Source organism: Manduca sexta, chromosome 9, assembly GCF_014839805.1.
Source record: "Manduca sexta isolate Smith_Timp_Sample1 chromosome 9, JHU_Msex_v1.0, whole genome shotgun sequence".
NCBI classification, from domain to species: Eukaryota; Metazoa; Arthropoda; class Insecta; order Lepidoptera; family Sphingidae; genus Manduca; species Manduca sexta.
The window spans coordinates 9,101,710-9,216,704 of NC_051123.1; the positions used below are offsets into that span (position 1 = coordinate 9,101,710).

At 34.2% G+C, this 114,995-nt stretch overlaps 6 protein-coding genes and 1 long non-coding RNA gene across 14 annotated transcripts; 4 read left to right on the top strand and 3 right to left on the bottom strand.

The window, feature by feature from the left end:
* Positions 1 to 18,854: 18,854 nt before the first annotated feature.
* Positions 18,855 to 69,525, top strand: LOC115452482 (putative metabolite transport protein HI_1104). The gene is made up of 11 exons (XM_037436836.1): positions 18,855 to 19,086; positions 54,327 to 54,446; positions 56,623 to 56,746; positions 61,426 to 61,569; positions 61,866 to 62,148; positions 62,287 to 62,392; positions 62,800 to 62,928; positions 64,280 to 64,418; positions 64,969 to 65,108; positions 65,725 to 65,922; positions 67,777 to 69,525. The coding sequence occupies exons 2-11, from the start codon at positions 54,338 to 54,340 to the stop codon at positions 67,929 to 67,931; spliced, it is 1,527 nt and encodes a 508-aa protein (XP_037292733.1). The 5' UTR covers positions 18,855 to 19,086; positions 54,327 to 54,337; the 3' UTR covers positions 67,932 to 69,525.
* A 175-nt stretch (positions 69,526 to 69,700) lies between these two features.
* On the bottom strand, positions 69,701 to 71,864 carry LOC115452483. The gene is made up of 4 exons (XM_030181028.1): positions 71,652 to 71,864; positions 71,130 to 71,283; positions 70,364 to 70,530; positions 69,701 to 69,892 (listed from the first exon to the last, which is right to left on the bottom strand). The coding sequence occupies exons 1-4, from the start codon at positions 71,758 to 71,760 to the stop codon at positions 69,753 to 69,755; spliced, it is 570 nt and encodes a 189-aa protein (XP_030036888.1). The 5' UTR covers positions 71,761 to 71,864; the 3' UTR covers positions 69,701 to 69,752.
* Positions 71,865 to 72,101: 237 nt separating this feature from the next.
* On the top strand, positions 72,102 to 74,199 carry LOC115452481 (mitochondrial import inner membrane translocase subunit Tim22). Its single transcript, XM_030181026.2, has 3 exons — positions 72,102 to 72,485; positions 72,689 to 72,952; positions 74,064 to 74,199. Exons 1-3 carry the CDS (start codon positions 72,257 to 72,259, stop codon positions 74,150 to 74,152), a joined length of 582 nt encoding a protein of 193 aa, XP_030036886.1. The 5' UTR covers positions 72,102 to 72,256; the 3' UTR covers positions 74,153 to 74,199.
* A 721-nt stretch (positions 74,200 to 74,920) lies between these two features.
* On the top strand, positions 74,921 to 82,560 carry LOC115452477. Its single transcript, XM_030181021.2, has 4 exons — positions 74,921 to 75,306; positions 76,324 to 76,416; positions 76,993 to 77,099; positions 77,435 to 82,560. Exons 1-4 carry the CDS (start codon positions 75,112 to 75,114, stop codon positions 77,514 to 77,516), a joined length of 477 nt encoding a protein of 158 aa, XP_030036881.1. The 5' UTR covers positions 74,921 to 75,111; the 3' UTR covers positions 77,517 to 82,560.
* Positions 82,561 to 82,774: 214 nt separating this feature from the next.
* On the top strand, positions 82,775 to 91,628 carry LOC115452479. 6 transcript variants are annotated; one of them, XM_037436806.1, is made up of 7 exons: positions 83,719 to 84,136; positions 84,910 to 85,431; positions 85,509 to 85,672; positions 86,159 to 86,477; positions 87,211 to 88,164; positions 88,791 to 88,937; positions 90,678 to 91,628. In XM_037436806.1, exons 3-7 carry the CDS (start codon positions 85,518 to 85,520, stop codon positions 90,768 to 90,770), a joined length of 1,668 nt encoding a protein of 555 aa, XP_037292703.1. In that variant the 5' UTR covers positions 83,719 to 84,136; positions 84,910 to 85,431; positions 85,509 to 85,517; the 3' UTR covers positions 90,771 to 91,628. The 6 variants fall into 6 exon arrangements, with proteins under 6 accessions (XP_037292701.1, XP_037292702.1, XP_037292703.1 ...); XM_037436804.1 differs by lacking the exon at positions 83,719 to 84,136 and adding an exon at positions 82,775 to 82,856 and having other exon boundaries at positions 85,509 to 86,477; XM_037436805.1 differs by lacking the exon at positions 83,719 to 84,136 and adding an exon at positions 82,939 to 82,987 and having other exon boundaries at positions 85,509 to 86,477.
* A 2,089-nt stretch (positions 91,629 to 93,717) lies between these two features.
* LOC115452480 lies at positions 93,718 to 109,272 on the bottom strand. 3 transcript variants are annotated; one of them, XM_037436934.1, is made up of 7 exons: positions 108,793 to 109,269; positions 107,703 to 107,771; positions 104,236 to 104,337; positions 103,427 to 103,507; positions 100,673 to 103,023; positions 100,057 to 100,299; positions 93,718 to 98,178 (listed from the first exon to the last, which is right to left on the bottom strand). In XM_037436934.1, exons 1-7 carry the CDS (start codon positions 108,920 to 108,922, stop codon positions 98,146 to 98,148), a joined length of 3,009 nt encoding a protein of 1,002 aa, XP_037292831.1. In that variant the 5' UTR covers positions 108,923 to 109,269; the 3' UTR covers positions 93,718 to 98,145. The 3 variants fall into 3 exon arrangements, with proteins under 3 accessions (XP_037292831.1, XP_037292830.1, XP_037292829.1); XM_037436933.1 differs by lacking the exon at positions 93,718 to 98,178 and having other exon boundaries at positions 98,914 to 100,299; positions 103,427 to 103,504; positions 108,793 to 109,272; XM_037436932.1 differs by lacking the exon at positions 93,718 to 98,178 and having other exon boundaries at positions 98,914 to 100,299; positions 108,793 to 109,270.
* Positions 109,273 to 110,017: 745 nt separating this feature from the next.
* Positions 110,018 to 110,484, bottom strand: LOC119188868. The gene is made up of 2 exons (XR_005112134.1): positions 110,434 to 110,484; positions 110,018 to 110,067 (listed from the first exon to the last, which is right to left on the bottom strand). It is a non-coding gene; the product is annotated as an uncharacterized LOC119188868 (long non-coding RNA).
* Between the last annotated feature and the right edge of the window lie 4,511 nt (positions 110,485 to 114,995).

Below are 114,995 nucleotides of genomic sequence, written 5' to 3' on the forward strand. Positions count from 1 at the left end.
CTGATTAACAACAACATTCAATATAATGTAATCAGTCAAAATCAGTCTTTTACGGCGTGTTTATGAGCGGTTTTAGCCAAATTCCCGGATGTCCTAGGAATGCGGATCGTGTGACGATCAACTCCGTGACATACATATGCAATGGGATTAACTAGCATTGTGTCACTTGTGACATCAAGATATATATTTTTTGTGATATAATGTTGTAATACTCTTGAATGGAATAGAATCTCAATAAACTGTATCTATGTATAAAAATCTACAATACCAATTACTAACACCATTTCTCCTCAAAAATTTGTGATAATATTGATAAAAGATTTATGCCTTCCGCCAATTTTAATAAACATATACAACAACAATATTGCCACGTGACATAAATTATTAATCGATTTTAAAGAGGCACATTCTGTTTTTTTTATATTATTTTATAAGTGCGCGGGAAAGTGATCCCATTACACCTGAGTGGGGTCCAATAGAATTTCGACTGATGAGGGAGGATTAAACGAACACACAGCACAATTATGCCAGCCTGTTAGTACTGGATATACACAGGCTGATCCCGGAACGCGGCACACGCGGGCCACTATGGCAGGTTTTAACACCTTGTGTACATTGATCGCTATCCGGGCGGACATAAAATATATCCTACCACCATCTAAATTCCTTGTATTTTTTATGGCAGTTATGAGTTCTATCGAGAAAACCATTTGCTTTACACAAAACTGCAGCATGTTACTTTACGTACTTACCACAAAACTAGTCTCATAAAAAGTGAAAATCCAAGTGTATTCTAAGTCAGACGTATCACTTTGTATGCAGGGCAAGAAACAAGGTCACGGAGACGACTGACTCCTCAAGGCCAGGATTCTATCACGTTCAATACAACCTTCGTACATTCACTAATTAAAGACCTATATCCACGCAGATTATTCATCTATTTACAGGTCAAATTAAATTGGCAAAAAACGTGAAAGTAAACCTTGATTTTTTTGTTTATAGATACATCTTAATTACACACCGTGAAATTTGCGATAATGGATAGAAATGCGGATATATATTCGTTCTTTAAAGTTTATTTGTAAATAAATGTTTATTTGTAATTGATTGATGGTTTGGTAATTAAATCATGTTCGCAGTCAGACTTTGTAATACTATTTAAAGATGTGACGGCATTATATATGTTTATTTGTAAGGATCGGAAATGTACAGATTTATTTTATTTACTAACAGCACAACTTGAGAAACATGCTGTATTTTATTGTGACTATGTTACCATTTTCCGGAAAAATTATGCTAGCAAACCGCGAGACTATCTTACAAGGGTACTGAATAATTTGTTTATTTAATAGCATTTGAACACCGATCTCACGATCGTATTAATGGGTTTAATCAGTTTAATAATAATAATTTATTTGCACGAAAAAGTACAATAATATTGCCCTTAAACAGCTAAAGGCTAAATAAAAGGAATAATTGTAAACGCGTAAAATAATGTAAATTGTCTATGTAGGGGCATTTGCTGGTGGTTGGGATTTACTGGTGGTAGGTATCTCATATGTGAGAGTCCGGCTGGGTACGTACCATCGCAATGTCTATTTCTCCCGCCAAGCAGCAGTGTATAGTCACTGTTGTGTTCCGGTTTGAAGGGCATTGTAGCCAGTGTAACTACTGGACATAATATGACTTAACATCTCATGTCTTAGGATGGCAGTGGAATGGTGTTGGATGGTGTTTTTACTGTTTTTGGCCGGTCGTGTCGCTTACAATCAGGCGACAAGCAAGCTCGTCTCGTCATACAAAGAAATAAAAAAAAGGAATTTTAATCATTCGCAAATCTCATATAACTAAAGATTCCACTTTACCTTAGTTTTATGTAAAATAATGGTTCTACCGTGGTCGGTAAATGGTCCACTCAAGAGCAAAACTAATAAAATAATGGCTCGACATAATCAATCATATTTGAACGGTAATTGATCGTTGGCGCATTAGTAATAAATTGATTATGTTTGCAGGAAATTTGTGTCTTATTATTGAATAATACGGGCATTAGAGCTTGAGAAATACTTGGAATAATTACGTCAGTTTTTTATTTAACTTTTAATTTATACGTTGCTTGGAACAGTTGTAACAAGCCCACGCTTGAAGTCCTTTTTTGAAATAATGTGGTAGGTAATGTTGCTGGTTGTAATATATTTGTATCCGCCCATGTAGCGACCACCATATGAAGGTACTCGGTTTAGTAGCCCTCGTGTGTCTTCCAGGATCAGCCTGTAATGGCGAAAGGTCCATATAACTTGATTCTTGCCGGCTTCACTTTCGTAATTCATGTAAAATCTAATTATCATTAGAACGATTTGCAGAGCACAGTTTTGCATATAAGTACCTATATGTTGTGTCTGGTTCCCATTTGGAAAAATTCACCCTTAGACACTGTTAGCCTGTGTATATCCAGTTTCACACAAGCTGGTATAATTGTGTCGACTGACGAAAGGTCATTGACGACACTCTATGGACCCCACTTCTTTTATTAGGTGTAGTGGGGTACCTTAGCAATGCCATGTAAAAAAATAATAATATAACTATATTAACCTGTGTTGGAGATATTTTAATGTTCTATTCGAGTATTGAAATAAAAAATATCACGGCACGTCAAAAGACTTAAAGCACAAAGTCGCGAAGCAAACGAAAATAAACCAAAGCAAACGAAAACCTTTCAGAAATGATTAAAACCTATCTCCACTTTTCTTACTGGTAAAACTGTTTTAATATCTGCCATAGCAACAATCAATTGACAATAGGCCTAATATCCTGAAACAAAGGCAATTATCTACACTGATATGTCTAACCGGCAGTACTTCCGGTGTCAAGGTAACTCGTGACCGGCCACCGGTTTGTACCCACTCACTGCCAACTCCTTAGAGCTGGGTTGCCATAAAAAAAAAAAAATTATATTTAGAATCGAATTTACTGTAGACGTATTGTTACAACAGTTGTGATGAATGAACGTCAAAATTTAAATGTCATTAAAATAAATTCTCATTAGAAGTTTAGGTTGAATTTAAATAACTTATTAGTCTTAAGGCTAGATTGTTGTTAAAATGATGTACTACCTATAGTCGGTACATCATAGAACAAAAAAAAATATTTAAATGATTTATCTGACTTTAATGACGTATGTACGTAGCATTATATATAGATGTCTGTACGTATTATAATCATCCATCATCATTATCTACACCCTGTAGTCCTACTGCTGGGTGCACTGCCTCTGCCACATCGTGGCACCTTTTTGGAGTGGAAGCTTCTCCGTACCAAACTTTCTCAAAATCGGTTAATTCCCTGAAAAGGTATGAGACAAGAGTGTTTCTTTTGGAAGTATAATATAAGTAAGGTAGGCGGTAGGATATATTTTATATCCGCATGGATAGCGACTACCGTACACAAGGTGTTAAAACCCGCCATAGTGGCTCACGTAATTGTGTCGCCTTCCAGGATCAGTCTGTGTTTATTCGGTTCCAACAGGCCGGCATAATTATGTCGACTGCCGAGGGGTTTTAGGAGGTTTAAGCCAATCGCATCTAAGTTAGTATAAACAAATTCTAAATAAATAATAATCCTTATTATGAACTAATTCCATATAGATTTGTCCTATGCTATATTTTCAGTCTAATATGAAAACATAAATTATACTTAATGTTTACATATAAATACATAAATAAATTGAGATTAATATAAAAATTTATTGCATAATATTTCGCGGATTGCTGTTTTGCGTTACAATTTATGAACTGTCAAACATTAAACGCCAATTGTCTTTGAATAAGAAATTATATGTTAATTTTAACAAAATACTCCGTTTATACTTCCTAAATTAATAATTTATCTACATATTATAATGCAAAATTATAAACCACTCGCCTTATTATGTATTTATTGGTATATTTACATAATGCATTTTGGCATTATAGAAACCATATATTGTTATAAACATCGCGATGTATATGTACCTATTATGTACTAATGATGGATTATGAAAGAAATAACTTAGGACTGTAAAACTATTAATTGATTTATTGAGAAAAGTAAAGACTAGAAAACGACCAAAGACAAGTATACAATTTCTTTTTAAACGGCATACTGCCAGTACTAATTTAGCTCACATTGGTTGTTATTGTTTGGTTTATACTCTTTGTTACTATACAGTTTTAACAACTAAATCTGGCGTTCCGAACACTTACTGAGTTCAACTGAAGTGTACTGCAATCCAGTATAGCCATTTTACTTATACACTATTTAAAGCGCTTTAGCATTGCATGTTTAAAAAGTTTGGTTCGACAACGATTGATGTTTTAGCACTACAGCGAACTGTAGTTCTAACTCCAGATTTTGAACAAATAGTTTATATAGACGTTCGTTTCGATAGAATATGCGTCAATGGCTATTTTCTTTGTTTGTTTTTAAAACCAATGCTACCCAGTGTTCCGAAATTCCCCATAATTTACAAAGTCCTAGATTTTTGCAACCTTGCAACACCGACCACAAGGCGTGCCTTAGTCGTAGTCACAAGGAAATAATTACGTTATAACAATAAACTTGTTTTTTTTTTACTTACAAATTTTGCAAACCACTTCCGAACATCAAAACTATTTCCGAGTGTGTGAAATGTGATTTCGAATAATTTATCTACTTACGAATTTTTTGACACGTTTGGTCAATATGGCTGTATAGTTTGATTCCTTTGATAAATATATGTAAAGAATAATATCAGCCCTGTACTATATACTCAGTAAACGTAACGTGGGACGCCCTCTGGCCAAATGGCGGGACGACTTACATAAAAACGCAGCAGATTGGGTTCTGTGGCGTACCTTGGGAATAAGGAGAGGCCTATGTCCTGCAGTGGACGATGATGACGATTACTATATACTGCCCCACTTTTGGGCTCAGGCCTCATTCACTACTTAGAGGGTTTAGATCTTAGTCCACTACGCTGGCCTATTGGAGATTGGTAGACTTCACATACCCTCAATATCTCTATAAAGAACTTCTTAGGTATCCAAGCTCCCTCACAATATCATTCTTCACCTTGAAAGCAAGCGACAATTTACAAAGAATACACATAATAATAATGACTTTAGAAAAGTCAGAGCCCTTGAGTTATGAACCTGAGGACATTTGTTTCGACAGCCTGTTCCACTCCCAGTTAGGCTATTGTTGCTTTGTATATATGCAAAAAAGAATTATAGTTCAGAAAAGATTTTTATTGAGTCGTCTCAATGGGATTTTCTTGACCCTTTGAGCTAAGTCTAAGAGCTAATCCAAGCGCTAAGTAGGTCATTAACACCCAATTACAATAAATCCTATTTAGTACATTCATTTGGTATCTGACATCGCCGTATATGCAATGGCATTATAACAACCGCAGACTTATCTAGAATAATTAATAATTGAACATAAAAAAATAATTGTACGATCATTACGGATTGTATAGGCACAGAGAAATGGCTAGAGTCGAATAGCTATAGATATATTTTTTTTATAAAAGCAAGGGTTAAGCAATCAAAATGCGTGCAGTTTAGTCTTTTGTTTGATATATCTTTATTTTAGGAAGTAATATGGAATCCAGTTTTCATTTAATTAAAATACGGTACTAAGTTTTGTTTTTGTTAAATGTGCTATTAATTAATACATTTACTATGCTTTTGTATAAATTTCTTGTTGTATTTTTTATGTAAATAAAACATTGTAATTTTCCATTACGTTTAATTAGGAGCGTAAACAATTTAGAATTCAAGAATGTTTTTATTCTGATTATTTAATTAGCAAGCAAAAACGTTAATAGCCAAAATATATAAGATAAAATGAATTTAAGACGCAGATTAATTCATAATCTATATAAATTAAGAATCTGACTGACTAACTGATTGATCAATGCACAGTCGAAACCATTAGGTCTAGAAGCTTATTATCCATAAAAATTCCTACAATGACGAAAGTGAATACTAAGAATTAGGAATTTCGTCCCATGAGAGGTTAAAAGTGAAATAAGGGAGGAAAATTTGTTTTTTTTAACTTAAAAACGACGAACGATTTTGAAAATTCTTTCACTTATAGGAAGCTACATTTTTTACCGCAGGAATGGGCGTTAACTCTGACGGAGCCGCGAGCAAAAGCCAGTTATTATTTGCGTGTTAATTTAAAATTTTAATTATAGAATGGTAATAACAAACGATAAAAAAAGCTTAAGGTAATAAGGCAATGATACTTTAATTAAGTAAATAGATATAATATTTACAAAAATTAGATACCAAAGAACCTATGTAGTGCAGCGACTTTCCACCGAGTATATTGGGTCTCATGAGGGTGAGCCTATCACCGTGTCGAGGACAAATTGTAAACTACAGAATGATACAAGCAGAAACCCAATAGAGTATTGTTCGTAGGTTAGGCAGCGGCTTCTCTGTGTCCCTGGCATATCCGAGTCCATGAGCAGCGGTGGTTGTACCACCAAGCGGGCCGCTAACTCGTCTATCTATAGTAGCATAATAAAAAAAAATAAAAATAAATATCACTTTTAGCCGGCCCGGGATTTGAACCCGCGACATCAAGGCGTGCGACTTCAATGACATTTAAGTATAGAACAAAAATATAGCTGTCAGCAAATTCACAATGTACCGGCTAAAATAACTATTAGTCCATTGAAATGTTACATTTTTTAGGCCTTACCTTGCGTTTTTTAGAGGACGCAATTTTATTTTTTAGAAGTGTAGGGGGTCAGTGTAAAGCTAAAACCAAGTTTGTGGGGTCGCCACCCTTGTCAGCCGCCATCTTGGGTTGAAATGGTTTTACGATGTATCTCTTAAACTATTTATCTGAAAAAAATTATATACATTTTTTGTTGCAAATTAAATTCTCTGCAACTTTGGTCTAGTAACTTTTGTCGTAGAACTATAAATAAAAAAGTTATAAGCGAAAATGTTAAGTGCAACAAAAAATGTATATATTTTTTAAATAGTTCATCGTAAAATTTCACAAAGCGTAACTTTTCAATGGACTATATCCTAATTGTCCCTCTGTGATAAGAGCGTGAGTATATAGTTCATAAGGAAAAAAAATAGATTGACATTTAAAATTCATGTTTTTATAAAGCACGTAAAGTATTTCCCAATGCAAAGTAAACCAGACTATTTACGTAGGCACGCGAAGTATAAATATTTATATTATGCAAATCCATCTGTTCTACTAATATTATTATTGGACATTTTCAAAAGAATAAAAATGCTTTTGAATTCTTTTGTAATTCAAGTCAGAGAAATAAGATATTGCAGACGACTATAATATAATTTAATTATAAAAAACTTTAATTGTTTGCAAATTTCCGTCAGAGGCACAAGAAATTAAATTCCCACTAGTCATGAGCGTGTCTTCGACACGTCGGGAAAAAAATATAATATAAAAAATAAAGACCTAAATATAGTTTTATTTAAATATCATGAAAGGTAATTCAATAATAATGGGTATTTATTTCGAAATTAGCTAACAGTGAAATTATTGAAATTGAAAGGCGATGGGTAAAATTTATTAAAAGGTAAGCCGTAGCAAAAACAAATGCATTAGTTAACATATCGCGGCGGTAGTGTGCACTGGAATAGTGAATCGCTGCGCATTATACAACTTCCTTTGGGCTTTATTTCGTTTATCAGGTGTAGTGAAAACATTGACGACCTCCGATAAAAAAAAAGTTCGAATGTTACTACTTTCTGAAAGGTCGTTACCCTTCCTTTAGCGTCTTACTCATCTATTTATTATTGGAATAAAAGAGACATTATATTTCCAATAGTGACGCAGTTATACACATATAAACACGTGCAGGAAAGTTTTGTGAACCAGTTTGGCTATTCTGCGTCATATTCTGCATATCGAATGTATAAAATTCCGTTTCATAAGAATATTTTATTTGTTTGTATTCGTGTAGACATTTCCTAGAAAGAATTGGGAACAAATTTTGTTTTGTTGTTCAGTGGAAATAACAGCAATATATAGCCGTTTTTAAGCATCTTAATATCAATCTTCAATTCGATTCAGATAATGAACCAATGATAACTCATTTTTAAATGTGCTAAAAAGCTTTTTTTGATTGATCCATTTTTGAGATAGATCGAAAAAATCGATCGGGATAGCAATGGCGTATAAAATGGAGTTCAATAAAAGTTATACCGCCGTACCTAATGTAAGAATTAAGACAGCATATAACCAACATATAACATATTCCTAAAGTTACAGTTGATAACGATAAAGTAGCTGTGTTGGTAGCGGAAAAAGCCGCAATCATGGTCTATATTTTATTTAGGACTTACATTGCTGCAATAAGACAGATTTATAAACAAATTATAACATACTTAACCTCTTTTTCTTAAAGAGTAAATAAAAAACACTGTGAAGAAATCGAGTAGTTACTTACTTGTAATAAAAATGTAATCTAAAAAATCGATTTAAAATCACTTCATTTTAAACGAATGAACTAAAAGAATTTTTTATCATTACTTAGTCTAACTAAAACGTTATTAATATCCACATATTATATGTAATGAACATAATTATTATGATAATTTAATTTGCTAATTTATATACTCATGACATAACGGAAAATTCAATGCCTCGCAAAACAAGGCCGTAAGTTCAGTGTTGAGTTCATTATATTTCCCCATAATAAACTTATATATAACAATCACAAAAACTAGATTTGAAAAAGCCCTAGAGAATCTATAAACATTGTAATTTTTTAAATATATTTTAACAGAGATGAAAGAAGTAAAGAAAGAAAATACAGTTATTTGTCACTGCTTAAAACTCATACTATTTACTAATACTACTTATAATAGTTTAAAATAAAAATTTAAAATTTAGCGAGATTGCACGCCGCGTCGTCGCTGTGACTTATAGATGACTACTCAGAATAAACACAAATTAAAACGTAAAGCTACAATTAAATTAATAACCACGATATAATCACATGTAACTTAAATAAAACAAATATAAAAATGATATCACTTTTATCTGCCATCTTCAAGTGTAGGCACAGGTGTCACACGCACATTTCGCCAGTTATGTCAGGTATATTTTAACAAGGCTATATTGCCATTTATCAAGTGAAAGTACGGAGTTTGAAGAATACTGAGCAGAAAAACCCATGTTACAGTCAAACCTCGATGCCATAATTTAGCCGTCATTAATTACAAAGGTAGGAATAGATCATAAAGAATAGGTCAAATAGATTTTGTTTAATTTTCCTCATTCTTTAAGAATATTTTGTAATTGACGATTGGAATATATTAGTTTCTTATATCTTTAACTTTATCTTACTAGACGTCTTTATTAAACTCCAAAAACAAACAGTTTAAAAAAGCCGAACAGTGGTGGGTTACACGTTTATTAATGCACTAGCTGTGTAACTATATTCTTTTTATATGTTACTGTTTTCTGTTCCTCTTGAATAAAATAAATAAGATAGAATATCATATTTTTACATTTCCGTGCAGTTTAGCCGTTTAAATAGGTTTACTTACAGACGTCCTTCATCAAACCTGTTCCTTGTCTCTGGAGATTATATCAAACCACAAATGTATAATCATTTTAACAACGTCGCGTCGTGGTCAATTTTACGATATTGTGCTCATAAATAAATCAAAATACCTCTTACTTGGTCGATTGCCACGAAATCGTACGAATTTATAGCCTTCAGAATGTAAATTCGATAAAGCGCTGGATTTCATAAACTTTATAGGCATCAAGAAATTATTTTCTTAAAATCCACCTTACAAGGTTTGATTTTATTGCAACATGAATGAGTTTTCCGGAATGAAAGTACTGTTATATATTTTTCCGCGATAAAAAGTTACCCATGTCCATCTAAGGGTTTCAAACTATCTCCATACCAAATTCCATCGAACTCCGTTGAGTATGTTTTATGAGATTGAGATGTGACGGACGATTTTGTTCTATAATATATTTTTTAGAACTTCGTAAGAAAAACAATTCTGTCATACACGATTGTTGCTTAACTTTAATTTACGCAGTGCACGCAACGGACGCTCTCAAAAGGAATATATGTCTCCCGTTTTTGCATTTTTTTATTAATGCTCAGCTTCTATTCGTCATAGCGTGATGTTATATTGCCTTCTTCGATAAATGGGCTATCCAATATTATTCTTTTATCAATTCATACCAGTAGTTCCTCAGATTCACGTGTTCAAACAAATAAACTCTTCACTTTCTCTTTTATATAGTAGTATAGATAAGCTGAGCAAACAAAAACTAGTTAAAAATAAATAAAAATATATTACTAGCGTCTCAGGTTGAACTAGCCTAATATTACGATATTAATCTCACTCTTTTCTCTCCTCATAAATAAATAACATTTATCCAGTAACTAGCTTTTCTGATGTAAATAAAAACTGCAAAAAACGTCACGATACGACTCCACGCATTGCTCTGTCCAGATAGGCGGTGTCGACTCCGGCAGTGATACTGTCAACCAATACCACTATTCCGAGAATGCTTTATATTTTATTGTCTATTAACCACATGTTGACAAAGGCGGGTTTCCCTACACTTCCTAATTATAGGAAGTGAATGACGTCAATTACTTCGGAAATGTTTTTGTTTAATTGGAGTAGTTTTGATTCGTGTATTGGGTTTAGGAATAGAGTTTTTTTTTTAATTAATTAACTGGTGTCTAATTTACATACATGTCCTTAGATCCGAAGGGTAGCCACTTTTGGTCTCTGTATTCCGTCCCATAATATGATAGCACTTATCTTATGAAATCTCAAGTAGACGTCCAAGTTTAGACAACATTTCAAGCAGACCTTACAATTCTGGATAAGGGTATCGACCAGGGGCTCTCTGAACCTCTTGGAGATCCTCCCTGCAGTTACTCATAACGCCGGTAAAAGAAACGGCCATCGTATTAAATAACCAGGCCATACCTTTAGCCGGCCACACATACATACATAACACATTTTAAAATAATAAAAAAAAAAAAAACAAAAAACAACCTCTCTAACATAAAAAAATCTACAGCTACTCTCATCACTCATTGCACAACAGAACACAGGAGCAAAAAAAGTTTATTAGACATAATGTCGGAAATGAAGTGTAAAACCTCACCTATTTCCTTATTCTAGGCATGTCAAAAGAGATTTTTTTTGTTCCCAGTGACATGCAACTCGTTATCGTAAGACGAGTCGCACACATTTATAACTTTTGTTAGTACTGTTCATACAATTAGTCTTAATTTTTTTCAGTTCACAATATCTTGAAGCTCATTCTACGTAATCCGGACGACCAACACCTCAGTTCCCCCTGATCATGAAGGCTGCAAAGTCTTCGAAACGTGGGGAGAAAATTATAATATAAAATCCGCAATAAAATCCGTAAAATAGTTTTCGTATTAGGGCGTATCAAATTAAAGTTACTTTTAAATATCATTTAAGTAACTTTAATTTTATACGCCCTAATGCCACTACTACACTTTTACTTATATACACATTACATTAACACTAAACTACAAATGATCAAAAAACCAGAAAAGTAAAATTGCTATTATCGGTGAAAATATTCTTTCATGGATGTTTAGCATAATGTTAGCAGTCGTAAAGTATATGGTTGCATTTATTAATGCATGTCAAAATGTCCCTGTATATTTTGAAAGTGTTACTTCAAGTGTCGTTTTGTGATTTAAAATTTAGAAATACTCTAATTGATACAGAATATATTTAGCAGAAAGTAATGCTGTGGCTCGGGGTTTAAACCCATACATTAAATACATTGCGATAGTCGTAACGGCACGCAATACAACTACGCTACCGTGGCAGTAGGATCATTTTCTTTTTATTGCTTTGAATGACGAGACGATCTTGCCGTTCGCCTGATGATAAACGATACGACCGCACATAAATAGTAGAAACACCATCCAACGCCTTGAATTTCAAAGCATTGTTTGGTATTCACTATACTCGCCACCCTGAGACATAAGATGTTAAGTCTCATTATGTCCAGTAGTTACACTGGCTGCAATGTCCTTCAAACCAGAACACAACAGTGGTACCTACTCAGTCGGACTCTCACATATGAGAGACCTACCACCAGTATGCAGAATGCGGTAATGTCGAATAAACTGGTCTTATATCTATCTATCTACTAAAGGTACTTTGTAGGTAGAAACTTGGACCTTTGACGTATACCCAGCCTGATAATTATAAGTGCAAGGTGATGAACATTCTCTCCGGAGTAAGGGAAACCCGTAAAAAATATAACAATTTACCTTGTCATGTACTTATTTAATTCTCAGAAATTATAGGACTTTGTCTGGCCAAGGCGCACTCAGAGCTTACCTTTTAAATTCTATTAAGAACTGTTATATCTTTGGACTTCGATCAAGGAGCATTCAGAACGTACCATTTCAATTCTAATTAGAACTGTTATATCTTCCTTTGACCAAGGAGCATTCAGATCCTGCCTTTTAAATTTTATCTAGAACTGTCATATCTTCGGACTTCGACCAACGCGCATTCAGAACTTAACTTTTGAATTGTATTAAGAACTGTTAATTTCTTGCACATTTTCTAACAACCCTTACCTAATATTTGAGTTTATTTTCCGTCCAAATGCAAAAGGTGACACTATCGCTGTTACAGTCACAAACTCGACACGTTATTGATTAAACTAAAGAACAAGGAAGAGAAAGGGAAATTTGGACTATTAGAATTTTTACCGCCCAATACGCAACAATAAGCCCAAATTTTTACCTCAGTTTTTATTTGCCAAACAAGAGAATCGAATCCAACCTTCACCGTTCATAGCTGAAGCACCATAAACCAATAAGTATACACAATAAGTAGACACTATTATTATCGAACTAAACATAAAAACTAGCTTGCCACGTTATTAGCATAAATATATAAAGAGACATGCGCTTTGCTTATACTGTACTGTTATTATCTCTACTTGATTAGCATTTTATATAGTTATAGCTTTATTAATTGCAATTTAATCAAACAATGTTTATATCCGTAAATGTTTATACATAAGTTGCTTAACTAGTTTGTACATTTGTTTGGTCCTGGTTGCTCCAGGCTTAGCAAATATATTGCAAAAAACTAAGGTTAAGTTGGTGCCACCAACGCTCTGGGGATTGGGAGCGTTTGAAAAATTCCACCACGAATTGCTGGACGATAGCGTGGAACAAGGGCGTCACCAAGGAGGGCAGGGAGGGGCAGCTGCCCTCCCTCTAAGAGATTCTAAAACTCTAATGAATTCACCAATTCCATTCCTAATATTCCGTACGGTCAATTACGCTCTGCTCTATGTTATTGTTAAAACGGAAGAGCAGGAATAGGGAAGGCATACGTGCACTCAACTTCACCCACAATTCATATTTTTCTCATTCTCCATATCACCGTGCTCCCCCTCTGCCCTCTCCCTTGGGCCAACGGCTGGCGATGAACTTGGCGTGGAAGGTGTGCCGCGCGCTGTCCTTGACGCTGAAGGCGTTCTTCGATATGCGGGGTCTTCTGGGCCCTTATATAATTGACCATGCTGAGAACAACCCACTAACGAATTACGAACTTCGGCTCAAGGCCGTTTGCTTGAGCAAGTGACTTAAGAGAAACTGAGTATTTATTACGTTTCTTTTTCCCTTATCGTATTTGCTAGTGCTAGTAATATTGTTACGTTTCTCCTTCTTTGTGGTAGTAATATAATTAAGTAACAATTAAAAGTTCAGGGTGTTGCTGTAATTATCAAAAGATTACAGTGCTACACGGTATTTTGACAGTTCATAACAAACACGTAACGAACCTCATCGCGTTTACAATTGAAATTGCTATACCATTGGAATACCATTCCACGCTAATACCACGAAAATACCGTAACACGGCCCTGTATAGTGTACAAGTCAGAGAATAAGGACCCTGGGCAGTTGTGGCGCTTATAAAAAAAACATTACTTGACCTCTTGAGTGAATCATACATTTTACATAACATTCTTTTTTCTATACCAACCGTGCATTACACTGGCTGTATAAGGGCAGAGCACACAGATGTTAAGTTAATAAAGCAGTATACACAATAGTTCCGTCATATTCAATTAAAAACCACTTAGTGCATGTCTCGTTTCCAAGACACTTGCATGATTATGTTCTTGCATGAATAATCACATATGAGAATATAATTTAATGAAGACGATTTTATATTACACAATATATTTTAGTTACCTTGTCTACAATAGGGAAATTAAGTATTACAATGCATTATTTTGATTTGCTTCCTCCTTATTATATTAATTATTAATTATCATTTAACGGCGAAGGAAAACATCGTGAATAAAGATTACTTATGCTAACGCGAATGTTAGTCATTAAGGTTATAGCTTAAGGTCCATTTTTCATACATTTTGTTTTTCAACTAAACAAGTATTGACAAAAATTTAATATGACGAAATTTTAAAGGCCGAAATATCCATGCATATTAATTATTTTTACGTTTTTCTTTCAACTGCGAGAACTAATCACTAACTAGACGTGAATTTAAATTCTTTACTTGCCAATACTTGTTTAGTTACCCAGATTAAAGGTGAAACAAAATGTATGAAAATGGACCTTAAGCTATAACCTTAAAATTAAACTACTTCTCGGATTCTATCGCGGTTTTTTATATTTTAGTTTTCTCCCGACGTTCCGAAGACTTTGCAGCCTTCATTCAAAAGACCGGCTGCGAGACTTCAACATACTCTGAGCTCATTCTGCGTAGATCGGACCACCAACAGCTAAAAATTTTAAATAGTTGTATAATTGTAAAATGAAGGTAGATATTGTAACTTTGACTTTATGGATGAACAACACCTCAGTCCCCCCCCCCCCCCGTGACCATGAAGACTGCAAAGTCTTCGAAATGCCGGCAGAAAACAAAAATATAAAAAACCACGATAGAATCCGAAAAGTAGTTCAATTTTAATCGTGAATAAATTAACATACCTGAGAATTTTCTGGAAGAATTACGAAGGCAAGTAGTCCCTTACTGCCAGCGTTGTGGAGTAAATCCTCAGTACAAGACGAGGTACGTGCCCAGCTCTGCAATATAAGTATTTAATAAAAAAACTAATATCATTATTATGTATATTGACAAATGAAACCATTGTGAGAAATAATAGAAAGTCATCGTAGAAAATTTTGAAGCAAAATTTTCCATACTTTCGAAACTCTATAGAAAACTGCACTCTATCTAATAACCCTTTTCAGTTCATTGCTATGTTAAGTAGGCATTATATTTTTGAACATAGTAACTATGTGCTTAATCACCTAGATAACGACAACAATTTAGTCAGATCAATTTGTACTAGAGACGCGAACAAGGCTCTCCCGGGATCAACGCTATAAATATCTTTTTGGATGTTGTTATAGTTGGTAACTTTGAGCATGGAAATCGCCAGAGCAGGAGAGGGCAGCTTCCCTCCGGCCCTATCGCCCCTCCCGCCGTCCCATCCCTACCTCCCTCCCTGTACCCCCGCATTCAAAACACAAGTATATACATTTATGTGTTGAATTACTCTAACTACCTGTATGAAATTTATCCCTGAAGGAGTAGGTAGTGCAGCCGAGGCATCCACTTTTCGAAGTATACTTCGTCCCATGATGTGATAGAGAGCGAGCAACCGCCACGTTTGAGTGTAGGTAGATATAAATCGTAAAGTAAAACTATTTTATTTGCCTACTTTGACTACAGACGACCAACACCTCAGTCCCCCCGTGACCATGAAGGCTGCAAAGGCTTCGAAACCAGAGAAAAAGAAAATACCCATGCCCATTGGAGAAATACCCATGGTTCAGTGTTGTGTTATCATGACGGGCAAAATGCCACCGGGCGCCTGCTTCAGGGGACCCCAAAATTTTGTAAAATTTACATTTGTTTACGTTTTCTTGGTTGTCGGAAAAGTGTTTATAGATTTTTGATGTTAAGGACCCCATTAAATTAATTTGCCACGAGCCCTTTACGGTTTAATCATGTCACTGACTTGGTGACAAGGGAAAAGCAGTGTTATGTTGTACTATGTAAAGTCGTAGTTAGACGCGATTGCTACAGGCGATATTCGCACACAACTATTGCTAGCAACAATTGCCAGGAAATATTGCATCAAACTTTTCAGACGCAGGTAAGAATTAAAAACACGCATATCGTTATGTCATATAAAAATCGTTCTAGCATATATCTCGTTCATTGCGAATTTATAAAACGTCATTTATTGTTGAAATTGCGAGTACCTTTATATTTGTTTTGAAAATGTATCAAAGCTCATATAAGAACATAGCTTAGGCAAGATTTGTTTCGCCGTTACGCATGATCAGACAGGGCATTTTTTCTATGTATTATCAAGTATTGTAAATGCAAGGCGAGTAAATTGCATTAAATGAGGCTTAATGCAATATTCCCGATTTGCTACCCGATGTGAGATTGTTTTGTATTTAAAAAATACGTCGATTAATAAACAAAAGTCGAAAACAATTGAAAATAAATCTAAAAATATAAGTAATTATATAATGTTATAGAAAACATTAACTAAAATAAATAACACAGTACTTGTATATAAAACGTTTTATTATTCAAATTAGATATAATTAAGAAAATATTACCTAATTGCGACGTAATATAACATATTATTTATTAAATTAATCTTGATACTTCTCATTAAATCTTTGTCTTACAATCATCAAAATAATAAATTTATTTGGCAACCAGACCAGACCCAGGTTAAGCAGGCCCCCGAGATGGACCGACGACCTGGTGAGGGTCGCCGGAGTCCGATGGATGAGGGCGGCCCAGAACCGGCCCCTGTGGCGCTCAATGGGGGAGGCCTATGTCCAGCAGTGGAAGATTCCCGGCTGAAATGATTCATAGCCACGAATGATTATGAGTGTAGTAATATGGGACGCGATGCGACCACCGAGCTGGGGTCTGGGATTCATTCCGGGGTTAGGCAAAGTGAAAAATGGTTTCTTGCTCTATATCAGCCCGGAGATTGGAAATCTAACTAGTCCCCTATTTCATGGGACCTTAACATAGCTGGGGAAATGTGTGTGCTGGATTATCAACTTTTTGTATGAGAAATAAAGTATATTGATGTTGGAAAATGTAGTCATTAATAATTAACCGTAATATTAGCATAACCAAGATATTTTAATACGGTTATATTTTAAATTCAACAATGATATTTTTTATTTAAACAGTTTACCCGTCAAGGTTATTCATAATGCAATACATATTAATTTGTAACATTGTATAATGTATGTATTGTCTAAATATGTATAACTAGCTTTTGCCCGCGGCTCCGCCCGCGTTATAAAGTTTTTCGGGCTAAAGTTTTCCATTATAAAAGACATACAATATATTTCCCCGGGAGTCTATGTTCTTCCCAGGGTCTCAAACTGTCTCCATACCAAATTTCATCTTAATACGTTAGGTAGTTTTTTAAGTTTAACATGTTCAGGCAGACAGATGCAGCGGGGGACTTTGTTTTATAATATATTTTTGTAGAACTTTTTAGGAGGAACAATCCCGTCATACATCATTGTTGCATAACTTTAACCGTTTACGCAGCGCACGCTATGGAAGCTCTCAAAACTAATTAATTTTCCACGTTTTTGCGACATGTTTCATTACTGCTCCGCTTATGTTGGTCATAGTGTGATGATATATAGCCTATAGCACTCTACAAACAAAGGGCTATCCAACACAAAAATATTTTTTCATTTTGATCCGGTAGTTCCGGAGATTAGCGCGTTCAAACAAACAAACAAACTCTTCAGCTTTATATAATAGTATAGATAATAAAACCATTTACTAGTCAACGTTCCAAAACAAGCATAAACTAAATAACGGTAAGTAACATTTCAACCGGTAAGAATAAAATAAGAATAAATTGAAACAGATATTTACAAATTTTATAAAAGTGTGATTTTTTTATCATTCATATTAACTAGGATTAGTTCATTGTAACTATGCTAAGTTATTTAGAGAAAAAAACATAAATCATCAATTTATATGTTTGCATAATTGTAAAGTGTAGGTAGATATAGTAACTGTGACTTTTCGGACGATCAACACCTTAATCCCCCATGACCATGAAGGCTGCTGTCTTTGAAATGTCGGGAAAAAAATATAATATAAAAAACCGCAATAAAATCCGAAAAATAGTTTTATTCAAAAGTCTAAGATTCGCGTAATCAAAAAAAAACATTATCGGCCAAAAAACGAATTTTGTGTCTATGTCGTAAAATAGACTATGTAGTTATAAGACCGTATTGCGAATAGTGACAAATATTCTACTTAGGTATTTGTTTACGTAGCATTAAGTACCCTATGAGGTTCAAGGCCGCCATTTTGTGGATATTAAGTATTTAATGTAAACATAAAAAATCATTATCAGTCAGAAAACGAATTTCCATTCTAGCTCGTAAAATGTACTGTGTTGTTATAAAGCCATATTGCAATAGTGAAAAATGTACGTCAAATATTCTTCCTTAGTATTTGTTTAGATAGCATTGACCCTACGTTCAAGGCTGTCATTTTGTTGATCTTCAGTATTATAATCTAAAGAAATTACCAAGAAATTATATTTGAATTTCAAACACAATTGCCCGCGCAAATCCCGTACAAAACCATATTTGAACAGTTCCGGGATTCTACGCGCCAATTGCTCCACAGCCCTATGCATATTTAAAACTCAACTAATCTCATTAGATACAAGGAATGCAAAAGGCGGGCGGGGCTTTCAGTAGCTTTCAAGGCTGGTAGGGTAGACAGTGAGATTAGTAGCCACCGCGCAACGAGCCAAGGCGCACGCGCCATAAGTTTTTCACAACCTTTTTATCTACTATAGAGGTTGTATAGAAACTTAAAAATCCGTCGAGTTCGAAATTCGAAGCGTACAGATTTTATATATTTTCCCGCCAACATTTTGGGGATTCGAGCCCCGTAGTGTTGCAAGTTAAAAAATTGTGTTTTTCTCATTTTGAAGAATCTGCAATCGGTAAGTTTATTGTTTTTACTAAAGATAATGTTCTATTTCGATTTTATTATTATTTTTATTGCCGAATGTATTCCTTGTTATTCACGGACATTAATATAAGTGCGGATTGTTTAAGTCGATACCGAATTCTTTTAAATATATTTTTTAAGTCTATCCGACATCCGCAAAGTCAATAACCGGAGCAAATTTACACTCGCTTAAAACGAAAACACACTGCTGTATTTTTTATTCTCTATTAATGCCTTTTAAAAGCCAAATTATTTTGTTAAAGTATTAATATTTCATAAAATACCTACAAAGAGTATATCGCAGTTTTTTTATGCCGTTTTTTCAACTTCATTCAAAATTTAAAAAAATATCAGTAAGGGAAATTCCGCGTAACAGTCTGACTAATCCACGCAAACTAGTTTAGATTTGTTTGTGTCTAAGCGATGAACCACTCAATAAATAAACTTAAGTACCGTTAAAGTTAGATGACTATTTACTTTTTTTGTTGGAGAAAACATTTAGACAACTTACAAGTTGAAAGAAAAATACATTTAAATTGAGCAAACGAAACAAAAGACGCAATGAAATACCTAACCAAATACTTCCATAAGAGCAAAAAGTTAGATTTAGCGTCAATAATTTGCATGAACATCAATTATTGCTTTGATGCGTCCGTAAACTTTCTCTTGTTATATTGACATTTACCATTATTATATAAAAGACCATTTTTATTTATTTTATAAAACTACCGTTCCAAACAACCGATTGCAAGAGATTTGACATGATAACAATATTTACCAATACGTAATCATTATAGTTCGTTAAGAAAAAACTTTGTACTCCTTTTAAAGTGTATAGCGCTTGGAGGAGAATGAGTGGCATGATTCAAGTTCATATAGACGAGTGGAGAAAAATGTTTTTTTTTTTATATAATATGTGTTGCAAATATATTAAATTCGACGGTCGAATTCACTGAACGACGCCTAGTTATTATTAATATTCACTAACTCAGGTTGAATGCCCTGGTAGCGTCGTATTGTGGTGCGACTGCCGTGGCTCCGTGGGAAGTCTCGGGTTCGATTCCCGGGCCAGATAAAGTGATATTGGGTTTACTGTTCAGTATCAGCCTGGAGTCTGGAATTGTACCTGGTAAATGACAATAAGCCTGCCACATACTACAATGGACTTTACATACGTACCGCGATGTGTTGACCATCTCTGCCTACCTTTAGATGTATAAATTAACCCAATAATAAATAGATACGATGTAGGCTATTATTGCACACCAAATCCTAATGGGATTTTGAGTAGGATGCGTGTGGGATTGTTTAAAGTATTGAGTAATTTTAAGTTAGAATTTCTTTGTCTGTACGGATTTTAAGATATTGTAGGTTTATGCCAGCGGTCAACGAATCTAGCTCGGGCTAGATTTAATTAAAATTGAACTATTTTTCGGATTTAATAATTTAGTTTGTTTTAGTTTTAATAATTTAGATTTTATTACTGCGAAGCCTTTAAAAACATTATTAAAATGCAAAACTTTATTATAGTGCCAGGCTTTTATTTACAACATTTTGCTTGCGGTTTTGCCCGCGTGAAATTTTTTTATAGGATAAAAGTCTCGTTATATTCTTTCCTGGGATGAAAAGTAATCTATGCCCTTCGCAGTGCCTTAAAATTATCTCCATACCAAATTTTATTGAAATCCGTTCAGTAGTTTTTGAGTTTATCGCGTTTCTAACACACATACAGACGCGGTGGGCGACTTTGTTTTATATTCATAACTAGCTTCCGCTCGCAGCTCCGCCCGCGTGGATTTCGGACTTCAAAAATGGAGCCGAGAATGTTCGTTTTACGTAGCTACTCGCTAGGTGATTCGCTAGCCTCTAGATGCCAAGCAAGCCGCCTGCCTGTGCGTTCACGACCTTATATATTATATACAAAAGTAATCCTTATAGCATGATTCAGTATTCACGCATGATGGCTTATTATTAGCGTATTTCATGTATAACTTTGGTGTTTCTATACCGATTTCTATGATTCTTTTTTATGGAATATTTAATAATGTTAACTTTTTAATTAGGGATGACTGAGAGTGTTATAAACGTAAGAGTAGACAAATATAATGAGAAAGCTTCGAACTGCTAAGCTATCGGGAGTTACACGTGTTATTGTGAGTCAACCATAAAAGATAGACATATGCCGTCGTGGGATATTTTTACAGAATTTTAAGGAGAACATTTCCGTCATACATGATTTCTGTGTAGCTGTAACCATTAAGGTTGCACACGCGACGGAAGCTTAAAAATGGAGTAACTTCTCCCGTTTTCCCAACATTTCCCTTCACTGCTCTGCTCCTATTAATTGTAGCGTGATGAAAAGTATACTATAACCAGCACAGGAGTATGACAAATAATTGTACCAAGTTTCGTTAAAATCCGTCGAGTAGTTTTTATTTCTATAACGGTTATACAGACAGACAGATAGACAGACAGACAGACAGACAAAAATTTTACTAATTGCATTTTTGGCATCAGCATCGATCCCTAATCACCCCCTGATAGTTATTTTAGAAATATATTTCATGTACAGAATTGACCTTTCTACAGATTTATTATAAGTATAGATATATAGATATGTAAAGATTTAGAATTCGACTTGAGTCTCAGAATCAGAAACTCTATTTCTTACTAAAGAACTTCAACCCTTAAATGCGTGTTCACATTTATTTAATTATTTGAAAATAGAATGATAAGAAATGTATTAACTGAATTGAAAATGGAGAAGTTGTGCTTGACCGTAATTTATAATTAATATATATAAAAAAAAAAAAACATAAAACCGACACTTAAGTCTGGTAAAACACTTATAGTCCATTGAAAAGTTACATTTGGGGTTGCGTTTTTTAGAGGACGCAATTTTATTTTTTTGAAGTGTAGGGGGGTCAGTCTAAAGCTAAAACCAAGTTTGTGGGGTCGCCACCCTTGTCCCACGGCCGCCATCTTGAAAATAGGGGTTGAAATGGTTTTTACGATGTATCTCTTAAACTATTTATCTGACAAAAAATGTATAAAGAGTTTTTGTTGCAAATTAAATTCTCTACAACTTTGGTTTAGTAACTTTTGTCGTAAAACTATAAATGAAAAAGTTATAAGCGAAAATGTTAAGAAATTCAATGTTAAGCAATGTCCATTGCAACGTCATCAGAACGTGTGTTTATAAGGTTCATAATACTTTTTTTTGTACTGTTAATACCCAAATACCCAAGGGACCATTAGGGAACAAAGAACATCTGCCTGCTATTATTATTATTATTTCTAACCTCTCTTATTGTAAGAATAGCTGGTAATATTGTGTTGAAGTTGTCCTAAGTAAGATTTTCATTAGCATATTGACTTTTAAAAGTCTTTTAAAAGTCAAAATGCTAATAAAAAGTAGTTTTCACTAAAGTTAAAATCGTGTCTAAAATCATTCGAAATCGTCTGCAGAATTAAAACAGAATAAAATACATTCGCACGTACAGAAATATGTAGCACAACTAAAAGATATAAGTTGAACGACAACTTCAACACAATATTATCAGCTATTCTTACAATAAGAGAGGTTAGAAATAATAATAATAATAGCAGGCAGATGTTCTTTTGTTCCCTAATTGTCCCTTGGGTATTTGGGTATTAATGAGTACAAAAAGAGTATTATGAACCTTATAAACACACGTTCTGATGACGTTGCAATGGACATTGCTTAACATTGAATTTCTTAACATTTTCGCTTATAACTTTTTTATTTATAGTTCTACGACACAAGTTACTAAACCAAAGTTGTAGAGAATTTAATTTGCAACAAAAGTGTTTATACATTTTTTGTCAGATAAATAGTTTAAGAGATACATCGTAAAACCATTTTAACCCCTATTTTCAAGATGGCGGCCGTGGGACAAGGGTGGCGACCCCACAAACTTGGTTTTAGCTTTAGACTGACCCCCCCTACACTTCAAAAAAATAAAATTGCGTCCTCTAAAAAACGCAAGGTAAGGCCTAAAAAATGTAACATTTCAATGGACTATTAAAAAATATCAATATCTTTCCATATTTTTTTATGTTCAAGAAAATATCGCACAACAAAAAAAAAGCGCGGCAAATACAAATCCAACGCATTTTATACTCTTATTTATACATATTTAGATTCTTTTAAGATTACTACAAATAATCCAAACGGACATAATAATCAGTAAATAATAGATTAAATAACGCAGAACTTGTTCAGATAAATACATTATAATTTTACGACACTATCTGCATATTAGCAGATCTGTATGCGAGAAATCGCATTTTGTCTATTTCTGGCTTTAATAACCAACCGAATGTAGCAAGAAGAACATTGACTGGTCAAAAGCAATCTCATTGCAAGGCATCATATTTTAATATATCAATGCTTCGGGTGACTATCAATTTTGTAACTTTAAATTCTGGTTTATTATTCATAAGAATTACCATCTGAAGTCCCAAGGTACACAATACTATATAATACTTTATTATATTCTGTTTTTACTACCTATGAGTAGTGATAAAATGGTAAGGTAGGGGAGATGCGGGAGGACTAAAATATTAAGGGAAGTAAACTCAAACAAAAAATAAAATTCAAGTAGAGCATCTTTCCAGTTGTTTATTACGATCTGTCATAGTTATCCTATTCATTGGAAAGTAGTGGGCCGCGTCTTCGTAGATGGCTTTATCTATAGAAATAAATTAGAGATCATAAAACTAGTAACTTTTATCCTAAAAAAATAAAAATAACCAAAAAAAAATTATTTTTTGTTACAGTTTGAGGACTTTTTCGTACAATGTTATGAATTTTAACTTTTTTTCCACATATTGATTATAATAAGCGAATATTTTCGTGTCTAATATAAGTCTTATACAAAAGAAACACATTCATATTTTTTACATACACTTTCTCCTCGTGCAATTTCCCAAGAAACAAACATTTCATACATACTTACTCATAACATTATTATTTGATTATAATTAAGATTCTGTTCGGAAATCTCTTAAATAATTTCCAAGCTATTTTTACGCTTCTAAAAATATTCCAATGTTATCTTCGTAAATTTCATCTGATCTTTTGTTTTTAGGTTATTAAGCAAGAACAGCAGACGTATTTTGAAACAATGTTTCATTATTCATAGATTGTATAATTATATAAACGTGGTATTGTTATATAATATATTCAATATACAAACACAGGGTCAAAATAACACACTTTTTAAAGAATATATAAATAATAATACATATAAATAATGTCAGCCCTGTGTTATATATACTGTCCCACAGTCGGGCACGGGCCTCCTCCAGTACTGAGAGGAATTAGGCCTTAGTCCACCACGCTGGCCTAGCGCGGATTGGTAGACTTCACACACCCTCGGAATTCCTATAAAAAAAAATTCAGGTATGCCAGTTTCTTTAGGATGTGTTCCTAGCAAGCGATAATTCAGAAAGAATGCGAATTTTCCACGGACGCAATGTTCAAGTTGATTTTAGTTCCAAATACGCTCACGGAGCGCTGTTAAATTTTCCACACAAAATATTACTTGAACGAAACTATTACGTTAATAATACAATAACGCGTAAATTCGTGCTAAAGGTAGGTCTTTCCGTATGGTTTCCTTCTTTAAAGGTATTAATAATAAACACTTAAAAATTCAGAAATTCGTAGCCTAATCTTTCGGGGACCTTCAACTTGTGCCGTCTCACTGTCAATAGACAAATTACTATGATAAGTAATTTCATTTAATTATACAATAATAAAATTATTATTTGATCCTAAAATCAACATTTAAGTAGTCACAACCACGTGACAAAACTCGTGATGTGAACTTTAAATAAAATTTAAATATACATAAATTATAAGCCGATAAAACCCAAAAGATTAACATAAATATTATACTTATTGATGAAATAATAATAATGTATCACAAATATTTAAATTTAATGTGATTTCGTGAAATAATGATAAATTAATTCAAAATAAATAAATCGATGATGAAATAATAAATGAACACAAAGTATGAGGAACTTTGTAATTCCAATACTGAGAATAAAAAAACCCAATCATAATATACAATTTACAACAGATCTGTCAATCAACCAGTGACTAACAACTTGTTAGTATGTGATTACAGGAATTCCTCCATAATGTGACAGAATCATTATATATGGGAGGGTACCGGTTTACGGATATACCTAGTCTTGCCATAAATATTGTAATAAAGAAAAAAGAAAATTGTTAACTGCAAATAACATTTATTACTTTTACAGTGTGTCAGTTTAATACATAAATATAAAACAATTAAAAATATAAAAGCTTATTCGAAGTGGTCTCCATTGGCTGCAATACAGTCCTTTAAACGATGAGGCCAGTTATCAATAGAAGCACGCACTCTTTCCATGGGAAAATTCTTCACTGCCAATCGTATAGATTGTTTTAGGGACTCCAAATTATCATGGCGTTTAGAGCAAGCTGTACTCTCTAAAACTGACCACAAATCATAATCCAGCGGATTAAGATCGGGACAAGACGACGGCCAGTCTTCAGCTCTGATAAAGTCCGAAACGTTCGATTCCAACCAAGACTGCGTGGACCGAGCTTTATGACCCGGCGCCGAGTCTTGCTGGAAGGACCATACTTGGTTATTGAACATGGTGATGTTAAGGGGCTTAACTACCTTCTCAAGAATGGTATCTTGATACACTTGTGCCGATGTTTTGATACCTTTTTCACAAAAATATGGCTCAGTCACTCCTTCATAGCTAACACCCCACCAAACCATCACTGAAGTCGGATAATGTCCACGTTGCACTCTGTCGACTAATTGGGAAGCTTCCTTAGAGCTTTGAGCATAAATACGGTCATTTTGTTTGTTAAAATGTTGCTCAATTGTAAAAATTTTCTCATCCGTAAACAAAATTTTTCTGTGACCTCCCTTTGCGTACCGCTTCAGTAGTTGTTTCGATTTTACCACCCTATTCTTCTTTAAATTATCAGTTAAGAAATGGCCAGTGCGTCTCTTATAGGCTGCAAGTCCTAAGTCATCTTTTAAAATACGCGACATGGTTCTAGGTGCTATCTTCATTTCCCGAGATAAAATCTTTTGCTTTCGGACAGGATTTCTTCGAATTCTTTCCCTTACTGCTTTGACCACCTTTTTCGTACGAACACTACGTGGACGGCCAGATCTTTTCTGTCACAAACAGAGGAGGTCTCATTGTACCTATTAATAGCCCGGTACACAAACATTTTACTAATACCAAGTGTATGGAGAGTTTTAAAAATTGCATTTGGCTCCATACCTACTTTGTGTAATGCTATCACAGCGATTCGGTTCTCTTTATCACCCCACACCATTTTAATATCGCAAAATATTTTACAATGTATTGGCGCCAAAATGAGAAAACACAATGAACAATCGTATAAAAATGACAGATTCGAAATTCAAATGTAATATTTTTTTATAATTAAGTGTAACAGTATTTATGGCCAGACTAAGTATATCACGTCTGAGTAGCGTTTACTTAAAAAAAAACACATGATGGCGATCTCCGATGAGGTCTGACGTCAGCATATGTTATCAAGACTGAACGGCGCCTGTCGAGTGACATTATAATAAGCATGGTTTATACAAAGAAAACTTGTAGAATCTATCATCCGCAAGTGATTTTAACTATTCACAAGCTAACTTCTAAATGAACCTTGCAGTTGATTCCGTGAACCAGTCAAAATAAATCATTGAGCATGTCAAAAAATCCTTTGTTCTAATTGGTCTATTTTTGTGATAAATCGAAAGAAGCGTTTCGGATTGTTTATTAAAAATTGCGGTTAGACAAAATCTATATAAATAAAAATTTATCACCAAAATGTTTGTACGCGCATAACTTCCAAACGACTGCATCAAATTGGACAAATCTTTATTTTACGTGTTCGTTGTCAGGAGATGGTTTGTATGACAAAAAATTAAGGAAATTGAATGCAAAATAAGAAAAATTAACGAAAATAATAATTTAAATCAATCTGACAATTAAATAAAAACGGTAATATTTAACGATCGTAAACTACTGCCCCAGACTTACTCGTCGTTGTATAATTCTCAATGACATCACAACGATTAATATTTAAAACCATTTATAGAGTCAAGCAGCCGGCCTTAGATTATAATTACCGATTCCAAACATCGCTGGTAGCATTTCATTATTCCAATACCGTTGACATTGTTGCTTACGTAGCAGAAACCTTTATTCAGTGTTGGTGTAGGTCAGTGATGAGGTGTAAGCTATTGCTTCAAGTTGGTGAATTGATTTGTGAAGAAATATTAACGCAACCTTAGTAATGTAATTTATTGTGACTGCATAACAATGGCGAACGGTCCATATAAGCCGATGCCTAGCGGTTTCCCTTTATGTAGAGTTCATGTACAATCTAATTATCATAAGAACGATTTAAACACATTTATGTATATTAGTACGTATATGTTGCGTCGGGTTGCCTTTCGGAAATTTTCACCATTCGCCACTGCTGCATAGTTTTTCTTCTAAAAACAAAAAACTGTTCGCACTAGCATGCTTCAACTCGTGTAATCTATTTATATAAAAATGAATCCCTATGTCCCTTGGTCACGCCATCACGCGTGAACAACTGGACCGATTTCACTATTTTTTTTTTGTTGTGTTTGTTATTGTTAGGAGAAGGTTCTTATGAAAGAAAAAATTCAAAAAATTGCGCGGCAAATTATAAAATTTAAGAAAACTTAACGAAAATATTAATTTTTGTATAACTGTCAATTGTTTGAAATAATTGTCAGCGATTGCCAGAATGCGCGCTGCAAATTCATAGTTAAGACGGGACAACGTCTGTCGGGTCAGCTAGTTCCTAATAAAAACTAAATCATATTTTATACGATAATTCAGTATTTAATCAGTTTGCCGTGTAAGGGTTGGCTTTATCAAAGAACATACGTGATAGAACAGCGTACGTGGTCTCTCTTTCCTATAAATTGGGGTCATTCAAGCGGAGCGTGTATAAGCAATTGGCCGGCCTGAGTCGAACTTCTGGGGAAGCTCGTATCTTACCGGTCGACACTTTCTTCACACTTCACTTCGCCTAAAGTACAGTGATGCCACTTCGCCGAGATCAGATAAAAAACAACAACAGAAAAGTGGTTTTATTGCACCTGAAGGCGCTGATAAAGATAGCAGCAATTTTAATGTATAATACCAGCATTTAAAACATATGACACAATTATAGCGCTCATCTGTCTTACAATTATTAAGCGTAATAATTATTTTGACACTGCCTTAATAACACATACACCTTTAACCCTGAGGAAATCTTGCGATGGGGGAATTGCGATTTAAAGCGCGTAGTAGTAGGTTGCTATTTAAAATTATAATTAAAATGGCGAAATTCTTTAGAATCAAAGAGAATAATAACTTCTGTTTGGAGCACTGTTATCGATTCTTTGGTTCAAGGCCGCTGCTATAGAGTTTTCCATGATGATAAGCACAGATCACGGCATTTTGCGTAAGATTGCAAACTACTTGGACCCCTCGTACAGGTCATTCTGCTCCTGTTAATAAATAAAAATGTTTGATAACAATATTTCTCTTTCAAACGAAAAACTTAGATCATACTTTGAACGTTTTAAGTCATTTTTTGTCCAATCAGCCACACTGTAGGTCAATATCCGAGCGTTTGTTTATGCAATATGGATCTAAGCAATATTTAGAATGCAGAAACATATATTAGAAAATGGAAATAAAAATATAATCGTCTGCCATTTTCAATAAACGCTACCAATCGCTTTTTTCAATCTATCTCAAAGATAGTTCAATCAGAATAAAGTTTTTTTGACATGCTTATAAATTACTCACTTTGATTGGTTAATCCTCTGAGTCGGATTGATGATTGAGATTCGGATCGATTATTGAAAACTGCTATAAATCATGTTTCGTGATGTATTTAGTTTTGTCATTATTTTTCTTTCTCCCGTCATGGCGGATTTCCGTCTAACCGGATTATGTGAGTGAAGGAACAAAGATTGCACCTGTGTAATACGCATATACTTGTCCAGTAAATCACCTGCTTACTTGGCTGATCTCCATTGAGATTGGCCGCCGTGGCCAAATTCGGTTAGGAAAAAATCAATCAGTTTTGGCACCACTCTTTGTCTAATGCCTGTGGTTTTGTCATTAAGTAATTGTTTTATGTGTTTAGGTGAATATTTACTTTTATGCAAATTACTTTGAATAATGAGCAGTGATTCAACTAACTACTTATTAATATTTTCTTTAAAAAAAATGTAAGAACCAAACAATGAAACTAATTAATTTTATGACCGATCAAAAATAATTATTGACGTATTTCTTAAACAATTGAACATTATAATTAAACCTAGGATTTCCGTTTATAATTAGTTGTAGACTAAAAAAACTATCTATTCTTTACGAAGTTTTTAATTAAAAAGAATTATTGTGTAGTAAAAGATAATCATAGATAGTGGATATTTATAGTGATTTATCTAAAGAATAAATTTGATAAACCTTCATTATATATTTAATTGACTTGATTTTCGTCAAAAACTTAACTTATTTATAAACTAAAATTTTATTAATGTGAGTAAAATAAGCCAGAACCTAAGTTGGAACACTAAAAGTTAAATAGTTGTTTAAACCTAAAACGATAGATTACTGCTATTTATTTTAAAATCAAAATAATTCATTATATAATACGGATTTACATATTTAGAAGTATTAGTTTAGTTTATTAGTCAAAGAAACAGTTTTAGAAGGGATAAAAGTAAAAATAATTTTATTATGAATATAATATCAGATATTTTTATACTGTATTGTGTTCATTTTTATTACATCTGAGACGTATTGTCACATTATACCTAACAATCAACTGCTCAATTTTATTGTTTTAACGAGTTAAATTATTCATAACCCGTTAAATATATTTTACAATAGTTTCCACTATTAAGTAATTAATTATAATATAACATTGAATTTATATTGCTCTCAAAAGAAAATCGGACAGTTGGATTAGATTTTAGGGAGAAAATTATAAAAACAAACCGCCATAAAAATCCGTAAAATTGTTTTATTTTAATGTCTAACCTTTGCTTACCATAAGATTATTTCTAGTTCGTGATTATGATTTCGATTAGTTTGACATAGCTTTAAAAAACATATTTATGTAGCCAATCCAGGAAATTTTGCACACGAAAATTCCACCCGGTAACCTACAACCACTCTCTTTTGCATGAACAATTCTGTTACACAAATAATGAGAATGTGACATAACGCCGTCCTCCACCTTTCACTGCGTTAAGTTCAAGGGCGAATCAACAATAAGTTTACACCTTGTGTTTATTTAGCTGTGAACGTCATAGCAATAAAGCGATACTTGAAGACTATTGTATTCCGCGAAACACTAATAGAATTTGTTTTTATAATTTGTTGCATAATTCGAATAACTAAAAGCCAGTATAACTACTGGACATAATAATACTTAACATCTCATGTCTCAGGATGGTGAGCGCAGTGGAATACCAAACAATACTTGATCTGTTTAAAGTCTTATAAGTTACTAGCTTTTGCCCGCGGCTCCGCCCGCGTTATAAAGTTTTTCAGGCTAAAGTTTTCCGTTATAAAAGTAGTAGTTTCCCGGGAGCCTATGTTCTTCCCAGGGTCTAACACTGTCTCCATACCAAATTTCATCTTAATAGGTTGGGTAGTTTTTGAGTTTAACACGTTCAGGCAGACAGATGCAGCGGGGGACTTTGTTTTATAATATATTTTTTAGAACTTTTTAAGAGGAACAATCCCGTCATACGTCGTTGTTGCATAACTTTAACCATTTACGCAGCGCACGCAACGGAAGCTCTCAAAACTAATAAATTGCAACATGTTTCATTACTGCTCCGTTCCCATTGGTCATAGCGTGATGATATATAACTTAGAGCACTCCACAAACAAAGGGCTATTCAACACAAAAAGATTTTTTCAGTTCGAATCGGTAGTTCCTGAGATTAGCCATTACTGCTCCGCTCCTATTGGGTATAGCGTGATGATATATAGCCTATAGCACTCCACGAACAAAGGGCTATCCAAAGCAAAAATAATTTTTCGGATTGGACCGATAGTTCCTGAGATTAGCGCGTTCAAACAAACAAACAAACTCTTCAGGTTTATATAATAGTATAGATGTGGTTTATTTGTACGGACAAGACAAAATGACCCAACTGCTCCTGATGGTAAGTGGATTGGGGTCCAATAGAATGTCGACTGATGAGAGATGAATACCCTACGCAGCAGCGGCCCTAAAGGTCGCGAGGCCCCGGCCGAGAAAAAATATCCCTGGGTTGTATCAGTTTCGTCGGTAAGATCGTAGAAAAAGGTTCTCCAAGGCATCGTGCGAGGCCCCTGTAAGCGCGAGGCTCTGGGCTGTTGCCCGGTTCGCCTCACCTAAAGGCCCCTGACCCTACGGCAGTCGACACAATTATGCCGGTCTGTTGGAACCGGATTCACAGACTGATCCCGGAACGCGATACACGTATGTGGGCCACAATGGCGGGTTTTAACATCTCGTGTACGGTGATCGCCTAAGATTTAGATTAGCCTACTCTAAATCTGTTGTGGCTATCCGGGCCGATAAAAAATATATCCCACCAGTAAAACGTATAACAAACGGAACGTGTTGATAGTGTTGTTTGTGCCATTCTTATTTCTTCTTCGTTTGGTCATTAGGCTTAGGAGTTATTTATTTTTTTATTACGTGTATCCGCTCTAATTTACATTGGCAAAATTCCCAAAAGGACTTAGCCAGTTAGCAAAAAATAAAATAAATACAAATAACCTGCCAAGAAACCTTTTTGGATATTAGTATATTGACTGTAGATCGAGTATTTTACTAAACGATTTTAGACCGTACACGGAAGTACACTAATTACAATATTTCGCGACAATCGCCTGCCGCAATGATAATATGTATCAACGCATTAATTTGAATATTTAACGCCGACTTCGTGACCGCGTTCCCCTACTATTGCAAGACTATCGAGTATTTATATTTACTATTTAATGAGAAGTACGTATTAAAATTTAACGTATTTTTAAAAAAAAAGAACATAAGGATCGTTGCTCTAGAAGAGAAGTAAATATTATTAAAGTTTGGTCTTTTAAAAAAAGAACGAAATTGCTGTCGATCTACATATACTCTGTTTATGTTCTGTAACTAAATAAAAGAGTATACAGTTTTTAAAATTAAATACTATAACATCGGAAGTTGATCTAGACTTAGCTTGCCGATATAATCTCAAAATTATTCATGTTATTGGGTTCTTTTAAGTTAGTAGATGAGTATTTTCCAAAATAAATTTTACGTAATGTAAGATTTATATTAAGAAATAATTAAGTTCTATTTTGAGTAATACGTACAAAAATCGGCATATCTTTGCTTTTCATACCGTATGGCCAGAGAGATTAGGTCCTCCCTTAAATACTTTTTAAACATTTTATTATTTCTATTCTCCGCACTGAATAATTTCGTACTTTTAGACCCTGTTGAATGTTCTAAAAGTGTTATCCGTATAAAAGTAACAATTCCATTATTTACAGCCTTCCTCTTGTTACAATTAAAGTGTGACCTTAAAAACCTGACCTTTTTAAATAAATTGCAAAGCTAAGTATGAAAACATGTCTTTTTTTTGCTCGACCAAGGATTTTCGACTTCTCTTTTGGATCTGAATTTAAATAATGTAGAGTATTTAGTTATTATAATTAACGGTTGGTCGGAAATGCTAAAATCCGTCAATTAGTTTAAAGTAATGTACAATATACATTTAAATGCAAGCTGTGTTTACCTATAAGTTGGTTTGTCACAGTCAATTTAACATTATATTAAGCTATTATATAACATAATGTTATAATGTGAGAACCGTTGGAGGACCGAATAAAATAAATAAATAAATAAAAAAATATGACGTCACACCAAAACTTTCCTTGGCTACGGTACGTACACATTTGCAATAAAAACAAAACTATACACGGTTTTTACAAAGTTCATGTTATTATCAACGTGTATTATCAGATTCCAAAATACTGACATTTAAAAAAAATGTACATGTAATCTTGTAACCAGTTTCAATAAAGTAAATTACCCGTAATAAAAAATAACGAAAAACAATACCAAGACTTTTTAGGCGCCGTCTATCCCAGTTTACCGAGTCATTTCACAATTTAGAATATTAATTCTCCTGGTCGTACCGATAAGCCTACAAAATGTTCCCGTATATCTGTTTAGAATAGTCAGCCAAGGGTTGCAAGCGCATAAAGTGCTCACCCAAAAATCTGATATGTTTGCATAAGCCTTGCCAGGCTAACGTATGGTCAGATTTAAAAAAAATAGTCGGTAGAATACGCACTACGCAAATACGATCTGCTAGTGTAAGCAGTACCAAAAAAATCAAATATTTTAAGTCATATTGCATTGTTTTATGCTTGCGGTTAAATACTTATAATGTAACTTTTATCGTGGCAGCCCAAGATACAAGCGTAGCTTAGTTTGGGTGCCACTAGCAAATATTGTAAATAATAATACTGTAAATAAATAAATAAAATCGTCACATTAGCGCCCCGGTTAGACTTCAGGGCCTTTATTCTGTATGATAGTGTAAACGCGTAACGCGGCCGTGTCATGTTATCTTCGAGAAATATGCGTGGAATGGTATTCTGTAAGCCAAATTTCTATAGTCCTAAACATGATGCGTTGTGTTACGTGCTTGTTACGCACTGTAAAATAACGTGCGGGATAGAGAATAAGGCCCCAGGAAGTTACACCAACACTATTGTAAGCGTTGAAATTTTTATATTTAAAATGCCTCACGCCTGACTCACGGTGCCCCTTTCACAACGTTTAAATCACTTTGTAGTTTGCAGTATATTGCGAAACCCTTAGTTGGGGTCGTTGCCGCTAGCGGCCGCGGGTCCTTGAATACCGACCGCAAGGTAACAGCTGTATCTGGACCCTTTACAGGCCTTTTTGTTTATCGGTTGTACGCCGTTCTAAAGGATAACTTAAAAGGATAAAATGGTATAAAATTTCAACTATTTTTCAGATTTTATCGTGCTTTTTATATTTTAGTTTTTTAACGATGTTTCGAAGACTTTGTCTTCATGGTCATGGGGCGAACTCGGACACGGACGTAATAAAAAAAGCATATATTATGTGAAATATCAATTCTAGGTATAGGGAGTTTAGATATGGATTTTTGTTCCTTTTATATAATATTATTGTTAATACACACACATACTGATGCCTTTTGTCCCCGAGAGGGTAAACAAAGACAATATATGATATGATAGGGAACAACAAGTCTATCGCCATATCGGACATAAATACCAGATTACGAGCTAATACTGAGTAGATAAACATAATATTACTTTCTCCAACCCGGGGATCGAACCCAGGACCTCAGCACTGTTGTCATACCGTAATATAACCACAACACCGAGGCAGATTGTTAATATTATATAATATATTAATTTATTCTCTACATTTTAGATCGAAAAGATTTTGTAACAAAAAACATCAACGCGAGCATAAAGCAAAGAAATTGTTCACTGAGCATTATATTTTATACTAGGTTTTGTTCGCGGCTCCGCCTTTATGAAACAGTTTTCCGAGATAAAAGTCCCGGTATATATTTCTCGCCAAGGGAGGGCAGGGAGGGGCAGCTTAAGTTTTTGACTTGACTTGCCTGATGGATCATTCCCGTACGTCGAAATTTGAATTCGCCAATTACATTCCTAATATTCCGTATGCTTGGTTACGCTCTGCTCCATGTTATTGTTAAAGCGGGAGAGGGGGAGTGAGGGAGAAACATGTGCTCTCGAGTTTACCTACAATTCATACTTTTCTCATTCTGTTTATCAACTTGCCCCACCCTAGGCCATCGGCTGGCGTCGCTCTTGTATACACTGCTGCTTGCCGTCTCCAATTGTCTTCTTGCCTTAATGCCGTCTTCCATTTTTCCCATATTTTTTTCCATACGATATTTTATGATCGCTGTATACTTAACTACACGTACGTACAAGTCCGCAAAGTTAATTATCTAATGTGGGCGTCAAGGCTTTCACAGTTACATAATAATTTCATGCGCGGTCAAGTTGGTGGCCTCGGTGCGCGGAAGCGTTTTCTACATTGTCCACATACTGGTATATTGTTTACATACATGCCGGATTTGCACTTGTTATTTATAATGCTTTCAATAAGCGACGGGAGCATAGTTGGGTGTGGAACGGACTGCCGACACGAATGTCCGCAGGTTCAAAACCTAAACGCATCCCGACTTTCCTGAAATTATGTGTGTATTCTTTGTGAATTATCGCTTGCTTTAACGGTGATGAGAAATATCGTGAGGAAATCTGCATACGTACAAAGTTCTTTATAAAAAATTTGACGGTGTGTAAAGTCTACCAATCAGCACTAGACCAGCGTGGTGGACTAAAGCGTAATCCCTAAAGAATTTAAATTGTTTTAGCTATCAACGGTCCGATCTACGCAGAATGAGCTCGCGAGAAAATAATAATATAAAAACTGCAATAAAATACGTCAATAAAATTAATTTATTTGTCTTACATTCGCGTAAACATAATACATATTTACATTTACAGTCTTACTTATAAATATTTCGCAAAGCTATGCTCAGTTAAAACACAAATTGACTCGATCAGCTGTAAGTCAAAAACCGCCATCTTGCCTCTTCATAAACTAGGAAACCTGCTTTTGACAGCTATTTAAGCAATTCTTAACCACCTTTTAACGCTAAAATAAGTATAGAAAACTGATAATCTTTAGTCAAAAAAAGAACAACAAATCCAAGGCGAACAACTAGGGTCCGTTAAAAAAGAACTACAATAAACATACGTAAAAGGTTTTTTGCACAAAATATTTGACCACCCGCCCTAGCAAACCACTTAAACCAGTTTATGTTTCCTCATTATTTAAATAAATATGTAGGCTTTGATCCGTAGCATGGTCAACCAGTAATATTTAATTACGCTTTATTTTATTAGAAATATAATTGCTAGCGATATTTTATTATGTTAATTTATCAATAATATCAATAAAAACATACTATAAATAATTGAACTCTTTATTCCGTATTTCTTACAATTTCTTCCCAAAATGGTTCTGTCACATGTCTCAGAGACAGACTTGAAAATAAATATTGAATATACTTACGTATTTACTGTACTTCCCAGGATTTAAATGTCCCACATCCATTATACCGAAACAAAAAAATGTTTACATGTTAATCTAGGACTTGGTATAAGGTGAACATAAGGTAAACATTTGGACTAACTCCCCCATTATAAGTAAGAATATGATTAGAAAGTTGGATGTCCACAAGTACAATCAGTACTACTATAGCTCAGTATTCCTAGCAATATAATTGTATCACATTCCTTAACATTACAAGTTATTCCGTGAATAAACAACTGTAAACTTCATTAATTTAACATAGTTAAAAAGATAGATAAAGATTTCGCAAATATCATTTTGAACTCAGGACCTCAGAACGTTGTCGTTTCACGCAATACAAAGCCACCGAATTACTCAGTAAGTAATATATCAAATCATAACTCAAGTTATTTTAAAATTCATGAATTTGTTCGACCTAATTCAAATCAAAAATCAAAACCTGCTTATTTATTAGCATCGGGCAGTCGAGTGATCACGTGTGGGGGCCAGGATTTTTTTAATATGGCGAAGAGTACTAGATCAAAAATATTTTGTATATAAATAAATTAAGAATAAGTTTTTTATCACCCAATTAGGAATTTCGTTTCTGTCTACACGTGTTTCGTGGATAATAATATGTTAATATTAAAAAAAATGAAATAATTTATTCTCTGATCTATTTGACGGCAATAAACGTGTTTGTTTCCTTTTTGCAATAACGTTTTATTAAATAAAACAATTTGTTTAATTAACTTAAAAGATTCCCTTATATGTTACACTTTCCGGCTAAACAACTAAACCGATTATGGTAAGATTTGCTCCGGAACTTGAACGGATACAGGGAACATTTTAAAACTTGTCACAAACCGAGGAAAACGAAGGCAATGCGACATGCTAAAACTAGATACGCAAAGGATGAATAAACTAAACATAGGAAATCTATAAATCAACTTCGTGACTAAATACAATGATTTATTTAGTTATTACACGATATTCCGAGTTGTGTGAATATGTAAATAAACAATAAAATCATGTATTATAGACATGAATTTAATTTGTGTTTGATTGCAATTAAAATAATTTATTTGACTCTATGGCAAGGCTGTCCAACCCAACACCCGCCAACGTATTTGCATTTGCCCGCTACGAGTAATCCACTGTCTGATTTCTTGCAAAATTAATAGCTCAAAAATCCCTTGAGGTCTTACTAATTAACATTTTTCCATCAATTTAACCAAGCTGTATATGGATTAAAGCTTATGTAGCTCAAAAACATTTTATTTTAATTTAATAACATTATGACAATATATACGTATATTGTGATATCTGGTCACCTACTGATATTTGTCCGCCGGCGGACTTGAATACAAATGTATGCCCACTTCCAATATTAGTTTCTCAGCCTTACTTACTATATGGTTACCTAAAGTATCAAAACCCAACATAAATGTAACGCTATAAGAAATTCTATAGTAAAACCACAGTAACGTGTAAAATATCTTTAGCTATGAACTAACGAGGAACAGACAAAAATGAAGGTATTTTTGATAAAGCATTGCATTCGTTAAATAAATTAGTTTTAATAGTGACATGTAGAGAGAAATCGATTCAAATAGTTTTTAACGAATTCCACCTACCAAATCATTGACTAAACGTCATAAAAACTAATTTAACAAAATATTGCAACATAATAGTGTAGTCTTATGTCACTCATATGCCGTCAAATCTTTAAAAGTTCAAGAAATTGGCTTAAAACTTGTATGTAGAAAAAAACCTGATGTCCTTGTTGTTCTACCCGAAGACAAACTTAGGTATGTCTTCTATAGCAATGAACTTGATTCTAGAACATTCGAAAAAATTGCTTTGGACACAAAAAGGCGCGTAGGATTTCGTAATTTAATATGATATGACGATGTAAACGGTTTAAATCGTTATTTTATACTTTAGGTTATAATATACATAAATACATGTAATAGCACGCCCAGGTATCCTGTAGGGGTAGGTAGAGAGCACAGATCGCAACATAGCTCGATCTTGACTACTTTCGCTTCATGTACTTTTATTTACTGTACAAATGACCTGATAATATGATATTCATATATGGGGAATGTGTTTTTCAATACAACCTACAGAGAAAATACAGATTTCTAAAATTGATATCCAGATCGATTTCAAAAATAGACAAAGTTTTTAAGCATTATGCCCCAAAAATGCTATTGGGTCAATTTCCGCATAACAAAGAAATCGAATATCGAAAATATAAAAATAGATTTAACTATTTCAGTTATTAAAGACGAGTTGAACAAAAATATTAAGTATAATAAAATGTCGATATTTAAATATTTATAAAACACAAAAATAAGTTACTAGAAAATTATACTATAAAAATATATTTATAGAAATCTCTAGAACGTGAGTAAATTACGCACAATATATTCAAATGTAATTAAAATAAAAGATAAGCAACATTCGTATATAATGTTTTTACGCGGGAAGTATTATTATGCTAGCAAAAACAATGTAACATGCAAAATATTTCCTCAACAACGGATCCTTCACAATGCGTGAAAAATTGCAAATGTTTAATAGTTAGGATGTACGGAACGAATCACTATCTATCTACTTTACATACGTTTACAAAAAAACATAAATCCTTGCACGCTTTAATATGAGGGTTATTTCCATAAAAAACTCTAGCCCGTATAACTGTCAAAAAGTTAGTAATGCGCTAAAAATTCCACTATACATAAGTTTTTTGGTAGAAAAGTTACTTTATATTAATTTTGGCCGTGTGTAATCCAAATTTCATTCAAACCTCTGCAGAGGTTTTTACATTTACTTCTAAAAAACGTTAAACATCCCAATATTTTCACAAACTTTCGTAATTATAAGATTTCTTTTTTATTCTACTAAAGTGCTGATGTCTTAGACTAGTTCAAACGTTTCTATTTTATTTTCTATAGTTGTAAATAATTGTTCGCCTTAATATGCTCCCCTCAGCATAAGTATTTTTAAAAACTGTCTATGAAGTAATAATTCATATAAAATTCAATATATTTCAACAACATGTTATATTAAATTTTGAAGTGTCTTGTAGAAGTATTTTTAATTTCACAACAAAAATCTTAATAATCTCCTAAAGTAGGTACACATCATTTTAATTAGCAATTAACACTATTAAATAAACAATCTAATAAGGAATATTTTGAGAGTTTAAAATATTCAAAAACTCCTACACTTGATTTTTAAATACATTATTCGTAAATTTTTGCATATTCCCGCAGTCACCCGTGCACCGAAAATGTATGGAACGAATGTTCCAAGCTGTTTGCTCAAAGGAGGGTTTTAACTACGTAACACATTGTTGAAATGTCATTCCCGTACACTTTTTTGTTTTAATTAGTATTAACAATTGCAAAGGCACATTGTCTTACTTATAAAAAAAAATCGCAATGTTATGCTTAGTTAAAATACAAATTTACTCGATCAGCTGTTAGTCAAAACCCGCCATCTTGCCTCTTAATTAGGTTTAAACTAGGAACCGGTGATGTTTTTGACAGCTATTTAAGCAATTCTTAACCACTTATTAACGCTAAAACAAGTTTATAAGTAAGACACCAGTCTTATGATAGTGTCAGATAGTTGCAATAATATCAATATGATATTATTGCAACATAAATCTTTCCCGTCTTCATTTCCCACAATTAACAAAATATCGTGCAAATTATCAGTATCTCACCCGATCGCCTGCCAAGTCCATCAATTTGAATAACAATTGATAAAAAATGAATTTCACAGAAGCATCGAGTGACCCTCTTCTCTGAATAAATTAATTACAGCAGTTATTTAATCACGATCTGATGCTATCAATTTTCTCTGGCGAAGGTCGCGTATGATGTCCAGTTCATTATCGTAGCCCTGACATACATGTGCTGGAACTGTTACTCGTTGTTATTAGTAGGGTTTGTATCAGGAATTAAATATTTCTTTCTCATGACTAAGGAAATTGGACCATAATGCCTGATTGAGTGCACAATGTGTAAATAAATTGGCAAGGGAAAACGAATTATAAAACTTAATACAACTGCAGAATATGAAATGGGTAGGTACTAAAAGATCTTAGATAAAGTTGTTTAAAGAATATTAAATGCTCTATTGATATACTTCCCAGCTCTTGCGTATTTTTTGTATGCATTGCGAACTGTTTTTGTCAACTTTGTCATTCTGTCTTTAAAAACCCAAGTCATATAAATCTTCTATAGAGTGACTCAACAAGGCTCGAGCTTCCGAACGCACTCAAGGTCAGCAAATAATTTGTATAGCATGACTTTCACTTCTGTGCAGCAAAAAAACTAATGAATTTAAAAAAAGAACTTAAAAAAATTGTTTTTATTCATCAATAATGTAGGTTGACGTAAATGGAGTATTTAGTAGTTTTTTTTTCCAGCACGACCAAATGAGGAAGGGAGTCTAAATATATTGTCGATCAACGGGTAACGAAAGATTTGCGTCTTGAGACGGTAGTTGGTCGCTAGAAAAAATACAACAGCCCTCCAGCTGATGTCACTGAATATATGATTGTGTGTGATTTACCTGTATGGATTTATGTATAGTAGTAAAAGTGGCTGCAAATAAAAACATCTATTTTTCACACTATCACTAAGCGTCATACTTATGAACAAAAATTGTATGGCCCTCATTACTTCGACTTATCTTTGTAATCTGCTGTATACAGTACAGTGTATAGTGTTTTTTAAAAACGTTCTTGGCAAATTGACGCAATGCTGATGTGGATGACGTGATGGTAAGTGGAATGGGGTCCAATAGAATGTCGGCTGGCGAGAGATGATTGCCCCTCGACAGTCGACACAATTATGCCGGCCTGTTGAAACCGGATATACACAGGCTGAACCCGGAACGCGACACACTTACGTGGGCCTATGGCGGGTTTTAACGCCTTGTGTAGAGGGGTCGCTATCCGGGCGGATATATTACTCAAGCGACTCGCATTATGACGGATTTTTTGTCTATTGAACTATATTCGCTACTTAGATATATAATATTCAATACCTTCACACCAGCATAAAACTGTGCACACAGTAAATAGGTCATAGTCCTTTATATTTTTACATAGTAAATTTCATAGTTAATAGCGCGTGCGGGAAGCCTTACCCTACAACCTAGGATAGAGGTCAAGAGTCAAGGTTTTAGGACGCCTTCACAGGTTAGCTGTATTTTGTTACGAAGCGACAGTGCGTATAATTCTCTACTCTGGAACTTGTATCGATACAATATAAACAGAAACAAGACGTATGACTAAAGGATTTAGAAAAATACGTAATAATAAGGATTTATAGTTCTGGCTGGTGGTAGGATATAATTTATATCCGCCCGGATAGAGCCGTTTTAAAACCCGTCATCGTGGCCCGCGTAAATGTGTCGCGTTTTGAGAGCAGCCTGTGTATATCCAGCTCCAACAGGCCGGCATAATTGTGTCGACTGTTGAGGGGTAATCGTCTCTCGTCAGTCGACATTCTATTGAACCCTACTCTACTTACCAGGTCCAGTAGGGTCACTTTGCTGTATCCGTATAAAATAAAGTATATATTAGTCATGGCCAAAAATAATAATTTTGAAATTTGACCACCCATGAAGACTAATTGATGAACTTTTACTAAATTAGGTTTTTTAGTTTCTATAAGAGCTGCTACGTACAGTAATGGCGGATAAAATTAACACAATTACGAAAACACGAGACTTCTAAAATGTTCACTATTACAACACATCGGAGGTCGTGTTTGTGCGTTGGTCGGATATTTTTGAAATTCTACGCGGACGGAATACGCGTACAAGATATTAGAGTTAGATAACATTCGTGTCCGTTTAGTTGTTGAATGTAGAAAGATATAGTTATTTGTTAAAAAAAATATCTCTAAAACAAAATTTAGAATTACTGCTGTTCATAGATATTTTTCTCAAAATATTACACAAAATCAATTGTAAAGAATAATTTCTTAAATGGAGTATACAAAAAGTAAAACGTTGTTTGGAGAACGAATAGCAAATAGCCACGCACTTTTAAATATCTCTTTATTAAGATTAAGACATCTGAATTAACTATCATTTATTTTAAAACAAAGTATTATTTGTTTATGTTTTATTTATCGTTTCATCAATACAGTATAGCAAAGGTAGCAATAGGTTACAGGATTATATGGGATAGGATAAGTTGAGCAAAGACCTATGCTACTTTTTATCGCGGAAAATCTTTTTCACGCGGACGAAGTAACAGCTGATATTTATTATAAAAAAAAAAACATAATTTCGCCCTTGACCATTCCGTGATCAACTTTCCAGTGAAAGTTTATGGTCTCATCATACTTAAACTACAAAATAAATAAATAAAACATAGTTAAATAATAATGTATGCCTATGTTTTATGATTTAAACTTTTAATATTTTACAAATTTGACAATAGTCCGCGAGTGTCATCGCCGGCCATTCCTAGTAAAGTTCGTAACAAATTGCAAGCAATGTGTGTCCAATATTAATTTAAATGCGAAGGACCACAACCTGTACGAAGCAGGTTAATTGTATTAAGTTTAAAGTTGTTCCGATTACAAGCTTGTACAGCAAATAATATTTTAAATAAATTAATAACGTAAGAAATCATTGATATTTTTTACATAATCGGAAAACGCAGAGTTAATGTGGGTAATTCTAGATATATGACAGTTCTTGGCAAAATAAAAAACAAAATTATATCAAAATTTTATCGTTCTGAAATTTTAATTCAGAAAGATAACATTTTTAATGTTTATTTCATTACAACTGTCTCCGTAACAATGTTTTACGCTACGAATGCAATGCTGAGGACTCGGAGACGGAATACACGCGGTGGAAAAGTGGGTCCAAAAGTTACGCTTTACAAAATATTTCACAAATTAATTTGCCTATATTTAATGAACCCATTACCAACACCCTCATTTTTCTATTGACTCTACATTTATGCTAGAGAGATTTCATTTGAGAAATTAATATCTATAATATTTTCAATTGTCTTACTGAAATGTTCTAACGTTATATTCTGCCTACCCCTTCGGCGATAAAAGGCGTGAGTGCGTGTTTTCATCGGCTTTAGTTTTTTGGCCATTTATGTTGTAGTTACCATAGTATTGAGCTTGTACCAAAATTGATGTTCGATTTTTGAACTGTTTCGAATTTGAATATCAGTAATTATATCTTGCCTCTTTGGAATTTTATATTGTGGCTTATTTTTAAATTTCGAACACCGGTTTTTGTTATTCATTGGCTGAATGACGCCATTGGCGGAATATGCGTATTTTGAGACTAGTATAAGGAAAATATACGAAATAATATAGTTACGATTTGAAAAAAATAATTGGCTTTAAAATTTATTACAGGTTTTAAATAAAATCTAGACAACTAATAAATAACCGATATTAAACGTGGGAGTAGGGTTGACCACTTATAAGAAAATAATATTAATATTTATATCACATTTTGTAACAAAATATAAGTCTACTTACCTACTTTCCGAGCTACTATAAAATTATAAATTTAGCGGATTACCTTCAATATTAAACAACTTGAACTCAAAATAATAAAAGAAGTTACTAACGCATATTTAATGTGAAATTGTGTCTAAAGGTTTTCTTTGTGAGTATTTCTTAAAATGTATTTTATTTTATTTTTATTTTATCGACGTAAGGAAATGGTTCTTATGAATTATAATTGTTAACTATATACAATTTTATGTCTCACCTGTATTTTTTTATTGGTCTTATAATGCAGGAATATTATTCAAATTAGGGCAGTATCTCGAAATGAAAGATAGTCAGCTATCATACGTTCTATTAAATAATATAGAATGAAACAGATTAGAGAAAAAATCGTAATACCGTTTCGTAAAAACTGTTTCATTGCGCACAATTATTTCGAAAAATACTTTTATAAAGCCTGGCAATTTAAAGTATAAAGTGGCACTCCAAACAACAATATTATTCTTCCGATACAAGAATAATAAAGTTGGCAGCCCTACACAACACCTACATTGTGCACAGGCTCATGCGCTCGAGACAAGGTAAATTTAATTATCTGCGGAACCGTGATGTTATTAACAATCCATTTTGATGTTATTGTTATTGGAGGTAACCCTAATTGGCATAGGGTTATCAAGTTTTGCATCTACGTAAGGGCCTCGAACTTATTTAATTATACATAAGTGTGTAAAGGAATTATTGACGGTAGGTAGATGCCAGTATTAATGTTTTTTTTTTTAAATATGACGTTCCAAATTCAAAATATAGAGTGATTTTTCTTTGTTTGTTGTGTCATCTTTTTTTATGGCAATTGCCATTATGCCAATTTTAAGTTGGGAGTTATCTATTCTGTATTATTCTTCTATAGTATAAATCTGACCTTTTTTGTAGTAAAAAGTATACTTCAACCCATAAACCTCTGTTCTAAAAATGTCGTTCCGCTGCTTAAAAGGACAAACCAACAAACTTTATTTATATTAAGGATACGAATGCCCATTTGAGTTTACCCCTCTAACAGCAACAATGTTTCCAAGGTTACTTTAAATGTCATAGTAATAACTATGCGAATCACAATTAAACGCCGCATCAGTTCCACTCCGCGATATCTAGCCAGAAACAGGTCATGAAATCTTTGCTCATCAATTTAATTGGATTATAAATACTTCCTTATTGCGATATACATAGCAACATTCTTTATAAGGTAAAATTCGATGAATGATCGGCTTGTTTTTGCGGTTGTGACGTCATTCATCAAATCCCAGATAAAAACGAATGAATTATTTTATAGCAAAACATCGATTAAGTGGATCACCGATCACCTGTTATTTGATTCCGATCAGATGATACCATCACGTTAAATGTATTTGATAGTATACTTCTTTCGCTTTATAGTCGTTTATTTCTTAAGCTTTCACTCTTATACTATGACCTTAATAAGTGGGCGGTCAGATATAGACATGCTAAAAAAATTGTATCAGTTATTATCTTAATAACTAGTATATACCATGGTATTACTTTCTCTGAGTGATGTTACTGGACTAATCCCGTCTTGTGATTTAAAACGCTTCTCCTTCTTATTTTGAAATTTGACGGTTATCCAAAAATAAAATTTATGCGAAATGATATTTTTTCTATTACTCTAGTTTTATTTAAATATAAAAACAACAGAAACGTGACAAAAACACTTTCAAATAAGTACAGATTTGATAATTGCGGTAAAAAGTTATGCAACAAGTCATATATCACTATCAGTCTTTTATTATTAGTATCAAAAAAGTTTATTTTAAAAATCGAACTATTTCCATTTTTAAACAAATAAAATGGAGATGAGTTTTTTTTTACGTTTGATCAGTGATGATTTACATTATTCGATTTAAGTATAAATAGGCGTGCTGTTGTTTTTTTACGTACTTACAAGGACTTACAACAATAAGAAAATTAACATCTGCTTTAATGTAGTTGTAAATAAACGCTAACTTGACCACAACCTTCGTGCCATGCGCTACTGAATCGGGGTTAGTGGAGACGCAATATGAATGAGTTGTAAGCGGTTAAAATAGTGCCGCCATTTTGTATAAAGTCTGGAAAAGAATATTAAAATGGCCATCTAATATTAGAAACATAGAAAATATTAACGTCAATAAAATCTGTACTTATCTTAAAGGAAATATAGAACAGAATATAATATGGAAAGTGTAATTTTTAACAAACTTTTTATAATTACTTTAGTAAATAAAGTAAAAAGGTTTTACTGTATTTAAAATATAATTAAGTGTGGAATGAATGTTTAGCTATCTTTATGTCTGACTACATTTACATCTGATCGTGGCTTAAGAATTCCGCCACGACAGCGATGATTAGTTAATAATACCTTACAATTATTTTTTAATTAAAAGATTATGGTTTGCTAATACCGCAGGTATATTGAATCTATTGAAAGGACAAAGTATCGCGTACTTTGTGTTTTATGACGTCATTTGATTAATTAGAATAAACATGTTAGTCATTCAACCGATTATTGTCATGTGATCATTGTCTATGTATTTTTGTTTTTTTTTTCTTTTTTTTTTTATACGGGCAAGGCAAAGTGTCCCCACTGCACCCGATGGTAAGTGGAGCGGGATCTATTAGAACGTCGACTGACAAAATATGATTATCCCTCGGCAGTCGTCACAATTATGCCGGCTAATCCCGGAACGCATTTACGCGAGCCAAAGTTTGCTATTATAACAGAATAATTATGAGAATCGTATACCTATTTTATAAGGGTTATTCAGTGCAGTGTAGTACTTCGTCGGAACAATCTAGTCTAGTCATTTATTTTATAAAATAACTCGCATCTCACGCGAATTCAGTCGCGTCATTCTTTTGATAAAATGTACACTATTTTCTAAGGAATCTACGGTCAAAATTGCGCCCAAATCTATTCATTGAATACGCGTGTGTTTGAATATTTTATACTGGTGGTCTCTCGTATGCGATGGGCCATTTGACTAGAAACCAAGCACGGACTATTTCTACCACCAAGCAGCGGTGTGAATGCTCTATTTGTTCCAGTTAGGACATTATAGCCTGTATTACCGGGTATTATGAGACTTAACATCTTGTAATCATCTTGTTACTGTTAATGAGCGGTCGTATCGCTTACCATCAAGTGAGCAGTATAATTGTCTCCTCATTCAATTGCATTAAAAATCTATATAAATTATATTAATACTTTCTCTATCATATCTAAAATAAATGTGTAAGGAATTAATCTTATACTGTTTCAGTAAAAAATTGTAATGCCATTCAAAATATAATAGATTTACCGTCTTGCGTCTTAGAGCACAGCGGCCTCCTGCAATTTCGATTAGCTAGTACCGACATCTCCATTATTTGTCGTCAATAGACCGACAGGCTTATATTTTTTATTCTTTGTTCTACATAAAATCAATGTTTTTGTTATACACGCATGATTACCCCTAAACTGCGAAATATTTCATCATAATTCCGCGGATGAGTTCATTATCACCAAAGATTGTATTGGATCTATTGTACTTATTGTTTGAAAAAACCTTGTATGGACGCGTATCTGTATAATTTTCCCTTGAAATATTTTTATATAACATGCAATAATTATCTATAGTTTTTGTAATACAATCAATTTCGAAACAGTTCCCCTAGAGAATCGACAAAATACTCTAGTGTTGCTTTTTTCACAACCGATGTAAGTATAATGTTACAGAATTAATTAAAATTGACACAATTTAATTTGATCGAGATCAGCTCATTGAATGCTTAGCCATTATTCTTCTGTATAAATCATCAGATATTAAATAATTATAACTTTCGTTTACTTCAAAGCATGTTTAAACTGGCTTCAATTTACATTTCTCTAAAAAAGATTTATCAGTACAAATCATTCAACCACATCACTCTTTAAATAACCATTAAGTACATGTTCGTCCAAGCGATGTTTTTAAACGTCTAGACATGCGGTTGGATTAAATTTATTTTTTGTCAGATGAATGATGTAAAATATACCAAATTAGACACGCGAATTGTTTTTAAACTGTTCGTATAACTTCGACATTAACACGCCTAAAATAATTTATGATTACGTATTATATAAGCGATGAAATCATCAATTCAATCATTAGCATATGAAGGCGGATAATATGGATGCATGGTTTAATTGCCTTTGCCTGATTTTGAATATCGAAAATAGAAATTTTGGCGGGAAGTTTATTGTAACAGACGACAACGTAAACTTATATAAAATCGACGGTCTCAAACAACACAAAAGTAACTATATTGTTAAACGCTTTTTGTTAAATAATAAAAAAAAGCTGTTTTACAGTAAACATTATATTAGCAAAATAATTATAGAATACAATTTTTGTCATTTTTTGACAACTTCCAACCAGAGAGAATAATAGAATAGTCGCCGCGTGACATCTCTTCCGCCAGCCTGCCCGCGCAGCCGAATACTTCCGGAAACGCCCGATGTCATCGACTAGGATAGCCGCATAGACTAATATATAATACTGGAAATAGACTGGCAACTCTCAGTTTGACATTTCATAACGTTGAGCGACATCTGAACGCCAAGCAGGGAACTAAAATAAATATACCTATGTATATATAGATAGGTTTTGTAACTTTCAAAATGTATTAAATTCCGATTCAATCGACCCATCGGTAGAAAAGTCTTGATTGTAAAACACTGATTCTTAGTAACAATTTTTCGAACATATGCTGTTAATGTTAATCAGTGTTTTACAAATAAACTTTGTTCTACAGATGGGTCGAAATGTATTGGTTTGAACCAATACAAAGATAAATAATACAATAGTATATTTTAAACTAATTTATTTCTTTTACACATTTATTAATACATTGTCTGATGTTCCGGGACATTATGTAAAATGTTTTACAAACAACACTACACTGATATAAATAGTTCAAATTTCTTATAGAGGACCCATCTAATGTATGTCACTAACACTTACACAAACACAGTCAATAGGTATTTCTTAAATACGGAAGAACTGAAGCTCAATTCAACGTAAATATACAATAAAAAACAAAAATCACAGGAAAATGCGCACGAGTATACAAATTTACCGACAGAAAAATATCTTATGACGTTTATTAGAAGTTGCTATTGTTTGTTAGCAGTAAACTACTATAAAATACTAAAAATATTGCTATTCGTCCAAATTTATTTTAAAATTATAAGTATTGTAGATAACTTTTATAGGAAGTAATAAATTTTATTTTTAAAGCATAACTGCTTGTTTAGTTCTAGCTTAAATAAAAAAAATACCAGAATTATCAAAATTTATACGTACTAAAACTAACATATAATGAACTAGTCACACTGAGAAAAGATATTAAGAAATTATTGCCATGTATAGGGGAGAGATGGCGCTTATTCTAAAAAAAATAATTAGTTCGAAGTTACCAGGGCATGGATAGCCGCGCGTAACACTATGTTTTGACACATTATATAACATCGAATAAAAGCAGAAAAGGTGATCGCCCACTAATAATTCGAACTAAATTCGTACAAATTATGATGCTAGTCCTAAAACCAGTCTTGCTTTCACTTTCAGTAGAAAGTTATGTTTATAACTACATTAACATAAACATATTGTACAACATAAGATGAAATAGATAACGTTATCCTGACTGAACACTTTTTGGTGGCATCAATGGGCCCGGTTGACTGAGGTGACGTTACACGCTTTAGAAAACTGTTGTCTAACTGTTGCTGATGGTTTTATTGAATATGGTCACCGTCATATCAAAATGTCGCATGTAAATACCCTGTGTTTCAGAAAACACAAAAGATGTTTTTTTTTATTTAGTATATACTATGTAAAAGTTATTATTTTTATCCGAAAGGGAATAAAATTTACCGTGTCTTTACAATCACAATATCCTTAAAAACATATTGTAACTAGGACATGGAAATTTGCAAACATGTGACCGTTTGTATTATTTTTTATAAAACCCAAACTTACGACATTTTTATATAACAGCAACGATATGATTTTTTTTTTGATTCTTTGCCTGTTTTATACTAAAAGTACCTATATAATTTCTATAATTTGGAGGCCCAAAAGGCCTATGGAGTTGCAACTTATTACCCTTTTTAATGGACAGCTATTTTAATCTTGATGGTGTTCTCACCTTAAGCCGTAATGTAATTTGTCATAACCTGACATAAATAGCCTGATCTCAATAAGGCCGTCGATTTATGAAAGAAATACATTGTAGGTTAATTTACATTGACTGAGTTTCTTTGCCCCTGACCTCAAGTCCTACCAGTATTTTTAAGCCACACGTGTAGGTATTAAGATTGGTTATCGCTTAACAATTATTTTACACTAGCTTCTGCACAAAAATTCGTCAACGAAAAAACACTGAACCAAAAAAGTATACATATTCAAGATCCGTTGTTGCTCCCTTCTCCGTATGAATCGCCCATAATAAAATTCCCACTATTGCAACTTAAAAATTCGTATTCCGTGGATAGCGTTGTGGGTAGTACATTTAACTATCACTACCTATATATATATGTAAAAAAAACTGTTAAAACATATAATGTACTATTGTTTGTTATCCCTAATAAATGAAAAAAAAAATGTGCTGTCAATACCCCAAATTTCATCGAAATATGTCCAGTAATTGTTACGTTTACTTCCACCATCTTCACAAACTTTTACACAATATGAAGGCATCTTGTATATAAGGATTGACCAGACCTCAGTCAGACATCTGTCGTGTCTAACAATCGCGATAGTCACGCAACGCGACGCAGTTAATTATGTCATTGTTGTCAACTGGGTCATTGTTAGGTTTTTATTACCGAAATAGGCCACTGCAACGGACGGATACGTCCACATTGATATATAATATTAACTGGCATGTTTGTGTTTTTACGATCGTTCTATTTTCTGCTGATTTGAAGGGCGATGTCAGTCATAACATACTCCATTAGCGAATCAATAATTTGATGATTCTCACTTTACAATCAAGACACCGTAATGTTTTGTGTATCACCCTAAAATTCAGCCCAGTATTATATAGTTACTGTTCCACTGTTGCACGGGTTCCTCTTTCACAGAGAGGGCACCAACCTGACCTAATGCGGGTAAGCAGATTTCACACACACCACACACCATCGCGCATTTTATCCCCGAAGGGGTATGCAGAGGTGCAACCAGGACACACACTTTTCGCCGAGTGTGTTCCGTCCCAGGATGTGATAGGAGGCGAGCCTATCGCCACATCGGGCACAAATTCCAGACTCCGGGCTAATATTGAGCAGAAAAACCCAATTATCTCTTTGCCCGACCCGGGATTCGAACCTAGGACCTCAAAGCGCTGCCGTACCGCGCATGCAGTACAACTACGCCACCGAGGCAATCCGAAGCAGATTTCACATACCTTAAAATTCTCAATAATAATTCTCAAACATACATTTCCTCGGGATGTTTCCCTTCACTGTTAAAGCGTTAATTTCGAAAACTTATGTGTATTTACTCTAACAAGATGGGAAAGAGACAATTATGAAATCTCAGAAGTAAACCTCACGATGTTTTCCTTCGTTAGAGTGATAATTGGCTTCGAAAGTAATGTGTTATGTCACCCTAACCTCATAGGAAAAAGGCAATTCTATTGATATATTGCTAACACCTACTAGTGAGCAGTTTGCCCTTCTAAAAACTGGTGTATTGCTGGATCTGGTCGGCAGGATACGGCACGGCAAGCGGAGCAAGGTCACCATGATAATTTTAGAACACCATTTATATAGTTTTTATATTTCCGCCAGTCTTAAAGGGTTTTTTCAATTTCCCTCGCTCAATATGGTGTAGGTATTTATTAGGTAAACACTTGCCGTGTTATTTATATTGATTTTTTTAATGATACATGATTGAGCAATTAATATTAGGTATGCCCTTAATTCCAAATGTAGCTCATATACCTATATTAGGTAAAGGTAAATTGAATTAGTAAAATACACAACATATAGTTATATATTGTGTTCCTTAGTATTTATATATAACAAAGATGCTAAAAATCATCGTATAGAATACATTCTAATATTAACCTCATTGCCGAATTTGAATCATGATATTCTTCTCCGATTTTATTAATTATGGTAAAAATGCAGCAGGGAAGGGTAACAGATTCCTGCCGGCTTCGCTTCATGTAGAATTTAATTATCATTAGAATGATTTGCAAACCGCATTTATGCATATTAGTGTCTATATGTTGTGTTGGGTTTCTTTTCGGAAAATTTCACCTTTCACTACTGTAATAATGCAAAATCAAGTTCCATACAGCTTATACGATTGCTATTGACAATTGAAAAGGACAAAAATGTTCGTTAACCGATCTATTGTTAAAAAATATTAATCAGAAAATCAAAAACACTTCTTTTAAAAATTTCTCTATAAACCTCTATTTCAAACAAACATACTTTAGTGAATTGAATATTTTCAGTTCGTTTCCTAACACTCCAATTAAAACTGAGGGTCGTATCGTCCCAAAATAAAACGACACTTCAGAGGAGTGTGAAGCCAAAGCGAAGATGACGAGGTTAAAATGGCAAGAGGCTTTTTCTCTTCCATACCTTCATGCTTCAAAGAAAATTATCTTATTTTATATATTTCTGAAGAAAAGTTGTTTCATAATACGACTTTTTAAATCAATTTGATTCAGGAAGTGTTTTTGTATTACCTATAATTAAGAGATTCATCTTTTAAGATATAAATATAACAAAGAAAAAATGACATCCATTTACTTATGTGTTTGCCTTCGAATAATTATTTGACCTAAGGAAGAAAGTAAGGGGTATAACACGTAAATCAAATCTTAATAATAATTATAAAACTTATACCTAACGGATATTTATAAATTTAAATTAATTATATGAAGGCGGCGTCCTTGCTTTGTAGTAATAGTAATAAAAAAATGTAGTTTTTAATATTTATATAAGAGTCAGCAATGAATAATATTGTCCCTTTTGCTTGAGTCATTATTTGAAGGACAATAATTATGACCAACGTGTGAAAAACACACTTAATATTTACTATAATAATAAAAAATTAATACCTCGTTGTATGTACATAAATTTACATGAGAACGGAATCTGGCAGATTCAATTTTGGTAATCATTTGTTCCTGATATAAGTGCCTACAGAGATTCAATATGTACTTAAGTCATAAATTAAGACGTCTCTTCAATTTCTACTATATATTTAATCTTATAATATTTTGTTCGTATCGTAAATTTCTCACGAGTTTACCTCACTTACTAATTTAATATTAATGAAGTGTTTCTAATGATTAGAGTTTGGACATTATCCTTTTTACGTAACACCGAAAATGAGCGACATATAATATTTTTACGAGTGACACACTTAAATAATTTATTACTAAAGGTCTACAATTTTAGTCATATTATTTTTGCATAGTCGTCACTTTTTAAACGTTCTAAAAGTAAGGTTAGGTTAGGTTGTACTTCCTCATTTCTCTTCCACACATATTCTGCTGAAACCAGATTTAAGTACTTAATTTATTAAAAAAAATATTATACCAAGGGCAGCTACCTAGTGTCATAAATCCATCTAACATGATGTCAGAAACGTGAGACCGATAAAAATCTATCCGTAAATGGCGCCAGATTCGTGTTAACTTCGAAGTTACGCACTTGTTTTACTATAACACGCGTAAATGTCACTCAATCTGTAATCTGACATTCACCTATGACACTTTACCTTAAAAACATGGTTAGAAATCAGCCGCTTGTTAACGTTCAAAGGTACCTTTAAACAAACTTGAATTTAAGGATGCGGTGAGGCAAGAAAAACACCAAATCTATAATTCGCTTTAATATGTACATCTCTTAAATATACCTATGATTGTAAAACTTTACCGTAGGAATTTTAGACTAAAGATCCTATAATTAAATTCGAAACGAAGACGATAATAATGTTGCAAAATGTATTCGATCAGCAATTTCAAAAATAAGTATCGAAAATACATCAACAGTTTATTTTTTCCATTATAAAATATACAGGTGTATTTAAAAATAACAGCACGAAACTTTTAAACAACGATTTTTTTTTTGTTTAAAAACTGATAGTGCTAGCCTCTTCAATGCTCATATATATACGAATAAAGTACCCACATCGTTCTGGATCTACATAGAGCTAATAATAGTTCATCATTTTCAGCCTCAGTAGGTCCACTACTTAACACATACTTCCTATACAAATCATTATTAACATATTTGATACCCGACATACTTGACTAGATGTTGGTGTGTTGCAAATCTAATCCCTAGAAAAAAGGCTATGTATATATTAATGACGTAATTTTCTTTATTTGCAGAACAATCCGCCATGTTTCACGGAGGTTTATGGGCAAAGCTGCAGAGGTTCTACAAATGGTACGTCCTCGGCTTGGTGTCGGTCGGCTACATCCTGGGAGAGCTCGGACATTACCTTATTGGTGAGATTACTTGATATATTCGAGTCTTGATCCTTGATCTTCAACCTCCATGCATGCTATTATTGATTTTGATTTAGCATTAAAATTTTAGAAATAAGGAAAGTTGTTTTGTGTGTCTTTAAGGAAAAATTTATATGTCATTTATAATGATGCCATGAATAATCATTTTTATGGTTTTGTTTATATACGAGTGTGGCAAAGATACCCCACTGCACCTGATGGTAAGTGGAGTGGGGTCCAATAGAATGTCGACTGACGAGAGATGATTACTCTTCGGCAGTCGAAACAATTATGCCGGCCTGTTGGAACCGGATATACACCGCCTAATCCCGGAACGCGACACACTTATGTAGGTCACTATGGCGGGTTTTAACACCTTGTGTACGGTCTCTCCATCCGAGCAGATATGAATCATATCTCACCACCAGCTAATTGAGTAAAAAATAATTTATCGACTCGTTCAAAATCTTGTAACGTTAAAATAAACTATGCAATGCTAGCATTCTTTGAAATTTACTTCAAGTTTTTACGTGCGTCGCAGCACCGTTTGCTTGAATTACATTCGCAAGGCTTTGTTCAAAGCAATTGTAACGAAGGCTGCAATGACCAGCGGTTATGTTGACACATTAACAACTTTAATACAACGCACCTATTAGGCATTAGGCTGACATCATCTACGGATTTTTATGACATAAGTTAGATGAATAATGCATTTAATAATTCTTGTAGTTTATTTAAATTAATGAAGCTTATTGCGATACCTATAATGTATTAAGTAGAGGTAAATCTATAGTTTATAAGTTTGTTTATTTAGTTGTTTAATTAGAAATCTGATACAATAAAATGATGTTACTATTAGAAAGAAATACGGTCTATTTAAACCTTCAAAAATGTAGTTCATCGAAAAACTGAAGAATACATCTCGATTTACGCACAGCCTCCTGTTGGTATCATCGTTGAAGTAAACTATTTACGAAGATCTATAGTTGTATTATCCCCCAAAATAAAATAATCCCCAAAATAATCCTTAAAGATTTACAAACCGACAAACCAGATCATACTTCAATTCCATCCAAATCTGTTTCCTCCTAACAAAAATCCAAACACTATCAAACTTCCCAATTATTAGTGAAGCAGTAACTGGTTCCAGCAAACTTTGGCACCCCTACACTAAACCAATTACTAGCAGTTTTTGCAATCATGATTCCATTACATAATTACTTTTACGCATTTTTTGCGAACCCATTCGCGTGTCGATTGGCCATGACTTTGAACGACCTCGGTTACAAATTGAACTTAATGGTGTTACATTGGAACCGAACGGTTTTTATTCAATTCCTAATTATGTTGTGACTTGTCTAAAATATAGCAATTTGTGGTGCTAAGAGATAATCACAACCTTTTTTAATTCATAGAAACGATTACTGATTTCCGACTCAGGTAAAGTCCTGTCTTTATTCCGTCTTTTTTAGACAACATATGCAGTTTACATTATTAACTAACGAGAATATTCATAATTATAAAACAATTGTGTGTGGGTACATTAAAAGACGTAAAGCCGTGGGCGCTGCGCCTGATCTCTTTCCGATCATGCCTGACCGCCGTCTCACCGGACTGTAATAATGAAAGAACAAAGAGTGCATCTGTGTTTTGCGCACACACTTGTGCACTGGCCGCCATGGCCGAAATTCAGTAAGAAAGAATTCAATACCGATAAATTACAATACGTTTTTGGTCCCTAACTAGTGTAATCACCATATGAAACCACTGGATTAACTGCAACTTCACTTTTTATTAGAAAGTGATACCAACTTGGCTTGTGCATGCAAAAACTACTCAAGGTCTTTTACCTCTCCGATTATTCCGGTCTCACGCTATACCTTTTGTAACTTGTAAGCAATGATCGAGGTTTTTTATAACCTAAAAGTATTTTTTTTACTGCTGCGAATAATAAGATGAGCTTGCTGGTCGCCTGATGGTAAGCGATATGCCCGCCCATAAACACTAAACATCATCCAACAACTTGAATAACAAAGTATTGTTTGGTATTCCACTGCGCTCGCCATCCTGAGACATGAGATGTTAAGTCCTATTATGTCTAGTAGTTTCATTGGCTACAATGTATGCAATCTGTTAAATTCAGTTATGCAACATACTGACCAATATCCATTTAAAGGTACTACATCAAAAGTAACTGCTGAAGATCTCCACTACGGAGACAAGTCGTGCATGCTGAACGCGACGCATTTGCATCTCAGTCAACTGCCGGTCATCTGCGAGAAAGTCAACAGCACTGAGTTGTAAGTACACCTGGGCTGGAGCGAAGATGCGTTTCTAATCGTTAACGCTATTATCAAAAAATGTATCGCTAGGATCTGTGTTTAACATATACATAACGTCAGCGTTAACGATTGTGAAAGGCATCTTAGCAACGGTCCCTGCTTTTACTTTAATTGCCTATGCCTATATAACTCAATGTGGAGACGTATTAACTTACCTTCAACATAAAAATCTCCTAACTAAAAGCTATATTCCCTTGCTAAGTTTACACTGTATTACATTAAGAAATAGATCTGCATGCTGTTCAAGCTTATATTGTTAAATATGGCGATGTGTATTATCTTACTTTGTACATAAAAATCACTTAACTAGAAGCTATATTTCCTGGCTAAGCTCGTCATCTATTACATAATGAGACGTGCTCGGCATTATGTGGATAACTGTCTGAACGGGCGAAAAATAATAAATCTAAATTAAAATCCAACTTTTCCTGGCCTTACATCAACTCTACATAATTAAAAATGGTATAGATAGCCACTCTCCATTTATAATTCTATAAGCATAAAGTCTAAGTTACTTGCCAATATTAGGCTAAAAAAAATTAACAAAGTTAATAACTAACCCCCTTATTCATAGACGTTATTTATGTAAGAACGGAGTATCCTTTGATAACAAATCTGTTTCTCCGAGAGTAGACATAGGGCCGTTGTGATTGGCTAATATTGAGATAAAACTTTAATCTGATTGGCTGTCAGATTAACAAATCTGAACAAACAGCAAGCTGCTAGATAATCAAAGCTGAGAAACAGACTCGTTATCACAACAATGCTCCGTCCTTAGATAAATAACGTCTATAAATAAGAGGGTAAATATATAAAATGTTGGCCGGGATAATGTCCTTGTCGATATAATAATATAAATCAACCAAAGCCGTCTTCCAAGGCTGCAAAAAGAAAAGCTATAGCATATGAAGAATAAAAACTCAATCGTGTTACTAGACTAATTAAAACGTGGCCTTGTAGTCACAAAAAATCCTTATCTATTAAAGTTTAGTAGTAATAGATCTGATATATCAATAATAAAGCGTTTCATTTGTAATGGATAGGTTTTCGACGGTGTGTTTTGTACACTTCTACGAGTTTTTATGCGTTTGACTAGTGAAATTGGCTTATTTTTAACTGGCAACCAGAATCTCAAGTTACAAACTGGAAAACTCGAAGTTTGTTCAAAAACATATATAATATATTGCAACAAAACTATTTTTCGTATTTTATCGCGGTTTTTATAATATTATAATTTTCTCCCTCAACGTTTCGAAGACTTTGCAGCCTTCATGATCACGGAGGAGACTAAGGTATTGGTCGTCCGAAAAGTTAAACTTACAACATCAATCATACATTTTACCATTATATATTTTTATCGTATATATAGGTCTATAAGTTTAAGGACTTGTTTCACAACTTCTGAGCAAACGCTATTCGTGAGATAATATAAGCCGACCAAATAAAAAAATCGCACTCAAGTCTATGCTCCCAAATAAATGGTAATAAAATTAATACCATCTACATTAGCTGTTTAATACGAGAACTTTAAAATATTTTTTTCTTTGAACTAGTGAAACGGATTCAAACCTCATGCTCATTTATTTGACTGGCTAAATAAAAATATTTCTTGTCTCTGACGTTTCGAAGTTCTATCCTTCCTATCGCCTCATAACATAATATAAGACACATATATGGTACATAGGTACCTATTAGAAACTATAAAATTGACATAAACCGATATATATCTATTGACTCTGACGTTTCGAAGTTCTATCGTTCTATCGCCTTATAACATAATATGACACATATAGGTACCTACTTGAAACTATAAAACTTACATAAACCAACTTTACAAGTTGACAACGCCTGTCCCTCTAACCCAAGGTCAAATCATGAAGGCCACCAGGCCGATCAGGAAATATGCAATTGTAATCGATTCTTTAATAATTAAAGTTGCTTAGTAATAAAACGTTAACACTAATGGGATTTTACAACTCATACGTTTCCTTAAGATAACTTACGTTAAGTGTATATTTGTCAAATAATTTCATTGGTTTCATTTTAATGTCTTTTGCACATAAGCCATATGTGACGGACTGTCTGAATCAGTACCAATATTTAGAGTTTAGACCGTTGATTTCTAAAGTGGTCCAGGTAGACCCCCAGGGGTCCACGGGAGACTTGACGGGAGTCTTCGTCTACAAAAACATATCGGTCATCTATTAGTAAGCGGGGGTCCTCGAAAATGTATTTAGTTTGATAATAAAGTACCTATTAACTTGTTAACTTGACTTCACATTTCAATGTAGGTAGATAATATTTATAGGGGTTGTAAAGCACTGTGATCCCAATAAAACTGTCCAGTCGCCTCTAGCGAACTGGGCGGTAGTGGTAATGCAATTTATCCACGAAATAAAAAAAACACAGGAAAATTCTGAAAGTGTTCTATGAGAAAAAAATTGAGAACCTCTGATTTAGACTATGCCGCCTTAAAACATGCCTCAGCTCATGCTAATCTAGATAGTAGTTTCGAGCGCTGATTTTCAACCTCATTGGTTTTTGATTTGGTTTGGTTTTTACGACCAGCTGCCCGCCTGATATCAGCTCCGTCTGAGGTTTCTAGTTTTAAACAAATCATGATTCACAAACCGCTGCCAGACTTGGAAATTAAACCCAAGTCTTTCTGCGCTAGTTAAATGATTACACACTACTAAGAGACCAATGAGGCGCTATACGACTACTTTATAAATAAAATAACTAGGAAGATAGGGCTGATTTTATTAATACAATTTTTTTATTTATTTCACTGAGTACAGCAATGCGGAATATCAAATATAAACCTTGACAATTTTGAAATATTGCACAATATTATTTCTATATTATATTATTTATGATAAATAGCAACAGTAACCTTGATACACGCATGTTTTTTGTTACATTCTTATGATATAACTGACAATTACGTATCATTCAGACGATAATAGGAGTTATATATCATAAAATAATTAATAGTATTGTTACTTAGCTAAGTAAGAGTTTTAATTAACCTGTGATGTACAGGTGCTTGCATCACAGGTTAATATTAAATAGAAATCTTTATAGTCGATATTAAAATAAGACTAAGAATATTCTGTAGAAATATCGAATATAATTTGAAATGTATTACCTGAATATTGTTTCGTAGAGTGATTATTATTTATTAGTTAAATAAAATAAGAAGACGAAATGGCAATTCTTTCAATCACATCGAAGACTTAACAACCAAAATGTCCTGGCAGTATTATTAAAATATCTGAAAGTACCTTCATCAGTATCGTAATAAAATTTCATAATATAGAAGAAACTTTGTTATTTATCAAATAGATTGGAACAGGAAAAATACTATTTATCCCAAAAAAATCAAGCACAACTGACACAAGACACGAGCCAAAACTATATTCAATCAATGAATAATCCTGCCTCCTGCCGAGGCAAAAAGATCAAACCAAAAAAGCTAACAATGCAACGACTGGAAAACTTGCAATTCGGGAACAATTATTCGATAGTAGATATTAGCAAAAAAGGCACGGAAGAAACTGGTTGGTTCGCTTGTGATAAAAACATTTGTCGTGAACATGTTCCATGTATTTTTTCTATAATAGTTCGCGGAAGCGTTGCAAAAAGTTTTTGATGCCAGGATCAACTTGTCATGCAATCGGACAAACAAGTTATGAAATCTGGTGTATGGAACCAGATTATTTGTATATGTCACGAAAATCTCAGAAAACCTCTTGAGAAATAGAAGATAATTAGAAATAAGTAAAAAATTGCGCTCGAGGGACGCAGCCCATATTTTTCCGTAATACTCTGATTTTATTTATTACGTAATAAAAATGTGTAGCGCACGAAGTTAATTGCTATTGTTATATAAAATGTGTCATTTAAAACGAAGACGTGAATAAATAATTAATTAAAAACAGTTTTAAGATGTAATTACGTTGGTTTATTTAAAAATAAATTAAGATTACTTGACAAGCTTATTTTAGTAGTTTTTCAGGAAGGCAATTCAAACAAATTGTTTACAACTAACGTCACTACGATTGAAGTGACGTGGAATATTGTTACACAAGCTAATTAATTACAAGTATATTTTTTATAATTGGTTATTTATTATATTATTACTTAGCTAGCAACTTCGACCACGGAAAATACGTTTTTCAGTATAACAGTCTTACCGAGTAACCAATATAAAACTAATTTGCACCCGAACATCTGGTAATCATATCTCCACTGTAGTAAATATTTATGCTGATATCATGTACACTTCGGCCAGTCATCACTCTGGTGCAGCAGGAGACGGGCTAGGAATAAAATATGAGGCTGTAAGTTTAGTTCCCGTATTAGGATGAAGGTTTATAAGGTCCAATATTCAGGTTTGGGAGTTGTAATATAGAAAATCGAAATACCATACAGAGGCCGTTGCTTTTGAACAATCGTTAAAACTAATAGAAACCAAAAAAATATAGGAATGACATATTCTAACGATAAATCTATCGATACGATATTTCATTCCCATACATAATGTTACCGTTAACGATTGCAGACAGACGTCTTGTCTGCGGCCCCTGAACTACCTCTTACGATTGCATGTTATTGAAGTTAACTCTTGTTAACAGATGCGAGTCGCTCACGCTGAACGGGACGCGGTACTGCGAATGGGGCTACAACGGGCTGGGTATCGATTACCAGGTCCTGGCTGGGCCTGCCTTCATGGCCGTCTTCACCGTCGTCGGCGTGGTGCTTGGAGTTGTCGCTGATAAGTAAGTGGCTTCGAATATTATTTCCTTTTTCCATCATATTAAAGCTTTTTACTTTGACGCCAATAAAAAAATAATTGGTTCTCATTCCCTTTAAAGGGTAAATAGGTATTATTTTTCAGTCTAAATATCGTCTATAGTATAACTCCTTCGCCAAGTCGATACTATGTCAGCTTTTGTGTAATCTATTTCAATTCTAAGATAATAAACCAACATAACATATGACGTATTTGTAACCTTTGACTTCCAATCAATACTAAAGGATATGCGACCTCTTTAACCCCAATTTACATCACCAGGTATAACAGAGCCAGGATCCTCTCCGTATGCACATTAGTCTTCGTCGTAGCCATTCTCATGATGGGCACAGTTACTGAATACTGGCATCTGGTCATTCTGCGGATGATCATGGCTGCTGGAGAGTCTGGATGCAACCCTCTAGCCACAGGAATCCTCACTGATTTATTCCCCGAGCACCAGAGGGCGCTAGTCCTGTCTATCTTCAACTGGGGAATCTACGGAGGATATGGTATCGCCTTTCCAGTTGGAAGGTACATACCAGACGTCAATGCTTGGGGATTGGTGAGTAAATAAGTTTTTACCTAGATTGTTCGCGACTTTGTGTTAACTAGAAATAATTTAAAATATTTAAGAAGCAGACGCTAATAACTTGTTGCAAAAAGCATGAGAAACTTCTTAGTAAAAGTATATAAATTTCAGAGTTGGAGAGTGTGCTACTACGGAGCTGGTATCATCGGTCTGGTCATTGCATTGCTAACGTTCCTTACTCTTAAGGAGCCTGAGAGGACCACTATTGGAGAAGAAGGTAATTAACTACTTTTGAATAGATTTCATGACACTTTCAAAGTGACCACCTTTTTAAGATTATTGGTAATTTTTTGTTAGATAATTTTTCCATAACAAAAGTTCCATTTTGTACATTTCCGACATTTTTTATAGTAATCTTTGAACTAGCTTCCTGACATATTTAGAAACTTAAGTCCGTCACATTAAATTTGTATTTATACAATAATAGATGTTGACCATGGGTTCGCCTTTCATTTTTCTTTTTTTCTTTTACTTTTACGGGATGGAAAATAGCTTATGTCCTTTCTTAAGATTGAAGCTAACTCCGTATTAAATTTCATCAAAAACAGTGGTTTTGTGCTGAACGCATAAAAAACAAAGAAACTTGTGTTTATAATAAATATTAACAAAATTCTCGTTTTTTAGGAGTAGGTCCAGCTAAAACAGATGCATCAATAGAGGCAGGCAAGAAGATGCCCCAAGTGACAATCTGGCACGTGATTGCACAACCGAGAATAATCTTGCTATGTGTCGCCGCTTCCATCAGGCACTGTGGTGAGTATACCGAGTAATCATCATCATCATCAGCGTTATCATCATTATCTTCAGCGTCATCATCATTATCATCAGCGTCATTAACATTGCCAGTATCACCATCAGCTTCATCTTGAACAGCTACAGAATGTTTAAGTTGATTAAGTTTGATTGACGATGTAAGGATTTGCCTTCCTATACAATATCCTTGGGTTTAGATAATATATATAGCTAAAGGACACGCCTTTTATGATCCTCCCTTTCTGACAAAGTATAAGAGCAAATGCTCACGCACACAATTATAAAAATTGTTTTAGTGTGCGTAAAAACGGCAAATGTTTACGATTGATTTATGTGTGCGTTAATAACCACATAAAACTGAATAGCATACTATTAACACTGAAAAGCATACTATTCAGTCGTATTGAACTTTCTATGTAGTAGTTACTTTGGAAGTGACAGAACTTTCGTTGGCATCATTACGCACATGACGCGTCCTTTCTAATTATTGTCGAGGTCCCCGGGTACCATTTTCAAGCAACAGATCTCTGTTATATTTTATTGCTCGACCTAAGGCGACATTAAAACGAAAGGTATCATTGTTAATCCGGTCCACAAGCGTTATTAACATAATTATCTGATTACCGACCATTTGTAACAGCATTGTCTATCAAGATCTGACAGGCAACCTTCACGACATTTCAGTTCAACACCAGTAAATTCATGTGAAACAATAAAAACCTATTGTCTTTGTAATAAAGTTTAATTTCTATCACATGGTGTTCGGTGCCTAAAGTTCGCGTCCTGTCACGGCGGCCAAGTGTCGTGTCTAAAGTCGAGGCCACACTGCCGGAAATATTCGTGAATTTCTTTGTCGTTTCATTCACATGTATTGTATGAGAATTTGGAGGACTCGGGTGTTAATTACACGGGTTCAATCACTTCGACAAACGTCCTAATGAATTGCGCTAAAATCAATTTAGCTTGCAAAGGCAAGCCGTTACAAGTCAGGAAGTATCCGCTTTGGTGCATTTCTTGCGGCATGTATATTGTCCACCACCCAAATTAAAAAAGAGGTTCTAAAACAATTTTAGATGATATCGCCACGCTTCTAATATTTATTTTTATTGTGTCGGTTGCTCCGTTCTTCTCTTAACGACATCTAGTGAGTGTAATACTATTTGCCATCATTCCTCGTGCCTCTGTTAGGTTCCCTCTATGGTTTTACTATTAATAGTCAAACTTTGCACCATCCAGCATCATATAAGTACTAATATTATAAATGACTCACCCAATATTGCGAACAAACAAAAAACTACCTTGTGCATTCAATAAAATCATTTCTCATTTCAATCAATAACATTGTTCTCAGGCGGTATGTGCTTTGCGTACAATGCGGACTTGTACTACCGCGACTACTTCCCCGATGTGGATCTAGGCTGGTGGCTGTTCGCGGTCACCGTCGGCATCGGCTCCGTGGGCGTGGTGGTCGGCGGCGTCGTCTCCGATAAGTAAATATTAAAAAAAAAAAAATGTGGCAAATGTTTTTAAAAACATGACCCAATTCAACAATAGAATACATACATATAATAAGAACATCAACAGAGTGGGCATATATTTTTAAAAGTGTACACAAATTCAAAAATAGAACACATAAAATAAAAAATCAAAAGGGATGGACATCGTGTCCGTGATTTGTTTTTTAAATATAGTACTGACCACTACTACTGTATGCTGGTAATTAAATACAAAAGAGGGACGACACTAATCAATTTGTCTTCTGTTGGCAAGCGCAGGAATTTCCCAGAAACAGTAGCACTACTCAAAACACAACATTTGCATTGCATTGTGGTCGTAATCTCAATAGAAATTAAGACTCTTCCGCAGTAAATAATTAAATTGACTATAAAATCTATTAAATGGGAGCAAACTACAAAACAGTGTTTGCACCCTGCTACTTGATAGTAGAATCAATAATGTGGTGCTATAGGTACTTACACAAATGGACTTTCGTATCCAAAGGAAGTACCATATATTAACATTGTCATTTCTTTTCAACAGATTCGTGGCCAAAATGGGCGTGAGGTCCCGTGTGTTGGTCCTGGCACTGTCTCAGCTGATCGCGACGCTTCCCGCCTTTGGCTCCGTCGTGTTCGGACCACTGTGGGCCATGATCACGCTCGCCTTCTCCTATTTCTTCGGTAAGTTGCCAATTAGTATGATAATATCGTATATTTTTATGACAACCGAGATCCATCATCATGATCAGATCATGATGACGAATGCAGTTATGCTCAAATTATAAGAAAAAACTTATAGGATGCAATCTATAATAAAGTATATATTTTTGTCATTACACCAAAAAGCTGCACGCTGGCTTTCAACGTCAATAAATTCCTAATTTGGTTAATCACATAAACCTACAATCATGAATACCTGTTTTGCTGTTACACACAAACACACATCACCGCGTTATGCCCGAAGGTATAGGCAGAGATGCCACCACAGCACTCACTTTTCGTGATATGTGTTGCGTCCCATAATCTGATAGGAAGATACCTATCGCCATACGTACACAAATTCCAGCGTCCGGGCTGATGCTGAGCAGAACAACCCAATATCACTTTGCCCGATCCAAGATCTTATATAAAGGCAATACAACGCCACTGAGGCATTCATCGAGTTTTCTAAATTCATAAAAAACGTTTTCGCCACGCGGGACCCTCACATATCTGGCAAAGGTTAACTGTGACAACAAAAACTCCACTGAGAATGGAAAAAAGACCCTATATATGTGACAACAAAATCTCTTTCCAGCTGAAATGTGGTTCGGCATCGTGTTCGCAATCCTGGTGGAAATAGTGCCGCTATCCGTCCGTTCGACGACCGTCGGCGTGTTCTTATTCGTGATGAACAACGTGGGCGGCAACCTGCCCATCCTGGTGGACCCTGTGTCCAAGGCCATCGGCTACAGGGAGGCCATCATGATCTTCTACGCTGGATTTTATGGCATTAGTGAGTACTTTAACAAATCACCTTCATAATCACACCTAGACGAAATTTCCGTGTTTTCCGGCATTTTTGCCATGCCTATTATTGTAATCAAATCTAACAGCTCACGTGATAGGACCCTTTCGTTTAAGTTTTATCCTTGGTGCTTTACAACTGGCTTATCTAGTTGTAAATGTCCCTATACTTGAGATTAAAATGCCTCCTTAGATCATTATTTTGTCACCCGCTTTGCTATGGAGGGAAGTGGACAACTAATATTTTCAAGTCCTCCCTATCTTTCTATTTGATTAATTTCGTTGTGGGATAAAAACAAATTAGTTTTCCCTGAGACTCGCCGAGCTTCACCGCTCGGTGTCATAAAATGCGTGATCACACCACTGCTGATCCTGGCTTACAGGAGTTGTAGTGGCGGTGTGAGGGAGGGAAAGTCTCTAAAAATCACCAAATCTATACTATTATATAAAGCTGAAGAGTTTGTTTGTTTGTTTGTTTGTTTGTTTGTTTGTTTGAACGCGCTAATCTCAGGAACTACCGGTCCAAACTGAAAAATTCTTTTTGCGTTGGATAGCCCTTTATTCGTGGAGTGCTATAGGCTATATATCATCACGCTATACCCGATAGGAGCGGAGCAGTAATGGCTAATCTCAGGAACTACCGGGCCAAACTGAAAAATTCTTTTTGCGTTGGATAGCCCTTTGTTCGTGGAGTGCTATAGGCTATATATCATCACGCTATACCCAATAGGAGCGGAGCAGTAATGGCTAATTTCAGGAACTACAGGTCCAAACTGAAAAATTCTTTTTGCGTTGGATAGCCCTTTGTTCGTGGAGTGCTATCGGCTATATATCATCACGCTATGACCAATAGGAGCGGAGCAGTAATGGCTAATCTCAGGAACTACCGGGCCAAACTGAAAAATTATTTTTGCGTTGGATAGCCCTTTGTTCGTGGAGTGCTATCGGTTATATATCATCACGCTATACCCAATAGGAACGGAGCAGTAATGGCTAATCTCAGGAACTACCGGTCCAAATTGAAAAATTATTTTTGCGTTGGATAGCCCTTTGTTCGTGGAGTGCTCTAAGTTATATATCATTACGCTATGACCAATAGGAGCGGAGCAGTAATGGCTAATCTCAGGAACTACCAGTTTGAACTGAAAAATTTGTTTTGTGTTGGATAGGCCTTTATTTGTGGAGTGCTATAGGCTGTATATCATCACGCTATGACCAATAGGAGCGGAGCAGTAATGAAACATGTTGCAAAAACGGGGACAATTTATTATGATTTTGAGAACTTCCGTTGCGTGCGCTGCGTAAACGGTTAAAGTTATGCAACAATAATGATGACGGGATTGTTCCTCTTAAAAAGTTCTAAAAAATATATTATAAAACAAAGTCCACCGCTGCATCGGTCTGCCTGAACGTGTTAAACACAAAAACTACCCAACGTATTAAGATGAAATTTGGTATGGAGACAGTTTGGGACCCTGGGAAAAACATAGGCTCCCGGGAAACTAATACTTTTATAACGGAAAACTTTAGCCTGAAAAACTTTATAACGCGAGCGGAGCCGCGGGCAATGACTAAATATAACACTAAATATGGTCACTGTACAATTTCCACCGCCCATAAATTGAAGGCAAGGAATAAGGAGTATTTTGATCTCTATGTAATTTACGAGCAGCTGTTACTTTACGTTGCTTTCTGACCGATGAAGCTAATACTCCAACCGACTTAATCAATACGATTGCCACTTTTTCATTAGACATTGCTTTTTGTAGTAGAGATTAAACGTGTCCAGCCCATTAAAATTGTTTGTACCTACTATGTAATCATTATATAATTGTGTCTACAGGTAGCATCATTTTCTTCCTCACAATGTTCCTTATGGACGGTCCAGTGGAGAAGAAAGAAGAAGAAACACCAAAACCTATCGGTCTAGACAACAGAGCATTCACACACGACGAACTACCGAACAGAAGTAACAAAACTTCAACGATTAGAATTTAAGATGCAATCTACATACAGGTTGGATCTGTGACGACTGACGTCATTTCCATGACAGACGTGTTCATCGACATTCTAAACTCAAAAGCACTAAGCCGAATATCTCGGCTTTCAAGGGACTACGCCCATAGAGAATTTACTAGTTTGGATCCAACGACCATAGAGAAAATTCTAGTTTGGGACAAGTCCTAACGCCCATAGAGAATATTCTAGTTTGGGACCAAATCTGGCGCCCATAGAGAACATTCTAGTTTGGGACCAACGTGTTTTTTGGGTTTTATTTGTTAATAACACTGTCAATAGAGTGAAAGACAAAGATTTGATTATAACGGATTATGTCCGTTTGTAAATTACCTGACGATGTGATAATTATTATAAGCTTGTGAAAATACAGTTCCACAAACCATGCCGTGAGAGCTAGTGCTCTAAAATTTTCATTAAAAAATTACTTAGGATGCGTTATTGTATGTGTTCTTATCAAAATGTGTAAGTTCATTATTTGTAAAGGTATTATGTAAAGGATATTAAGATAGAGGTTTTTTAGATAATCATGGCCATTATTTTAGAGAATTATATTCTCATTGCTGCAAAAAGTCTTAACCTGCAGTGCAAAGTTACTAAATACTTGCTCAAAAGGGCCTTCTTACGTAGCTCAAAGATCTAGCGTGTTATGACTCTCGTTTAAAAATAACACGTATTTCAATATTTTTAGAATCCATTATGTGCTACATTCACTCTCTGTGAATTCAATCATGTCCAATTTAAATAGGAATAGCTTCTAGATACCGACGATTGCGCCATTATATCCTATTCCAAATTATCAAATCAACTAAATATTGATTTACACACTACAAATAAAATAAAGCAATATCGCAACTAGTTCTCTGTATACGAAATTCGAAGCACAAAAATCTGCAACTCGGTCAACAAGTTGCTGAAATCGGTGACTTGTGGTGACAAGTTGTAGAAATGTTTCCTATAAAAAACGAATTTCGTACTTACAGTCACACACAACGAATATTTTTGCATAAATTAATGTATTTTTCTGGAACAGTGTTTACAAGCATAGTATGGTAAGTTTGATGTGCAATAAAGTACAAAACTGTACTTAATATGTACCAATTTGTTATGTCCGAAAGTCTTCCTAATTAGTTTAAGTCGTTTTAATTTATATTTTTAATTATTTTTACGGTATAAGACATCTGTGCGTTATATTGTAAATAAAGTTTTGTATTTCGTAGGCAACAGTTGATAAGCAACATGTGACGCGCAACATGACCCGCAACAAACGTCTCATGATATGCGTTGTATTTAGCTCATTTGTTGCCCAGTGAATACAAGATTAAATTTACACAATAAGTTATTGTTTCAAAATGTCTTCACATTTGAAATCGGCCAATTTTCTTAAAAAAATATTATAAATACATTGACCTAAATCAGATAAAAAATAATTTAAAAACCAAGTTTTCAATATTAATAATTGGCTATCACTCAAATCATTACGAACCATGTTGAATTTTTAATGTGATAAATGAGTTTTGTAATTAATATTTATTATTTAATTAAGTGATTATTGTAAATAAAATGTTTTCAGTAATGTTTACTTATTATTTAACCACCTGCATTATTCTTTTAAAGCAATTGAGTCAATTAGGTTTTAGCAAATAATATTATTTAATAAGGGGATAACACAATGCAACAAGAAATCAACATCGTCCCATTGACCTGTAAAAACATCCCTTTAAGAGGAGCTATGAAAAAAATGCATAAAATATATTTCTTAGATTTTATTGACTATTGCAAACATATTCTGTTAGATTATTGTTATTCAACAGAGATCAGTACATTTTTCTTAGAAGATGGCTTGTATTTAAATAATTTCTCTTTTCTCCTTGATTTCCAATGTTTTGTTTCCTCTTTTGACAAAATATATTCGCCAGTTACAGTCGCCGAGCTTATTTTTTCTGAAAAGTATTTAAGCAAGTTATTAAAAAAAAAACAATCTTTAGAATAGCCACTTTGTATGGCAAATGGTTATGGTTGAAACAACTTGCTTAACATAGAAGCTTTCTATCCTACAAATTTTACTAACTCTATTTTATGAAAACTAGGAGAAGGATATTTTTTATCGGGAAAAGCACAGAATATATTGCACTCTTAATAAAATAATGACCTATTTCAAAATTGTTAATTTGAGGCAGTCAGAAAAACTAATTTTTGTTTGCTACCTTTTTTTTGAAGTTGCTATAAAATTGAGTTTATTAAAGATAGGTAAAATATAAAACCTATAGCATGAAAAAAAAGGGAAAAAACTAAAAGGTCGCAAACAGAAATTGGTTGTTTGATGATTCCCACAAATTGGCAATTTTGGAATGGGTCATAATTTTATTATGAGTGCGATAGATTTTATAATTTTCTTCAATGAATAGCCTTACCACTATCATCCAAGTTACTGTCATTTTCATCAATTTGCCTCTTCTTTATCTTAATCTTTTTTGATTCACTGTTGTGTATTTCTGTATATGTGTCCTTTGGCTCTTCGCACGAGAGAAATCCATCTGAACTTCTAAATAGTTTCACACCACCTTTTATTTTGCGTTTCCTTCAAAAACAGTATAATATATTATTAACAAGAAACACTATGTGAACCGATTTGTAGACAGAGCAAAAGTAAATGTAATTTTTTATTAAAAAAGAAAACAGAAATGGAACAATTAAAAACAAGTTACAATTAAAGTAAAATCAGAAAATAAAGACACTAAGATATTATTAAGTATAGTACTACAACATCAGGGTATATGGAAAGTGTTTTACAAATACAACTACCGTTTCCAGTCCTGGATTTGAATCTTGAATCAAGCCAAAAATTATTGTGACTACATTTTTCTATCTAAAAAATTACCCATTTGCAGCTTGGAGTCCTAGCTCCACACACACTTAAGTACTTTAACGCCTTCAGCATACTTGGCTGATTTAGGTTGAGATTAGCCACAAAATTTTGGTAGGGAACAATTGACATTCACAGAGTTAAGAAGAACTTCTATTACCACAACACCCAGAGCCAAATAAGAATATTGGATCACACATTGATCATAACGTATTGAACCCATAGCATTGTGATGTACAATCCAACCATAACTATCTACTTCAGACAGATACATATAAAAGTAAGGAATTATAGCATAGAATTAAACAACATACTTATTCATATTTCGTTCCACTTCTACAAACTCCACATTTCTCTGTATAATGGCTGACATTTTGGCACCAATTCGTTTCTTCATTTCCTCTGGCACAACAACATCATTGTAATGAGCTGACGTCTCTAAATACCGCTCGGATTTTAAATTTTTATCTGAAATGTGAAGTGGACTTTTATTAGAAACAAATAAATGATTGAAACTCAACATAAGTTTATCGCACTGGTTTTTAAAAATTGCCTGTGTTTTGTTATAGTTATATTTGTAACTGCTTTATTTTCTTTTATATTATGACTTCCACGATTAATCTAGATCAGTTGTCGGCAATATCAAGTGGTAACCAATAAGTTGTCCCATGTCGAAAAAATAAATACTAATTCGGTGGATATTTTTTGATTAAGTATCTACCTATGCTGTACGTGTGGGAAAATCAGTGTTAAGAATATAGAGATTTTATTTCAAACTGCACATTGATAACACCAGACAAATAAATAAAAAAAATGTTTTTTAGAAAGCAACTTGCCTGCTGATTTTGATTCTTCTTTGCCAATAATCTTTGACTTATTAACAAAAGAATTGTCCACTACATCTCTGAACTTTGATAAGTCTTCTTCTTCTGAAGAATCTGACATATTTATTTACTAATATATCTGTGAAAAAAAAATAAAAACGTGCCTGCGGCTTTTATTTACGATTTTTGACAGTATTGTTTGGTATTAACTGAGGTATTAACACTTTTGACGGATATTATTTTTGTTATTCGTTCCACTCGGAATAGGTTAAGATCAAAGGCCATGCTGCCAAGCCATAAGACAACATTAAATTTCAAAAATACATAAAGAAAACAAGTATACATAATTGTGCAAATTTTTTAAAAGACTTTTACAAGCAAGTTGATGGATTTACCTGTGAGAATTATTATTTTTTATTAAGTCATTGAGTATTTTTGAGTGAAAAGGAGTATGCGCTAATGTCAAGAACAGCTGGATTTTTTAGGTTACAAATTAAAATTTAAACATCGACAAATTTGTCGATCAATATTTATTTATTAGTGGCATCTACTTGGTCCCTTCTCCATAACCTGACTATTCTTAGTATAAATATTGTGCAAAAGTTTCACAGAAGACAATGACAGAATATAAAAAGCCGCCCACAGATCCAAATCTAGTTAAATTTATGGAGAAAAATGACTACGACTCCCTTGCAAAGTATTTAGTAGGGAACAATTTAAGATTCCGTGAAAATATTATAATACCAAGAATATTGGGTCCTGTGATCATCAAGACAAACGAAGAGAAAATGATCGAAGCAACCGTTGAGAGCTGTCCTTTCAAATCATTGACCAGTTGTATTATAGGTAAGGAATCAAGCTCTACTATGAATGATAAATGAAAATATTTACCTATTGTAAAAAGGAGAAAAAAGTATGATAACATTATAGTAATAAAAAAAATAAATTATAATCATGTATTTAATTTATCTTGATTCCTATTACTAATAATAATTTCAACCAATAATCATAACAAAGTCTGATGATGATGATGCAATTTTGCATTTCAGGATATGGTCTCGGCGCAGCAGTAGGTCTGTTCACATCTTCTTTAATGCCAAATGTAACGGACCCAATGGCCCAACAAAATCAAACAGCCAGAGAAATATTGCGAGAAATGAAAAACTCCATGATGAGTTATGCAAAAAACTTTGCAATACTTGGTGCAGTCTTCTCTGGCGTTGAATGTTGTATAGAAACAGCGAGAGGGAAATCTGACTGGAAAAATGGAACTTATGCTGGTGGGATCACTGGAGGACTTATTGGGTTAAGAGGTGTTTATTTTTTTACCATTAAAAATATTCATATTGAAAGGCTAACTAACTAAAGCAATATTTTTTTACGACAGTTTTATAAATATTTAATATCAGTACATTTTTTTATGTTTTTTTAAACTAGTCAAATTTTTTCGAAAAAATCTTGCTTATGTCTTAAATTAGCCTTTCAACGTTTCATACATATTTAAAATCAGTACATTATTCTATGTTTTTTTAAAACTAATCAAAATTTTTCAAAAAAAAATGTTGCTCAAGTCTTAAGTTAGCCTTTCAACCGTCAATATTTAATTTAAAGAGTTTTGTTTATTGTAAGGTGGTAGACACATAACTTTTCACTGGGTGAACTGATTTTAATGATTCTTTTTTTATATGAAAGCTGGTGCTTCCTGTTTGGTCCCATATAAATTTCATTCTTGTTGGACCTTTTACTTCAGACACACATCAGAAAACTCTTAAAATGATGTCAACATATACAGATTTTTACTGACACAAAGATGCAAAAAATAAAAACTTATACCACCTAGGTAATGTTAAATTATTTTGTAGTTTTTAGTGGGTTTTGAAGGCAGTATAATTTTTAAGATTTTTCTGGAAATGTTCAGGGGAGGCTAGGTAGTCTTTAATAATTTTAAGTTGTTGATAGTATTAGTATTGTTTATTTATTTATTTAGGACAGCCAGTAGTTGTTACAATGTTGCTTACACTAAATAAAAGAAAAACAATATTATAAAATTTAAGAGTAACACCTTCTTTAAGGCAGTCACAACATGCACTATTTGTGATAAAAAAAAAAGGATAATTTGCAAAATGATACCCAAAAACTCAAATCGCAATTAAAACAAAAGACACATACAAGTACTACTAAGTATTTAAAGACTTGTATAAATTCTAAAACAAATGTATAAATTCTAAATCTAAAAATAAAAATAAATATTTTCACAAACTGAATTGACCTGTATAAAAAAAAAGGGAAAGATCACAATTTTAAGAATATAAAATAAAATTTATCCACAAAATTGTTTATCTATCAAGTCAGAGATGAATTAAAGTATTGATTAAACATTGGACGGTTAATATTATTTGCATAAAACACTGTTTTTTTGTCTAGGGGGACTAAAGGCAGGTATATTCGGCGCCGCGGGCTTCGCTGCATTTTCCACAGTAATCGACTACTACATGCATCAACGTGGTTCATGATTATTTACATAGTATGTTATTTGTTAGAAATAAATATTTAGTGCATATGTTATGTTTTTTTTATTATACCTGTAATATAAATTCAAATTTAGAAGAGTATTTAATATTGTTCATCATATAGTTAGTTTAAATTATTTACAAAATAATGAATAAATCTCTCCCAGCTGAATTTCGGCCAAAGTGGTCAATCTGAATGGACATCAACCAGATATGTAGGAGATATTATGGTGAACAAGTGTGTGCGCAATACACAGGTGCACTCTCTATTCTTTTACTCTCAGTTTGGTGAGACGACAATCCGACATGACCGGAGTGATCAGGCGTAGGACCAACGGCATCAAGTGCTTTCCAAGGCACGGGGGTATCACCGCCAACTTAGCTCCGGGCTGTGACTGAGTATTTTTTTTTTAAGATGGAAAAACCCAGATCCAATTATTTTTGTCCCGACCCGAGATTCGAACCCAGGACCTCAGCGCGATAGTTGTACGCCTTTTAACTAGGCCACCAAAGCAGTCAAACATAATAAGATTATGCCGGCGCCACATACTTACAGACAAAAATTTTAACAAAGACTGCCACACATTTGAACATAGTTTTTCCTGGACCTGCTACATAGCTATTAAAATACATGGTATTTACTGTGACAATATAATATTTTACAAACATTGAAATACTGCGAATCGCGCGATAGTAAATACACAATTTTTTTCTAATGGCGAAAAGACTCACTTCCAATGCAGTAAAATTGATATCCGCTATAATAACGACATGATGCTACTTCCGTTCAAAAAATAATCAACAAAACCAACGGACGTTTGTGCTTTCGATCTTTTTTATTTTTTTGTGAAAAACGGTGAAAATGTGTATCGAAGTGTGAACAGTTTATTAGGTTTTGATAAAAAGCTATTTGAAACATTTTGAGGCATAGTATAAGATAGATACGTGTTTTTTCATTGAAAATGAAGGATCCTTTCGCGAAAGATTGTATCGATTCTCCTACAAGGGAGAGTTTGAAGAATGTTGAAGGCTGTTATAATAAAAATTTGTTTAAGAACACATCGTTCGCTAACTCACGTCGTGCCTTGCAGTCCGGCGCGGACAAAATCTCTAGAACGTTTCGGAGCGTCAGAAATACATTCGGCAATTTGTCGCAGGTAAATTCGGTTTTTTTAAATTATTTTCCTAAGTATTAATTAAATTTAAATTAATTAAATAGATGAGTAAAGGTATTATAGGCTTTTCTTTACAAGCAGATATAGAAATTTAAAGTTACCATAGTTACATTTTTCAAATTCAATCGATATTGTACACGCAACGCATATGGAGTTCATTGCCTTTTCGCCAATTTTTGTACATATTTTCTACTAGCTAAACAGTCGAAAATTTGTATCGGGTGTAAGAATATATTATCACTAAGACATGCTTTGAGTACGGAAACGCTTATGTTACATTTTTCAGTCAGAAAAGTATTTATTTCATCTCAAACTAGAGATGAATTGGGTGCCTGCTTTCTACACAATTGAGTGATTAAGATGATGCTTGATAGTATTGTACTGGCTAAATTGTAGGAATACTAATCAGACCACTGTAGTTACCCAACTTAGGATATAGAAGTATTTAAGGTAATATTCATAATGTGTATAGTATAGTTGACAGTAGCCCTCAATCTATGCATGTGTCTCGGGCTTCTCTAATACAGAATAATTCTAATAGATACTAAAATTAATAAAATGAATGATATAATTAAACCAACAGCTGTTGCATTTACTGTTGTAAGAGATACCTTAATTCTAAATCTTTTGTCTTCTTTATTTCTCAAAGATCTTTGATTCTTTTAGTATTTTATTTGGTCACACATAATGGCCCGAATTTTATGGATTAGTTGCAGAAGAATTGAATCCATGAGGGCAAGGCATAAGCATAGTTTGCCATAGAGGCGCCCTATATCTATATTTGTTGGGAGCTCTTTAGGGCAGTGTCAACTTTTGGACGCCTGCTTAGTTCCATGTAGGTATGAACCAAGTGGGACCCCAAGTCTCAGGGGCCCCGTATCATTGATACAGCTGACACCGCAGTAGCTACATCTCTGAACACACCGGATTTTATGATCAAGAATACAAAACCTAGTACTGTGAATAAAAGTAATCTTATTCATTAAATTTTTTGTACAGCATTTCAGACTTGGTGGTAGGCGTCGACACCGTTTAACAGAGACTGGGTCTCCGTGCAGGACTCCCACTACGCCAGTCATGAAGAAGAAACAGGTGAGTTATACATAACTGTAAAATTAGAGATTTTATAAAGTCTTGCCAGGCTATGAAAAATGTATTTGTTTTGCACGGTTATTTCTCACAATCAGTTTGGTGAATTGTTTTAAATTTTTACCTCATAAGTCAAAATTCGAATGGTCCCACGGAGTGTCCATCATTATGAGAATCAAATGTTTTTGCATAAATTTCTCATTTTCTCAATAAGTTTTTTTTTTCATAATTACTGAATGCAGATGTTAATGAGTAAATGATAGTTTCCTAAAAAAGTTTTATTATAGCTAAAACTTTAACGGCCTTAATGTACCCTTACTGCCCCATCTAAAAAATCATCCTGTATATGTGATTAACAATAATATGCTTTTCGTACCCTCCATTGTGAGGAGAAACACATTTGTGTAAAATCCCATAAAAATAATAATATGTAAGTCACTATGGAGGGTTTTACACTGCATGTACAATCCTAATTAATAATAATAAATCTGAACATTAATTAATTAGTTAGTAAATTAATTTAAAAATATTTTTACTTGAGCTGTATAGTGAAATATATTTATTTACTGCATATTCCAGATATTAGGCAGGACTCCCACCAAGTTATACAGCCCGTTCGGGATCGAGACTCCGCACAGCCGCGACTTCAGAATGTCGCCGTATATGCCTGACACACCGGATCATGGGTAAATATTATGATGAAGCCGTTTTCGCCCATGTAACAATCCCTTAGGGATAAAAACATTTACACGAAATCATAGATAATAAAAATTATTTTGAAGATACTACTTGGATTATGTAGTTTTCCTAGATGCTCATACTATAATTGGCAGCAGAATATAAACTTTATTTTTTATCTAATATCGGAAAGTTATAATCTTAAGAAATTGCAATTTCCTATAAAACTGCAAGGGCAAATAGACCAAGTCCACACAGATGAAATTTTGAGTACGGCTAGTTTTAATATATGACTCATAAAAAATATGCTCACCATTCATGTTTTATGTATATTCTTTTCCAGATTGTCGCCCAAACGTCGCAAAGGCGTCGCGCATTCATGGCACATGTTAGCCAAGAAAAGACCGCGGGCCCTTTTCCATTGATAATTTTTTTTTTAAATAATAGCAATACGCACAATCTGTATCCCACCGCTTAATGTAAGACTGGCTTCGTGAGTATGTCAGCTTTATTTATACCAAAGTGAACAGGCCTGAACATAAACGGTCAAGTAATTTATTTAGTATTTATTTTGACACAGTTTTGAGATGGTATAGGTATTGTCAACCAAGTCATGTCCAATGGTACGTGTATTTCCTAAGCAATAATTAGAAAATTTTAAATGGCAAATGTACCTAACAGCCGTTTTCAATAATCTATCCCGATCTCAATCTGCAATCCGATTCCGAGAATAAACCATTAAAAATAGCTCATTTGTAAGCACGTCAAAAACAACTTTGTCCTGATTGGTCCATTTTTGAGATAGATCGAGAAAAGCGATTCGGATCGTATATTGTTACACGGCTGTTAATGCCACCTGTGGAACCAAGTCATATTGAAAATATTTTTTCTGCAACTAAACTTAAATGAAATAGTTTGATTTGTTCATTCTCAGAATGAGATTGAAAATTAGGTTTGGGATTGTTTATTGGAAACGATTAAAGCATGGATGTTTAAAAATGATGGAAATGTCTTAAAGCGAGTAAGCGAATGCATTGCACTGAAGTATTTTTTATATAAAAAATATTAATGTAAGCAATGTTCGCGTCGGCGGGTGTGCCGCGCTGGTCGCGGTTTCATTCCGTCTTGAATGTCAAAGGAAAAGATTTAGATTGCAAAATTGAATGTTGCCAGACGATGAAAAAAATGATATAAAATCGTGTCCTGATGCCACAAATATAATATCAAGCCCCTAATTACATATCTGTCAAAGGGAATATTTCTTCTCAGGCTGGTTAAAGTCACCAAAATAAAGCAAGGTAATATAGAAAAAAAATAATGATGGGGAATTTGTTTCCTTATTAGAGTTATCCGGATCATGATCCTTGAGGCTGTTAGTTATTACGACCTTCGCCTTTTTTTATTAAAATCGTATTGTTAATCGTTTCAGCCAAAACTGTGTCTATAACAATAATTGCCAATTGTTATTGATATAAATAATGCTGATTGCCTGTATTGTGTTGTGTGAAAGGTCTTTGTATTCAATACATCCCTTTTCTTGTATTATATCAGACAATAAATATTGCGGGAATTTGATCAAAATTCGTGTTTTACACTTGTAAAATGACATTACCCTACGGATGGTAAGGATAAAGGCGCTTTCACACACGCAGTTGAATGTTAGATATTCGAATGGTGCTATCTTGTATCTTATTATTTGCTGCGAGGTAACGACATTTTAATGATAATCTAGACTTAAACAATTGTACCGTCGTTCCTATTTCACTAGGTTTTATTAATTGTAATCGGTTGAATGTATGTGAATTATTCTGGTTTATATGTACTGTTTTTCGCGAGCGTCATAACGACAAATTCATATTGAAATATGGCTAGACGTGTAATGACGTCCTAACCGCGTTTCCACAGTAGACATATCTGAAGTGCGTAGAAGTTTGTTTTTCTACGTCAGTACGTCGGTAAGTAACTACACGCTCGGTACGATCAATTTTACACGCGCGTACGTCATGTTTCTAATGAGTGCGCATGAGTTTCACCAACAAACAGCGTGAATACATTTAACGAGTCTACTAATCCATGGACAATGCCTGTCCACAGATATGCATGCTCGATTCGAATGTGCGAAAGGTTCTATTTCAACGATAAGAAAATTACACATGTCTGGGCATATTTCATAAGACGTCTATATACGTATATTACAAATGGGAAACGCACGGTTCTACTACGTCTGAGTTCGTATTAATGCGAATAATATTATACTTTATCATAAACCACGCTAGAACATACACCAATATTAAACTGAAGTCTACACGTTTTCTACAAAATCTTTTAATGAATCAAATTGCATATCCAGTATTATAAATGCCAAATTGTATTGCTTCTAATTCACGTCTTTTTATATGTATTAGATAATTTTATTAACATAAGTAGGTTTTATACTATACTATGTAAAGATGAACAGTATGTTGATTGCATTAAGGGTCATTGAAAGCTGCCTATTGATTAGGCACAGAAACGGTTAAATTGATTTGAAAGTCATCTTTGACAATTGTGCCATGGTAAATGTTTATCCTGGTATGCAGTGGCTTGGCTGTGCTCCTAGCATTGCCAACGTCCATGGACGACGGTGACCACTTACCATCAGGCTGGTCGTATGCCTTCAGAGGCTATAAATAAATTATATACAAAGTATTTATATTAAATACAAGAGAAAGAGTGGGAAGCATGTTCTATGACCTTGTCTTCCCATCCCAAACAATAATAAGTGAAGGATTTCTGAAAATGTTATCTTGGTTAAATTTCGAATAAGTTTAGTGAACGCTATAATGCATCATGAATTTTTGTTCGTTTGACACTACTCTGCGAGGGAAACGTGTATAGGCGTCTCTATTTTTATTAGTAACTAAATCCAAACTTCATGTCGCCTTTCATTAACAGCTCTTACAATCTAGAGGTTTGGTATAAACAACTTTATAAATATATCATCAGTTATACATCGTCGAAAACTAAACGGCATCGATGAACTAATCTCCTTTAAAAGGCTGCGTTGCTGAGGACATGATTTCAAATGATGGGTTTTAGTAAAAGGTTTCTTAGACGGATTCGCGTACCCGAGAGGGTTGGTAAATTGGAGGGAGCACGAGATCCAATTTTTGTAAGGGTACATTCGGTATATAAACTAAATAAATTTATCAAATTAAAATAAAGCAATACGGAGTAACGGAAAAAAACATATAAGTTTGAGTTGGACTGTTCAAGTTTCTCAAAATATCAGAAACGTCAGGAATGCCAAGTAAATACGTCTGGTGTGGAGTCAGTTATCTGTCACAGGACCTATCGCTTGCATCGGCAGGCTGTGACATACAATGAAACCGGTTAATACGATATTGAAGGGACCACTTAGTCCGATCGCTATGTCCGATAGTAACTGAGAACAAGCTCTTAAGTGTTCGTTTAAAGGGTAGATTAGGTTTGGGTATTCTCCTATCTTAATTAATAATAGATACTTGCGTCATTGTGACTTATTACATTACAATAAGGATTAAAATAATTTGGCTTAGTGATAAAATACGACCAGTGGGCGCTATCTATATATATAAAAATGAATCCCTATTTCTCTTGGTCACGCCATCAGGCGTGAACGGCTGGACCGATTTCACTATTTTTTTTGTTGTTGTGTTTGTTATTGTCAGGAAAAGGTTCTTATGAAAGAAAAAAATCAAAAAATTGCGCGGAAAATTAGAAAATTTTACAAAAATATTAATTTTATATAAGTGTCAATTGTTTGAAATAACTGTCAGCGATTGACAGAATGCGCGCTGCAAATTCATAGTTAAGACGGGACAACGTCTGTCGGGTTAACTAGTAACCGATAAATTTCGATGATATTCGCTTTAACAGTCTCGTTATATAGATGAAATACGGGGATATGTTAAAATAGGTGTTTATATAGTTTCGGATGGCACCTCGCCATTTCTTCGTTATAACCGGTACGCCGTTGTAACCGATGATATTCGATTTCAACTGTATATCGATATATGCTGTACTGTTCATCTTTACACCAGTTACTTACGCTTTGCTCTGGACAATACAATATAGACTACCTACGGTATTTTTGTGTGAATGTATTTGTATTTATTTGATTTGTATTTTTTTAATATTAAGGAGACAATATTGTGACCCTTAGAGGCTGTAAGTCAAATCATTTTCTCGAGAATTGCAAATGGCTCTATTTACAGCCAAATTTAATAATCCCAATCACTATCAGGTCGATTCAAATATAAATCAATCGGAATAACTCATGAAATGTACTAATAATGTCAATCAAAGTTTATTCTGATTGGTCGATTTTCGTATTCTGGGATTGATTGTCCGTACCTGTAATGGCAAAAGTCTGTTTAAATAATAAGCATGATGTCTACAATGAGTTTTAAAAGACATGTCTTTGAATATAAAAAACATGTATGTACGGCGCTTTCAAAGGCGTGAGCAATTATGGCGGAGCAAGGCACAGATAAGATTTTACTTTTAAACTATTATCGACATTGTTTTCATTGAAATAATATTCAAAATAAATTAATACATCAATGTAATGCAATTTATTTTTGTGTTATTGGGTTTTGAATATTATTACAATGAAATAGTGTCGATAACAGTTTGATAGTACAAAATTCTCTGCGCTGCACTCCGTCATATATGCGCCGACCCTTACAGAATACTTAAACTTTTTATATTCTTTTTTTTTTTATTTTCTGATTAACGAAACGCTTAACATAGATAAGCTATAGAGCCTATAAGGGATTTGTAATTCAAAGATCTATGGACATTTATGTACAATTAATTTTAAATTATTACTTATAATTTAGTTTATATTTTGCCTTCATTATTTTCTATATTTGGATGTTCGGATTTTAATGTCTGTATTTCTTTTTAATCTTAAAATGTTCTTTTCACTATTTTCCTCACGAACTTGCACGTTACAGTATTATAAAATATATTTGGATTCATTTGTACGCATTCCAAAACCAATGGACCGATACTTGAAATTAAAAGTAATTTTACGTATTATCGTTGGTTGCCTTGGTCGGCTACAACCAGTGTAACCACACGTTTTTATGTGCACACGTATATGGTTGCAATTTGAATGACGCGATTGTCAAAAATGGCGGAAGCACCACTAAGAATGAATGTTTAGGATGGCGTTCCATCTATGTATGGACAGTCGGAGCCATAGATCAAGCTAATTGCTTGATTAATTTTTATTATGAATGCAAAATTGAAGACATAATTTCAATAAAAAACGACCAAAAATGTATTTTATAATTATTTTTTTTTTTCTATTAAAATAAACAATTGGTCTTGGAACACTGCGTAATATAATTATTTAATTTACTTTGTGCTCAAAAAGTACTTACTTATTGTATTATGTACCTGCATTATAAGGCTATGTGCTATTATAATAACTTTTTTCTATTCAGTGTGTTATTGCAACCAACCCATTATTGCTGACGTCACTTCACAAAAATTGACGCCGTAAACATTTAAATGGCGGTTTCCTGTGCCCAAAAATATTTTATTGTTTATGACTTTCGTATTTTATAATGGCAACACTATTAGCGCGCGTATGCCATCTTTATGAAGTATTTGGTACTAAGTACCTCATTTACATAAACGTATACGCTATACATATTGGGGAAGCCCCTGTCAATAGTCGAGTAGTATTTTTCTCACAAGAAATTTAAGTAAAGCTTGCTGTTGCGTTGCATAAGGTAAGTGAGATTTCCATTATTCGTATTTTTTTCCTCAAGACTGGCAACATCGTGATATTTCCGATATTATTACTGTTTACAGTGTAGAAAATGTTCGCGAAGTTCGGAGGGTTTTCGATAAGTTGGGGAAGGTTGAAACATTTTGTTTCTTATTAAATATTTAGTTTTATGGCTGTTTACAGTGTATAAAACGTTCGGCTAAATTTGGATGGCTTTACGATGAGTTGGTAATAGTATGAGTTGCGCATAGGTCGGGGCAAAAAAACTGCGTCACCGTTTAAGCAATTTAACAAAAAATACCATTGTTTCGTGATATTTTTGCGTTATACGATCTTACCACCTAAGTATCCGATCTTAACCTAACCTTAATTTATACATTTTATGGCATAAAAAAGGATGCTAGACAATGAATGTTCTTCCGATTGCCCAGATGGATAAAACCGGCTGTATGCATAACTTATACCTCTGGCTAATGAATACATGTCATTAAATGAAATAAATATGTTAACCGTTAACCTCTATGAACCCAGGAAGCGATCCCGACTGCTAATGATTACACTGTGTAGATATTAATACGTTCTTAAATTATTTATTATTAAAGATACATAGGCAGAAATCATTCGAAACCAATGAAATTAAAATTTGTCCTGGAAATGATCGATATTAGTATAAATGAAAGAAATCTCGCCCAACTGGTCAATGAAGTACCTACCATATACCAAAAAAATTAAGGTTGAGTTTTAATTATTGCATTCAACATGTTCCACGCTGACCAATCCGGTTATGTTATAAGCACATATGTACGGAGCGCAAAAAATAACCTTCACGGCATGATTTAAGATTCTACTCATGGTTTTCAATGCGTCATATTGTGTGTGCGAATGATAAACACCATTCATACTATGAATTTCGGCGGGGTGTGGCGAGGCGCGGACGCCATTTGGGAATTTACAACTAACCGAGTATTTGCAGCAGAGACACTGCATATAGCCTATCGAATTTGAAAATGGAATTGTTTATTTTCAATACATGTGAATCGCAGTCCTTTATCAGTTGGCGCGTCGCGTCGTATACCTCACCCACGCATTGTTATTAGATAAGTTATAGGTGTGATAAAAATGTTAACCTAATATTGTTGGCGCGAAATAAATGAACATTGTAAATGTTTCATGCTGTGGTACGTTTATTTGAGTGTTTTTGGACAATGACGCGTCGCAGTGTTTAGAAACAACGCTTTGAACAAGGATGGGTCGCGCCAAAGTTCCACACTAAGTACGTTGGTTAGTGAATTGCTTTCAACATGGTCACTTAACATTTCAAGGGTTGCGAGCACCTAAAGCGCTCACCCAAAATTCCGGTGTGTTTGTATATACTGACCATTGTCAGCTAAAAAACGTAAAACATGTAAACAAAAAGAGATTCGTGATTTTGTCATCTTTTGAACAAAGGAAATGTAGATTGTTATTGTAAGGGATGTAAGCTTCTATCAATTCAATGCTTGCAAACTTATACATTTGTAATTACGGATTCAACAAACGTCTTTTAAAGTTGCAAATCCAAGTCTGAACTTTGGCGCATGTTTGTTATTTATACATTTATTCGAAGTGTATCGCGGTCTCCTACTTATCTGGCATTTGTGTACGCAATATCACACATATCGATAAAGGGAAATAATATAATCTGAGATAAGGATGTCCCTATACATATCTTTATTTGCTTTGCTGAGTATGTGGTTGGTACATTTCAACTGTGACCCAGAAAAATATTTCCTGTGTAATATGCGAATACCTTTGGAAAATGGAAACCTTTTTTCGAATTATTTATTATAAATCCTGTAATAAAAACGAATCCAAGTGAAATCCGGACCCCAGTCGATTTGCCACCATGAAGTTAAATTTTATTTTTATCTGTTGATAATAACATGCAATATTATTGATTGATGATATCAGCCGCCAAGTAGATCTAGTACCTAGGACTTGTTGACTTAGTTCATGGCAGTTATAGCAGTTTAAATAAATAATATATCTCCTTAAAATAACTATTACCGTTTCAGAGATCAAGCGACAAGCGGCGAAAATTATGAATAAACAATTAAATAATGAAGATATTATAGAAATTCTAAATAAATTGAAATGGCTTATAAACGGGCTTGATAAACGCATATTGCCTCAGGATGCAGATACTGACAAGGTCGCTGAAAAGTTCCATCCTAACATCCTACACGCATTAAAACAAGAACATGAGGTGATCATTAACTCTAGAGAAATAAAACAAACATTTTCACGGTCAGTTGGTCCAGGCGTACTGTCAACAGATCATGGTGTTCATACTAAAGAACCTTTTAATGCAGAAGTCGCTGTGTCGTCATTTGAATCGAATTGTATCGATACAAGAGAGTCGACCCAAGAAACAGGGGGAGATATAATTATGCCATCGGCGGAAACACATGCATTTAACGATGAAAATAGTTCAAGAGACAATAATTGTCGATCAAGTGGGCAGCGTGAAAATCAAAATGATTTATGTGATTCCCGAGACACGACAGACGATGAGGATATTTTAGACTTGATGACATACGAATCGGATCATGATGATGAATTCGTGACAACTATATCATCGGATGATCATAATTCATCCGATGATATAGTTGTCACGAATTCTATGGCTGGGGAAGATGATGCATCTATGGGTAATCTCGTCACACAAGAAAATAGGGAATGCGAAAACAGTGAAAATATAAATCCGGAAACTAATTTAAACAAACTTAATAATCAAAATTTGCACATCGAGGACACTATAAACGATGATGAATATAGGTATTGCTTTCCTTACCTAAAAACAAAAACATGTAAGAAACCTAAATGCAAATTCATACATGATTTTCCAACCACAGAGATTATGCACAAGATATTAAAGAAATTATATAAAAAACCATTATTTGATTTGCTAACTAGTCACAGTCTTAAACGAATGTACGGAGATTGCTTTGCTAAAGCGTTTTCCCAAAGACATGACTTAAAAAATCTCTTTACAATCATGATGGAATTTTTAGAACATTCACCAAAAGTGAAAATTACGGATCGCATAATAAACACCAATCTAAATTATTTTAATAATTATTATAAAAACATCAATCTTACGCCATATAAAAAAATATTATTAGCATATGTATGTCCAGAGAAACAATTGTATATGGTGCTGTTCGAGCGGGTTTTAAGAAGAAAAATAAATAATGAAAATGATTTTAAGTCATTCAAACGGGTTTGTTTGTTATTAACTAATTTTATAATCGATAATTGTAGAGAAGTTGACATGTCCACTACAGAAATATTCATGAACAAAATTTGTACGGTGCAATACGATCAAAGCTTAACAAAAGCGTTAATTAATATAATGCGACGTACGAGTGCAGAAATATTCGAAAATCCCGCAATACAGCGTCTAGAGGAAGTCATAAAACGCAATGCAGCACTCTATGAACAATATTTACAATTAAAAGACGCTAAGAGGAAGAAAAATGATGGCGTTAAAAAATATAATATTGGATCTCAAGTTCAAAATTATGTTAATGAAGTCACAAGTACTTCGATAAGTAACAATTTACAATATTCTTCTAAGAGGGTAAGAATTTGATCTAAATAAACAAATCATTATGGTGGCTAACTTTGAAAGCCGTATTAAATTTAAGTTGGCCTACATAATTCTTTTATCTTTACGTTTTCATTATCACTGCAAAGAATGGAGCTAGCTTTAAAATTATTTTCTTGTATCCATGATTAGGAATTTTAGTGTGGAATGATTTACATCTGTACCTACTAATAAATGTGTATATAATAAATATCCAAAACATATTTAACTATTTGACTTGTCTCATAATTTAGCACGTTAAGTCATCCACCACAGCTGTGGCCGACGCCACACTAGTGCTAGATCACAGGCCTAGCGTTTTATAATTACTGGTACAGTAGTACGCCAAAACACAGGTACGCCGTGTTCTCGTAGGGGATGCATACACGATTGGAGGAGCCGCACCAGCCTTGTAGAGCCACAGTGGCGTTGGAATACGCTGTGCTAGTGCGTAACAACATGTCTGAGGCCTTAGACACGATATTTTTACAACCGCTAACGCTAATAGAAAATAAAATATGGGAATGACATATTATCTCAATGATCGTCATTAAGTCGTACGATTGGCGTCAGTAGAAGAATAGGATAGCATCTGCGTCTTGAGCAAGTCTTTTCTTTTAAAGGATGCACCGCAGAACTGTACTTACACTTGCATTCTGAAACACTATAAAGTAATTATAATGTCACAGCTTAGCAACTTAATGATTTTTATATGTTTAAATTTCAGAATAATGGAGCAATAGATATCACTGAAAGGGGCATCAGCCATCCCATTCCAAATGGTTCTGAAGATTTGCCTGATTCTACTGTACCTTATAAGGATACCGACGATTTAACAATTGCGGATTATGAAAGAAATTCACGTGAAATAAGTAATAATTATTATATGTCTGGAAAGAATTATTCACAAGATAGAACATGGTGCTTATTTTATATATTAGATCGTTGTAACAGACATAATTGTAGTTACCGACATGGGGAGCCAGATCTAGAAGAATTCAAAAAACTGCTGAACCAGATCAAAGAGGAGAAATTATTTACCTTGATCAAACACCAGCCCACAGTAAATAAATACGGGAAATGCCTCGCTCAAAAGTTTTATGAACAAAAATCAACTAAACTATTGGTGATGTTGGCTGTAGAGTGCTTGATATTAGCAGACATCATACCAGATATTAAAACTGACGTAATAAATGTAACATTACGTTACTTCAACAGGCCGGAAATTGATGTTTGTCTGTGCGAAGAGCTACTGAATAAAAAAATACAAACGAAGTCTGTTCAATCGCTGCTGTTAAAACAATTATTAAGTAATGACACTCTTTCAGAATCCACGAATGCACTAATTTTCTTGATAAATTCAATAAGTGCAAGTAATGAAACGTTTGGTTACTATGCCGCAGAATCTATTCTGGAAAGAGTTTGCTCATCATACAATATCAATTTGGCAAGAGCTTTTATGAATGTCATTCGTCTTACCTACCCAAAAATACTTAAACATTCCTTAATATCTCGATTCGAAGAATTATTGGCAACGGACAAAGATCTTCTCGAGCAGTATAAAGTTTTGAAAACCGCCAATAATAATGGCGATGTAGATACACGTCGAATTGCTAATGAAACAGTTAGCACGTCAAATGTTAATACGGACATTGTTACACAAAAACGTAGGCGGAGTACGGTAAGTTTTCGATCCTTATCAATTTTAGTAAACGTACTTAAGTGTTTGTAAAAATCCTTTTTGAATTTATACAAATATTATGACATTTGCATCTATACATACTTTGTAATTGGCTCATGTCCATACCTAGGATATCGACATTGATCCGTATTGTAAATGGCGTACCCTGAACATGGGGGGAAGCGAAAACGAGGACTATTTACATCTTAACGCGCAGACCTAAGTTTTCGTGGCATTGGACTCAAGCGGATTGCATGAACCCTATTCAGAAATAAGATCCAAGGTCCGATTGAGTTCAACGACTAGATTCTCACGCTGCTTATCGGTGACTCCTCGGCTACTAGTTTAGCCAGCGTAATATCGCCCATGAAGCGTGCATCACTTGCGTAGCAATAAATGTAGGGATATCCTGTATACAGGGTATGAATATGCATTGTAAACACGATGGGCGAAAGTACAGAACCTTCTACTGTTCTCGGCGGCAAAATTATCATTTGTCTATACCATGCGATTACGCTTAAAAAGAGAAGATGTCACGACATTTTTGATTCAGGCTTCAATTTTAATGATAATTGTAATATGTGTATTGCCATTTCCCAACACGTATATTCAATTGATACTTACAGGACGAAACATCTTTAAAGGCCAACAGTACACATCCCAAGCCTGCTGCCTCCATAAAGAGACGGCGCTTCACAAACCACAACCTGGTGGCCCAGACACCTGAACCGAGTCCTGTCATACCGCCTCTTCCGCACAGAAAGCCAATAAAGGTATATTTTTATGAATAATATGTAACACAGTTTAAATAATTTAAAGCTGATTCAAAGGCTAGTAATGTTGCTGTTAGTAGGCAATTGTGACGCATACCGTTACGCGAGCGACTTGCTCTTTTTGTTATTTATATAAAAAAATAGGCAAGACAATACTTCGCTGTGAAGACGAGAATACCGAGCGGAGGACGCAAGTCGCTTTATAGGCCAATTACTGCGTCACCCATTATAATAATTTTAACATGGATTTCGGCTCTATCCTTAACCGCAATTATACTGCTGTGCTAAGCGCAAAAGCGATATGTCAGGGAAACCTTATTTCGAGATAGTATTTATAGTTTTATAGTGTTGAATGTAAAACTGAGATAGAGGAATTCTTTTAAGTTTTTTTTAACAAGTTCTAAACAAGATACTGTTATTTTGGTAAGTTCATTGAATGGGTATTTCTTTAAGCTATCTGACGACATAAAATTTAAGATTTCGATTTTATGGAGATACCGCTTTTGAGCTTAGCACGGCAGTGTATTAGTCTACACCTAAGGGCCATGCATAAATTACGTTACAGAAATTTTATATTTTTTTTACCGCGTCCCGTCCTTGTCAGGAGTGGTCATATTTGTTGGACTCTCCATCCTTGGTGTGCATCACATGTTTTGCAATTTCATACTCAGAACTGAATAAATAGAGATTATAGATAGATAAATATTATAAATAAAGTATTTTTATAATATCGACATCAAATCGTTACAAGTAAAATTTGTCTCAAATTTCTCCCCTCATATGCAACATAATTTATGCAAGGCCTCTAGTACTCTATAAAGTTAATTATAGAATATGAATAATATTGCAGAATGCGATTTCATTATATTTGATTATAATAATATCTTTATTAACTTGATTATCTCGGTTTGATTTCTTATAATACTTTTATGATTGACTTATTATAGGTCGTCTAATCGCAATTAAATCTTGTCCTGTACACCCTTTGTTTTTTTAATCGTGTAGGGGAAAGTGAGATTCGTGCGTAGGGAATGTTCAAATAGTTCGTAATATGCATAGATATCTATTGACGTTTATACAGAAGTATACATGTAACTCTTCATTCCCTCGTGGAGTTTGATGGTAGAATACTCCGTCCACGATTGGACAAGAGGAAATTGTTTTAACGCCGCGTAAATAATTATTGATTCTAACTTATAATTTAATTTTCCATTTCCGATTTCTTCCTGGATTATATAAATTATAAAGCTACCCCTTACTAGGAGTACCTTCGTACATTTAGCAAATAAAAAAAAAATGTTATATTTAATTTGTAGGTATTTCATAAATTCATTTCAATTACTTATATATAAAAAAGCGGCGATAGCCTAGTTGGTTGTGGAACGGACTGCCGAGACGAATGTTCGCCGGTTCAAATACCAAAGGCACACACCTCTGACTTTTCTAAAAAATTATGTGTGTATTCTTTGTGAATTATCGCTTGCTTTAACAGTGAAGGACAACATCGTGAGGAAACCTGCATACCAGAGAAATTCTCTATAAGGAATTTTCGAGGATGTGTGAAGTCTACCAAGCCGCACTAGGCCAGCGTGGAGGACTAAGGCCTATTCCCTCTCAGTAGTAGAGGAGGCCCGTGCCCAACAGTGGGACAGTATATAATACAGGGCTGATATTATATTATATTATTATTATATATTACAAGCCAAATTACTCTAATTATGTTGATTTTTTTAATTTCAGATATTTCCTTGCCATTGGGCCCCCCTCATTGGTACTTCGAGTAGTAAACCGGAGAGAAGTCAGCAAAGAAATGGCCAAGCAGATTCGCCTTGATCTCATTTTTATTTTTAAGGCATTTTAAAATTATACAAACATTCGTATAAGTAAAATCGTACATTAGATTCGATAAATAATTAGGGCATTTTCATGGGATCCAAATATAAATCTACGAACCGATCTTGAGAATAAACCAATCAAAATAAGTCAGTTGTAATCATGTCAAAAAGATTTGTTCGGAATAGCTAGCAAGATTTTTGCGTTATAGTATACTTAATTTTTTTTTACGTTTTTGCGGCGTCCCAATGTATCTCGAACTGAAATACATTATAACTGGAGCAATATACGGTATGTGAATATATGGTTGCTGCATTGCAACATTGGGCGCTTGTAACCTCGAACATCGTGTAACCAATGTAATAGTCTAAGAGCCTGTGAACCCCAGACCTTCGTTATTTTATAAAAGCTGAAAGTTTGTCAGCGCATGCTCCCAACACAGGTAACAACGATGGGCCATTATGAAGTTTGGGCTATAGTGGCTTTGGCAGGTACACAAAAAAATCGTAAATAAAAAAAGGGAAAAATAAAAGAAAAATGTTAGCGAGACTGATTATTTTTTATATGAAGATCAGCATTTATAGATTTTGAAAATAATTACCTACAGTCAGCAAAAAGGGGAAATTATGGTAAAACTTTTCTTTTAAGGACTCTATGGGCCCATTACAAGTTTTGAGTACTGTTAGTCAGAAATTGCTATCAAGTCGCGTTTTTTACATTCTAAGGGAGCTGGTTCACTTTATTTATTGCTGAATTGTAAATCCAACACGAAATTCAAGATTTTATCAGATTTGTTTCTTGTATGTATGTATATTATTAAAAGACTTAAAAAAAAAGAAGGTGCATGAATTAAAAGCACTAAAAGGTTTTTTTTATAAAGCTCTTTAAATGAGGATAAAAAAGGTTAATTTGCTTTATAGCCTAATTAGGAATATAAGAAACTTGTATTGAGGGCGCCACTTTTGCTCTTACGTTTTAAATTTAACTTTAGGTAGAAGAAATTAGTTCCATAATAGGGGACCGGCCTGTGTTCGATTTTGTACATTATTCTATATGTAATGGTTGATAATACGAAAAAGAAACCTTCCTGCGAAAACTGCATTAAAATTGCTTAAAAAATGAGCCAGTAATTCATATTTCAAATATTACTACGTGCCGAAGTGGGGATATCGCTTCATCTCTCTCTTTCGCACGCGTCGTAAAGCCCGATGACGTCACACGTGGGTATTGCGCCTCTTTTCTGTTTCTTGTGACTTACCCCTTCTACCGAAATTAAAAGACTTATAACTTGTTGATTTTTTACCGGACTTAGATTATTCTTTCTGTGTTATAATTTATATAACGTAAATATTTGATAATAATAAAGAACAAAAATGAGTCCGGTCCCCTATTTACCACATGACGAGGTTTAAATAGTGCTTACCTCCCGGTAGGCAACGGCTTGGCTGTGCCTATGGCATTGCTTCAGCCCATGGACGGAAGATGCTGCTTAACATAAATACTGAAATGATATATTTTTTTCCTGGTCAGGTAGTGATTAAAATTACTGATATAAAAAAAACAACACTGATCTTTAGTTTTATTATCAAAATATGGATGTCGTTATATAACATATTTATTTATGAAAATAACAACAAAAACACGTGTACATACTTATACAATACAATAAACTTATAATGTAGGCGAGTTGACTGCACTTTTAGGAAATATGCGTCCACTGTCTACGTGCAACTGTGTGAGCAGAATGCAACCAGGCAGTGTCACCATGTACACGATAATTACCGTAGATGCACCGTAATCTAGACCTAATGTACCGTCAAAATAAGAAGATATTACCGTGTCATACTTATAGTACCGGGTATTGCATATGGTTACCGGAAACCCTTAGTAAATGAACTCAAATTACACATTGGATAATTTTTTAATTTTGTCTAAAAACATGGCTTTTTAGGGTTTCGTGCCTCAAAAGGAAAAATAGAACCTCTGTAGGATCACTTTGTTGTCCGTCCGTCTGTCAAGACCCTTTTTCTCAGGAACGCGTGGAGGTATTAAGCTGAAATTTATATCAAATACTCAAGTCTACTGTCCCTTGGAGCTATGAAAAAATCACACTTCTAAGCCAACACAATCAAGAGATACAGCCGTTTATGTCGCAAATTTTCGAAACTCGCAAGGGAATCAAAAACTACAGGCTACTTCCCGTGAACTCAGAATCTTGAAATTTGGTAAGAAACAACATCTTATAGTAGAGATAAAGGAAAAATTGCAAAAATCGTAAATTTTAGTTACATCATATAATAAATTATTTTTAATCATTTTAAAGTTACTACTCCTTTCTTCATGAACGCGTAGAGGTATTAAATTGAAATTCATATCAAATACTCAGGTCTATAATACTTTTAAGCTGTAACAAAATCAAACTTCTATGTCAACGCAATCAAAAGAAACAGCAATTTAAGCCGCATATTTTCCAACTCGCAACTACTCGCAAGGGAATCAAAACTTAAAGGGTACTTCCAGTCGACCTAGAATCTTGAAACTTGGCATGAAGCAACGTTTTATAGCACATATAAAGTAAAAATTCCGAAAACCTTAAATTATTAGACCTATGTCTTTAATTTATGCTCCTCCAGCTTTCCATATTGTAATGTTATGGATTTTATTTTGCAATAAAAATATCATAACTATGACTCGATTGTCGCGATGAGTGAACTTTTACTTACCTACAGGTTTGTACGGGACCCTCGGTGCGCGAGTCCGACTCGCACTTGGCCGGTTTTTAACATTGGCAATACGGTAATTCTCGATTTACACATGGAGACACTGCGCTCATGGCATTTTTGTATAAATCGACTGCGAAGAAACAAATTCCTCGCATACTCATAATAAGTAAACAAACTGGGTCGATTAGTTTTAATTATAAAAACCAGATGTCGCTACATTCCGCTTGTCACCATTGGAGAAACAATTGTACGTAGATCATAATAAATCACTGAAGAATGACTATAACTTTCAATCTGACAATTCGGTGTGAACTAAACAAATAAAACGTTAAATTAATTGAAATAGGATGCATGCAACATTCCATCTAATTCTATCGATTTTAACTGCCATTCATATATGCTGCAAGTTATACTTTTTATTTCAAATTTGTATCAAAAGTTAGACGATATTGTGGGATTGCATAAATATTTAAAATGTTAGGGAAGTCTGACAAATGATATTTACTTATAAATACAATATGAAAAATCCACTTGTTATTCGTTTTTAAAACGAAACACATCCGCCCACACTGCTGTATTATAGGCACCTACAATCAATACTATAAAGAAAATAAAAATCATTTCAGACACATTTAGAATTTGAGTATCACGCTCAAACATGGTAACATTTTCGAAACAATTCAAGACGAAATATCTAAAAATAATTTGCAACGCGTTTTGGATAACAAAAAAAATCCAGTGTGAGTGAATATGCGAAAAGGAACATCAACATTAATATTATAAAAAAAAATACACAGATCGGTCTTACAACAATAAAAAAAAACAAACTTATATTCTAACCATCACTTACTCGTAGTATCACTAAAAATAATGTCAATTTTCAAACAAGACATTTCATTTCTTATGTTTAACGACTGTCTTGTTATACTCTACATATTTTTTTCGTTTCTGCACTTATATAGGTTTTAAACATAGGGTAAGACTAAGCGGGCGCCACAATTTATTGCTATTTGCTACGCTATACAGGCTCAATTTGGCATTGCGTTAATAAATGAAACCACATACTCGTCTTTACCTCTGCTAATATTGTGGCAAAAATAATCAAATTTTCAAAAAACGTCGCAGTTTATTTTCTTATTTCTTTAAACATTTTTTAAATTTCGAATTTAGCGTGCGCATGAGTGTATTTTTGATTGGAAGTGTGATGTTGCCGTTGCGATGAATTCTTTTAGAATACATAATGTGGGATTAGGGCGCGTAAAATTAAATATCTTTTTAGGGTTATTAATTTCTTTCGGAGCTTACACATTTTTTTTTATACTGCACCTGATTTTCAGTGGAGTGGGGTCCAATGGAATGTCGACTGACGAGAGATGATTAACCCTCGGCATTCGACATAAATACAATAGTTTTACACTTACGGTTCGAGTAACTTATAAGTATTGTAACAAGATAAGTATGCAATTAATTTAGGAACGCAATTTCAAAATGACCCTGTATCACCTACGTACCAGTCATCTGTATCAAAAACTAAAGTGATATTCAAAGGAGTAAGGAATTAATTATGGAAATAAATTAGTTTTTAAATAATGTTTTATTTCTTTGACCTTCAAATTACAACGTAAAAGATATACACATGTAGATTTTCCGTGTCTATTCATTAAATATTTTTGGAAAATATATCCGGAAAACGCGAAATAGGTAACAACGTAAAACTATTGGGTTCTCTGTTTGTTTTGTTTGCACAAAACGTTAGCGTGTCCCAAAACTAATCATTAAATTTACAATCTAACTGAAAAATATTAAACTTTATTTTGTGTTACATATAGGGTAAGCCCGGGATAGACACGGGGGAGACGGGTCACACGCCTCTTGTCTTGCGTTACGGTGAGGTGTATAACAGACTGAAATTGATCAAGTTATAATATGTAGGTAGTTAATATTATCGAATCTTGGCTTCCCTGCAAATGGTTGGTATTTTTAAATATCGTAGTGTGCGCCCTACTTTATAGTTATGTAGAATATACTGGACGGTTAAATAAAATTACAATACTTTCCAAGAAAAATAAGAGATTTATTAACATATAATATGTTTTATCGACTTGTTTTTTGTCTTGTGTCAATGTAATTGGATTTTTACGGCATTATTTTAGTGTCTCGCACTTTTTTTTAGATTTACTTAGATCTTAAAGCATCGATACTCACGTAAAATAGGAAATAGTCTTCAATTTCTCAGTGGTAAAACAAAAAAATTACAGATTTATCGACAATAAAATCACATGCCATCAAGTAAATGCGGAGTATCACAGCTGCCTATAGATTTTCGTCGAGGATGGCTTGATTTAAAAAAAAAAGCAATTTGATCATAACCAAACTATTGTTTCTGATTGTTTAATTTATGATTGAAGTCAGCCATAAAAAAATCTGAACAAACCCAAAATTTCAAACCACATGTATGCTATTGTCGTCTCTTAATAAACTGTTGAAAGATTTATTTTATTTGTGTATAGGTGATTTAAAATTTGAGGCTATCCACATGCAATCACAACAATGTCAGCAGATAGTCTTTTTGTTTTATCGATATAAATGTAATGAAAAATCTCAAATATCGATATTTCCATTCCGATTTTTGTCCTAATGGCGTGTGACGTTACAATAAAAAAAAACGATTTTTTATAACAAACTAAATAACATAAATGCATGTTTGGCAGAGTTCTGGATAAAACATTTTTATGTAACAATTATTTACGCAGTAGAAAAATAATACAAAAAACTTACGCAAACAATTTTCCAAACTAAATTCTTATAGTTAGGCACCTATATCACACAGATACCTAGACTTAGTTGTTAATTTATATACATCTGTACATTTATTAAGCACACCTGCCAACTTGGTATTTTCAATAACCAGTAGTAATAATATTTTTTGAGATGTTTGGATGTTTGTTAGAAGTAAAATGTTTGTCAGAAATTTGGCACACAGACGGCCACGGGCGTCGCCAGGGGAAGCAGGGGGGAGTTACCGCACCCCTCCCCTTCTCTCAAAGTTCAACACAAGTACATAACTTCGTATTTACTTGTGTTCAATTAATGTAATTATTAACCTATATCCAAATTTTTACTGGTGGTAGGTATAGGTACCATCATAATGTCTATTTCTGCCGTCAAGCAGCAGTGTGTAGTCACTGTTGTGTCCCGGTTTGAAGGACATTGTAGCCAGTGTAACTACTGGACATAATAAAACTTAAAATCTCATGTCTCAAGATGACGAGCGCAGTGGAATACCAAACAATACTTTGTAATTCAAGGTGTTGGATGGTGTTGCTACTGTTTATGAGCGGTCGTATCGCTTACCATCAGGCAAGCTCGTCTCCTCATTTAAAGCAATAAAAAAATAAAAAACACTGATCTCCCTGGATCAAAAATTTGCGTTTTGCCCTCTCGAGTTGGAAACTAGCGACGCCCATGCACGGACCACGTCCTGGATTGATATATAAGTTCTTCCCAGTGGAACTTACAGGTTGCGCAAATGAATCGAATGCTAATAAGGACGTCCATTTTGCGTTATCTTTATGAATGTGCAGGTTTGAGAAGTAAAAAACATTAAAATCATTGTTATTTATCGCGTAAGCATGTCATAAAAGTTACGTAAAACGTGGGTAACATCTGTAAACTCCATTGAGTAATACCTAGTCTAGGGAGTATCAAATTAATTCGTGAAAACAGAAGATTATGCTTTGATTTTGCATTGTCTACGATTCTTGAAAATAAGTTGGCAAGTTTAAATCACAATGATTCTTTTAGAGTATGGCAATTGAGATTCCTCCTGTGTTGATAAAAATCGAACTGTCAAAAAGTGTTAGTTCCTGTTATAAACACATCTACATCGAATTTATGTTAAAAGAGGTTTAGCACCGGTTATTGTTAACGTTAAAACTCAAACTACGCGTTAACACGTTAAACGTGTTTTCCATTCACGTTGCCCTACGACGGCACACACCTGGCGTGTCAAAACGTGCGCAACAGGAATACGGCCAATAAAACACGTCGCGTGACATATTTGCAGTACAAATATCAATGTTTTTTTTTATTATAAAAATTATTCATTACGTATACTTTACTCAAATATAAATTGGTTTTTATTTTAATGACAATCATTACAATTTAAGGCACTAAAAATTTCTTGTCGAACTCAATAATCAACTGCTACGCGAGCATAGCGTACTTAACATATTGTCTATACTTAAAATATAAATGCAAAAGTAACTGCCCGTCTGTTAATCTCATTTTATGAGTCTAACATTATAGTCTCTTGAAATCATCCTCCATAAAAAATATTGCCATAAATGCGAAGTCAGATAAAAATTTGTAAAATTTATACCATTCACTTGGTATATTTACGCGTGCAAAACTTGGGGCAAAAGCTACTAGTTCGATAACAGTACTATATTTTAAAATACTACAAAAGTATGCTCTTGGTTTTTCACTTGGTATTACAAAATAGCTATAAGCTGATATGATGCAGTTTTCATCCTATACCAATTGGTGCATGTCCGATGTTTATCAACACAACTGAATATAACTTTGGTACAATATACTGTACATTTCTTATTACTAACTTAATATAAATCTTAACCAATAATAAACAGGCATTAGAAGTTTCGAGGCGGCCTCGGACGAAAATTCTGAAAAATAATTAAAAAACATTAAAACACAAATAACAAGTAATATCACAGTATATCATTATTCATAAATGCTTATTAACACTTTAACCGTGGAATATTTTGTCACTATCACCGTAGTTGCTACTTATTTTGTGCTATACCAGTAGTGACTTTACATGACTATATTAAATCTAGAAATATAAAACTTAATGCAATTAATATTTAAGACACAGCACAATATCGTGTTCATTTCAGCTACACAAAACACTACATAAAAGTTCTTTGCCCTCCTTATCTCACGTAGCAACGCGCATTTTTACACGCCAGGTGTCAGTGCACGGCAGTCAAAATATTGATTTGGAATTGATCAACGATTGATCTTTTCCTTATGATTTAAGAATAGCACAACAAACAACGGTTAAAATGATGTCATAAAGCATTTTTGAATAACCAGTCTCAGAGATCTCTGAAGGAAGGGACAATTTGTTTCGAGAAATGTGTTCTCAAAATGTGTCTTGGCCGTTGGTTAAAAAAGGTAAATAAAGGTAAGTTGACTACAACTCAACTAACTTTACGTCTGATATAAGTCTGAAAATAGTATAACAAAAGAAGCTGAGCGGGTCAAAGGTGCTGTGTATGAAAATAGAATGAAAGTTTCATCAGAATTGTTATTGCATTTAGCCCTTAAAGTCATTTGCATAATACTTCTGAAGAATCAAAACCTTCATTAATTATTCATGCTCCAATTAAGATATTTGTTATAACATATTAACAGATATTATAAAATATCAATGTTGTCACAATACTTATAGATACGATTTAAATTAACTATAAAAATCATGACTACTTAATGGAGGTTTAAGACTGCACCCGACTTTAAAGGCGTTGGAATAGATAAACCACATCAAGGGCCATAATAATAGGTCCAACTTAGATTCTCTCTTAAATGGAATGTTAGGTGATAGGACACTTAGAGCCGGCGCATATATGCCGAAGCGCAGCGCAGATTTTCTCACTGTCATACAATTATCGATATTGTCTTCTTTGAAATAATATTCAAAATCAATTAACACAATGTAATGCGATTATAGTTTAAACAAATATTCGAGCTGTGTTCCGCCATATATGGGCTGTCTCCCAGGTTAGCCAGCACTTTAATATAATTGCCTTTTGACTAGTTTTGTTTATTAAATATTCACTCAAGATCCTTATACTCAAAGTTGAGATCGCTTTATTACGGCCCAAGCGTTTGACGAACAAATAGCATGCTTGATACTTTCAATTATAAATAACTTATCTCTTTATGTTGTTCCCATAAAATAAATGATGTAGTTGACTATTTTTACTCAAAGATGAAACGCCTACGACAAAGATATCGTATGCGTTTTATCGTTCCTAAGATTTAAGTATAACATTCACACCGTTGTGCGGAATTTGAGTGAAGGGCCGTGCTTTATCAAGAACAAAAATACTCCAGTTTTTTAATGTTATTATAAATTTAAAGAATATTTATTTTTTGTGCGCATAGTACATGTTTCTTTGTGTCCATTGTACACAATGTAAATGCTACTTTAAGGGTTTGTTAATAGGTACAAAAACGTAGATTTTGAGTTTGCGAGGTCACGTCCTGACAGTACAACGCAAGTTCTCATCGCATCAGTTAAATGACACTAGTTCTATGATATGGTAAGCAATTTTAACTGTGTGTGTCCCTAAAAATTTGAATAGTATTTTCTTTTAATATATTTAATTATTTATTTAAGAGGTGAAAAATAATTAAGTGATAAGGAAACTTCTTTGATTAAAACCAGTCAACTACCCCATCATGGACACTTGTTTTAAAATAAAAAATATAACCGCTCGAAACAACATCCAGAGTCCTGAATTAACTCTACATACAATAGGCCCCATCCGGTGCATTTTGACCCGCCGGCCATTCCTCGGCCTCATGGGCCTAGTGTGGGGTAAGGCCATTAACGGCACAGGCGCCCTAGGTGACGACTGCCTCCAGTTACGGAAATCATTGTTCAACCAATTCTCGCCGTTATGTTTAGTGGGTGTAGAACTAAATTGATTATTATAACACGTTCTTGTTAAATTCACTGCCCTGGTTATTGATGTGTCGAGCGACGGTTTGTTTTGCTGTAAGAAACACATAAATTATTAAAGACATTAATAGGGAACTAGTTTGTTTTTATTCTGGCTGAAGAGTACATTAGACCTGATGCTAAGTACTTATAAAATAATATCAAATTCAACTATTTTTTAAAAAAAGTTCTGGGTGGGCATTAGGTAATTAGAAGTGCATATATTTATTCCGCACTTACAGCTTACAATCAGACAAAAATCCAAATTTCAAATAATTTGATGTCCCTGGGCGTCGAACCCAGAACCCGTGTGAGCCAGAAGCTTCGCTCATTTTATAGAACTTCCAACCGTATTAGTCTCTAAAGAATTAAACTTTCAGTTTTCATCAAGAAGACAGTTCAGGGTAGCGTTTTAATTATGTACTCACCAAAGTATCGGCTTTTGTGGTGTCCGGAGAAGTATATCTCTCTTTTTCAACATCATTAATACAATTTATTTTTAATGGCTCTAAATTTTCTCCTTTAGCCGGCGTCACTGAAAACGGACTTGACACCGCAGATGTATTGAAATTATCATTTTTATACGCCATTAGTTCTTCATACATCGCATAGTTTACCGTCCTTAATCGAGTTTCGAACTTACACATCAGACTATTAGCAAATATACACGTATCCGTATGTTTAATCATATCAAAAACTGCACGCAAGAGCCTCTCTTCGTCGGGCAGAATGCACACTCTCTCCAGTATTTGTGCGGCTACATCCGAATCAAAAGTCCGATTGTGCCGCACCATCAAGTTGTTTAGGTTCAGAAACACTTGTTTGAAACGCGAAAAGTTCTGCGAGTTAGCGATGATGCGCATCAACACGTGACACAGGCGCGTGTCGCCGTCCACCGGGTAGTTCAACAGATCCTCGCACACCGAAAGCCCAACATCATTTAAACCCAACAGAATATACTCTAACGTCGACAACTGGTATTCTAAGTCCTCCTTGGTCTTAACAGTGACGTTCACAACGAAATCTATCGCCATCTCAACAAGGATCCTCAGCAAACCGCGCCTATGACATTCTGCCACAAAATAAAAACCGAAACTGCGACGAAGCATAGGGTGCGAACTCAGATATATATACTCCTTTATGAACATTCCCTCGCTCAGACTTGCCAAGCGAGCTTTGACTTGCGAAGGACTAGGCACCACGTGCAGGAAAGGGCAATACGGCTGCTTCTTACACGCATTCGTCAAATTAAAAAAACACAAGCCTCTGAAGATTGCAGTTCTTTTCCACGACACTGGTTGGAATATAGACGTGATTTGCGGTGGCCCGATTTGGTTTGGGAATTCCTTCCGGTTGTCCGGCTCAGCCAGCTGTCCCTCCTCCAGCTCCTCCTCCCGCTGATCGTTGCCACTGGCCGATGGATCGCTGACACATTCCCCGACGTCGTTATGGGCCATAATATTGTTCACATTACCCTCTTTGTAAATGGACGTCGAATCCGCATTCTGTTTCTCGCACACGTTCCTTTTGACAGCTGCATCTGGCCTCGTGACCTTGGTGGGACAATAGTCGTATTTTTCCGACGACGTATCTTTGTTCAAAGGCAGCGGAACGTATTCTTCGTCCTGCACATCAGCAGCGTCGGGGGATTCACATGAATTGTTTGTTCTGGACGGTTCGATGCCGGTTATACTCTCCGCGAACAACGACAGAGCATCGTCGTCGTCATTGTTTTGCTGGAACGGCACGTAGTTAAAGTTATCTATCGCGTAGTCGCTGTCGTAAGTAGTACTCGGAGATCTCGGCGAGCGCGGGTATTCTACGTTTTCGTTTAAAAGTACATTGTCTTTTGTTATTGGGTTGTCGTCGTCATATGACGCATTCAAGTTATAAGCGACAACTGAATTAGTCTCTTCGTCTGTTTCTACATTATCGGGTTGTGCACGCGAAAATATTTGTATTATATTTCGACAACTTCCGACCATATCCCGTTCTTGGTCAAGAACCGTTAATATTAAATCGTTAAGCTTTTTCTTATTGTCGTTTAAGTTTTTGCCGTAACCTATCCATTTCGCGATTTTTTCGTCGAGTTTATTCAAATAAAAAGATAACTTAACTAACGCTTTTGTCATTTCCATTAATAATGAGTCACTTTTGGGGTTACAGTCCGGGTTACCTTGACAAATGGAAGGGGATGACGTGCTTAAATTCAAACTGACGGTCGGTACGTCCATGGAAACATTCGTGACGGAATCCGAACTGGACGAACTGTCCGATTCGGAGCTACTCTCCTCACTTTCGCACCTTTGGTATTTCGGTAGCTCGCTGTCGACACTGGTTAGTTGTATGACAGGTATTTTGTTGTCTATGCGCACGAAGTCGTTGGTGGCGACCGTAACACACGTGGTAGTGCTAGAGCTGGAAATATCTTTGGTCCACGAGAAGTTTGAGACGCTCGTAGCAGAAGTCTTGCGAGAGTCAATGACGGCTGCGATGGGTTTGAAGACTTCTTTAATTTCGACAGGTTCGTCCAAAGCCGGCAGACATTTTTGAACGACATCAACGTCATTTTTTTTCTTACCTTGAATTGTTCTCTTCTTTCGTGTTATATTCCCTTTGGCAGAGGCGCTTGGTTTTGTCTCTTTTTCAGGTTTTTGTGGCGCCGTATTTTGTGGCGCCGTATTTTGCGGCACCGTGTTTTGCGACACCGTATTTTTTTCGCAAACTTTGCGTCGTTTTGCCGGTTGTTGTGTCGAATCTGCTGCCCTTTTACGAGATACTGTAATAATAATCGATATGGAATATTAGTCTTTTGTGACAAAAGACTTAAGCTATTTTATCTTCAAAAAAGCGGAGATGTTGGTGCACGTGCGGTGACCTGACCTTATTTCCATCTCAAGCAGTATCACAAATACTCTAATACAACGAAGAGAAACTGAGTAATTGAATTTGACTTTTTTATATTGGACAATGATGAAGTAACCTCAGATATTCGCTTAGATAATAACATTACATGATATATGGTCAGAGACTATATAAATAGACGAAAGCATGTTTGTATCATATAAAAAAAAAAACACGGTAACCTGAAGAGATACGCGTTTTTTTTATAATAATATCAACCGCATACGGAGTTGTAACTTAAACTTACTACATAATACAATTTGCAATTTGACACTTACTTGTGGGTTTAGGTATTGTTTCCGTGTTAGTGTTAGCTCTCTTTCTGACTAGTTTTTTGACAGGTGCCTTGTCGTCGACTTCTGAAAAGGTATTATGCATCAAAAACCCAAATACTGAATCGTTTTTACGGTATATCCATTACGGGAGAAAAAACTTTCGTTTATTCAGAAACTAGATATTGTTCGCGGCTTCTCTTGCGTTAAAACCTTTTCCCGATACAAAAAATCTCTAAATTACGGCACTTATTCACAGTACCAACTGTACGACTCCAGCGTCATCTATTACTTTCGACGGAAGAAGCTAAGTACCGAGATAAAATTACCCTATGTGTTAAACCAATGTGTTATCTGTGTGCTAAATATAATCCGAATCAATTCAGTTGTGTCTAAGTTTACTTGTAACAAATATCCAAAAATTGACACAAACTTGCATTTATAATATTGAACAAGATAATGTAAACTCTACTACGCTGAAAAACACACTACGCGTGTAAAAATGACCGCTAAGCAGTGCGACGAAACGTATACGCTGTGTTTTGCTTAGTAATGCGCGAACAAGCGCATGCAAATTGCGCTAATTTTCACACGCTAGAAGTGTGGAACCGCATTAGCGTCCGGGAGTCTTTCTCCTTTTGCGAGCGCAGGACAAAACACCTTATATATTACATTAAGGCGCAACGTTGAATTATTATGTTTAGCGCCACAACCAACACGTCAATTAAACACCAAGATTCTTCTTTTGTGTTTGATATTGATAGCAGTGATCACATATTAGTTATGTCTCAGTTATAAAAAAACTACCCACTTACCATTATCATTCTGAACAGGTATATTATTGATAATAATCTCTATTGGTTTTTCAGTTACATTTGGAACATTATTTACTTTTTTTCCCAGCTGTGTTTGAATGACTGTAAAAGAAAATTTATAACAATATAGGTAATATTTTATTTGCATGACCCGTTTGATCTTGGGCTTATTAAACCTAATTATTGATTAGGCTTATCTTTAATTTGACTTGTGATGTGATCGACTCGACTAACATCCGTTTTCAATAAACGATCCCAATTTAATCTTCAATCAGAGTCCGAGAATCTACCAGTTGAATCAGTCATTTGTAACCATGTCAAAAAAAACTTTGTACTGACTTCTCTATTTTAGAGATAGACCAAAAAAGCGATTGAGATCGTTTATTGCAAGTGGCGGTAATCCAATTCTTTTACGTTACATTTAATAATAATCGAATTCGAAAAATAAATATAACGTAAAAAAATAGAATTCTATGCTATTGTATAAAACTAGAATACTGCTTCACTTTCACTAGTAGTTATACCGCATGGGGGGTGTTCCCGAATACGGGATAATTATAATAAAAACGGGTCTTAAATAGAAAATCTCCCGCATGAGATTAACGACAAATGACAATGAAACATTTCTGCTGAGCATTGTGCGGCTGCGCATTTGCATTCAATAGCTCAGCTCATATGTAATTACAAAAAACAACAAAAAGAAAAAACTTTGCTAAGCACAGCACGCACAGGTCAATATTAAATAAATGTAATTATTTATAAACCAGCACTCAATTACAACATGTGACAAGTCCTGTAAGATACTGAATCTATTATATAAGTATAATAAGTTTAACAGGTTGACTGCAGCTCACGTAACAACTGTGTTTTTTTTGGCGCAAAGCTCGTGCTTCTAGGACAAACTAGATTGTTGTAAAAAAAAACTTATCTAAGGGAGTGTCACTCTCAGTCTCGAAGCTAAATCCCAGTGAGAGAAAATATACTTCGTGCGTGCGTTCTACTGGTGGAAAGTTCATTGTTTTGACGCCGCAGTTAGCGTGTAAGACATTGAGAGACAGGGCCAGCCTAGGGTATCAGAAAAAAAATCGGCCCCCCTTTATCTGGGCGACTTTTTTTGGACTACGGAAAGCCTACCATGAAGGCGGTAGTACTATAGCACGTATGAAAGATTTCGCTTTCCCTAAATACTCGAGGATTAATGAAAAAAGGTATAATTTAAAAAAAGGTTAAAAACTCTACCATTATCGAAAAAATAACGTATTGAATAAGTCTGAATTCTCAGTATCCATTTCAATATGTTTAATTTATATTACCAATAAGTGTTACATATCATAACCATGTTCCCCTTAAATGGCTCCTGTATACTGAGAATGATTAGTTTGCTAAACAAAGAATAGGTACAAACTGAGTAGTGGCAACTGAATGATATCTTGGCATTGAAATCGATGAAATGAAATCGTTTATTGAAAAACAGACTTACAGAGACTTAATTCTACTTACAATAAATTTATATAAAAATATGAGATCCTTAAAACTAGAATTTCCAGGGGTACCCAAACTAGGCAAAGCCTGTATCTTGGGCTATCAGCGACAGAGTTAACTAAACTGAGACTTAGGACGAAAAACCGATAACAAGGAAGGCATAGCCAGCTTCAAACTCTGGAGTGTTAAAGTATAAATTTTATATCGGTAATCCGAATTATTTAACACCTAGCCCCACCTCCCTACCCCCATGGTAACAAGAGCACCAATTTATGTGTTATACAGTTTGAGAATCGCTGAAACTAGTTACAATTAAATATTGTACACATATCAAATCTTTATTAAAAATGAATAGCGAGACGAACAAGCGACGCGGCCGCCTACAAACAATACACAGATTTGATTCCCGGGTTTGTCTGGGATTGAATTTGTTGGGGGTTAACTTCATGCAGGCGCTCAGACGAATTTACTAAACCAAATCGTTACTGCCACATGTAACATATACTGATATATGTAGCATGTTGCCCCAATCTCACCTCTAGAGGAAATCCTATTATTTATGCTTTTACTGGTGGTATGATATATTTTATATCTGCCCGGATAGCAACTACTGTACACAAGGTGTTAAAACCACACGCGAAGGTGTGTCGCGTTCCAGAAATTAGCCTGTGGATATCCTGTTCAAATAGGCCGGCGTAATTGTGTCGACTGTCGAGGGGTAATCATCTCTCGCCAGTCGACATTCTATTGGACCCCACTCTACTTACCATCAGGTGCAGTGGGGTCAATTTGCCGTGCTCGTAAAAAAAATCTAAATCCTTATCAAAAGCTTAAACCAATGCTACACATACTTTTTAAATAACACCTGAAAATAATCTACAAGAAATTTGAAAGCATTCGCCGTGCAAGCCGAAAACATAACCATATATTGTTTGAGTAAATGTATATAACTGATTTTTATGTTAGGAAAAATATTTTATCATAAATACAAAATAAACAATGAATAAAAAATTGTACTTTTATTATTCTCCTGCTTAAGGGCCTATTTTACAAAGTTCAAGTTAATGTTAACTGCCACTTATTATAAAGGGTCATGTTTACATTGCGTTACTAAATAAAACCACATTTATTTGTCTTCACCTCTGCTAACATTGTGCCAAAAATCTAGTGTAAATGAAGTGCTATATTTGGGGCACATGTATATTCTTATGTTTCTTTTCAAAAAAGCATTACCATAGAAACCGTAGGATATCAATTGTAAATTCAGGGTCCCCTAAGGATATCCAACCTGTTGGCAACATCCAGCATCCTATAACTTATATCAGGTTGTGTGTCTTATCTAGTCAATCAATGTCTAATATTGTACTAATTGGTTATGGTTCATTAGATTTATTGGTTGATTGATTGATATTATGGTTCATTAGATAAAGAAACAAGTGCAATAATTCTTACAAGGGCGAAACCAGCTTTTATATCAGCGAGGGTCATAGAGTCAAGGTCGAGTCATTTGTATTTACTATCATACAAAATATTTATTTTATTAAATACTAGCTGACCCGACAGACAATGTCCTGTCAACTATGAATTTGCGATGCGCATTCTGTTAATCGCTGAAATTAACTTTTCTTAAATTTTCTAATGTTCCGCTCAACTTCCTTAATTTTTTCTTTCATAAGATCCTTCTCCTGACAATAACAAACACAACAAAAAAAAAATAGTGAAATTGTTCCAACCGTTCACGCATGATGGCGTGACCAAGGGAATTAGGGATTCATTTTTATATATATATAGATATCAAGCGAGTCATTAAAGAATTATCAATAGTCACCTATACTCAGCCTAGGGGGCAATATGACCCTGATGCCTCATGAATCTATCCTAGCATTCATGCTTATTGTTTTAATAAAGGTACTTGGAAGGTGGACTGTGATAGTGGCCTGCTGTGAATATATTATAAAGTATATAATACTAAAAGAACTAATTACCTTCATTAGCCAACTCGATTTGCTTCTCCACACTTAAATTGCTTTTTTTGGTCCGTTTTCGAGTGAAATCTGTAATAATTATCACCATTATTTATACTGTTCACTAGTATTTATTCATTGTGTGTAGTAAAAAAAAATATATAGGCCTTTTATTCAGACTTTCTATGCTAGGATTTGTTGCTAGCTTGTCTTTTGCAAGTCTGTTTGCCAATTAGCAAAGAACTCCTCCAATCTTATCAATTTTCATATCTCCCTCATGCTACTCTACCAAGTCATTCCTGCCACTTGTTGAATATTGTCATCCCACTATTTCTGTGATCTACCCTTCCATCTATGGCCTGTGTGTAGACCATATCAAAAATCTGTTAATATATGTAATTTAATGCTTTGAATGACGAGACGAACTTGCCGTTCGTCTGATTGTTAGCAATACAACTGCAGCCGCAATACAACCATAAGCAGTAGACATGCCACATTAAATTACAGTGTTTGGTATTCCACAATGCTTGCCATTATGAGACATAGGTGTTGTCTTATTATGTCCAGTAATTACATTAATTATATTTACTCTAATAATTCTATTTAAGCATAGAATTATAGCTTGTACCTTTACTGGGATAGGCAGACTATAACACCTATGTTTTATAAGGTATGTGAGGTCTTACAAAAGGGAGGCCATAAGGCTATTGGCCATTACTTAATTAGAACCATAACTCTAGGCTAAAATGAAATAAAAATAATTTCATAGTAAATTAGCATCTTAACTATTAGCACCATCATAAAGCAACATTTCTTCATCCTGATTAATAAAGATTTACGTCCATTTGGTGTCAGGATGGTGTTCCACATGGGGCAGTAGTGCTGCGTGTAAAGAACTGCATACATAAAAAATCCTTTCCACTTTCACTTTCTGTTGTTAAAAAATAAGCCATAACAAACGAGTATGAAACAACACTAAATTCCAAATTTAAAAACGACATCGTGTAATTGAGTTTAGCAAGATAAAACTACCGTCCATACAAAATAACTTGACTCGTCGAAATATTACACTAAATAAATTTTGTGGGTTTAGCAAAAAGATTATACTCACAAACACTTCGTTGAACAGGAATTTGCATTTCAACCGTCGGAGGACTTTGGATTTTCGGGGTTCGTCCTCTTGTTTTCCTGACAGGTGGAGCATCAATGGGAATTTTTGAATTTATCTTCCTTGGGGCCATAATGGTAAATTAGTAAACTGAGAACAATATATATATCAATGGAGATCAATTTAAATACAAGATTTCTAAACTTAACGCAAATGTTTCATTTTTATAGTGTTCTAGTTTAGTGTTTCACCGATTATTTATATTTAAGAATTTATTTTCAAGGTTTATTATTTATTTGAGGAAGAAAATTGTTGGATTATGAATAAACTTCACTCTTATTATACCACGCTTGTCATAAATTGTAGAAATTATAGAGTATTACAAAGACGAATATAGTTTTTTTATTTTTTCCACAAGAGATTGGTTAAGGTCAAAGACTACGCTGCCAATTCATAAGAAAAAAAACTAGTACGTAAGTGAGTTATAACCTCAGAACAATGACAAGCATAGAAGTAACACTATGACATTTGAGTGTACTCTGTCTTAGACAGCAAGAAATTTAATTGTGTTGCGATCCTTTCTGACATCTTATCGATATCGATAGATGCGTTAAGTATCTATCGGCTATGGTAAATTCACAGACCTGCTAAAATAAACACTTTTCGGTCAGTCAACTACAAACCTCTGCAAATTGCTGCTATTTTAGATAAAGACTAAAAAAAAGATATCAAAACGCTGATTTGGTATTCAAGTACCAGAAGAAGTCTGGGTATATAAAAGCACTCGTTAAGAAGCTGTTAAATTACATAAACAATGGAACTACCGGCTTTCTTCGAACTAAATTTTGTCCAATTACTTATCATTTGCTATTTACAGCAGTTTTCATGCCTTCCGAAATGTCATTCACACAAAAATGGTTTAGCATTTAGATTATTAAATTAAGCAAATGTTAGAAATTTCGGAAGGAATGGAACCCGCTGTAAGTAACAAACAAGAAATCGGCAAGAATTTCGTCTAGGAGAAAGCCAGCACCCCTTCTGTTCTTTTCTGACTTTCTTAGGGATTAAAAGATACCCAAGAGGTGTGATTTGACAGAAGCTACTAAAATGGGACAGTAAAATTAAAACACAGCGGTATCATTCATGTCACATAATATGTTTGATAACTTATTTCAATGTTAATAAAACTTTGCCGAAATGCTTAGAGCAAACACGGTGCTGTTTTTTCCAATGCCAATTGGGATCCATTTTTTCCTCATAACATCATCTTTGGGGAATCTGCAATGAAACACATTGTATGAAACACACTATGAAAATCAGATAGTTTCCTCGACCCCAGCCTTCGCGCACGGTTTCCAAGTGGCTTTTACCACTACACCACCGTATATTGTAAGTAAAAGGCAATGTATGCAAAATAGTAAACTACAATATACAAACATCTATGTTATCGACAGAATATGCAGCACAACACTATTGAACTCGACTACGTAAATTGGTAAAAATGAAAAATACTTAATAATTACTGTATCGAATGGCCAACAGCAGATTATAATATGACTACAGCATAATAAAGTATAATTAATAACACTTTTTGCACTTATATACAGGGTTTAAGCAAATATATTCGGTTTTTTGTTTACTCACCGATGGAAGCTGATGATTTCAGTTTCATTTTCTTTACGAGAAGAATGAGATTTACACCCCACAATAATGCAGGCCATTGCTTGTTCCTAGGGCTATATTTTACTTAAACAGCACTGTGTATTTATTAAAATTAACAACAAAAATATTACAAAACATGTAGCCACTTTTGAAAAGCACGCGCTGAAGTATAACATAACTAAATTGTGTGGGCGCGTTTGTGACATTGTTTGGGATTGGCAAGTTTTTTTTTTTTTTTTTTTTCTATTTTAATGGCTACAAGCACTGGGTTGCTGTGCTACGCCAATGACAACAAAGTTAAGGAAACGATTTTTTATACATATACAAACGTTACAAAGAGTATAAAGAATTTAGAATACAAGTCAGTTAAGCTGAAAAAATAAAATAAATTATTGTAAAGACTCTTTGATTGTAAAGTATATAATAAATGTGAAAGTAACTACTTGATACTTGAAATGAAATTATAGTTTTATGTCATTTTCTACAATGAAAGAAGATATAGCTTTGTAAATATCAATATTAAATACGAGTAAATTAGAAATACAAGTGGGAAGAGGAATATTATGGGATATGAGACGATTTATGAATGAAGAACGATCATAACGTGGACAAGAGAAGAAAATGTGATTAAGGTCTCCGACCTCCTCACCACATTCACAAGCACTACTGCCAATAATATGAAGCCTGGCAAGGTGAGCTGGCGAGCATACATGTCCCAAGCGCATTCTTATAATACAACTAGTAGATCGCTTACCAAGCTTCAATTTGCAAAACCACGGCTTATTAGGTATGCTTAGTTGAACATTTGCATAAAATTTTCCTTTCAACTGTCTGGTTTCTTCCCAATACTTGTCCCAAGATTCTCTCAGAGAAGTTGAGGGAAGCGTAGCCAGATCGCTACAGTAATTTATGTATGGATATACATCCCCATCCATAGTCGCTTCGTTAGCTAAACGGTCAGCTTTTATATTCCCACTTATACCTGAGTGACCAGGTATCCAAGCTAAAACTACAATTAAACCTTTAGAAAGGCATTCATATAGCATTTCTCTTATAGAAATAATTATACTAGATGAAGGCTTAGTTTTGAATGGGAATTTTTCAATGGCCTGAAGGGCGCTGTACGCATCCGAAAAAATTACTGTTTTCCTAAGTTTCAGGAGAAGAATGTATTCTAATGCCTTATAAATTCCATAGCATTCTCCAGTAAATACAGAGCTTTCTGGTGGAAGTTTTATTTTCTGAATAACATTGTAACGAGGGATGGTAAACCCCTACACCACAAAAATCTGAGGAAGAATGTTTGGATGCATCGATGAATATTAGATGGAAATTAGGCCATTTTGTATCTACTATTTCGTTAAATTGAGCATTTGGATTAGGATAGTCTTTTTCAATACCCAATGAGTAACAGATTTCGGGTTTAAGTAAAAGGGATTGAAAGCCATACATATAAAGAGGAAGAGATATAGAACGATATGTTGGAGCTTGAAGGTTAGAGAATTTACGAAAACTAACAACCAAAGGAGGAGTTGACTTATTACGCCAAAAGGAGAAGTTATAATATATTCAGAAAGAGTTTGGAGTTTTTGAAAGAGAGCATGACCAGAAAATTGAAAAGCTCTAAACAAAAATTTGTCACTTAAAACTGTCGTCTCAACTTAAGAGGAGGCTCTACACACTCGACTTGAAGGGCATTTATTGGACTCGATTTCATTGAACCCGAAATTATTCTTAGAGCCTTATTTTGAATCGAGTCAAGTCTTTTGAAAGCTGATAAATTACCCGGCTCTAAGATAAATGTCCCATAATCCAACTGGCTTCTAATCAGTGCATTATAAATAAGTTTTAATGAATATGGGTGAGCACCCCACCATACACCCGAAAGACATCTAAGGATATTAAGATTTCGTTCACATTTAATAACTACATAATCACAATGCGAAGAACCTGTGAGTTTGGAATCCAATATGAGACCAAGAAATTTCACTTCTTTTTTATAGGAATGGAACAGTTATTGTATTTTATATCAACGTTAGATGTTATATTTTTCCGACTAAATAACACTGTAGAGCTTTTAGAAGGTGAAAGCTCCAGTCCATTTGAAGTCATCCAAGACTCTAAGGAGGTCATTGCCAATGACATGGTAGAGCACAAGTCAGTATGGAATTTACCAGATGTATAAAGGAGAAGATCATCAGCATATTGTAGAATTTTAACTGATCCATTTAATGATGATTCCAGATCATATGTATAAATATTGTATAATAAGGGACTTAAAACAGATCCCTGGGGTAGGCCTTTTGATACTGTTCTTAAAAATTTGGTAGCATCATCAGAATCAACAGAAATATATCTTATTGTTATTAAATTAGAAATAAAGTTAGACAGCATGTCAGGAATTTTAAGATCACACATTTTTTTCGTTAGAACCGATGGAACCACGTTATCATATGCTGACTTAATATCTAAAAATACTGCAATTAATGAGTCATTTTGAGAAAATGCCAAACGGATATCAGACACAAAAATACTGATACTGTCTAGAGTACTTTTCCTTTACGGAATCCGTATTGGCTATCAGATAGCAAACGGTTGCTTTCGATATACCACTCCAATCGGTTTTTACAAGATGTTCAGCAAGCTTCAACAATACTGTTGATAGAGCTATAGGGCGATATGATGAGCTTTGGGAGGAATCATGCCCTGGCTTTTAAAATAGGTAACACAATTTGGGATCTCCAAGAGTCAGGTATGTTACCAGTAATCATTACAGAATTAACTATATTTAAATAATAAAGAAGGACATTATCATTAAGGTTGCAAAAAAATGAATAGGGAATTCCGTCTTCACCTGGAGACGAATCTTTTACGCTGCTTAGGATTCCTTTAAGCTCTGATAGCGAAAACATGGAGTTTAAGTTATGTTTGTCATGTATTCTTGGGGTACTGTAAAGTGGAAAATTTTCTGGAACAGAAGGGGGAGCCAGTTTATCCAAAAAGATTTCCGTTAAAGAAGAAGAAAGGGTAGAAAATGATCTTTCCTTAAAAGCTGATCTAAACTTTCTAATATTACTCCAAACAATTGATGGACAGGTATCAGGGAAATAGATGTACAAAATAATTTCCAGCTTTCGATTTTTCTTCTTTTGAAATAAATTTTTTGTCTGTTTAGAAACTAGGACATAGTTATCAAAATTTTCAGTTGTCATATTTTTACAATAAGCCCTTTCACTTTCTTTTCTATTTTTGGCAGCTTTTGAACACTCTCGGTCCCACCATGGAGGAGAGGGGATTTTGGAAGACCTGTTTTTTTTAATGGGAAAAACTATATCCGCAACTTCAATCATAGCTTTAGCAAGAGCCTCAGAACATATGGCTTCGTCATTACACTCAATATCCGGAAGCTGAGAAATTTTGTCATCTAATAATCGTTTATATACCACCCAGTCTGCATCCTTCAGCATGTATTTTAAGCGAGGCGATCGAGTTATATTAGGTTTATTATTTTGAGGAAACCGAATAACAATAGGAAAGTGGTCACTACCATACGAATGAGAAAGGATTTCCCAAGTAAGTGAAGTTGCTAAATTTGGTGTACTAATTGATAAATCAATGGCGCTAAGACCTTCGTTAGGATTAGTTCGACGAGTAGGAGCGCCTGAGTTTAAAACACATAAGTTATAACAATCTATAATATCCATTAGGCCTCTTCCACAATTTTTGTAGTTGAACAGCCCCAAAACTGGTGATGTGAATTAAAATCCCCAAAATTAAAAAGGTTTTGGTAATATAGAAATAATATTATCTACTTCTCGAAATATAGAAGGGCATGGGCGAGGAATGTAAATCGAAACGAAGCAAATATTATTAACAGAAGCAGCAACAATAGAAAAATCATTATGGTGAGAAGGTAAATTTAAGGGAGAAAAATGTTGGGAGTTTTTTATGAGTATAGCAACACCACCATACCCATCTGATCTATCTTCTCGAATGCATGAATAACCAGGAATTCGAAAACAAAATCCCGGTCTAAGCCATGTCTCACTTAAAACTACTAAACTAGGGCTATATTTGTTTAATAAATAAATTAAATCTGATTTATTTTGAATTGCACTTCGGCAATTCCATTGTAGGATGTTGTTCAAGTGAGCCATTGTTACTGATTAATTGTGTTATCTTTTTAAATAATGGGGCAACGTAGGACGGTAAAGTGGTTTGTGACAATGATTCAATTAGAAAAATAACTAAATCAATCAAAGGCTGAGACTCTAACGAAGAAGAGTTGAGATCGTCTGCTTTGGAAGGAGAGCACATCCATTGGAATAAGAATGCGAGTTGTAGTCACTCACTAGAGCTTGATGAACTGCGCGGTCATACCCTTTTCCTGGCTTCAGAGGAGGACGGGGCTTCTGGAAAACAGTTTTCTTATAAGATTTGTTATGTGGTGATTGAGTAAATGGATATTTAAAATCTTCAGTTCCCGCATTAAGAGAAGGTGGTTCAGACAATTTTAAAGTGTCAGCATATGATTTTACTACTGG

Coding starts and splice junctions, on each gene's coding strand:
- LOC115452482 (XM_037436836.1), top strand. CDS start 54,338: ATGTTTCACGGAGGTTTATGGGCAAAGCTGCAGAGGTTCTACAAATGG. Junction 62,149..62,286: donor ACGTCAATGCTTGGGGATTG/GTGAGTAAATAA, acceptor TATAAATTTCAG/AGTTGGAGAGTGTGCTACTA. Junction 65,109..65,724: donor CGCCTTCTCCTATTTCTTCG/GTAAGTTGCCAA, acceptor ATCTCTTTCCAG/CTGAAATGTGGTTCGGCATC.
- LOC115452483 (XM_030181028.1), bottom strand. CDS start 71,760: ATGTCAGATTCTTCAGAAGAAGAAGACTTATCAAAGTTCAGAGATGTA. Junction 71,284..71,651: donor AGAAGAATCAAAATCAGCAG/GCAAGTTGCTTT, acceptor TTCACATTTCAG/ATAAAAATTTAAAATCCGAG. Junction 70,531..71,129: donor GTGGAACGAAATATGAATAA/GTATGTTGTTTA, acceptor CTGTTTTTGAAG/GAAACGCAAAATAAAAGGTG.
- LOC115452481 (XM_030181026.2), top strand. CDS start 72,257: ATGACAGAATATAAAAAGCCGCCCACAGATCCAAATCTAGTTAAATTT. Junction 72,486..72,688: donor ATTGACCAGTTGTATTATAG/GTAAGGAATCAA, acceptor TTTGCATTTCAG/GATATGGTCTCGGCGCAGCA. Junction 72,953..74,063: donor AGGACTTATTGGGTTAAGAG/GTGTTTATTTTT, acceptor TTTTTTGTCTAG/GGGGACTAAAGGCAGGTATA.
- LOC115452477 (XM_030181021.2), top strand. CDS start 75,112: ATGAAGGATCCTTTCGCGAAAGATTGTATCGATTCTCCTACAAGGGAG. Junction 75,307..76,323: donor CATTCGGCAATTTGTCGCAG/GTAAATTCGGTT, acceptor TTTTTTGTACAG/CATTTCAGACTTGGTGGTAG. Junction 76,417..76,992: donor CAGTCATGAAGAAGAAACAG/GTGAGTTATACA, acceptor TGCATATTCCAG/ATATTAGGCAGGACTCCCAC.
- LOC115452479 (XM_037436804.1), top strand. CDS start 85,518: ATGGCTGGGGAAGATGATGCATCTATGGGTAATCTCGTCACACAAGAA. Junction 88,165..88,790: donor AAAAACGTAGGCGGAGTACG/GTAAGTTTTCGA, acceptor TGATACTTACAG/GACGAAACATCTTTAAAGGC. Junction 88,938..90,677: donor CGCACAGAAAGCCAATAAAG/GTATATTTTTAT, acceptor TTTTAATTTCAG/ATATTTCCTTGCCATTGGGC.
- LOC115452480 (XM_037436932.1), bottom strand. CDS start 108,922: ATGGCCCCAAGGAAGATAAATTCAAAAATTCCCATTGATGCTCCACCT. Junction 107,772..108,792: donor TCCTGTTCAACGAAGTGTTT/GTGAGTATAATC, acceptor TAATTATTACAG/ATTTCACTCGAAAACGGACC. Junction 103,508..104,235: donor ACCTGTTCAGAATGATAATG/GTAAGTGGGTAG, acceptor ATACCTTTTCAG/AAGTCGACGACAAGGCACCT.